This window comes from Anser cygnoides, chromosome 14 (assembly GCF_040182565.1).
Source record: "Anser cygnoides isolate HZ-2024a breed goose chromosome 14, Taihu_goose_T2T_genome, whole genome shotgun sequence".
NCBI classification, from domain to species: domain Eukaryota; kingdom Metazoa; phylum Chordata; class Aves; order Anseriformes; family Anatidae; genus Anser; species Anser cygnoides.
The window spans coordinates 3,431,389-3,532,529 of NC_089886.1; the positions used below are offsets into that span (position 1 = coordinate 3,431,389).

Consider the following 101,141-nt stretch of genomic DNA (forward strand, 5'->3'; position numbering starts at 1 on the left):
TCACTAATTACAGAACAAACAATTGCAGTAATACAGTAATGAATAGCAACCTTTTGGGCTTTTTTTTTTTTTTTTGGTAGGTACACCTGGTTCAAACATTTAAGATAAACAGGAGTGACTTTCCAGTTCTCTTCTCCTCTGCCCAGCAGCAGAATTTCCATCAGTCTGTTTGGTGCCAGTGTGAGCCGTCAGCAGCAGGCTTTGCCAGGTAGGCAGAAGGGAAGGTTGTTCTGAGATCTCCTGTAAACGCAGTTCAAGGGTCGCTGCTGAGCGCCATCCCCTTCCATTTTTAATTTCCCCCTCCCCTTGAATTTGTGCTGGCATCACTGTGAGCAGCCCTTTGTGACCCCAGTGCAGTCCAGCCTGAATTACCCTGACTTTGGCTGAGCTGAAGCTCCTTGCAGCAAGACTTATTGGCACCCCACATTCGCAATTTCACCATTAGATCAGAGAAAGGAGAAATCCAGAGGAGAGCCTAAAACCTTCCCTGTACCAGTGCCCAGTGCAGCACAGCGCTTTGGTTAAGGACAAGCACAGCTTCATTGATTTCTCTGCTGCTCTGTGTAAACTTCTGCATTGACACAAGAGTATCGCTTCGATCTGGGCTTAGGATTACAATGGAACAAAAAGCAATGTAAATCCACTATTAAGTGCATCAATAAAAGCATCTCACAAATGAAGCTTAAGAAAGCCTTAAAATGTACCTGGGAATAGGAAATTGCCTATTGAAAACTAAATGAATGTTGATATAAGGCATTTAATTAAAATGGAATTAGTGTTTCAGTTAGTCTTTCTGTATTTCCTTTCGCTGCTTTACGTGGTTGGGCAGATGCACGCCTCTGCCTGGACTGGGAATGACTCTGGCTGGGGACTGGCTCCCACGTCGGGCCTCTGCAGCCTTTCTGATGGGTGTTCTGAACAACAATATGATTCAGGAGAACAGTTCACTTTCTTTTTTTCTTTTTTCTTTTTTTTTTTTTTTAATTCTCTTGTACTCTGATGATATCCATGGCCTCCCGCCCTCTGGAGTTTCTAACACTTCCGACAAGCAGCTGTACCATTCTGCTGCAAATACACTTACGGGGAGATATGATTTGTTGAATGGAAGCTACCTGGGAGTCACCTGCTGGGCTGGTTTGATGATATTTTGGTGTGGCACCACCTAGGGATGCGCTAGAATAAATCCAGACCTACTTTTTGAGGATGTGAGCATCCACCATTTGCATGATTGTAGTGAACCACCCTCTCTGTCTATTGAAAAGGACCATTAAAATTATTTCCAACTCCAGAAATGATAAAAACATAGGAAACAGGCCTCAGAAAATTGTGAATCTGGCTCAGAGGTGTTGAGCTCCTCCACCAGTAGTAGAAGGAAGGTGTTTATAACTTGTATGCTCATTCCTGAGCCTTTAGCTTAGAAGCATAGTGGTATTTTCTGTAGCTGACTTGGCTGAAAATGTTCCTTTGAAGACAGGAAAAATGCACTGCTCACCTCTCCATGTGACTCCAGCTGGGGATTTAAGAAAAATGCCAAGTATTGGTGTCACTCAACGGGGGCATGGCAGCAGCTGGGTGCAGTGTGGAGGATTGGGAACATCGCATCTGGCAGATGCTATCTGCAATCAGCTCTCAGGCAGACGGGATCACTCCTCTTGAAATGATGGGGACCAGGTGGGGAGGCGCAGCACTTGCGCAGTCCATCATAGGGGCACCCTGAGCATCCATCACCTCCCTTTTGGGACTTGTCTGGGACTGCAAAAAAGCGTGAGCCAACACCAGAGCAAAGGCAACAAAAGAGAAGGTTTCTGCTGCCTTCCCCATCCCAGGAGAGGGTAAAATGCTTCAGGAGAGCCAGCTTGCAGTGCTGGGCTGTGGGACAGGTCCCTCCCTGCAAACTGGGTGCTTGTCACCGGGACATGAACTGCGGGGACAGGCTGGAGCACTGCATGGGGATGCAACCCAGAGGGAAAGGCTGCCTGCCCAGCCTGCAGCACCAGCATCTGCAGCATGCCGATTAACAGGCTGCACCAAGAAAGAGCAGTCTGGCACCTTCTGCAGATGGAAACACCCTGCCAGACCCCTGGGATTAGGTGGGATCCTGAGGCTGGTGAGGACATGCTGAGGGCAGGCGCCGCGAGGTGCAAGGGCAGGATCTGCTCCCCTCGGTGGCCATTCCCCCACACACCAGGAGTGGAAATTTTGCATCGTGCTCAGCTCGTGGTTCCAGCTCACAGGAGCAGTGGGGTATCCTGCTGGGCTGCCTGTGTGCAGAAAGAAGGGGTCTGGGTGTCAGCATGGGGCTCAGGGTGCTCCTCTCCCACCTAGGGGTGCCCACTGGGCTCAGCAATGCAGGGGCGAGGGGCACAGCAAGCGACTGCAAGCACCATTTACATGTCATATAAGCTGCCCAGAGAGGAGCAGGGAAATTCTGGGAATTTTAGACATCTGGAGAACTTTAATGCAGAAAACACAGATGTTTATGGACATTTGCTGCAAGGTCAGTGAGAATTGAACATCATCATTTCGTGCCTGGGCATCTAAGTCCTGCTGCCGATTTCTTGGCTCCGCTGTTCTCTTCTGCAATGGCAGGGGAATGATTAGAATTAGAGCAGCATGCGAGCTGCTCAGGATAAACGGGCTTGCTGCATCCACATGGAACAAATCTTTCTGCACCTCACTTTCCTTGTAAATAAGAGTAACATATTAATAATTGCAGAGTTGTTGGGAAGATGATTAATGTGTGGCCAAAGTCTGAGTCTTACGCATGAAGTTGCATAGGAGTTCAAAGTACTGTTACTGTCATTTTATCACTCACTACATCAAAGCAATTAATTCATGTTCTTCATACATTGACTGGCAGATAGGCTTTTTATATGTTGATTGGCAGACATTCTACATCGGATATTAAATAAAGCAAATTATAGCTATGGTGTATTTCCTATTGTTTTGTGTGAGAGCAAATCTCCCCATTTGGACACCACTCAGGCAAATGAGATATAATGGAGACATTTCACCAAGAGGCGGAGTGCGACTTCCTCAACCTGGATAGACTGCGTTGGGGAAAAAAACAACCTGAAACAACACTTCTGAAGAGGTAAGAATAGCAATAAATAACCGGGTTTGCTTTTCTCTTTTGCAACCCCTATTTCAAATTCTGTTTCTCTCAGACAGCAGCTGACTCAGCAGGGTCTGCGCCCAGCCTGAGCACCCCTCGGTGCTGCCGTGGCCATGGCTGGGGCACGAGGCACCTCCCCAGGGCTGTGAGCACTGCAGGGAGCGGGGAGGGAGCGAAGGAGGGGCTGCAGTGGGGACGGACCCCAACCGGTTCCAAATGGGAGCTTTGAGCTCACGCTATCCCTTTGCCATTTAGTAACAATACCGCCTTTTGCTTCCAAGTAAGACTTAGATAGGATGCATTCAAAATGTTCCCCATTAATTAGGCATAAAAGTTAAGCCTTCCTTTCCTCCCCGGGCCCACGGAGCTGAGGGCACCAGGCTCCCTGGCCCGTGGTGCGAGGTGATTTACTGTAGCCCCAGCACAAGTGGTATTTTCTGGGGCCGCAGCACATAGACACGCCATTGATAATTCTGCCTTTGTTTTGACTGCTTCCAACTGCAGAATGAGGGAGACTTAATTGGCAGAAATGACCTCATTCCTGGCTTGATTAAGGTCTCCATATGTGCTTTATAAATAAAGTAGTCTTTTCAACTCTTTTATCACTTGGAGGTTTCAGCAGACTGAATATGATTTATGGCGTTTTGCCTCTTTCCACGATCGGGGACGACTTCTGATCAGCCAGCTTCCCGCAGCCGCGGCCGGGCGCATCGCTGCCTGCAGCAGCTCTGCAGCGGCACAGACGAGGCTTGCCCCAACAGCACTTGCAGGCGTTGGTTGCACTGGCTGCCGTTTGAACTCCCCCGCTCCCCTTCTTGTTGTGTTATAATAAAGGAATAAAACAAATCCATGCATTGAATCGGGCTTGCAGTGATTATTTGGGCTGCGCTGTGCGGGTCTCCCCATGTTGGGAAAGGCTCTCACAGGGGAGCCCCAGGGCATCTCCATCCCAGCAAGCTGTCAGACCAAGGGCAGGGGCTGAAGACAAGCACCAGCATGGGACACAGGACGTGCCACCGAGTGCCCCTGAATGCCCCCGAGTGAAGTCAGAGCCAGAGGAGGAAGGGTGGGGAGAGGTGGGATGGTGCAAGCCAGGCGCTAAGCCGTGAAACCTGGCATCATCTTTTTGAAGACACAGTTAGACAAGCAGCTATGGAAAAAGGAGTAAATACAAATAAAATCAAGGCCTTGTGTGTCAGACACTCTGCTTACTCCACTCCGCATCATTTCAGGTCTCTTTGGTTCCATGCAGCAGTATTGCTTAATCCGAGCTTTCAGAAGTCATGAGCAAGGCTTAAAAATAGAGCTAAGAAATGTTACATAGCAGGTTCTGTTATTTGTTCTCTGAAGGCTGAACATTTAGTACTTGTGTGCATAAGCTCTTCATGAAGGCTAGAAATGTGTTAAAGGAAAAAAAAGAAAGCTTACATTGTTAGGTTAAAAACTGATCCAAGCTCTAAATCACCAGGAAATATGGACAACTCACGATAAAATGTCGAGAATTGAAAATATTGTTAGACATTCAGAGGGATAAAGAGAAGAGGTATATTTAGCAGGATTCTTGTGTCTTAGCATTTGGTATTCTGAATTGCCTAGAGAGAAACATGTTGATTTCCTCGGATTACTTGATCATGGTTCACTGAGTTCAGGTTTTCTTTCCTTTCTTATTTTGTCACTAATTCAGTAGCAGAGAATATTCTTGTGAATGAATTCACACAGCTAAGCACATCTTTCAAGAGAAAGAATATCTTTTCTGTCAAACATCATTTCCTATCTGAAATACAGGCCAAAAAAAAAAAAAGTGTTGTTTTTTTTTTATGTCATTGTTAGCCCTGAATTTTTGAAAAACAAGCAAAATAAGGAAGCTGGCCTGAAACAGCTGGATGCAAAATTGTGCACGAGAGGATCTGGGGTTTTGTGGCTGAGCAGATGCAGCTCCACAACCGGGTGGGGGGGCATCAGGAGGGGCTGCTCCAATGCCCCAAGCTTCAGCCGGCTCAGTGCAAAACACAGCCAAAGCATGGGGCCCCGTCCTGCAGTCAGGTCTGCGAGAAAGGTGCTGCCCCATTAGTGCTGGTCCCACACAGGGTCTCCAATGGCCAGGCGTGTCTGGCTGTCCCCACAGCTGATGTCTGTGATCCACCCAGACACCAGATTTCGTGCAGAGTGTCTCCCCTCCCCACACAGCAGTTTTTCTGCCCCTTCCTCAGTTAGCTCTATCCAAGCAAAACATCCCAACTCAACCCCAATTTCCTTTGGGAACAGAGGGTCCATAGCAAGGATCAGTGGGGTGTCTCACTCTGCTGTCTCACGCTTTGGGACAGCACGGGTGCTTTAACCCTTCCTGCTCGCTACAAGCCGTCGAGGCAGCACAGCCTGACAGCTTCTGCCCAGGTTTGTCTTGGGGACGGAGAGGTGGGAAGGTGACGTGGTCAGAGACAGGACACTACTGTGGCTGGTGCCGCAGAGCCAGGCGGTGCTTCCCCCAACGGAGGGAAGGCAGAGGCACCGCCGTCAGGTTTTCCACGTGCCTCTCACCACAAGGCATGCTGGAGGGAGCCAGCTGACGTTTGCAATCCTCCCTTTGTGGCTGGCGGGGAGAGAAGCCCTGTGTTATTTCTGTGCTGACGACATATCCCCAGGAAGGTTGTTTTGTTGTTGGCTCTCCTTCCCTTAAAGGAATGGCGCCGTGTGGAACCCGAGGTCCCTTCGAGGCCAGGAGCTTTGTGTGCGAGGTGAAACGAAGCACGCTCCTGCCCTGCTGAGGTGGGAAGGGAAAACTATCCAGAGAAACCTTTGCTTTTTCCTCTTTTGGAAGTTATGACAGTAGCTTCTCTGCAAGCAGCAAACACTGACGGCAGCCCGTGGGAGCTGTGTGCTTGCTGGGAGGAGGATCACGGACCACACCAAGGAGTTCCAGCTGGAGTTTTGTTTCTGAGTAGCAGGGGCTGGTGCCAGGGTGAGTAAGGGAGCACTCCTGAAAGTCACCGCTGACACAACTCCTCGCAGACGTCATGGAAGGATGCTTTCCCTCCTCCATGCTGCTGTTTGCAAGCAGGATAAGGTTACGAGGATTTTCAGCACTCTCCTGGCCATTTGGCTCAGCAGGGCACTGGTCCTCCTGGGTCAGGATGCCCACGGGGGTGACTGTCACACCGCGTGTCAGGGGCAGGGGGACATCTCCTGGCGATTGATACAGCCAAGTGAAAAACTCCTAAAAGCGCCCCTCCTCAGCTGGGGGGTGAATGAGGGGGTCTGGCATGAAGGGCAGGAGCGCTGGGCTCTGGCTGCCTGCTGGCTCCTGCACCCGTCCCCGCCTGCAGAAATCTTGGTCGTCCTCCTCTGGCAAAGGTTAACTGCTCCGAAAACGGACGGCCTATTGATTAAGGTTTGCTGGACAATTCGCGGGCCTGCCCCATGTGGATCAGAGAAATATTCTGTCTGGCTCCTGCCCTCCGTGCCGGAGCCGCTCTTTATTCAGACGTTTTCTCCCGAGAAATCTGGGGCGAGGGAGTCTGCCTGCCAGGGATGTGAGCTGAATAACAATCGGTAAACCCCCCTCGTGCATCAACTCCTGCTCCTGCTAGTGCTGTTCCATATTCTCTGTGGCAGAAACATTGGAAACAGATTTTCTGGGTGTAGAAAAAAGAAAAATTGAGCAGCCGTCAAGATGCCAAATGACAGAACACATTTTCCTCGCACAGATAACGTTTCTGATTTTGTTAACGAACACCCAGGTTTCCCTGAAACCTCTAACCATTGCAGAGTTTTTATAATAATGTTTGCATTAGGCTTCTGGTGGGTTCAGGCTCTCGGAATTATATTTGAGCTTCCTTAGCTTTCAGCACCATTAAGCATGTTTTAAAAACACATTAAAAGGAATATGTCAACTTAGTTTAGGCTGAAATTTAACTTTGGAAAGGAAAAGAAAAGTGGTCGAAAGATAGAATTTTACAAAATGCAAATAACATGGAATAGTTTTCGTTAAAGAAAAAGATAAATAAAGTACATTATTCCAAAATAAGTTCCTTTCTATTTTTTTTTATTGATAGACTTGGCAACTCAAATGCATTAGCTTTGTGCTCACGAATGAGGAATTAACTGGAATTCAACTGGCTCCAGGTGATGTGAAACAAAACAAAACTTCTTGTCATTATGAAATAAAAAGCAAGAACACTGAATAAAAAAAAAACACAAACCAAAAACAAAAAGAAAACCACCAGAAGCACCTGCAAGTTTAACAGAAATGCTCAACTGAAACATGGTTTGTTTCTTTGGCAAAGAAAGGAAATTTTCCTTTTATTCAAACATTTCTACCACCCAGAAGACCCAGACCGTCCCTGGATTTCGGGGTTTTGGCTCCAACCTCCAGGGGATATTACCAAGAAGCCCAACTTCTCAGCTGTAGGTGTTAGACCCCGGCTGTCCTCCCCAGCTCCGTGTCAGTGCGTGCCCGTGCTGAGCTCAGAGCAGGCCGCTGCTCTTCACCACTGACTTCTCCTCTCTCAGGAAATGATTGTGTGAAATCCCACATTTTCTATGGCTCCTAGGCAGCATGGGTGGTCACGGTGGAAGAAGAGACAATGTTAAGGAATTAATAGTGGCATAAAGCCTCCAAGAAGTCATCTAGAGGCCTTGCTGCGCAATAGGCCCATGGCCTTCAGGCTCCAAAACAGTCTCCTTGGAGACTTGGTGCACCCTTCAGTGGCTGCCCTTTGCTTGCGTTCTTCTTTAAATCTAGCAAAAGGCAATGTAGTAACTGATAAAACATGCACAGGCTTGCTTCTTCTCTGCATAATGCCCCTGGCTTTCTGTTTGTTTCTACATCAGGCCTTCAGGTGTCCAGGCCGCCATGGGAGCAGGAAGGGCAAGGCCTAACCATCGAGCCCTGTCAGGGCTTCTCATCAGAGACCGATTTTTGTAACCAGCATAGTCAACAGCTCCCTGTTTGCTGCCCTGTATATGGCTTAATATGGGAAACACAACACGGTCTGCCAAGCTCTGTGTGCTACCATGTATGGAGAAAAGGAGTGACTTCCCCAAAGCAGGGGCATAAATTCTGCTTTCTACGTATATGAAGAATAAAAAAAAGATAATATGAAGCTCCAGCCCTCGCCTTGTTTTGGTCAGCAGTATAGGAATGTCTAGTTACAAATAGGAGAAAACGTGCTTTCCAGAAGATAAGAAGAGCAGCAGTGTATACTGATTTGGGGGAATAAGCTTTTTCCACACAGAAAGATCTGCAGCTGGAAAATCACTTTGAATGTAGTTGAAAGGCAAGAATAAAATAATAGCAGAGACAACGATATTTTAAAGTCCCTAAATATATATTTATCTAATCCTAGAAATTCTGGTTAAGTTTAATGATAATGATAATGATAATGATAATAATAATGGGAAAAAGATAATTCTGGGAAAAAAAAAGATAATAATGTTGAAAAATAATTCAGAATTTACACAAAATGGTTTAGTGTTAGCTCATCTCAGAAATCTGGCACTGTCAGAGCATACATCTTAAATCACCAGGTTGGGAATAACTGAGAGTGGGAAGACTGGTTGTGGTACTGCCTGTGCAAATTTCGATGTGCATCCTCCCTGAAGCATTACTGAGAGGAACTCGAGGCGGGCACAGAGCCTGGCTGCCTCCGTGCCATGCAACCAAAGGTGGATGGGCCGATGTGCTGCTGTTATTCCCCAGTTTGCTTTTGAGTTGAGAGAAAATGTCATGTCCTGTGTGCTGAAGGCTGTGGCTGCTGGAAAGAGCCGAGAAGGACGGAAAACTCTTCCCTTCCTCAGGGATGCTGTGACACAGCGCAGAATGCAGCTGGATGCCCAGGCAGTGCTGAACAGAGAGGGGGTGGCCGCAGCTCCAAAAGCACTGTCCAAGAAATGCAATATTTAAAAAAAAAGTATTAAAAAATATTTTTAAATGCTGTGTTATTTTCTTAGGCATGAACAAATGAGGAATCTCCACAGAGATGATCTCAATTTTTTCTTTTACTAGTTTAAATAGCTTGATCTAAACTTTTTTCCAAATTTGAGCACAAATAGTTCTTTGCAGGTCTTTGAATGTACCTGCCAAGCTGCAGCCGAGGGGAGGGATTTTGTATTAAGCTATGGCATTGGAAACCTTGGTCCTTAGGGAAGAGAAGAAGAACTTAAAAAATCTTCATTCCCATGTGTTTACACAACAGACCCTAACAGCTCCAAGGGGGCCTTTAGAATTAATTGGGAGAGAGCTGTCTGCTGTAAAAGGTCCCTAAATACGTATTTCCCTAATCCACGCTGTGAGCACTGCTCATATTTTTGCCTGTGTCCAGCTGCCACAGCCCCAGGCTGCGGGCACCACGGGGGCTCGGCAGAGGGGCTGTCCCCCCCCGATGGCACCCTGCAAGGCGAGGGGTGGGTGCCCCCGCTGAACCTGGCCCCCCCAGCACCCTTCCAAAACCCAGCGCCGCCGTAAAGCAGTTCCTTCACAAGCCCAAAAAGCTGGTATGCTTTTTGCCCATTCCCATGTGTGACTTCATTAGCAGTGGGCTCGAATCCTCATTTACTGCCAAAAGATCTCGAGGCTTACCTCGGGAAGAATTCAACCCAACTTCACAAGATGCTTTCTTAGTTAAACCCCAACATCTTTAAGCAGAACTGGAGTAATTTCCTGTTCCAGGGCTGGTTTTCACTCAGAAGCATCCCCAGTAACTCCTGCTGGTTGGATTTGGACTCGCCTCTTGATTTGGGGAGAGCAGTGACTTCAGCCCTGTGTCTGCACCAGGACAAGGAGGTTCAGTGGTCACTCTCATGGTCCCTTTATGCAAAAGGAAATGGGCAGCATTGTGTGGTCACTGAGGGGGACACTGCCTGACCCGAGCTGACAAACTTTGCTGAAGTGGCAGCATGAACGTCCACCTGCATCACACGTAAATATTGCACACATCCACACGGTACAGGAATTATTTTGCTACCTTGGTGCATATTTGTTCCACATAGCTGACATCCAAACTGAGCTAATGCTGCGCTGCAGAGTCTATAAAGAAATCTTTGCTATGACCTTTACTGAGGACTCTGCTCTTTGGGAAAAAAACTCCGTTCAGCAATGAAATGGTTAAATCAAAATAACAAGGGCGATTTATCTAGTAGCTTTCCCTGGCTATACTCAAGGGGGGCATATCTACCTATTTGTCAAGTCATTGACAATAGGCTATTTCTTTCTTCCTACCCATATGCTTTATTAAAGAAACACTTGACCTACCTGTCATATCAAACTGCTTCCTTTATCCAAAACAGAATAATATAGACATTTCCCTTAAGGGAATCCTGATGCAAATATATAAGGACAGGTTGCCAATTTGTTGAGCGTATTAGGGTACAGAAAACTGTCAAGGGAAGCAGCTGTAATACAGACTGTTCTAACAAGCTCATTTTTCTTTTTTTTCAGTGGTACTTTTGGTCTCTCTTTAGTTTATATTATACGATTTGTACGTTACAATTTTTATGGACAGCTGTCAGCTGCAACCCTTCTTTTTCACTCTGGAAAAAAATGAAACCGTAAGATTCCTGGCTGTATCTCTGATCTATTGTTTAGTCTCTGACAATAACAGTCAGAAAGCCTTCAACTGCAAATAGCTGTGAACAAAGTTATGGGACAGGGGAAGGAAAAAAGAGCAAAGCCTGTGATGGAGAAGAGAACTCTCTGGCTGTGATTTAAAAGTCACGTATTTTCACATGAAGCCACTTAAATCTGTGGTGACACTTCCCATTTTCACCTGTCCACTTCTCTGTTACTGAAAGCACTCCCTGTCTTGCACTGGGAGAGTGGTCTGGGCATTAAGTCAATTCTGAAATGATGCAGAAAGGTCCAAATTTGGCGCAGTGCACGACCAAGCTTTGCTGGCTTTGCTGTGGCTGAGTGCTGGAAGTAGGAGCCAGGCTGCAGGAATTCAGGCTTCCTGGCGGCAGGGTGGTTAATCCTGAGCCACTCGGTCCCCAGCGCTGCTTTTGGTGCACAGGCCCAAAACGTCACTGGCTTTCCAGCAAGGCGTTTTGGTGATGTTGTGCAGACCCTCCTCAGGTTCGAAGTGAAATCCATAATTTTCAGCAACTGAAATCTCCCGAGACCAGAAAAGATTAAGAGCAAAATCCATATAATTAGAGGTCTACTTTGACTCGTGGACAAGGCAAAGGCTGTGCTACGTGAACAAAGAGTAGATTAAAGATGTCAGTCCTGTTTCACTTGGGCTGCTGTTCCACTGAAATCAGCAGGGTTACCCCGGGGATTAATTAGTCAATTTACGCTTGTTTGCATACAGGATGACATAGATCGTCAGCTGAATAAAAGTGACTCAGCAGGACAGAGCAAAAGTTCAGGCAGTGCAAGCCAGGGCAAGAGGGGAGAGAATTAACCGTGTCTGGACCGGGGCCACGGCTCCGGGCTGATCCGGTCACCGTGTGGGAAGCATCACCCTCATCGTGTGCCTCCAAAAGTGACCTGTGCTGAGAGGGGACCACGGGCTTCTGCGCCTGGTAAAGGTCAGAGTGCCCTAGGAAAATCTCTTTAAAGACATGTTTGTGTAGAGGAGGAGTGGAGCACTGGGATCACCTCTTGAAAGGATACCCAGTGATGGGCTGATATTGGGCTGAACTTGGTCCTTGGGGTGAACTTCTGCCCTCTTCCTACTCAACTTCCCAGCAACGTTTTGTTGGGCTCCCCAGCTGTGTGAAAATTGATTCCTAATCCTGGTGTGGGAGCACCCAAATGAAGACAAACAGCAGTAGGTGGCATCAGAGATGACAATGTGTAATTGCAGGGTGTATTCAGAGGCGAGGAGAAGATCCTAAGAGCATATCTGTAGCACCGAGCCTGGCTTTAGAAAAGGACAGGCTAGTCTGAAGTCATTAATAAAGTTTCCGTGGCGGATACTATCCAAGCTAGAAATGAAATGTTACCACCGAAGTTTACCAGAAGCGGTGCTGGCAGCAAATAGCTATGTATTCCCCCGGGATAGCGCAGAGAACAGGGGAGAGGGGCCGTCAGACACCGCTCTTCCGCTCTGGCTATGTAAATACACACAACCAGTACATGCTCACCAGCTGACGAGCATTTTCTGACAGAAGTGAAAACATTGCCTCGTTTTTGTACACATTTTGAGTCTGCAATGCATTTTCTGGGGCCAAACTGTAGCGCAGACATGGTGAGAAATACAGACGTCGCTAGAACTGGAGCGGGGCCAGAAGCTTCTCCTCTTTTACCCTGCCACCGACACACATGATGACACTTAATGATCTCTCATCTAAATGGCGATGCGCTGGAAAAAAACAGACTCTGCTCCCCGGGGGGTGGCGTGGGGAGGAAGGCGTCAGCGGGCACGGCGTGCTTGGCGGACCCCAGCGCAGGATGCCCTGAGCGTGCACAGCCCTGGCACGTGTCGGAGCAGCGGATGATAATAGGGGGCTGAAGGGGATCGGTGACAGCGGCAGTGATTAAACCTTGATCAAATGTTGGCCTGGGAGCTGTCTGCGTAAGTCACAGGAGGTTCCAGATCCCCTGGAACAAGCCCACTGGGCTCCTGCAAGGATCTGAGTCCTGGGCAGTAGCTCTTAATTAGCATCAGGCAACTATTTCCTGGGGGAAGGTTGGAAAGCAAGCACGTCTCGGTCCTGCTTTTGGAAAGCCAACAGAGGGGATTTTTAATGCTTTTTCCCAAAGGGCTTTCAGGTAGGGCTCATGAGACGTTCAGGCAACATTGGTGAAAACGTTGATTTGGGAATTTTGTATTATGGAGAGGAATAGTTCAAATACTGCAGCATCCTCAGCAAAATCACGCCATAAGCTGCTTATGTTGAAATGTAGCTCATTTGGTTTTAATTCATCCTGTACCATGAGGTTACAGCCTGTTTTAGTTCCTGCTTGCTTTTTAGCTGCTTTCTGTTACTTTCTTTTTTTTTTTTTTTTTCTTTTCTTCCTTTTTTTTTTTTTTTTTTCTGGAGCTCGTGAATTGCAAGGTCAAGCTAAAGTCAAACTTTACCATTTCGGTGATGAAATGCAAGCAGATGTGGCTGTTTCATGTGACACGGCGCTGGGGTCCGTGGGTGGTGCCTGGCACCCGGGGCCGCATCCACTCCCTCGCAGCTCAGCGCCCTCCTTTCTGCGATTCAGATTTCAAAGCGGGTGCCAGCCCGGCCGAAGCCGAGCAGGGAGGCTGCTTTCAGCTCCAGCCCTGGCACGGAGCGCGGCGCCCGCCGCCGCTGTCGGTGAGCATTACGAAGAGCGGAGGCAGGTGGCCAGGCTGCCACGGTGTTCTCCTTAATAACGTTTCATCGCATCAGAGCCTGGGCTTTTTCGGGGCCATCAGCTCCGCCTGATGACAAGGAGCTGCGTGGCACCACGCTGCCAGCTGGGTTGTGCGCAGCCTCCTTCGGCTCCATCGCTTCCTGCAGACCTCGGCATCTTTCTTACGGGCTGCAATTATCAAATGGTGCACGCTTGGCAGTGAGCAGGATGGAGTGTCCCACCGAAATAAAGCTGAATTAACTCCTGCTGGGGCTAGTGACAATTTTTTTTTGCAGAGGTGATTGTACTGCTTGTTGCTATCATTGCTCGTGCCCATTGGTGTCTCCTCACCCATGAAATAAAACGCTGGTTCCCATGGGATGAGGCACGTGGCTCCAAGCAATCAGCTTCTGCAGTTCCCCTGCCCAGTCCTCCAACCATCTCTTGCTGCGGGCATTGCCTCGCATTTGCCGGTCATCGATGGGCTTCACCACCATGGTGCAAAACACCCAGAAAGTCCTCCTGTGCCTCTCTCTTGTGACAGAAGTAAAAGCACAACTCACAACGTACATGAGGTTGTGGTGATGGTGAAAAATACAAAGTTAGAAGCGTTAGTGAGAGTTAATGGATTTTCTAAAGAAGTTTGAAAATTTGCCCTGGAAATTTTTCAACTCTTTTTTTTTTTTTTTTTTTGTACATGGCTTGTCAACTGTAGAATAGGATGTAAAGCTTTTTGTTAATGAAAACTATTCAAGTAATGCACTGCAGCATATTCCTCCTTCAGAGAAATCACAACCAGACAATATTTTTCTACCTACTTTCACCCTTACATTTTTCTAGGTCTGGGCCAATTATTATTTTTTTCCTATTTTAATCAAAAGACGTATTCCCAGCAGAATGCCAAAACCTCAAAATTCCTCTGAAATTTTACAGTAATCTCTAAATAGAGAAAAAAAGGGAACACCGGCTGGAGCCCTCTGCTTTGGTCACCACGGATGCTGCGGAGTGAGGCTGTTTTCCCCGCTGCCGCACTCTCCCCTCTCTCCCAGCCCCGTTGTTTCTCTCCAAGGCCCTTGCGTTATGTTGTTTTGTTTCTATTAGGATTAGCATGACCCACTTAGTGGTCTCAGAGGAAACGCTGTTTAAGTCTGAGGGAATGGCTATGTATACAGGCAGGAAAGATGGTGTCCCACGTTTCAGGAACATCGTGGTTTTATCGCCGAGATGCATGGAGCTGGAGCCGTTTCCAGACATGTGTTTGTAATTTCTTGTTTGGTCTGCCTTGGTTCTGAGAAATGGTGCATTTTTTGATTTGCCTGCTGAAAGGGTTTCACACTTTCGGATGCCGGTGTTTGATTAGTTTTGATGATAACCACGGTAGTACAATTCTGACTTCCAGATTGCTTTCCAGCGTGACACTAAGCAGCCACCCATCTCCAAGGCTGCGGAAATTCACACGTGCATTTGATCTTTTCTTTTAATAAAGATGCAAAAAAGTGTAAAATACTTGTCACCAGGAAAAAAAAATATCTCATTTCTTGTCCCTCCATTTAGGGCAATGTCTGCTTCGCCTATCCTGATAAATAGGATGGGATCAATCAAGAACAGAGTAGCTCCAGCTCCTTCATTTATCGTCTACAGACACTAGTTATCTGCTTGAGCAATTTTTACAAACTTTGTTCAATGAAGGGCTGTATTTGTCAAACATGTTTGATTTAAAAGAGAGTTACTGGACTTTGGAAGGAAAATTACTGGGAAGTCTCGCCAGAGATAACATAATATGAAGATGACAGAGAAGCGCAGCCTAGCATTTCTATCACCTTTTTTCTCTGCCTACTAATGGTTTTGATTCTCATTATTTCTCAAATGCCAAGAGTAAAAACCCTCCAGGGTACCAATTAGCTGTGCCCAGCCTGGATACAACTGCTCTCGTCCAGGACATGTTTTGAGATGCTGAAGCTCTCTTTGGGAAAAGGCAATTTGTGTGCAGCTATGTTTGGTATTTTTCAAGGATTTCATCTTGTAGGGTAATAGAGAGATGGGCTTGCACTTAATTTAATTAAAAACAGAACTTCTTATTAACTGACTTTAAGTATAACCAATTACCATAAATGGGAACCTGGGATCTGTGTCTGTAGATTATTTTTATCTGCCTCACTTATATTTTATCAAGGGTTATTACTTTCCTCAAAACAGAATAAGAAAGTGGCACTTTGAGTTTACTTCTGAATGAGCTTCTTGCCTTCTCTACAACCTTTTCCATCTGCTTTCACATTCTCTGAAACGTAGCCAGTTGTAACAGTGACAGTGACAGAATTAATGGCAGCGTCCAACCACGTTTTCCATTTTAGTTGCTTAAGCGTACTGTATATTTAAGGCATATTTTCTGATTTAACACAGAAAACATACATAATTTAATGGCCGAGGTGATGGCATTTTGGGTCCCGCCTCGCCGCAGCTGTGGTGTCGGCAGCACTGCGCCTGGTCCCTGGGCTCCGAGGGAGGTAGGTTGGTGATGCCGGGGCTCAGCCCTTCCCCTGCATTCACTCATCCTACTAGCCCACTCCCGAGGTGCTGCTCTCCCTGCTTAGGAGATTAGGAAGCAGATCTGCTAAGACTGGCGCTTTACTCACCTGAATAGCTCCATTGAGTCCAACATGGCTATTAAGTGAGTTAAGTTCAATAATATATTAAATCTTTGCAGCGCCTAAGGCAACGTGGAGGAGGCTGTTTCAGAAGTCTGCCCTAGCCTTTCCCTCAGCCACAAAACTGTCCTTGTCGGAGCTGCTGCTCTCCCACTCCTAAGTCCTTGGGTTGAACAAGATTTCGCCCCATGCCTCGTGCTGACGTCGCAGCTCCCGGGAGCCTCCTGCCTCCTTCCATCACTCCCCTCTGTCCCAGCGCATCCCTCCAGCCCATCCGCATTGCCTTGGCTTTTGTTTATCAGTGCTTTGTTGGGAGCAAACAAAAAAAAAGCAGCACGGAAGAGCAGCCCACTTCCAGTGCCCCTCTACAGCCAGAGCAGCTCCGGCTCACGTCGAATTGCAATACTGGCAAAAGCAACAGAGGGAGCTGCTGCCGGTGGCTGGGCTCCAGCAAAGCACTATCAGGCTGGACTTGCCTAATCCCTGGCAGCGATCTCCTCCACAGCTCCATCATTTAGGATTCCTTGAAATGGATTAAAAAAAAAAAAATAGAGAGGGAGAGAGAGAGAAAAAGCAAGGGCTTCAATGAGGTTTCTTTGGATCAATATTTAATGTGCTGGAAAAATTAAGAGAGTCAGATATTTGTAAAATTCCAAAATATTTTCTTAGCCTCAATGTAAATATTTGTAGAGAAAGCAATTATTGTGCATAAGAATTTTCTGTTGTGCCTGTCTGAGTTCTTTTAGCGAAATGATTGCTTTTTTGGCCTATCCCTGAACAACTAAGTAGAGGTGATTAAAAACCTTCAAGTCCTTCAAATTTATTATAATGTAACTATTTTTGAAAGCAGATTTAATATCAGCATGCTATTTATACTACCCGAGAGCTAACATTTCAGAGACTATACCAATATATCAATGCCTGATGCAAAGCAGATTGCACTGAAGATGTACAAATGTATACAAGAAGAAAACTGCTTATATTTAATAAAGAACTGGGATATAAACATATTTTAATACAAGGGCAGAAATGGCTTTGAAATCACTGGGTTCCTACTGGTTTTCTCCGTGCACCTCCCTGGCATTTCTCTTCCATGTACATGTGCAGCCAGGAGTGGCAGAGACCCAAAACTCAGTTGCACCTAAGGGGGATTGCAAATGCAGCACTGGTGTTTCCCCAAATGATGCAGGAGGCCGGCTTCTTCTGTGCACGTCAGGCTTGTTTGGATTCCAAAATGCATTTTTTTGCTCCTGTCCTGCTGCACTTGCTGGCGCATCAGGTGCGGACGAAATGTGGCTGCTCCGTGCAGCACCAGGCTCTGGTGGGGTGGGAAGGGAGGGGATGCTGCACAAGTCCTGGCTGCTCCCGTAAGCTGTTCTGAGGCTGAAGGCAGGAGCAGGGAGGATGCAAACCCATGGCAGGGAGGCAGAGGCATCCATTTACTGTTAGCTGCCAGCATTGGGAGGCTCCTACCTCCATGCTCGCTTCTGGGCTTGAAGGACCGGGAACCTCCATGGCAGAGTGTAGATGATGTTCTTTGCATACATGTTTAATTTCCTTGCTCTCTATGGAAAGCAGTGGCTGTAGGGGTTTAAGGACTGCACCCAGGACACCGGCCCCAGGCTGGCCATGCTCCTGCTGGATGTCCCTAGTGCTATGCTGAGTGCCCGGCTGTGGCAGAAGTCTGTGACCCACCTAACCCCTCCTGCTGTGCTCTTGCCTCCTTTGCATCTCACTGCTGCGCTCCTGCTGCCTCCACACTCTGGTTTCATTCTCGACTGCCTCCATCCGAGTTAACCTGCAGAAACCTTCTGGCCTCCCTGTTAAGCCCTCCCTCGCTGTGTGCCAGGATGGGGCCCAAGCCGAGCCGTGCCGCCCCGCAGCTGGCTGCAGCTGGCTCCCTGCCGCGTGGTGCCTGCAGCTGAGCTGGGGGCTCGCAGGTTTCCACCCCCGTCCTCACCCCTCTTTCCAGGGAAACGCGCTCCCCCCCTGCTTTGGTGATTTATCTGTATTTTACCTCCTCCTGCTCTTCCCAGGAACCTCCCCGCACTCTTAGCTGTCCTGTCCAGCTGCGCGTGACCACGGCAGCACCCTGCGACCCCAGGAAGATTTCACAATCCCCACTCTTTTAGCCACAGACACCCGGTTTGTATCAACTCCCTCCGTCTTTCTCACATCGCTCCATCTCTGCCTGGCCAGGCTGCGCCTCGCCCATCATCCCCATCATGGGTGCCCCGCTGTGAGCATCCCCACCTCGGTGCTGAGGCCCCGCTTGCACCCCAAAGGGACCTCCAACGCCTTGGCCACCAAGCAAACCCCTCTGCAAGCCCAGCAGCATGCACAGCACTCAGCCACACGGCTGGAGGGGTCAGGCAGGAGGGACCCAAGTCCCAAGATCAGTGCCTCTGCCAGGACAGGTGGATTTTGCCTAGGGAGCAGCACGGGTGCTGCTGGGACTCTCTGCCCCTTGCCGACTCCCCCAGCGATGATATCACTGGATGCATGAATATTTCAGCTGCTTTCCAGCGGGGATTCCCTTCGTGCCACCTGGTGGACAAAGGGGACATCTTCCCCTTTTGATTTCGCAGAAGATGAAGGCGCTCCTGGGAAAATTCATTTTCAGTGGGGATTCTGGCTGAGCACTGCCCAATACTAATTTCTCACCCAGAGGTGCAACGAGAAATGCAACATCACGCACCCCACGGGTGCTCAAACCACTCCAGAGCTGCTCAAATCCTTATTTCCTAACAGCTGCTGGTGTTTACACAGAAAGCAGCCTAATTGTAGGTAAAAGATGTTCAGTAAAACTCAATTCATACAATCATCTTAACAAGAAAATAACAGTTTTCCTCCCTGAGCTGGGGATTACTTTATGTTCTTATTTGTAGTTACGCTCGAGCAACACATTTTTGATTTTTTAATAAATTTGTCTCTCTGCAGTTTGAATCCCTCCTGTGGCCAGACCCGGGCAGGCTGCAAGGGAAGGAAGTGCTGGTAAAAAGTCCGTGGAAATAGAAAAATTTAAGTAAATAATAGTGGATGTTCCTGGCAAGCGTTGTTTTTTTTCAATTTGTGAACACAAACATTGCATGAGAAACTTGGTTCGGAGAGATATTTTCATTCCAGGATTAGAAGCAAATCCCTGAATTGAGGTGCTTAATGAAACGAACCAAAATGGCTTTTACTCCCAAATCCCTGTGAGAAGAAGTGCCCAAACGGAGCTGCGGAGCAGCTTCAGATCACGACCCAGTATCGGGAAAGCGGCAGCGTGCTCGCAGCACGTTTCGGGGCAGCGAAGGGAGCTGCTGCCCGGTGAGGACATTTGTCGTCCCCAGTTTTCTCTCACTTCCAGCAGCCAGCCGTCCCCTCTCCGATCCCCTGGGAGAAATCCTGCCTTTATTGAACTCCGTGGATATTTTAACAGTGATTTGACCCAGGCTGGTATTTTGCCCCGAATCTTTTCGTGAACTCCGCAGAATAACTCCACAAACCTCCCCGGCTCGGACAGAGCTCACGGGCAGAGCTGTGAGCTGGGCACGGGCGAACCCGGGGCACTCGGAGGCAACGCTACCGAAAATGAAGATTTGCTTTGCGTACATAACCTGCAATTGCTGTGGGCAGAATTAAGCTGAAATTTGGCTGCAACCCTCTAAGCAATACGCTGAGTGCTGGAAAAGGACTGCCACGAAATCCTTCTGCACACATTCGGTTTGTGCTGTGATTTTGTGTCCCGCTGGCAAGCCGACATCTCAGCACCCCGCGTGTTGGTGGGCAGCGGCGCTGCTTCCCAGGACGTGCACTTCAGCCACCCAAAGCCCTGGCTTTATTTTTCTAAAAAGAAGGGAAAATGAGCACAAATTAAAAATATTTTGACTTTGGGATGAGGAAAACCGTATGTCTTACTTGGAAAAGAAATGGATTGGTTTTGTTTTTGTTTTCTTCAGTGGCAAAACCCATACAGCTTGGATTGTCCGGAAATGGAAAGCTTTTCATTTTCTGGTGAAACAACCTCCTTCCCTCCCAAAGATCCATTTTTTACTGACTCAGAATAGCTTGCTCTCTCTGAGATTAAATGAAACGTTTTAGATGGTCTCAGGCTGTTTTAAACTACCTGCAACCGTTTTGAAAAATAAAAATCTGGCTAAAAGATAATAATAAAAATACGAAACACAAACACATTTCATCCATGAAATGCAGACACAAAAGTTTTATTTTTTTTCTCACTCGCTAACTCCTTTTTGCCCGCTTAGAAATTTTGCTTTGGTGAAATGTTTGCTCGGGAGGCTCAGAGGGCTTGGCTGGGACAGGAGCTGCTGTGCTGGGAGGTGCCAGCACCGCTCGGGGGACAGGAGCTGTCACCAGCCTCGTGCCTGCCGGGCTGGGGACTCGGCTGCCTGGGGAGCTGGGGAAGGAGGGGACAGGAGCGACGGGGACGTTTTGGGTTGGGGGAGCACACGTGGCTTAAAGCGGCTTTATCGGCGTGTTGTGAAGAGGCAATCAGCGGGGCTGGGATTTGGCAATCGGCTCAGAAACAACCCGGGGAAATGAACCTGGGACCTGCTTACGGTGACCTTTGGAAGGAAGAAAAACAAGTTTAAAAGAAAACAAATGTTTTGCAGCGGTGTTTTAGGCAGCTCCCTTTACCTGAGGGTGCGTAAGGACATTTTCCCCAGGTGGGTGCCTGCAGGTCGGTGGTGACACAGCGCGGCTGCGGTGGCCCCACCTGTGCACGGAGGGGGCTGCCGGGTCCCCTGGGACATGTGGGATGGCTGAGGAGGAGGAGGAGGCAGCTCTGGGCCTCTGCTGTTTGCTCTCTGCCCAAATGAAAGCAGCAAGCAAGTCGAAATTCTGCTAGCACAGGCATCGCGACCCTCGGCTTAGTCCGGGGTTTCAGTTCCAGATTGACATTGCATGAGATAATTGCACAAAGGGAAAGACCCCAAAAAGAGCTCGTGAGCTAAATTTCAGTGCCATGAATCAGCCGCTCCACCACCCTGGGACTGAATTCCTCCAAACCCCCATTCCCCAGCCCTCAGCCAGGCGGTGCCTCCTTCTTTCCCCCAAACAGACCCAACATTTTGCAACCAATGGCCCTTTAAATGCAGAAAGCCGGTTATGAAGCCCTGCTTCTGCCCAAACTCTCCCTAAAAACCTAGCGAGGAATATGCGAAAAGTTTAAAACGGGCTGAAATGGCTCAGCGGCGGATGGCGTGTAGCAGGCACACTGAAAGGTCTGGTTTCTGTTACATGTTTCTTTTCCTTGCATTATCTGTATTAGAACTTATAAAATGGGTGATTTGTATCAGCTGTCCTGCTTTGTTGTTACTGCCATGTTCTGCTAAAATGATAACAAACCTCTCGTCCCAAATCTCCCCCTCCCACAAAATATCCCAGCTATGTGAAATAAAGGATGCCATCTTATTAAGGACTGAACAGAACTGCATGGGCGAAAAAACAAAGGGCAAAGGAGCAGGGAAGCAGAGGGAAAGTTGGAGACGATGGTCACGGGGAATGAAAGATCGAAAGCATTTAACAGCTTGGAAATTATTTGTCATTTTGCAACCACAGTCAGAAAACTTCAATGTGTCGTAGCTTGGAATACTTGGATTGTGGGATTACACGCTAAAGTATTTTGGAGAGAACTTGTGACTTGTTCTGTGAAACTGGAAGCATCTGATTTATGTGAATTTCAAGGTATTGGGTAACATTAATTCTCGAATGTACCTAATTTCATAGGCCATGGAGAGTGGGATATTTGGGATCTGCTCATCTAAATGTGTTTCTGGTCCTGTCCTGGTGAGAGCCTTGTCCAAGCCCTTTGCCAGGTGACCGCAATCTTGCGTTTCTCTACAGTAATTCAGTCACTTATGACCCAGAATTTTTTTTCTGCAGCATCTGGTGATGAGGTTTTTCAGGAAAAAGGCAGCAGAATCTGCATTTATGTGTCTGTGAGCACACAACACTCCCTGTGGGTGATTCATTAGATCAACAACTGCTTTTTGCAGGCTGTTGGAGCCCCTGTGCAAACACGCGCTGTTATGCAGCACAGCCTGGTTTCAACAAAAATTGTGCCCCGAATTACAAGGTTATGGATGGCTTTTGTCTGGCTCCTCCACCAAAATTTTATGGAGTGTCCTCCTCTTTGGTGACCACAATTTCCCTCAGTTCTTAGTGTGCTTACATTCCTTCCTCACTTTATTTCTTCTTTCTACCACTCAAGTTGTGCAAGATTGGCGCACGCGTGTGTAATCTGGGTTTTACAGCCTAGAAAAAGGAGGTTGAAGTGATTTAGCCTCAAAGGAATGGAGGTCAGATCAAGACCTACAGCTCGGAAAAGGCCGTGACTACTGCTCCTTTGCCTGAACTGTTGAGCTGCGTCCTTCTTATCTTTGGTAACCACATGATAGCCCAGTTTTGGAAAGCACTTATGTTCTGAATTGCAAATACCATGACATTTCAGATGAAATCTCATTGAGCAAGTCTACTTTTCGGAGGAAATATTAAGGAACTTAAAAACTTAACACTTCAACTGTGACAAAAACATATTTGTCTTTTACGCAGAAAAGGGCTGACAGCCAACTTCTGTAATTGAGAATGCTTCCTTAAATATGTAACACCCCACGAGGATCAATTCATAATTTCATGAAAACAAGCAAATGTGACTGTTCTGTTTACAAAATATATGCCTGGAGCACGGGCATCTCCTCTCACTCATGTCTTTGGAGGCAATGTGAGCTGCCACGAAACTTCAAGAAAAAGCTGGAATGTCCGAGTTAAAAATACATACCGAAATTGATTGTGAGACAATAAAAGTAATAATTTATCATCGGGAAAAGTGCTGCGGCCAGAACTTTTATTAGCACTTCAGTGAGGTTATACCGAATTGCATCAGTGGGAGAGAGGGTTTTAGTGAGTATTATTTTAAGTGGCCTGGCTAAGGAATATCTCCTTGCATGGCTTTGCAGAGGATTATTAACTATTATTTAAAAACTCAGCAAAGCTTTTGTTTCTCCATCTTTCTGTTCTCCACAAAAATGTACCTCATCACAGAGTTATTAAAACCCTTCTGCAAACAGAGGGCGATGCGTTTTCCACTTTAATCAGTCGTTTTCGTTTGCCTCCAACTTCCTGTTGAACACCACCGACTTCAAAGCATTGAAATTCTTAATTCTGGCCTGACAACAAAATAATTGCTTTTTTTTTTTTTTTCTTTTCTCTTCCTTTCTTTCTTTCTTTCTTTAATTACCAGAGTGAGAATAAAAACTATATTTTTTCCCCCCTTTTTGTTTTAGAGAAGACTTTCTTTGTAAATAATTTGGAAATACTCATCACAATCTTGTTAGCAGAGTTAAGTGCTAAATGCCCCAATAGAATTAAAACCTAATAAAAGATGTCGCTTATAATATTTTTTTTTTTTTGCAACTGTTTAAAAAATCTCTTTTCAGTGGTTCTTGGTTTTCTCCTGGAAATGGTTTTCTCCATTTCTTCTCTTTCCCCTAGATGCCAATGCTCCTCAGCAATAGCAAATGTGACGTTTTCTATCTCATTTCAGGAGGGTTCAGACCAAATCTTCCATTAAAGAAATGTGGTGTTGTTCCTTTGTACTCACAGAGCCCTGCTGCTTCCTACCTGCTGAGTACCGGTCCGTAAGGCCCCTATATCTGCCTGTTAGCCAGAAGAACATTGCAAGGAGGTGGTGGAATTTGAAATGAAAACTGCTTGTGGGGTCAGCTGGGTATCACTCTGCAAATTTGCCTTCAGTTGTTGATGGACTATCTGGATTATAAAGTCAGGGACATGGAGGAGAAACTCCGTTTAATCCCAGGTTCAAAGCGCAGGTGGAAAGTATCCCATAAAATACAGCGTGTGTGTATGTGGGTTGGTTGGAAAATTCTGCCTCATCAAATTGCAATTGTTTTTTCATGAACATGTTCATAAAAACAAAACAAAACAGAAAACAAGCAAAGAAACAAACAAAAAACCAAACCAAACCAACCAACCAAAAACACAAACCAAACCAACCAACCAAAAAACCCTAAAACGTCTTTGCTAGGAAAATTTTTCAAACCCAGGATGCAGTTTTCTGCCAAGGTTAAAAGAAGCAAGGACTGTCGCTGTTCCTGCACAAGAGCCCATCCAAACCACCTCCCAATGTAATTTCCCAGAGATAAGGGGATTGAGATTTCAAAAATTTCCTCTGCCTCTACTTTTCCCTTGAAAAGTGCCAACCAGGCTCGGCATCCCTTTGGGCTGAATCCCAAGGCCAAGTCCCCATTTCCATCAAGAAATGCAATTGGTTTACAGCCAGCATGGTTTGGAGATGTGCTTCGAACAACAGGGATTAAACTTTCATGCCAGATCATATGGTTCAAAATAAAGGAGGTTCAGTTATTTCCCAGCAAGAATGCCTCCCAGCAAAGTACCCAGTGCTTGAATTTTAGATCAAAACAGTTGCTGTGCATCCAAAGCCTGTCTGCAGCCCTGCGGCTCAGCCGTGCCTGCAAACAGAAAGGAGGCCAAAGGAGAAAACCCTTTAAGACACAAGTTGGAGCGGGGCGAGTGGAATAAAAGCTCCTGCTTGAAAAAACAACGCAGAGCACGGCGTCTGACGTCCCGCAGCTGCCAAGCAGGCTGCATGGGGTCTTGTCTCCCACGCTGAGCAAAGGGCAGGAGAAGACGTGGCCACTGAGGTGGGCCAAAGAGGGGAAGACTTTTCTGCAGGGATGCTCCTGTGTTGACTTGCTCCTGCTTCAGCCCTGCTGCTTCCAAACCCGACAGCACTGCCTCGCAGAGAAGTTGTCCCCTACCTGCCCCCAGGAAGGTGGCTTTAGTTTCCAAGCACTTTAAGGGGAAGCGGTGACACCAGGCAATTTTATGGTGCCCTGAGCCCCATTTCAACTGGCAAGTTACAAAGTGTTATATGAAGTTTTATTAACTTTCAAGCCATTGGATGCATGGCAACTGTCAGATTAGGTAAATGGAAATCAGAAATAAATAAATAAATAGGGAACTGCAGATACAATGTGCCCAGAGACAGCTGACAAATGCTTGTCCCTGGTGCCCAAACTTCCCAGTGAGAGAAGTTTCTCACTCTCAACCAGTTTGTTCACTGCAATCCTCTGATTCCTTCATTGTTCACTCTTTTAATGGGAAGCAACATTTTCTGTATCAGCATTGCTATTTTTTTTTCTTTTTTTTTTTTTCCTGGGGTGGGGTTATTTTTACTGTGACCATCAAATATCTTAAGGGAAGGTTTGCCCTAGTATAGGTAGATGCAACAGCAGGTGCAGCACTTTGTCCTCAAAATGTCTTGGTAGCACATATACCTCACTCTCAACAATAACATTATTATTATTTTTTTTAAAGCAGTGCTCTTTGGGGTACTCCCCCAGGAAATGGCAACCAAAAATAATGTTGGGAGGAGCATTACCCACAACCATTTAGCTTCCCAAAGTCAGTCGACCCGCTCCATGTCTTCTCCTTGTTTTGGCAGCAGAATTGCGGCCACCTCCAGTTTTCCTGCCCTATTTCTATTTCCCATCACCACCCCGCAGCACGGCAATGCCTGTGCGTTTGTAAAGCAACAGCCCCCCGTACACACACTTACCGCAGAAAAGCTGTTTTACAAATGTTTGGGGTCCAAGGTGGGGGGCACGGCGTCGGCACAGGCATGTCCCGGCCCAACCTGCGTCTCCAGGAATGCAGCTTTTCCTCAAACCTGCCCTCCTCGCCCCGGGGCACCCCGGCACCTCTCCTCCCCGGTGTTCCCTCGGTTGTGCGTGGAGCCGTGCGCTGGGATGTTATTGCTGGATAAAGCTAATAAAACATTTGACTCACCGCGAGGAAGCTTTCCCATCCCAACGCACGCCTGGTCTTCGGGGGTTACCCACGTTTACCTCCTCACCTTTGAGTTGTGTGGTGTTATTCTAACCTCTTTCATCTTTGGCTTTTGGCAGTCTTTTCTGCTCTAAGTGTATGGTTATCTTAAGTTGAGCAAGATGTTTCAGGCTACAATAACTGGCCAGTGTTTTAAATTGAAATCTCCTAATATGCATTCAATTTATACGTACTAAGGCACTCATTCAATCTGAAATACCAACCGAGTATAAAATAATAGTGACACTTGACATTTTCACAGAGATTTATAACTTCAAAGGGCTCTACGAATACAAACAAGCTCTCTCTGTTCTTATGAGATGGGTGAGTAAATACTATTACGATGGAAAACGGACAAGGAGAGATTGTAGAGTTTGCCCAAGGCCAGAGAAGGAGTCGGTGTCAGGGCTGGGGGTCCCGACCACCTCCTGTGTACCCAAACCACTGGACAGATGTTAACTTTAAGGTCCAACCCCAAGCAGCTCTGCATCCCAAGCAGATGTAGGGGAAATGTGGGCACTGTAATTAAACGCTGTCATCCAATATAACACACCTTTTTTTTTTTTTGTATTATTATTATTTATTTTCTCATTTGCAAGCACGGGCCGGATCCCACCCGTGTGGCACTCCTTCGATCCGGGGGGAGGAGGCGCTTGCAGGGTAGCCTGAATTAGAAACCTGCGCGCCGCTTGATGGCTGCTGCTATTGTTACCGTAAATAAATGGGTGGATGTTTCATTAATCACAGCCCATAAACCATTTTGACTAACTGAAAAAATATTTCCTCTTTCTTATTCATGCGATGGCTTCTCTGAGCCTTTTAGCCCATTTGTATGGGCTAAAGAATGAGTTGCTACCCGTTATACAGCATGTCCTGCCCTTCCCTTTCTTTGTAAACACAAGCAGCTCGATTCCATGATGTGTTTTGATGAACTGCCAAGAGCCAGCTAATGTACTGTTTGCTGACAAGTATTTGTTATTAATCCAAAAGCACTGAGCTTGTGGGTTGGGATTTTATTTTATTTTATTTTTTAAAGAAATATAAAATCTAAATTAAACAAGGGTGTGGAGATTCCTCAAATGTAGCTACTGTTCCTTCCGCAATGCAGTTGCAAATATGCAGCCCCTCCAACTCCAGGGAATTTATTTAAGCCATTTTGGTTCTCTATAGCATTTATCTTCCTGCAGAAATCACAACAGATTAAATGGCTGTTCTCTTCTGATGACTGTTTTCATTAGAAAGCTAGGATTTTAGAGCAGATAAGCCTGTGGCAGCGCTTTCTTGCACACCTCTTGCTGCTTACACGTCTCCTTGGGACCCGGTGGTCCAACATCACCTAATGGGTTTCTTTTGATGTACACAACCTCCACGGCTTTTTGGGATGTGCTCAGGACTTTGGGCTGCCTGGCTGATCTATTCTGCATTAAATCACTGCAGAGGGACCCTACAGCACTGACTGCGGCCAGGACGATCCCAATCCCCTCTCCAAAACCAGCCCAGGGGTGGGAGGAGGAGGAAAAGGAGGAGGAGGAGGAGGAGAGGGAGGAGGAGGAAGAGGAGGGAGCAGCTGTGTTTGAAAGCATTCCCAAGCCAGGCACGGTGGAGGCGAGCATCTCAGCAGCAGCCGCCGGGCTGTGACGCTGGCTGCACCAACAGGTTTGTGCAGGGGGACCCCCCACCACACCGGGCAGAGAGCACCCCAGGGCAGATCAATTTGAAGCCTGATGTAAAAAGATGACAACTCTATATGAGCCGAGCACGCAGAAAACACAGGGGCTTTCATTTTCATGTGCATGGCACCGTTTGCCTTCCAAATGCGACTGACAGCTTTTGAGGCAGTTCTTTCAGGTGACAAATGGAAATAAAGCTCCTATTTACACTGGCTGTTGACTCATCTTAGGTGGAATTATGTACCGAAATAAGTAAATAGCTTCCTATTCAGGGTGATCCATATACAGCTATGGGCCACGATACAATGCAAAGCTCCTGTATAGACAGGACTCTTGTTTATTGTGTGCTTTTCTAGGTCAGTTAGCACTTTGCTTCATAAACGTGCTTTTAGGAGTGAAACTCCTGGTGTGAATGGTCTTTCTGCTGTACAGAGTAATTCACCCTTAAAAGCCAGCAAAGCTATGATTGCTTTTTAATTTGCATTGTAAACACATTAAAGATGGGTTGAACAAAGCTGGACAACTTGGGATGCCTTGTTACATACCTGAATATTAGGGTTTGTGCAGTCTATTTGGCTAGTATCTCCATACATCTCTTGAGGTTTGGGATTGTTAGAAAAAAAAACTATCTTGAAAAAGTTTCTCAAGAGAATTGCATTTCGGATGGTGCAATCGCTGGACCTTACATGTGTAATTAGTGCTTTGTAGCTCTGCTTCTTCTTCAGTCAGACTGGTAGAGGGGGACAGAGCCCGTTTTTGTGTTATGGCAATGTTTCACTGGGGGCTTGGATATTTAACCCAGTTGAACATGTGTGATTAAAAAATCCCTTAAAAACCAAAGAAAACAAACTCAAATAGCAGGTTTGCAACATGAAGAAAAAGTGTATGTTTTCTCTCTTATAAAGGCTTAAAATGCAGCATAAGCACTTTTGAAGAGGACTCCACTCCGTGATGCTGCCTGAGCCCCTCAGGGCTGCTCCTGAATTGCGAGTTAGAAATAAGGAAAACTAAAGAAACGTGAGATGAGGCAACCCAACAACCATTGTGGATATTTGAGCTAACCCAACTTGCTTATAAGCAACTTCTTTCCACTGCTCATATGGCTCGGAGGGACATTTCAATCCAGTTCCTGCTGGCTACATGAAACTGTCTTTCTCTTTTGACTCTTGAGGGATGGTGAGAAAGCACTGTTTTATATGGCAAAATACTGGGGTACCCATCCTCTAAGGTTCCCCACGAGAAATCCTGTTGCTGATCTGATGTTCTCCGTGGTCGGAAGGCACTTTTGCCTCACAGCCTTTGTTCAGAGTGATTGTCACTGCAGCCATCCATGACGGAGGATGGAAAGTGATGCAGGCACCAGGGTGGGGTGTTTTGGGTTGCGATGGTGCCAAAGTGAGACCAGGACCACTCGGCATCCCCACTGCTGGGGGGCACATCATGCAGAGATTTAAACTGCCACGAGCTTCTCTGTGAGTTTTGTCCATCTCAAAATGCTGTCCTTTACTCGCTGTGCACTGGGAAAAAGAAGCCTATCGGGAAAGCTTAAGGTAGGTGAGTGAGATGGGTAAAAATGCATCCGGATGGACGCATCCTGTAGAGCCAGGGAAAGCACAAGGGCCTGAACACCTTGGCTGTGTTGTGGAGGAATGGCTGCTTTAGAAGAATTGCATGGGAGGCTTGGGTGGGCAGATCTGTGGGGCTGTGTCACGGCCAGGGAACACAATGTTTTTCAGTTTGCAAAACTGTCCCAGAGCCAGACCAGCCCCAAATCCAATCTTGTCATCTGTATTTACAATTACTTGTGATTTAATCCGTTAGTCCCATGAGGACAATGAAAATTCTGGCCAACGCTATGTCTAGAAGCTGCAAGAGATGCAATATTACATTTTTTTCCATATGCACAGCTAAGCTCAGGCGAAAATAGCTTACTTTCCAGTCTGGATACATACCTACAAATGCAAAAAAAAAAAAAAAGAATGCGATTCGTCATGACCACATTCCTCTGGTAATCGAGGCTGATTCATCAAGACTATGTAAAAATGGTGATTCCATGAATGAAATTATTCTGAATGTTTCCCAAAACTGTCCTCACCTACTGAATGATGTTTCTGCTCCCAGAATTTTCTAGGCCAACCAGTCTTCAGCCTATTTTTCTTTCATCCATGTTAGAAGCATTGCAGCAGTTAGAGAAGATGGATGAGTTGTGGCAAACAGAACTCACATTAAAGATGGCTCAAAAATGAAGTTTCTTACTGCTTGGCACTGGAAATTGAAATTGTGTAGGGAACTGTATGTGTTTGTAAGGATTTTAAAATGTAACACAACGATTTTCTTCCATTAGACTCTTCCAAGAGTGGCAGCGATAACCGAGCCAGCATGTTCGGAATAAGACATCGTCGAGTCAGCATTCAGCCACAGGTACATGACAGCGAGCTCCTAGCTCTGCTGATCCCTTTGGGGTTCTGGGCTTGGCTTGGAAGCCCCAGCATCACCAGGCTGCCTGGAGGTTTCAGCACTGGGGAAGGATCGACCAGACTGAATTTGCAACGAAGCTTGAGGAAGCCTGTCCAGACAATGCAAATGTTACTTCAGTTCCACCTCAACTTCTTTCCCTAATATTTCTCTTAGAAATCACCAATTTGTCAAGAAGCCAATGTCAAATGAACGAGACAGGTATTAGTGTCACTTCTGAGACCTGCAGTAGCACCGCCAATGCATAGCTAGCTGTGTCTGAAGCAGAGGAACACGGGTCTTCGGTGCTGCTGCAGGATCCTGTCCCTCCATCCCATGGGTGTCAACGCTACGAGGAATCTTTCAATCTAGAAATTCGTGCAGTGCATACCGTTTCTTTGCAGAGATGAGCATACCTCTGTGTTTGGTGCATGCATTCAGCCATATGGATGCACACACCTTGCTGGAAGACAATAAGCATTGTCCTCTCTTGCTGGAGAGTGAAAGAGAAGCAGGGAAAGGTGTTGCAGCTCTCCAGAGTGCAAAGTGACCTACAGCCCCACAGTGGGAGGCATGAAGTTATGTAGCTCATTAAACCTTAAAAAAGCAAGGAGAGAAGCTGCTTCCAATTATCAGGATGAAAATTAATGAAATAAAAACTACAGACAGGCTGCAGAATTATGCAATAAAAAGGGCTTTGCTGGCATTAACAAGGCGGTGTGTAATATTTGTGTGGTTCTAGCTCTGTCTTGGCTTGAACACATGGTGATTCTGCACATAAAATGTATCCAAATTAATGAATTAAAAATCCTTGATAATCCCACACAATTTTCTGTTCACAGTGAAATATTATTAGCTGGGAAATCTCTCAGAAAGGGAAAATAAGGTTGTGATCTGTTGTCTGAGAAAATAGCCTCTTTGTTAGCACCCAAAGAGTCGCGTGCTGCAAGGGCTGGCCAGGTTCCTGGAGAAGCCCGGCTGCTGTCCTGCTGCTGGAAGGACCGAAGGTCCAGCAGGGCAGAAGCTGCTTATAATGGGCCCAGAGAAGACCTGCATTTGTTGGACACGGGATCAAAGCATGACAGTGAATACACATGAGAAAAGGTGCCTTCAGCTACATGAACGGTCTTACTAAGAGGTTTCACATCAACCCACAAGGACATCCTCCATAGCGTTAGCTCTGCCTTGGGATCCCGGCAGTGGGGCCATATTAACACACATCTAAAATCAATCCTCGTGTGCTCTGCTATAAGCAGAGGCCATAGCCTACGGCAAGCTCATGAGTGAAATTCAACAGACTGCATGAGCGTGATGCTGGATTTGTTGCTTTGCCCTCTAAAAGCCTGGACCACTCTTTCATGGTCACTTTCCTTCTCCCAGTTTCTATACCAGAGCACAACTGCCTTTCTGAACAGCTCAGCAGAAAGCGGTCCTTCTCTTTGCAGGCTCCATAAATGTCACCTCTGTCTCTGTTGTCCTGATGTCTGTCTGGCATCGGCTACACATATGAAGTGGCAAGCAAGGTACAGTGAGAGCAGTATGCATGGCAATGTGTTAGTGAGGTTGCTGTTCCTGCGAGTGTAGCTACAGCATCTCCAGAGAGAGGAGAACGTTGCAATCTAAACATTTATATTATAAAAAAATGGGAAATCATTTGCCTAGACATAAATTAGCCCCTTCTAGACAGATTTATTGCGGCATGGAATGTTTTAATGAGAAGAGGAGGTTCCACAACCATAGGATACATTTTGCATCAAAATGTTTGACATACGAGTAACATTTGGGTGAAATTTTCAACCCTGCAATATTTAGCACTTAACTGGGGATTTGGAAGGAATTTAGGGAAGAGAGATGTGTAAACTGGTTTTTCAGTTGCGTTTGGAGTGCTCTGAAGGCTGACGTCAGGCTTACGCACAGGAGCCGTGCTGGGACGCTCGCTGCGGGGCTGGGAGAGGTGAGAGCTGAGGGCTGAAAGGCTCACAGAGGTGAGGGTTGTGGAGGGCAGCTCGCCCTCCCTGCCCTTCCATGTAAAGCCCTTTCTGTGTCTGCTTCTGGTGACAAGAGAGATGACAGGAGCACAGCTTTAGAAGTATTATTTCTCTTTCTCTGATACCCCAAAGCCCGCGTTTCACATGCTGCTAAGGGACTGTTTGGTTTAACAGGGATTACTCTTGGTGTAGGAATCGACTCCAAGCTCCCTGCACGAGTCTGAAAAAGGAGGTACGATTCCAAGCTGGTAGATCAGGCCCTGTCTGTGGGGTGGTGGTGGGGAGAATTGGCAGCAAGTGATCCCCGAAGTGCAAAAAGTAGGATTTCATACAACTATAAGCAGTGAGCTTTATCATCCTCTGTAAGAAAATGTCAACACGTATCCAAAGTCACGAGCTGGGTACTCAGCTGAGAACATCTTATTTCTAGCCTCCAGTTCTGCCAGGAACCTCTTCTTCATGCTTTCTGAGTCCGTAAAAGATGACAACAGCAACACCCAAAATTGTTGTTCCAGGTCTGATTTGGAGAAGTGCACCTGGGTAGGAAATGGTAGGGAAAAAAGGGAAGAATTATGATGTCACGATGCCACTCTGATCAGTTACTCACCAAGAAATCATAAATATAACAGAATATCAAGGAACCCAAATTCACATTATACCTATAAGGGCTGATATAAAGGCTGATACAGAGGGCTCAGGTCCCCAGAGCAACTGATAACAGAGTGTGCAAAATGACTTAGACACCTCAGCACTGTCTGCCTGGATTTCCTTTGGCACTCCTTAGAGGTATAAACCCTGTTTTCTTATCCATGTTTTTTCTTCGTCTTTACTTTTCACCACCTTTCACTGCTGCTAGTATTTCAAAGCCATGTGTAGAAGAACCGAGGAATTACTACAGATAAAACATGAAGGTTTTATTCAGGAGCAATACCTTCAGTAGCACAGTATTTGAGTCAAAATTACAGTGTGCAGCTTTGGAGTTATACAAATTAGGGGAGGGGGAACAAAGGATCCTCTTTCCTATGGTGTTACAGCAGTTTTTAGCAGAACAAGGAATATTGAAATCTGACCTTGAGTTTGTTGTGGTTTTCCACAAGAAAAGGTCATGTTTAAACAGCATAAATGCACCGTCTTTCTAGGAAAAGCTGTTTTCACCTAATTCATAACATGTTTGCAATTTTTGTATTGGTAATGAACTGCGCTGATTTTGCTGTGTAAGTAATAAATTCACTGACTAAATTTTGCAAGAATAGCAACCTTTGCCAAATTTGCTAGATCTTGGGAAAGTCATGAAAACCATCAATCTTGGCTTTCAAAAGTTTACAAAGCAAAACTTTGTTTTACACAAGTGCTGTTATAATAATTTATACATTTAATTTAACATTTCTTTTACTTAATAAGTATATAATTCATACAGAACAGAAATTAAATTGTACAACACTTGGTTTCAATTTTGCAGTTCCTATTAGGGGATTTTAATGCTCTCCTATTATTGCTGCAGAGTTTTTCGCTGTTATTTGTCCATGTCGTGTATGTTGGTCAGCTTAGATGAAAAGCCACATTGCATGCGCTAAACCTTAATACTAATGCCACCAAATTAATCAATTCCTATTTTCTGACTCCTGAACCTACCCTAGGGTGAAGGAAACACAATCCACTGAGGATCATCTTGCAATTAAAACAATTCTCTATGAATCAGCATGACAATGCAGGTGCTAAGCAAACATCTGTTCAATTAAGTTGGTTTAGCAGTTTTGGGGCAAGCCTATTTTGCTTTTTTTTCTTTTTTTTTTTCACATCATTAAGCTTACCTTTAATGCTCGAAGCAAACAATAGCTCATTAGTGGATTAGGGGTAATTACCAACAGCAGTCATTATTCCTAAGGCTTAATGGGCCAATTTGCTGCTGTAATAGTACCCCAGTATTGTGGTGCCCGAGCAGTGAAGCTGGGGGTGCTGGAATGAGCCAGCCCCTTGAAGGCCCTGGGGATGGCCGAGCATCCCCAGCCCTTCCCAGCAGAGCCCACCGCCGGGTGGCCGGGGCCTTGCTGCCAGCTGGGGGGTCCCGCCAGCCCCCAGGCTCACAGACTGGGAGCAGGGATCAGTAAGAAAGACATCCACCCGGCCACGGGGGCCTGGTCCCAAAGCTGCCCGGAGCACTGTTCATCGAAAAGTCCCAAAGGAGATGGGGGACACCAGCAGTGTCCCTGCCCGCCCCGTGTTGGAGCACTTCTCCATTTTCTTTCGGACCGAAAGACCAAAAGCGCTGATATCTGGGTGCTGCAGAGGCATGAAGTCTTTCATGAAGCTCTGCAAGAGGTTCCAGTTTAGCTGAACGGCTGTTGGGCTGGAGGAGATTTTTAGGATTATTTATACAAAACATTAAGGGATATTTAAAGGTTGGCCAGAACGGCCCTCGCCCGCAGCAGTTACGGGGAGGAATTAGCAGACTGACGTGCTGTTGTGCCAGTTGTGTTCATCAACCATAACAGAAAACAAGTGGCAAAAAATGTTCCTGAGCTGGCAACCTGCTGCTGTAGGAATAAGGATGAGCACTTTATAGCTCCAGCTTCAAATTCCCCAGGCAGCTGGGGCTGCACAAAGGTCTTAGCATCACCACCACCCCGTACCCTCCATGGGCAGGGGACAAGCACGGGTGCTGGGGACCTGAGTGCAGAGGACTGAATGCACCATCAGAAAATTCCGAGTATGCATAACTGTAGTTCCGTTTGCAAGCAGAGAAAAATGATATAGACAGCTATATTTTTATTCTTAGCATTATATTTTCAATCACTCATTTTGACCTAGAGTGCTATATCATTTTTCTGCTTTTAGGAAGGGGATTAAGGAAGAAAAAAGACATAATGCTATAGTGGAGTTAAGTGGCACTTCTTCAGGCTCCTGTCAAATCTCGTAATTTGGAATAATTGCCAGTGTCAGGTTTGGGGAAGGATTTTGACGTAAATTGCCTTGATCTGTACTCATCTTGTGAAAAAAAGAAAAACAGTGTGTTGGAAGGTAGAGGGCTGAACAGGCAACACCAGCAAAAATTGCAGTGCCACTGTCATCCCTAATTCCTGGGAGCCTGGGTCACACAGGGAAAATCACTCCTAACTCCAGGAAAGCTGCTGCTGTGAGGGGTTCCTGGGTTTCAGCACAGGTTGTGCTGAGGTAGGATCGATGGGCAGCTGGAGGCAGGGACCTGAGCGTGCCTTCAGCACTAGCACTCGTAATCGTCTCCTGCTCTGCTGCCAGCCCTCAGGTCCCATCTCAGCACTAAGCACTGATGACTACTGGAGAGCAAGGAATGAGTCCTTCAAGTGACCGGGTGCTTCATAAGAGTTACGGACACACACTGAGAACAATCAGGTGCCAAATGCTCTTTTCCTCTTTGGGAGTCCTTTGCTGAGGGCGGTGCTGGCACTGGGGACAACCTGTGGCTGTAGCAGTGCCCACCACGAGATTTCTCATGCCTGCGCTCTCTCTGATCCTCTTGGTCCCTGCCAAAACACCTTGCTGGGTCAGAGAAGTGGAGACACGCAAGTCTGGAATGGGAAGGAAAAACTTACAGTGGTTTCTTCAAAATTAATTTGATTCTTTTGTGTGGGTGCCAGGGCCTGGTTTGCCAAGGATCTGAGAGGAACTTTGCCCTGATGCTCAGAACTGGGGTCCCTGAAGGTCTGCTGCACCACGGCTGAGCCCTGAACACACCAGAGGCCTGCTGCAAAGGATGTCGATCCTGTAATGTCTGCTGGCAAGAGTAGAGATGTACTGGGAGGAGAGACAAGTTACTGCACGGGGCTGCCCTAGTGTCTTGTGGAATTAAATAGGCAATAAATCAGGTCTAACAGAAAAAAAATATTTTTTTAAATTGCATCATGCTCATTACAACCATGCACTACAGTTTACCAAATCATACAGCGCTCTCAGTGCTGTTATGTGGGTTGTTCATCTAAATAATCCCTTGTTACAACTCATCTTAGGCAACAGATAACATGATACTATCATAACATGTGGGTAAGGCAATCAAAATAGCATTCATTTGTATCAAATGTGACTGGTGAGAGCAGGAACCCAGCCAAGCAGCAGCCCCGCATCGCCCAGCATGAAGCTGTGAGTTTATGGCTAAGGAGCTCGGCAGTGGTTAATCCTGTTGTCATCTGAATTAATTTTTAAAGGTGTGTGTGGGGGGAACCCGGCAGCTGCATAATAAGCCTAAGATCTTGAGATGGGGAGAAATGCGTGTATTTTATGTGTGCCTGTTTGGCAGCAGCACCGTGAATGTCCTTTTGCTGTAGGAGAATTGTTTTCCTGGATGAGACAGGCAACAATTCCGCTTGCTCCAGCCACAAGCTGAACCTGTGTGTGCTGAGAGCCTACGACGTAAATCAAGGCTCCTATAATATAAGCACTGGCCAGTACTGCATACCTCAGGGAGTGATTTCGGTCAGCACCCCTCCTTCTGGGGCAGGTCTTGCTCGGATCGGAGCTTCCCGAAGGCAGCCTTGGCAGAGGCATTGCAGGCTGGGGCTGCCCGATAGCATCTGGCACTTCTGGCAGGATATTCCAGGTAGGTTTTCAAACAAAATAAACATTTGACACATCATACAATTATTCACCTGGCTCTTTTAAAGCTCTCTTGGCCCTTTCCAGTGGAAGGAAGGTACCCAGGGAGCAGCCAAGTATGGGGTTGCTCAAGGGTATGGGCACCAGCAGTTGCAGCTTTTGGGAGATATCTTTCCATCAGCATTTGGTTTTCTTTAGAATAAATCATTACCAATATATGCAAATAAAACTGACAGAAGAAGCCCAGAGCTCATGGAGAGGAAGGTAAATCCCTATGTTATACTCATTTTTAATATAGCACTTTAGGAAGAATGAAGGAAAATGCAGCTGGGAGAAGTGTTCCTGTAGCTCGATATTTACTGCTTGGACTGGACTTTTTCTCTTACGGACAAAACAGAGAAAAAAGACTGGAATTCAGCACCGGAGAAGGCCATTTACTGGGTCAAGATGCTGTTGAGTGCATGAGTGTGCTTTTGCACTGGGACCCATTTGCTTGTCACTGTCAACAGGAATTATCTCCAGCCTCTGCAGGCGCTGTGCTCAGCCACGCGTGAGGAGCTTTGGCTCCCGGTGCACATATTTGCAGCAGGGACATCAGCATCTGGCCGAACTTGAAAGCTCGTCATCCTCACTGGAGGAAGGAGCTCTCTTCCAGGACTTGGGTTTCAGGTGAGCTACTGCTGTCTTCTGAAAGGGCTGATTTGCAGTAGCTGGCCGAGTGGAGGGTACAGAACAGCATCACCCGACGGGCACCTCATTTATCCAGGTGACTCCTGCTGCAGGTGGCTGCCGGTGCAGCCGAGTCATGGGCTCGGCTCCTGTGGTGCCAGGGAGCCTGCGGCTTGGCTGCTCTGCCAGCGGGCATTCTGCTGAAAATACGGGCTGGCTTCTCTCTATTTTATTTTATTTATTTATTTTATTTTATTTTATTTTATTTTAAATTTCTGCAAACAGATGACAGCGCTGAGCCCTACTGAGGGTGACTGCCGTCCAGCGGCCGAACGCAGCCCAGAGCTGCAGCCGCTGCTCGGCTGACAGTTTTGTGGGTTGGCTGGCCATTAAAGCGTTTGCCAATATTTAAGGCACGCATTATTGTGGTTTAAACTTGGGAAGGATTTTTACGAAAGCTTCATCTGGAGAGAAACGTCTTCGAGCCTGCCTGCAGCTGGCCACGCACGCAGATTCGGGCCCGGCTCCCGCTTACAGCAGCGCTTCTCCCCCGTGTGGGGCCTGCAGTGCGCGTCTGGGGGGCAGAGTGGTTTTGAGGGAGCTTTTCCTCTCCCAGCTCGATGGGGAGATGTTTCTGCCGCCGTGATTATTTCAGAAGTCAGAAATGGAGAGATCTCGCTGATAAACGGGCTCGCTCCGGCTCTTCCGCCCCCTCTGCTGGCTGCCGGGCGTGCGAGGTGCGAGGCCGAAGGTCTGGAGGGGCTCGGTGGGACCTCCGCTGGGCCAAGGGCTGGGCCTTGGCCAAGGGCTGGGGTTTGGCCCTGCAGCACCCAGCCCCTGCACCACCGAGGGGGGGCTGCTGGCAGGGCACGGGGCTGGGACGAAGTGGGGGACTTCGGCCGAAAATCGGTTCTTGGGTTCCTTGGGTCTCCCACCCGATGTTCACACAGGCCTTTTGGTGGCTTGTAGCACAACTGAACTCACTCTCCGTTTTTTTTCCTTATGGTGTAAAGCCTTTCGTGCCCGTTCCTGCAGATTTTGTGGGGATTCAGCCTCTCTGAGACCTCCACAGCTCCGCCGGGTTTGGCTGACCAGGACCACGGGTCTGACAGGAGCAAAACGAGGGAGAGGTGGCTCGGCCAGGGGGAGGCTGGCAGCTGGGGAAGTAAGGCAAAAACAAAAACAAACAAACCCAAATCCACCCCCAAGCCCATCAATAACACAAACAATCCCCAGCTCCCTTCTCGATTTATCGGGAGGGCTCACGATTCCCAGGGACTCGCTTTAAACTTTCTGCACGTGTTTTTGGAGGTCTGGTTGTTGGGTTCCCAGCTCCGCTACTGCAGTCCCTCACAGCTTTGGCAAGATGTTCAATATTCTCCCATCTAATATCTGTAAAATGGGGAGAGGGAGAGGTTCTTTCGCTAAACGATCTACGATTTAGATATCTAACTTTCCCCTTTTTAGTCTGTGCTTTGGGTATCTCAGGAAAAGGGGGGGGTCCTTCACCGGGAGCACCATGTGAAATTCACGATTTACTCCTTTCCTGCGGATCCTGCAGGTTCAGGGCGCTTTGCTTCAATTTCTGTCAACCTTTGTGTTTTAAAATAGCAGCAAGTCCTAACCCCTCCGACGGCTCTTCTCCTCGCCTTGGTGACTCGCCAGGGAAGGCTTTGCTGCTTTTTTTTTTTTTTTTTCAAGGAGAAGAGGAACCAGTTCCTCGGTTCAGGAAGGGGAGGTGGAGCTATTCTCTTGCAGAGCTGATGGTCATTTCGTGATAAAGTGATAATACTAATAATCCCCAGGTCCTTTTTTTTGCCTTTGAACTGAACACTTTGCCTGTCTCAACTGTGGTTGCCTTTTTGAACTGTCAGTTTCGGAGGATTAGATGCATGTTTAGGCTGGGTGAACTCATGAATGAAAATATTTTCCTTGGCAGTTTTTAAAATGCTTCCCCCCTTTAAGAGCTGAGCCCTTTGGCAACAATCTTCTTTTTGCCCAGATTACCACTGTCATTTTGGGAGGTCTTTTCCCGCAGAACAAACAATGGAATTTTAATAACACAGTGAAATAGATTCAGGCCCGCTTTATTTATATTTTCTTTATTTATTCTTGAATACTTAGTATGCAGCTCCAGCAAAGACAAATTTAAGCTTTGTATTACTTCAAAATGATGAATTAAGCTCTGGGAGATTTACTTCCCCAGAAAAGCATATTTTGATTCACTGCTTTGAACATGTCTCATAAGAACAATAAATATCAGAGAAATTAAAAATAAAATAAAAAAAAAAGAGTAAAAATTGCAGATGCAGATGCAGACACAGTGCTTCTCTATCTGCGGGCAGGTCCGCCAGCATTTGCACTGCAATTCCCTGCTTTAGCAAAAGTTTGACTCAACAGTCCAGCGATCAAATGCAATGATCACCCTAACAATGTGGCTGAACTCATTCTGACCATTTATTTTGTCAGGTCCTGCTTGGGTCTATGCACTGAAGACCTCAAACCAACACCTGTTTTTGCTACCGGAGCAGATAGGCACTGGGTAAGCTCCAAATGCCATTGCCTCCAGAAGGATGCTTGCAGAGCATCCTTCAGAATGATCTAACTTCATAGAGGGGCCAAAAAGTCAAGTAATCATGCAAAGTGAATCAGGAATCAGCTGAAGTGAAGCATAAAATAGCATCTATTAAGGCTTTTAGCTGGGTCTAACTATTACCAAATGGGAAAACAAAATGGTTCGTATCTTGTACAAGCTCTTCTCTGAAATTCCTATAGTTCTGAATGCCAGCTTTTTCTATGACTGTGTTTGCATTGGTTGTATTTAATATTGAGCTTGACTATTAATCCCTTTAGGCTGTGAATACAGCTTTTTTCCCCTCAAGAGAATTCTGCAGTGCTATTTTCCCTGCACACCTCCTTTGTTCCTGAAACACCGTCCTCCCAGCCTGAGCAAGGAGCCAAGGGATGGAGACATTCACAGACGACGTATAAAAAAAATCTCTTCCAGTGCTAGAAGTGTTAAATAGCTTTCTGTCAGATAAGCCGCTGATATGCTGCTGTGTTCAATTAAGATAGATGGCATATGGTATGGATGGAAAGCAGCCAAATGTATCAGCGCTTTGGATCTGGAGACAGACTAGACCAAGAGAGCCAGAAGTGTACGGGAAGGAAGGGCTGTGCTGCTGGACGTGTGGGGAGAGGGGAGGAACGAGGGAATTGCACTGTTGCTATTTGTGCCTCCCTGCTTTGTTTTTAGCATTGCTGATGATATCCTGTTTCCCTGAAGTCACTTAAAGTGATTTTAGCACACACGGGGCACAGCAGGCAGCGCATCGCTGCAGCTCAGCAGGGATATAAGGAGTCAATGTGCAGAGGTGGAGGACAGCAGGTTGCTTTGCTTCCCTGCAGCAGCGAGGGAAAGCACAGTGCTCCTGCCAGCCAGCTTGGATCTTCACTGAAATGCTCATTGCATTTTCTTCAAAACCTACAGGGAACAAGCACGTTTATTTTCCAGGTCCCAAAATAGGCTTCTCTTTTCTTCCAATTACTAACCTGGGATTTTCCAACCCCAACCTCCTCAGCACTTGCTGGAATTTGATACAAACAGGAGTGATGCAGGCACTGGCCCTCTCCTGTTTTGTGCCATTTGCTCCCTTGCACTGGCTGCAGGATCCGTGCAAAGCTCTGTGTGCACCCTGGACATCGTGCAGGATGGAGCAGCAGCTACACCCTGCGAGAACTTCACTTGGCTGCTGCCAGAGCAAAAGCGAAGGGGTTCAGCCATCTCGCCACCGAGACACTGCAATTACTGAGCTACTGTAAAAGAAGATCTGCCAAGGATATTACAGCTGCTTTTCCCTTGTAAAGTCAAGGGTGAAGAAGCTGCGGGAACATGGCTTGTGTCCAGGAGCCTGATAAAGATGCAAGGAAAAAGCAACGATTCCCAGGGGAATTAACCTCTGTGGCCACTTGCTGCAGCTCTGCCTGACTGAATCATGGATGCTGCTGCTGCACCCGTGCTGCACGACTGCAGAAGCTGCTCTTCCTCACAGCCTGGGTCACTGGGAGGTGGTTATTGCTTATCCATGATGGCCTGTTTAAAGCAGAGCAGCAATTTGTATACGGGAAAAAGTGCTGCTGCTGACTGGGGACCTTTGATTAAGATTTTAACACCTGCCAAGGAACCTGTCTTCATGCCCAACAGGACAGAGCAGCTGGAGCTGGTGGGGAGCTTACAGGAAGGAGAAGAGCTCCCCTGCCCTCCCCAAAGGCTGTTGTGTTTCTGCCTTTGTGTCTAACACTGGTTTGGGGCAGAGCATGGCGATGAAGTGCTCTGTGCTCTCACCCTTGGGAGGGGGCTTGGTAAAGATGGGAAGGGATTTGGGGCCTGGCAGAGTTGTCAGCTCCGCTGCTCTCCCAGGATCCATGTAAGGCCAGCAGGAAGCAGTGTAATTGGCCAAGTATGCACAAGACAAGTGCAGCACTTAGGGTGGCGAGTGACTTGAAGAGCAACTTGTACAAGAAAGCAGAGCTTTTGGACACTGAGCTTCAGCCTGTGCCAGTACAGCCTTGGCTGCTTCCAGGCCAAATTAACCAAGCAGTGCTGGCTTTCTGCTTGGAGGGCAGAGAGAACAGGTTGTGATATAAAATATTTACTTATTGTAATTTATTATTTATTGAGTTGAACCTAGTCATACTCTTTAAGTGGAAGCAAAAGTATCCTGTGTCTTACATTCTGCCAAAGACTTTCTTGCCACGTCTGTGATCCACTTGTGTTTAGATCAGTCTTAAGAATAAATCATGTTTTACAAGGCTTCAGGTGCATTTATTAAAAAGACCAAAGGAAAAATGCACTAGGCATTAAATAAGGGGCCTGAGTTAGGGACTGTGAGGTCAATGGCTCCTGAACTGGAGGGACAGCATCACTCACAGCAGCAAAGATGGTCGGTTTAAAAGCTACACTAGTGTTGTAGTTCCTGGTTCTGTAAACCCTCAAACAAGTAACATCATAACCGTACAAACAGTTCCTGCTGGAGTCAGTGAGTTTGTGTATGAGAGCAGAGTTAATAAAATGCCCAACATCTGTGGGACCACTAGTTTCAATAAAGCAGGCACTACCTAAACATCTTACCATTGGTAGATGAAGAAGATGCATTTTCCGTGCCCTATTTATAGTAAAAAATTATTTAGCAAAATCAGTATGCCTCCACGCTAATAGGGGAGAGAAGACTGTGCTGCCACTCCTATACCCTCCCCTTGGTGACCTGCCACATCCCAGACTGACAAAACCACTGCAGAGCTGGGGACAGGGCAGGGGAAGCAGAGAAAACACCTCCCTGCTGGGAGCACGGCTGGAGGCATGGGCAGCTCCACAACTCACCCTTCCTACGGCTATATCCAGACCTGCCCAGCAATTTCAGGAGAAACCAAGGACACCTAAATAAAACAAAGTGTAGTGTTGAGTTTACTTAACCACCCATCATTTAACTTTTTTTCAGGCAGTCCTGTAATTTTAATTAGTTGGGCCAATAGCTTTAATTTGTATAATGGTTCGATTTCTTGATTTCTGGTCAGTGAGGTCAGTGAAAACATTTCATTTTTTAGCTAAGGCAAAATGTGAGGTCAGTGCTTTGTTTTCCTTCCAGCATGCTGTACCTGCCTTCCACGAAGTCTCAGATATCAGAGTTTAATCAATATTAAATCATCCACATAGTCTAAGTGTTTGCTTATGTGCTTTGAATTGTTGCTCGCATCATGAACAGCAGTGATGCCCCTAATCTGCTTTTTTGGGCTCCCCAATACCCTAATTATATCATTTAGAGAAGGACATTTCCTGGCAGCAGTTCCTCAATTCACTGCAACAGCCACTATTGGAATATGGACAAAACATGGCCGTAATAGCTAGCACATGTGCACGATAGCTACAGGGACAATTAACCTTAGTTTAAGAGTGAGCTCAGGTCCATTCTGTTTAATATTTCCAAATGATGTTACCTTGCTACAAGCAGAAGTAACGTGCAAGCCAAGCCCAGCGTTTAGCTACCCAGTGTTATGCTCTGATACGTGGTTACTTTACACCATGGGCTGTTGTAAGCTCTAGTAAAGGGCACAGATATTCCGTAGCTATCCTGAAATGCCGGGTACAGCCGGGATCCTCAGCACGTGTGAGCCTGGGCACCACAGACAGCTTCTCTGCAGGTACAAGCTTAGGCAAACACTTCTTAGCAATGCGCTGTGGGTATTGTGAGTGCAGTGTAAATAATATGTTCAGGTGCGCTCGTTTTCTGTTCCTAAGCTGGATCCTTGCGGGGTTAGAGTGATGGATGAGGATTTTAGCTCACACAAGAGCCTGGGATTGCGTAGTGGTGGAAGATGCTCGTTTTGCACCAGGGAAACAGATCCTTTCTGAGTGCGTGAGTTTGAGTTGATTTAACGATCTGTAACACTGCCTGCAAAACTTGGCTCAGGAGTACCAAAAGCGTGGGCACCTGTGCAAGAAATGGGAACGAAACCACGGCTACTTGAAGCCCGCTCCATGCATCCCCCTGTTACGGACCCAGGCCAGCTTCATGCTGCTGTGGGAAGTCCAAGTGACCCCTTTGCATGGTTTCTCCTTAAAACCATCTGCTTTCTCTCCCCAGTTTTGTGCTCCCTCTACCTTTCCTGCCAGTGTATTTCTACAGCAGCGTTTTTCTGCTGGGAAAATGTGGAGCTCACGAGCGTAATAACGAAACAAAAGTACCCCCAGATGGTTTAGCTTATTACTCCTCCTTTCTGCAGCTTGGCTGAACAGCTGGGATTTATGGAAAAAAAAAAAAAGAAAAAGAAAAAGAAGAAATTAAATTGTCACTCCTAAGAGATAACATTAGCAGGGACATTCAGGTTTCAAGAAAGAAAACTCGATCAAGAATTACAGCTGACCCGTGGTCCCAGGAAAGGCCAGCCTGTGGCTGCTGCTCCCTGCTGCCGAAGCCAAGGATGCTGCTTGGCTGCCTGAGAGCAGCTGATGCAAAACTTCCCGGGGCTGGGACCTTGTGTGTTGTGAGCAGGAAAATTAGGGGAAAAAAAAAAAAAAAGAGGAAAGAAAGAATGAAAAAAAAAGAGGCGGATAAAAAATGTTAATGTAAAAATGAGGGGCAATTTTCTGTGATTCGTTACACCTAATTGACTTTTCCTGTCCTCCTCCTTTGACCCGGCCTGGCAGAGCACGGGGCAGCGCTGAGGACGTGCAGACCCTGCAGAGATGCCGAGGGCTTTGCTGCTGTGAGCAGCTCTGCTCATCTCGGATGCCTCAGACGTGGCCACGAGTTGGTGACCCCCTGGGAGCTGGCAGGAGCTGCAGCTTGCAGAAACAGCCTCATTTCTAACAAGCAAATATCCCCATGTGTGTGTGTGAGCCCATCACCTCCACCAGCAGCTTCCACAGTGTCAATGCCATGCTGTTGCTGCTCCTCCTGATAGTGTTTACTAAATAAATTACCTTATAAGTAAGGGTTGTGACATCCTGATCAGGTCCTTCTAATTAGCAAAACATCAGCCATAAAGATTAATGGTGAATATAACAGAGATGATGAGAAATAAAGCTGATATAGTTTGCACACTGATAAAAAAAAAATCCTCATCTGTTTTACATTCACATATGGTACATATTCCTAGGGGAGAGGGAACGACATATTTTTGGGACACTATTTCATCTTAGCAAATCAATGTACAGGCTATTAAAACTCCATTTTTCCATGAATGATAAGTGTAATTACATCTCTCTTGCAATAAAAACTAGTGCTTATTAAATGTAAATATTTAACAATGATTAAAATACATTTGAAGGAAACTTTATGGCTTTATTTTATATGTTCCCATCTGGGTTGCCTTTCCTAAACCACTATACTTTTTGGAGAGTTATTAAATTATTATTTTGAGAAGGACTAACACTCTACGTGTCCCTTGCTTCAATTTTAATTTCGTACACTTTCAGAATTTATTGAAGTCTGGTGAGTTTGAGATTCAATCAATGCTCTATTGTATTTGTAGAGCGTGCATCGAGGGGAAAGTGGCTTCACGGGGTAGGAAATGCCACACTGACATGTCTTTTGTACGTCCAGTTTTGATGGCCAGATATAGTTTCCTGACTCCACATGCTCCAGCTCTCATTTGTTTCCAGCAGAAGAAAGTTGGTTCCTTAAGTGGGTTTCGTCGGCTTTGTGTACAACCCTTCTGTGGCTGCTTTAAAAGTAAGCTTCAGTGAAGGGCCCAATCTTATAAATTGTGTATATGTATAAGCAGCGTTACGTGTGCAAGTTACTGACCTCAAGTTGAGCTGCGCGCGATCGAGGGCCGTACGAGCGGGGCTGACCCTTCACAGAGCGACTTAACGGGATTACTCGCGAGGAGAATTCACGAGTAACCGAGGGTTTGTCAGATCCAGAAAATAAACCCTGTCTCCAGTGAAAATCTTTAATACGGAAGTTCTTCTCGAATGCCCAGTGAAGCATCCCTGTAGATTTTAAGAGAGTCGAAGTGAGATTTGTATAAAATTCTGCAGTTGATTTAAGAACTGCATTGCAGGGATATAAATGATCGCACTGCTATGAAACAGCTTAAATACTTCCAGAAAGGACACCACTCCCAGTTAAATTTTATAAGCTCTTGATATAATTTGTGCTCGGATGTGGTGCTTTCACCCCTACTCGCTTTTATAAGATCTTTGCTCTTCCAGCAATCCCAATTCCTGGCTCTTTGTTGCAAGTTTTTAAGGAAACTTGTGCAAACTTCAGCGTCATGTTCAGGATCATTCCAAAAGGCTGCAGCGAATTTTTAATTTGACCAGTAATTCTGGTCATGCAGCAATATCGCCAGTTGCTTACTTGAGAGAGTGCTAACAGGATCAGGCTGCTGCGAGCTCATTAAAACTCCTGATCCTGCAAGGAAGCAGAGCTCAAAGCATTGCAGAGTTTCTCGGAGTCACCAGGTGCCCCTTCTTGCAAAAATCACGCTGAAAAATATCACTGCTTTTGGAATAAAAATTAAAAAAAAAAAGGGGAAAAAGCCTGTGCCCACAGTGGGCCATGTGGCATGTTGAAATTCTCTTTACATTTTGCATCCTCCTCCTTTCAGATTACTAAAGTTCTTTAGCAACTTCAAGATGTTGCGATAGACAAAGACTCAATGTGTTTTCCCTGAGAAGGAAAAAATTCTCTTTATATAAATTCCCCCTCCCTCTTGAAATTAGTACTTAAAAACAAAACAAAAACAATGAAGAGGTTATTTATTTCTGAAACAACACAAAAGACATCATTCTACAACAATATATTCAGCGGTTTATGTTACATCTGGTGAAAGGAAAATTAATTTAACACAGTGATTTTTCGTAAGATAAACCTTTGGAAAGTAAAGGTTTCTCTGGGAGAAAAATAAATACTAGTAACACAAAAGGACTTTGCAGTGTGGGCATCCTTAATTGCTTGCTTAATTAAACCTCTTGACTAAATTTTCATTTATTTATTTTTTACATATTTTTGGTCATGGAAAATATTGGTTAGAGTTAGAACATATGTTTGTTGGTTTTAATTACAGACGTATTTTTCCGACAGAGCAAACAGCACCTCCTGCATAAAATAACGAGAGAATAACACAGGCAACCTTTCCTGGTGACTATTGTGGTCAGCAGCACAAGACAAATATTTGTGTATTTTTGGTTGTTCCTGTTGCCATTGAAGTCAATGGGGCGTGAACCCCAATGGGAGCACGAGCAAGCGCTTTCTGAGTCAGATGAGACAAAACAATTGAAAGTACTCGGTTTTCTTGCGTTTCTGAGCAGTTTTCACACTAAACATAGCACTCAGTCAGATGTGCATAGCTGTGTGCGCGTGAGCTTTTTTGTTACATTTTCTCAAAAAAAGTCAGGTACTTCTGGAAAATTAGGTGTGCCTTAATATTCGGTTCTGTCTGTGAATTTTATCTGCACAAATAACGTCACTGAAATCTTTGAGTCTATTTTCAGGGTGAATTCAGAGGGATCGGCTCAAATGATACACCATGATTTTAATCTTGGACCCATGGTTTTATTATATGCAGCCTCCATCAGTTTTAACCTCTCAACACACTTTTGAAAAACAAGCAATGCCCATGAACAACTTTTCTTTGCCTTCAGAAAAATAATCTTTTTCCTTTATTTCTAAACCAAAATTTTGTTTTATATATTTTTTTTTTGGATTCATTATTCTTCTTTTCCATCTTATAAACCAGCCTCTGGGAGGTGCCTTAAATTTAAAGTACAAACAAAATCCCGCATGTATTCTGCATTCAGACATTGGGAATAAGAGAGCATGAGGATATTTTCACGGGCATTGAAAAGGGAAAAAAATTGCCTTCGCTTCTCTCTTTCTTTTCCCCCCACAATAGTTTCTTGAATTTTAACATTATTATACAGTGTTCTGTCTTCAACCTATATATTTTGCTCTGTCTGAAGCTGCTTTTATGTTTCCTGATAAGAATTAAGTATCAGCCTGCCAGTGTTACAAAGAACTTTCAGCACGGCTGGTAATTGCCCTCTCTGTAATTCTATAATGAAAGATTTAGTGCTGAATAATTATACATCTCACAGATAGTACTGCCTCTAGAAAAACAGAACACGATCCAAGCCCTCCAAAACCATGGCAATTTTTCTCTGAACTCCTCAGTTAGAGTGTTTGAACGTTAAATGTGAGCTGAGGCAAAGCCCACGAGGTACAGGGTTCTGCGCTGGGTCGGCGTTCATCACGGGGGAGATGGACACCGTGCTTCAGGGTGCGAGGGCTGGAGGACTCCCTCTGCGCTTTATTATTTAATATTGCACAGGTAAGAGTCTGGTGTAGGCGGAAAACTTACCGAAGCAGTTAACCTGTGTTCTCTGTGCTGTTTTCCTTGTGCTGGTCAAGTTTGTGACTGCGAGTACAGGCTTCGATACAGAATTTGCATTTTAGTTGAATAAATCATTTGCAACTGAAAACATTTCCACGTCCAAGCTGTTCGCAGTGGGCAGCAGTAAAGCTGAGGCCACTAAAACAGATCTACCAACAAACTAGGAAATTCCACAGGGCTAATAAAAACCTCTCTTTCTAATGAATTATTTCATCACTTTGCTGTCTACCGCTTTCTCTTTGCACTTTGCAGTAACCAAGCGATTTAATCTGTGCTTTTCTCCAGCACAGATCCCCGATGCCTATACTTTTTGGGAGTCCCCATGTGTAATTTAGCTCCTTGTGCAGAAGTCCTGGAGGATAATATCTGCAGCAAGACCTAGTCTCGGAGCTGGGGAGGGAGCAAAACCCTCGGGTTTGGAGCCCCTGGGCAGAAAGGCCAGCCCTGTGTGCCTTTTGCTCAGGGTTTTTGGCTGCTCGCTCAGCAGCTGCTGCATCGCTTTGGGGAAGCGGGGAAGGCGCTGAGCACTGACAGCAAACCGCTCTCCTGACTCACGGCCTTTTTTGAAAGCAGGGAACGCATTTAAATGCATGGAGATTTCTCACGTCTTGGTGGAAAAACATTAAAAGACGAACGCTTTAATCTTGCTGTATAGCCCCAAGTTCGGAGCTTAAGGCTGAAAGCTTGCAGTTCCAGTTCCTGCTCTTTTTGCAAAGATTTCTGACAGGACATAATGCAGCTCACAGAGGTATTAATCCCCTCTATAGCCTCTCTAATAGTGACACCTCCCCATACCACCCAAGCTCGACAGCCCCAAAGCTTGCGGCAGGAAGAGATAAGGCAGCCCTTGCTCCTCCGAGCAAGCGGAGCCCCTAATTGCTCTCATTTATTGCCGTTAGGAAATTTGGGAGAGGGCCTAGCCCAGGTCTTTCCTGTGCTTCGCTGAGACGAGGCCCACCGACTTCAGCTGCTGCAGGACCGGCCCCAAATTTCGCTGTCTGTTACAGCGACAAATCCAAAGGAGCTCCTTGCCTTGGGAGGGAGATTTAGGAATCCAGACTTATACTGCGGCAATTAACTGCAAAATTTGGCCCTAAAATCCCGCTGATGTAAACAGCGGGGCTGCAGGTCAGCACCACGCACACAGCCCGGGATTAGCGGCAGCTCACTACTGGAGCAATTATCTCCTGGCCAAGCCAGCCCCTCCTCATCGAGCAACCGCGGGGCTCGCCGTGCTCTGCCTGACACCTGTAAAACGCAGGGAAACGCCACCAAACCCGGGGACATTTTTCTAGGGTTTCACTGAGAGCAAGCCAGTGAGCAGCGTGTCTTTAGTATTGTTTGGAAAATAAATCTTGCCAGCCTCTGAAGAAGAGTGGAGAGCGAGCAGAGTGCCTGGACCTGATGTTTACCAGGAGAGTTAACAAGCCTGGCAATAAAACCCTGGGTAATGATGCCTCTGAAGGGTTACATTTGCTTTGGAATTTACTTTATAAAAGCATGAAATTTTATGTAGAAACAAGATCTCTAACCACCTATATAAAAGGGTTTTTAGTACCTCTGAGAATGATGGACCAGTTTTTGTGCTGCTACTGCAGGGCAGATCTTGTATCGGGGCTGCAGGATGGCAGCTCAGAGAGTAACTCAATAGTGGCTATTTTGTAAGCTTTTTTTTTGGTGAGCATAAAATATTGTTTTCTTGAATTTATTTTATTTTCTTTTTCTGCCAATCTTCCCCTCCTGGATTTATTCCCAGCATTTACTGTTGGAAATTCAAGCTGTTTTGGTTTCTTTGTGCAAATACAATTTCAGAAATTATTATTATTTTCTTTTCCCGTGTCTTCTGTGCAGCTCCTTGTTTCCATGACTGTCAGACAGTCAGAGGATTAAGGTACAGGAGGGGTACGTTCACGACTTGCTATAAGCTGAAACAGAGATGAAGGAGGAATGTTTTGCGGGGTTTGCCCAGCTTTATAACAAACATCCGGGGAGTCCGCAGAAAAAAGGCATTTTCCTCAAATACCCAATTCCCACTAACTCCGCGTCGTGCCGCAACTCAACCAAAGCTCTGCTTTTACCCAGCCTCTGGGCAAAATCCCCCCTTAGCTGAGACACACCTGAGCAAACGGGGAAATACCGAGGGCGATATTTCTCTCTCTCAAATCTGGAGCGAAGAGGGCAAGGAAGGATGCCGGGGAGAGCTCGGAGGGCTGCGGGAGCTGCCGGGGATGCTCTGCCGCCTGTCGGCAGCGGGTCGGCCCGGGAGCCGTTTATTTCTTGCTGTGGGTGATGTTTGTGAGCAGGGAGCCGCAGGCAGGCGTGGGTGTGTGTGCAGGGAGCCGCAGGCAGGCGTGGGTGTGCTGCTCACACCAGCAGTGCAACGCCGCGCTGCAGCGGCACGGCGAGGCGACGCGCAGCGCGGCCATCCTCTTGTTACTATAGGAGCAAAATAGACGTAAATATTTAGGTGGATTCCTTCCAAGTGCAAGGGGCAGCTCCGAAAACACGCAGCGCCCTGAGCCGGGACGTGCTCGCACCCAGGAGGGAGGCCCGGGCAGGTGAGCAGCCCCCCCGGCTTTCACGCAGGCGCCGAGATGCGCGGTGCTGCAGTGGCGGTGGGACCCGTGTCCGACGGCTCGCGGGGATAATCCCACCCAATCCCTGTAATAAATGCTTGCAGGATCGGGCCTGGAATGGGTTGGGAGAAAGTTTCCCTTTTGTTTCTTTTCTGTCTCCGAGTGACAGATGGCCTGTGCAAGTCGATCTCCGAAGATCCCGTGCATTGCAGACAGGCACCAGCCACAAAATTGTCCCATACCTACAGGTCTCTGAGCCCTGCGTTTCTGCAGGGCCTGATGTCATGTTTATGACAGCTGGGGGGAAGCTGTAGCCTTCCCTTAGGCCTGCTGCATAAAGAAATAAGATTTGGAACAACCCCCTAACTTTTAACCTACTATTATTAGACAGAAGAGGACTTTTTAGGTCAGGAAGAACACAGCAAAGCAAAAATCCTAAAGCTGCCTCAGTTATAAATGAAACCTACAAAGCATAGGCAAAGGGGCAGGATTTACCTCCCCGTTCCAATGGAAAACATATTTCAAGTGGTTTTAAATGTAATGTAAATGGCTCTTTCTTACCTGTCTCTATTTTTTTACTGAAGAGAAGTTGGTTTAAGTCATTTAGACAGAGCACAGGGTTTCTTGTCTGACATTAGCGTACGGAGCGGCTGGTTGCCTCTGTGCTGTCGTTTATTCATTGTTCTGGAGAAAAGAAACAAATATTGGCTGCTCACCAACAGTTGTTTGAGAAAACCAGATATGTGCTGCAGATTTTGGCTATGTTGCTAGTCCTTATATAAGCAAAATGGCTTGTTTCTAAAACATTGTGCTGCTCATTGAACCGAGCGCACAGATTATATTTGTACGAATTTAGCAAATTCTGCCCGCCACGACGTCCACACAGGGGCCACTGCCAAGTTTGCAGCCAGACAGTGCAGATTTATCCCACCTGGGCAGTGTGTGCCTGGAGGTTGGGTAAGTTTTGGTCACCGGAGAGGTACACCAGTATGCGCAGGGATCTTGATTTTCCCCAAAAGTTTCCCAGTAGGAAACAGATAGGAAACGCTATAAATCTTCCCGTGGCACATAGCATTGCAGCGCCCTCAGCTCCTAAATCCTTTATAAATCCCTCCAGCCCTCCCGACTGAGCCATGCACTCCGCTACCTATGGTCCCGCTTTTCCACGGGAAGGGGATTCCCACATGGGAAGGGGCCCCCCAGGGTCTCCCATGGGCTGGGACCAGCACCATATCCCGACCCCGCAGCGATCATTGCAGCCAGGGCTGATGCACTGGCACGGCCCGAAACTCCACGAGCCGGCTTCAGAGAGAAAATCAACAATGGTGCACTGTATTTAACACCGCGCGCTGTGGGAAATGGAAAGAAGACAAATGGACTTTATTTTACAACATCAAGAATGTTACACCCTTCGGTAATACGTAACTAATAACTTAAATCCATTAAAAAACTCTGTTCTCTACTATACCGCTGACGAATGGAGCCAAAGCTGTAAAAATTCACCAAGGAGGCAGTAGCAGGCTGGCTGGGGTTACAAAGTCTACAGAAACTGCAAGAAGTCACAGCTTTCTCCACGAAAGTCACGGCCATAACAAATATACCACACAGCTTGCTTTCTAATCCATTCCCAGGACGCTGCATTGTGTGCGGCTGAGCTGATCCCCAAATCGGAGGAGGCTGGGAGGCAGCAGGGCTGGGTGCACGGGGTCCCGCTGGCTGTGGGGTGCCGCGGTGGGAGCTCACCCCAAAATTTCCCCAACGCTCTGGATGTTGGACTTGCCCCTCTCCGGATGGCACGGGGCTGGGAGATGACTGATCGCCCTGGAAAACAAAAGCAGCGCCTGGAAGAAAAGGGCCGCCTTTCATTTCTGTTCCCCGTGTCAGGCAAAAATTAATGACTAAAGGCACCTTTCTCTGATGTTGCCCATCACGCAAATACCGGTGGGCAGGAGTCAATATGAACTTTAAACACACCTGACACAGGTGGCTCTTGCCTTTCAATGCCGAATGGCCACTGGCCAACAATTCACGGCGCAGCATAAAGGAATCCTTGTGGCGAGCAGCCTTCCCTCTGTTTATATTTGTTATTCCAGAATGAAGCTATTCATCGGGGCTGAGATGAAACTGCCCAGGTGAATAACTTCCTGAAAGCCAGAGCTCCTGCAGGAGCGCGACCAAAATCAACTGCAAAATGAATGCGGTGTGTGAGTGCGAGAGCTGGGGAGAAAGCAGAGGAATTCGAGGGCCGGTGGAGGGCAGGATGCAGCCCGCGGGAGATGCCCGGTTGTCCAGGATCCCGCTGCCCTGGCATCCTTCTCGTGGTGCCTCTCCCAGGCACTGCTCAAGCTGAGCCATTGCCCTGGGGATTTGTATCTGCCCAGTGGGTCTTCCCCCTGTCCTCCGGGCCATGTCCTTCTGCCAACAGAGCAGCACCGACACAAACATAGACAGAAGGAAAAAAATCAGTGAATGATACTATATTTCCTGATTTTAGCAGTCAGTCTGTGGCTTTTTCCAAAACCTGCAATCTAAATTAAAATTCAGGCATTTTTCTTCCTATAAAGCAGTTACCGCTTATCTCAGACATAACCATATCAGTTGTACTCCATACATCTGCAATTTCTCTGCACGCCTGTGCGTCACTTTTTGTTTTGGATGAGGCCTATCCTATTCTACTACCATTTAATCAAAATGAAAAAGAGGCTGCACTCTGCCCAAAAAGGATACGCAGCCGAAATGCGTTGGTGACTGAAGTAACTGTAAAGGGGAATTTGCAAGCAGTTTGGGAAGTTTTATTTCAGCGTATGCATAGAGAAATCTTTACATACTATCAGAGCTGGGATTAATTTATCACCAAGCTCAGGAACTGTTCCCAATTGGAATTAGCCACACTAATGTCTGGAGCTGACAAGCACAGCTGCAGCAAGCTCGCTCATGTTTATTATTGTACTTCTCCTTGTCTTTTAACAGTTTGTACACTAATGGAAGAGCATGAGCTAAAACTGCTCATCTGTGCTCTACTATTGCAATGAGTTTATTAAGACAATAAAACACCTTCAGGGCTGGTTTTTAAGCTTCTTCTGGCATCAGCAGTAGGAGCAGAAAATATCTGCAGCTTCCTAAGTCTTTTCTGAGTGTTCTTGTAGAAAATCTCTGAAAGTTGAGTACAGAAGATTGCATTCAGCCCCACATTTCTGTGTTGCTTGATTCCTGTTTTATAGCCTGCTTTGGAAAATAGGGGTCTCTAGCAAAGGACTGGAGATACAAACCTTTGCTGAAAGGGGAACACAAGCACAATGAAAAAACTCACAGGAAAAAAAGAAGGAAACCTGAATTTAGCTGGTATATATCTTTCAAATATTGTGAGTAGTGGAAAGAGGGTATTGCCTGAGGCAGCTGGCAGAGATGGGATATTAGGGCACCAAAGAATGCTTTATTTTCCTTGATGTTTGTGCAGGATGCAAGTCACTCTGCCTCTGAAAAGGAAATGAACTGACAGCATGAAAATCTTATTTATTCAATAAGAAATTGTCATAGATCAAACTGACAGGTTATCAACTGGTACGTATTAAACCTTCCATGCAATGTGCATGGTCAAATCCGGACCTCGGGGGTTACACAGGGGCGAGCCTCTGCACCGGGGGCTGTGGCCACGTTACTTGGCTAGTCTGGGGGCTCTGCCGTGGCTTTGGGCCAGTGCACCCAGGTTTTTTTTCCCATGGAAACGTGGGAGCAGGACAAGAAAGCAGCTCTGACATCTGCCTCACCTGCCGTGGAGCTGGGAGGCAGCCAGGACGTGCATCTGGACCGGGAACTTGGAAGCAATTCCAGGTCCTGTATTTTAGGCAGCATAATAAGTCAGTAATGTGTTTCTATCCCCAAGCTCATTTTGAGCATCACATGCGCACTAATTCAGCTGGAACACGTCCAGATTACCTATCCATTTATACGAGAAAACAGCCAGAGGCAGGCCAGCCGAGGTGCAGGCGGTGCTGGTGACTGCCAGATGTCGCGTACCCAGCAGGGCCGGTGCTCGTGTACCCTGTGGGGTCAGTACTCATGCGCCACGTAGGGTCAGTACTCGTGTACCCTGTAGGGTTGTTTCTCCTGTACCCTGCAGGGTCGGCGCTCAACTCGCACCCTCATCCCACCCGTCCGGACCCCACAACCCCTGCAGTTCCCATCCCCTGTCCGCTGCAGGGCTCCGGGGGTCGCAGCAGTTTGCTGGGGAAGGGTGGAGAAGAAGGGAAGAGATTGCAGAGGGGGAGGAATGGGGGCTTCTCCCGGTGCCTGCTTCTCCTGGCTGCCCACCGCAGCCTTCCTCCCGAGGGAATTTACCGTGTTTTATCCGTCTCGCCTTCACGTGGCAGAAGGATTTGTGCCGCCGGTCTGGCTTGCAATCTCTGCTGCTCCCCCAGGTGGGAAAAACCAGAACTAACTCGGGAGCAGCCCGCAGAGGTAAGGCACTTGCCCAGCAAGCCAAGAGCTGATAAAACACTTCCCCACTGCTGACAAATCCATCTTGCAAGGCTGGCTGCGTGTGTGTGTGTGTGTCTGAACTGCTGATTCAGGCTGATGCTGACCGTGCTCACCGTTTTCCGTTGTGTATAACCACATCGGTCACCTCAACGCCCCGACCTGTCACCCGCGGGGACTGGGGTACCCTGAGCACGTTGCCGAGGGGTACACGGAGCCCTTTACCCGCAGCTCGGCAGGTACGAAAGGAACGGGGGAAGGTATAGGGTCAAACAGGGAATCGGCTGGGAGGGGAGCAGCTTATAACGTTTGTTTTGGCTGATGGTTTTGCAGGAAAGCTGCTGAGAGAAGAAGGCTGAAATACTCTGGCAGAGGAAGGAGGAGGAAAATAACTAAATGAGTCTGCCCCTTAGGGAAATGGGGAAGAATATGAATTGCATTATCACTTTTGCTTCTCTTCACTATTTCATTTCATCTCTGACAGATCATTGCAGATATGTCAGGAGGGTCATGGGTACAAACATGGGTTTTCCCTGTGCCCTGGGTGGCTGCAGGGTTTGGCTGCTCTTCTGTGCTCCGATGGGCAAACCCGCCCTGCCTGCTGTGGCCCCAGCTTTCACTGCTCCGGCTTTTTTACAGAGCCAAAAGCAAGGCACAAGCAGGTAAGCAAATAAGCTGGAGCTTTTGGCTCCTGCATTCCTGCCCACCAGCATTACTAAGCTCTGGAGCGAACCTGCACAGCTTACCCTGTGCTGTACCTGCAAGAAGTGACCACCTCGGCCTGATTTCTGTGCCTGGTGGGGGCAAGCCCTGGGGGTGGCCACGGTGGGACAGGGCTGAGTGTGTCACCCCAGCACCTCTGTGCCGTGCCGCTGGGCAGGATGGTGTCGTCAATGAGAGCAAACTCCTAAATCAGCGGAGGAAGGCTCTGTCCCTTCCCTTTGCTGCTTCCCTGCAGTTATTTTCATTTTAGCCATATGCCAAGTTTGAGTCTTCAAGGATTTTTTCTGCAGTGACCTCTAAATCCCTTCACTGGTCAATATGATGCATCACCATTCGGTATAATATCCTCCTGGCTGGTTCGCTGGCCCCAGACTTATTATTTTATGTTTCTCTACATTAAACTGCATTTTCCATTCACTAGCCCAGGCAACCAGTGGATTCAAATCCCTTGTTCCTCGTTATTTGTTCCCTCTCCAATTTTGTGCCCTTCGCAAACTATCAAAGTTTGCGGAGGTATTTCCATTCAAGTCATTTGCAGGTATTATAAATGAGGGAAATCCCTCGGTGTTCTCATTTGTCGAACCTTTACTACCCAGGATTACCTTTTCAAAGGAGGACGGGGGGGTTTAGCAGCATGACTAGTGAATTTTAATAGCTACCTCCTGGTGCAGATCCTCTGACAGACGCTGTCGCTGTCACGGTGGGTCTCTCACCTTTGCACAGATGAAGGCAGGACACGTGGACAAGGGCTCATGTCTTCTGCTAACATTGCTCTGGAGTGTAAGGTCAACAAAAAAACGAAGAAAGAAAAAGGAAGAGAGAACCTGCGGGCTGTATCAGGGGACCTCCCTCTGTCGGGGTGTTTATTTGACCTGCGTGGCCATCACTACCAGCTTTTAGCCCACCTTTGGTCCTCTGGCAGTCCTCATGTGGCATCTGAAGAACCAGAGCCATGAGCACGGTGTCCCGGCCGGCGCCCCGTGCCCTCCTGCGGGACGTGCCCAGTCCCTTAGGGGCCGTGACGGCCACCTCGGCACCGCACAGGGAAACAAAACCATCTCCCCACGATCCTCGCAGGTTTTATTAAACATGTGCTTTGGTTCGAGGCCAACCCGTGCTCCGCTGTTTTATCACTGTTTATTCCTGCCTTTCCCAGTCTTTATCAGTTGTCCGAATCAGACATGTGAGCACTGCGAGGGCTGAGTCACACAAATAGTACTTTTATCTGCAGTCAAATCTATAATCAGGCAACAAAACCCCCTCGCCTCGCTTCTATTTAGAGTCCCAACTCCGGCTCTTAAAGAAAAAGGGACTTCACAAAGGAATTTCAGTAATTATCCTCTCCCCTCCGTCCCCCAGATGTTGTTTTGTAGGATAGAGGTACCTGTGGATACTTGAAAAGAGCGCTCCGAGCTGCCGGCTCCTTAATGGAGGACTTTTAGGAAAGTGAACTTTAACTTTTAAACTTCCCTATGAAAACCAGATCCATGTTAAGTTTGATACCATTTGCCTCAGGATGATCTCAGCTCTTAAAATATGATGGTTTTAGTCGGATTAAGAGCCTATATTGTTGCTGAAGAGAAAGAAGGGTGCCTCTTTAATTGCAGCTCAAATCTACCTAACAATTGCCACATGTTGAACAAGATTTAAGAGTTATTAAATATGAAAGCCGCTATTGCTCCTCCACCATGAGCAGCCTTTGTTTTTTAAACCTGGAATGCACTAAGAAAAAGAGGAAGAAAATGTAAAAAACAAAGCAAACCAATTAAAAGGACCGAAAAACTGAAGTCTGCAGAAGTACATTTGCTTTCCGTGAAGGCTGAAGTTTCTGCAGCGCATCTCTCTCCACAGCAGCATCTGCTGCGTTAACTGAAACCGACTCCTGGCAGCTCTGGGAATCTTCTTGCTAGGAAAATTTAGTACAACTTCACAACAGTCGTGGGTTTGCTGCCATCCGTTATCTGAGGTTATTTACAAGCGCTGGGCTGATAGCTCGACCAGAGCCGTGCTAAGCAAAGCCTCCTCTGCCTCTGGTGCTGAGTGCGGGAGCTGAGCCGGTGCTCTGATGCCTTCCCCTGGGCTCTTGGTGGAAAGGTTCCCGTGGGCTTTGCAGCCTGGCACAGACCAGCAAAGACATGGGGAGCCCTGTCTGTGAAATCTTCCTTAAACCTCACCTGCTCTTTGGCTCCTTGGAGGAAAAAAATAGAAAGAAGAAGAAGAAAAAGAAATCCCCAATTAATTTTTTCTTGATTTTTCTTGAAGGAGCAGCCCCAAAGAGGCAATTATTATTATTGTAGCATTTTGACTTTCCATTGTAAATCCTTGTGGCTGAGTAGGCCTGAAATAACCTCAGCCCAGCAGCAGTGCTGGCCACAATTTACTCTTGGGGATGAACCCTTGGCCAAGGACCACCTGAACCCACTTGTTCTCCTTAGGGAGACCCCGGTGCCCCAGAGCATGGCAGCAGTAAAATACAGGGACCGAGGGTGCTGCTTGCACTAGGACAACATTTGCCTTATTGCTGGCATGTTCACTTGGTTCCCTTTATGTCCGTACAACCGATGTCATGACTGTCCCCTTGGCTGCTCAAAGCAAGCCCACCGGCTCTCCTGGTAGGGGGATTAGGCTGGCTCAGCGCCGATGCCACCAGTTTGGGTCCCTTGGCTTTGCAAACCCAAGGCCGGCTCGATGCCGAGGTGCCAACCCCAGGGCAGGCAGGGGCCAGCCGGCAGGGCAGGGAGGAGATTTGGGTACCACCAGCTGCAGTACCAAAGGCACACGGCAGCGTGTCTGCGCAGCTAACCGAGACCACGGGATACAACGGAGGTGAGAGCAGGCAGAAAATAGGTCGAGGGAATAAAGAGTGTTTTTATAAATCATCTGTTGTAATTTGTAGAAAGTCGAGGCTAGCTTAGGTGGGGAATTACAGCAACTGTATTCACAGAGAAAAAAAACAACTACAAAAACCCCTATGATTTTCAGAGACCAATGATTAAATACCTTTTAAGATGTCAGCCCTCTACTCCCCTTCCATTGTGCCTGATAGTATTTCAGAGAGATCCTCAACCTCCAGCAGTGGGATTTTAAAGTCATGGTAATAAAGTTTTCATACAATACATTATTCTTTTTTTTTTTTTTTCTTCTTCTAGGGCTCCATCGAGCGATCCTGGCAGTTAAGTAGGATGGTATAGTTTAGGGCAGGGGCCACTGCAGATCTCTGCCGTCTGGCAGGAGAACTCGGCTAAGCCTCTCAGGTTACAAAGGAAAAGCAATTTTCATTTTCCCTCCTGCTCAGCAAAGTAAAACCCAGCTCTTAATTTTCAGCAAAGAAATCACAATGGTTGGAGTTTTAGCGTCTGATCGCAGACACTCCCCTGTAAATCTGGAGATGCTTACAGAGCTGGGAACCCGGTTCCCTCTTTGGCAAGGTGAGGGAAAAGGGAAAGCAATTGGCCTTCTACCATGTTTTTAAGCTTCCCTTTCTGTAGGAATAACAGAAGCCATTTATTTCTCCCAAGCAACTTCTACTGGCTCAGCGTTGCCCCCTGAGATATCTGCTGGGGAACACTCCTGTAGCACGTTCTCCAGCCAGTCTCCAACCCGTCCTTGAGGCTCGATGTCAGCCTCTTCCCACTCCCCCAGCTCTCCTGTTGCAGACTTTTACTTACTTTTACTTTCACCCCTTTGTGCCAGACGTCAGGTCAGCTGTTCATGGAGCTGAGTCCTGGCTGAAGGGGTGGACATTTCAAAGAGGCTAGTAGAGATGCAAATCTTTTTTCCACTGCCTAAAATTTCCCCCATAAATTACAATTTCTGCTTACAAGGCAAAATTAAACCCCCTTTCTTACAGTAGGTGGAAGTGTTGTTTAGAGTATGGGGTTGTAGTTTGGACTCCCAGGTTCTGCCGTTGTCTATTCTGCTGTGTTTCTCTGGATTCCACTTTCCCAGACCTGATCATGATGTTTTGAGAATTTCTTTGAACAACTGGACCAACTTTCAGAAAAAAAAACTAAAAAAAATCCTTTCTCCTCTTATCCATCTCCATGATAGAGCAAGAAAGCTGGAAGAAAGATTTCTTGACTAATCCCCACTGGAAAGGGAACATTTAGTGCATTCAAGGAATAAATCAGCTTTCCTGAGCTTTCAGTCTTTGGCTCCACCCTTTTCCTTAATAATAAAACAGATTTTCAGCTTTTGCACTAAGAGTTGTGTGGACAGAGAATTGGCATTGTTTCTTCTTCTTTTTCTTCTTCGTTTTCTTTTTTAACTTTTAAACTTTTTTATTATTATTATTATAAAATTCCAACTTCCAGCTGACCCTTGAATAATTGGTTTTGTTGCAAGGGTTATTTGAGGTCTAAATGAGCCCGATGACATCTGTTTAATTTTAGATGCCTGGAAAATGTTCTAAAATTAATGAAATCCAAATGTATGACAAACTAATAGAAGAATTTTATTTATTAAAAAGACGGTTAAAAATAATTCTAAACATTTCAAGAAAACAAAAGAGGTGAATGGGATTTGTCATTGTTTAAATTGTACTTATTATATTACATTTCAGTGAAATGCCCTCTCGACCTTCCACAGTTTGGTCGATTTCCTCGTCAGGCTCCTTCCAGCTAATTTGCTTTGACATAAACAAAAAGAAAAGAACTCAAGAATCAAATGCAGTCGTCCAATATTTGGGGTCTCAGTGCTGATTATAGCCAGATACAAATAAGAATGAATGGAACTTGCTAAAGGCAGGACCATGTTATTAATTCTTCATGAATATTTGGATGGTCATGGGAAATGTATGAAGCCACACGGATCTGAAATGTGTTACAAAATGTAGTTTGAGTGCTCGTTCCTTTTAAAAATGTGTAGCTGAAATGCATAATTTGTCGTTTTCCTCTTTAGCAAGTTTTACTTCACGTCTCTGGGCTGCAGAAACGTTCGGTGGTTTAAGTGAGCAATCACAAATCATGAATGAGGAAAGGTGATTTATCCATTTTATGCATTCAGTTTGCTACATGTATTCTTTCAAGAGGAATGCTTAGCCAGAGGAATTACACAGACATCACGGATCAGCCAGGAGACAATTTCCACTAACATTTGTAATATTCTCAGTGCAACTGGTGCTGGAATTCTCTTTAACTAGTGCCTCTTGTGTGGCTCGAAACTCTCCAAAAAATACGAATTACAGGCTGTGAGAACATCTATGCACACGTATAATTTATGTCTTACAGGAAATCACACAGACCAACCTGGGTTTTTACAGCGCTTTTCACAGAATCACCTAGGTTGGGGAAGACCTTCCAGTCCAACCGCCATTTTGTACGCTATGGGGCTGTGAAGCAAATAGCACACTGGGCAGCACGAGTGGCTCTGGAGGTAAACACGGTATCTTCAGTGAAGTAAGTGATAGTTCTCACACAACTCCACCTTTGAAAAGGAAATGAAACATAACAGTATGAATAGAGTCAGCCTCGGCCTAATGGTGCATCTCAGGAACATTTGAAATAGACCATTTAGGCAAGGCCTTACTACATAGAAACAGAACGTCCCCAGGATAGGTTGCATGTTTGTGTTTCATTTACGGCTTCACTCAAAATTACAGCAACTGTGGCCCACGTATGGTACCTCGGAGTTACAGTGCAGAGCATCTGAATGAGGGACGGCCATCTCTCTGGGTCAATTTTTAAGTTGTCCTCTCTTTCTGGGGGTACACCAGGACTCCCAGGTCACTTTTGTAATTGAATTTCAACTCTGCCTGCTTTTGAAATACCAAATTTTGAAAATCTAACTTTGGGGCTAGGTATCTGGTAGCCTCTCAAAAATTATGGGGAGCAGAACTGCTCAGAGAGGAGATCAAGCTAAATAGCTCCTTTTGTTTCCAGCCACCTTTTTTCAGAGCAAAGAAAAAAATTGTTTTGTAGATAAAATCAGTAATGATCCTGAAGAGCCATTTGTGCTGATAGCGAACCTTACAAGGAGGCAGTTTGGTTTATGCATGTAGATTGCTCTTTTTTTTTTTTTTTTTTTTTTTTTAATGGTCTACAGATTAGATTTATACCTTTCCTGTTAAGAAAAAGCCAATGAAGAAACAAAACTGCAAATGTCTTCATGTCTTCTGGCACTAGTTATCTCTCCAGTTATTATATTTGAGATCTTCCATTTTGGGAGGCTTTTTTATTTTTCATTTTTATTTTTATTTATTTTTATTTTTATTTATTTTTATTTATTTTGGTTGGTCTTTACAGTACCTTTTTGCTTTGCTTATTGATAGGCTGATAGGAACACAACACACATATTTACACTTGCTTGCCTACCACAAGAATGTCAATGTTTATGCCATGGAAAACATATCCAGAACACAACTTTGGATATACAGCTGACTGTGATGCTGGAGATCTTAAAAAGACAATAGAAACTATGACATCTTGGGGGTCACCTGCCAGGAAGTATTTTACTGACCTGAGCCCTATTTATCGATGGAACAGAAAGGGATGCACTTCTCTGTGCTGAGTGAATAATTGACTCCTTGGTTGAAGTTGCCAGATAAGATCTGCTTTTGTATTCTGGTGATTTACAATCGTTGCTGAAGGTTACCTTGCTTTCTAGGTAAAGGTTATCCCCAAATGGTTACTTGTCACTTAAAAGTCAAAAACTGCCTAACCTGTTCCCAAGTGTCTGAATTCTCTTGCTTGAGTTTGCTACTTTCTCAAATAGCTGTGGGTATTTGAAGAGAATATCCCACCTTGCATGGAAGCTGTGGGCAACTTTTCGTGAACCTCCAAGATTTCTGTTGGGGCAGCCAGAACCCACTGTGGTGCCTGAGAAATCTCCCAGGTTCTTGAGAATCAGTGATCGACTGTTAGCAGTAAATTAGGATAAAGCTGACAAATACATAAAAGATTGGAGGAATCGTAGTGATCAACATCATTCTGGAAGCTGGTTTTATTTGCTATACTTATATCTGATAACAAAGTAAAACTATTTAACCATAGTTTATTGGACATTTCTCTGTAGTACAGGTGCTGAGCTCCAGATAACTGTGTTACGTGGCTCAGTGCTTAACCTTATCATTCAGTCATTTTTAGCTCAGTTGACAGAGGGATCACTGGTGTAGCTGTAATTGGAGTTTACAATGTTTGCAAGTATTAGGTGACTTGTAGCTTAATGCCATAACTATAGGGACAATAAATTACATGGTCATTAGAGGGCTTTAGGTATTCATATAGTATTAAGCATAAGGAGGACAGTAACATTTCTCTAATAACACATAAAATGTATATTCCAATTAAAACCATAATAGGATAGACCTGGCATTATATTACAGCCTCTCATGAATTTCACTGCTTAGAAATTATTACCGTTAAAATCATGGTTTCAAAGACTTGCACACAGGGATAATAAATTCTCCCAGGCAGGTTCAGACAGAAGCATTGCGCCCCATGGAGGAAGACCGTGTTTCAAAGCTGTGAAAATTCAGCTAGAGAGCATAGGGTTGAGGGGCTGGATTTCTTGCTTCCCTTTTTGTTCTCCACATTTGCCTGGCTTTCCGTGCCAACTGAGGCTTAATTAAAAGCAATTGAGTAAACAAAAAGCAGTCAAAAATTATATTTAGAAGCTTTTATCTTCTTCTATCTTCTCCTGCCACTGTACATTACTGTATACTTTGCTGTGTTCTTGGAGACTCCTTTGAAAGGCTGTTGAAACCATTTTATTTTCAAACCCCAGTCTGTATTCTGTCCCTGGTACGTGTAGTGTTTCTTTTATGAAAAGGCAGATCCAAAGAGCATAGTCGGACGTGGACTTTGACTGGGGAACAGTTTCATGCAATATATTCTTCGGTTTTAAAATACAAATTTTTTACCTCTCTTTTCACTCACCATTGACGTCCCCAAGGACAGCACACAGCTGCTACGTGTGCGCATTCAGACCTCACAGCTTGTTAAATTCATTATCCCAAGGGTATGTTTCATTTATGTTTGAAGGTTCTGAGTCCTATGAAACTCAATCATTTGCTTCACTGCAAAGAAACAACTATGTGCTTATATGACCTTCCAGAAGAAGGCTGCTGGTCAGAATGGGACCCCCCTTCTTTATTTGAGATTAGGCCTCCTTGTTTGTTCATCAGTCACTTCATCCTTGTAAAGCTGTAAGAGATACGGAGCTGTTTGGAAGACAAACTGAACTGTGCTTCCTTGGTCAGTTCTTCACCCCTCTCTCCCTGCCCATCCTGCAATAACCTCCATCAGTCTTGGTTGTTAAAATGGTTATAAACTTGCTTTGAGAGATTATGGGTTTGCATCACAGTCATACAAAGATTATTTGAAGTGTGGTTAACATGGACTTGGAATTATCTCCCAAAGCTGTTTCACAACAAGCAGAACCACTAAAGACCTCATTCCTGATTGTTAGGAGATTAGAAAGGAAAGTTAAATGGGTCTCCAGGGGAAAAAAAAATCAAACACCTTTTAGAAAACAAGAATGTTTTTTGAAACACAGTTTCAGGAATGATTAAGAGACGGGTTGACTATTTTTCTCCAGGCACGTTCAGCACTAGAAAGAAAACAATGACAAACAGGCAAGGCTGAAGCCAACACCAAGAAGAAGAAAATATCAGAGGCCTGTAGTGGATAGGAAAATGCTCTTTTTCCCTAAGGATTGCAGCAGACAAAGTGGTCTGTCAGGGGATTTGTGTCCTGGCAGCTCTGGCTTTGAGGCCCAAGTTGCTGACACTGAGGACACGTTCACTTGGGAATGAAGACACGGGGCAACTGTGCCTCAGATCTCTTCAAGCACCAGCCTGGGTATAAAAATTTTTCTTCTTGCACTGTTGAGGACTTGGAGGAACTATGCAGACTGGATAAGGCCAATCTGCTGTGAGTCACATCTCTCTGCCACATGTCTCCATAGTGGACCTCCCCCAGCTTTAAGAGTTGAAGTGCAATCTCCTCTGCTCTTTAGTACAAAAGTTTCTGGTATATAATAAAAATAAACAAAGTATAGTCTACAGTGCACAGGCCAAAGATCTTATAGTTGCTGTAGGAAACATACACAACTATCTTCCAATGGAAACAATGTGATGTCTTCTTGCATGTCCAGAAATTTTTCATTCTGTCATAACACTGTAGTCTCTCCACTCCTCTTCATAAGCCCTTCATCCCTCTTTGCTAATGGTTTACAATATAGGACAATTTAACTGTATATGTTGATGTAAATCATGTCACCTTCTCTGTGAATTATATAAAATAATTCATACTGAAGAACTCATGGAAGGGTTTTTAAAGCTGCAATTAATCTGCTCTTTTCCATTACTCCAGGCAAGAATAAAAGCCAGATACAAATTTTGTTCTTTCCCTCGGAAAGGAAAAAATGCAGTGATTTAATAACTGAAATGAGTAGTTCCGCTTATTCATAAATTGGACCATACAAGCTCTGAGGAAGGCTTGTTAGTCCAGAGAACCTCCACTGAAATCAGTGGAACTATAGATGAGAGACGGCACAGTTTATGTCTGTTTGTAAGGTGCCAGCTAAACAATAATATTAAAATAATTACAGATCAAGCCAGCTTCTTATCAATATTTTGACTACCTGCCCAGTCAGAAAATCATTTTATTTCATACCAAGCCTAATCTTTTGGTGACTATACACTTGGAAGATGCCCCTTTCCCATCCATCTATGTGTGAAAGTGGATATTAGCGAGGTTGCACCAGGCTGCATTTCATTCCTTGCCACAAGCTAGCTAAGCTGTACTACAAACACAGGAAAACTTTGGGTATCTAAGACTCCAGCTTGTTGTCACTGCGTACAGCTCCAGCACCCTTGGGGTGGCTGTACTGAGTGGTACCAGCATGGCCTTCCAAAGTGCTGTGACAAACGCCCATGAATTCCCCCAGCAAGAGAAAGGAGGAGGTATGGGTTGTAGAAGCTGCGTTGCTTTGGGAGTAGGGAGTGGGGATCCTGCCCTGTGCTCAGCTGGATGCACAGGGCTCAGATTGGCGTCGTGGGCTGGCCAAGATCATCCACTTCCCTCAACCAGCCCCTGTGGCTATAAGCAGGAATGACCCTGCAGATTTCCCAGGCTGGGAAGAAACAATTTTGTAATCTTTACATCCTCGTAGTTATTTGGAAAGTTTCCAGTCTTCTTTTAGAAGGGTCATATTTTATTCAATTTCTATTTTCCCAACCTCCAGTTGCCAACATTAGCCCACAGGGCTGGCAGATTTGCACTTAAGATCTGATATTGAAATACAGGCACTTAAGCAAGTATTGGGCATTTAAATGGTCCAATTTAAGTACATGAAATAAGACTTTCATACGTTTTTTCTCAACCTCACCACCCAAAAGTGAGATTTAGATACCCATTTAGGTGGCCACATCTGAGAAACTGGCACTCAAAACATGTACAAGCTCATTAAGGATGCAATTATGGTCACCTAATTGTGGTATTCTACACAGGGGCAATTGCTTGGATTTCCTGTGGGGAAAAATGAGCATACGGCCGCTACGGAACAGGAGAACATTCAAACTGTGTGCAGCTGTATGCGTGTGCACCAAATGCATGGAAAATCCTCGGGGTGGGGCATCTCCGTTAAAACCAGAAAAGAACAGCTCCAGAAACTCAGGTATTAGGAGTTAATATTAAAATAGCACAACTTTTGAAATCCCCCTTGTACTGTCACTTTAAATGTTTTATTGATTAAGGCCTAGATTACTTAACCTAAAGCCCTATATTTATATTTAGCCAAGGTAAGTTATGAGTCACGAGTAATCCTTTTGATCCAGAGGTTGCCATGGGTCACCAGAGAAATGAGTTGAGTTATAATATCCTAGCAAACTAGCTGTGTGTACAGAAGAATAAATTAAATAAACTCTCCTTTAGAAAGCCTCGGCGATACCATACTCTGTTTCTGTTTAACCAGAAAAAGTTGTGTTTGTTTTCTTTTCTCCTCCCATCTAGAACCGAAATATATTTGTGATGACAGATGCAAATATGGTCGCTGATGTTTGTAGCCAGCTGAATTGTCTTTCTGGTAAGGGTGTCAGCACTTTGCTCTGGAGCCTTAGCTGCTCCAGCAGAGAACTGCAGCCTTCAAAAACACATGTGAATGAATTTGACTCAGGTTACTTATTCGTGTTAAACTCCAAGCTGAAGTTGCATTACTCAGGTGTGTTTGCATCTGTCTGGTCAGGTCTGCTGTTGACTACAGCTGCAATTCAAAGTTGATCTTCGTAATCTTCAGAACCTGTGAAGTACGTGAAATACAAGCTTGGGTCTAAGTATTCCCCTATGCTTGCGATCCAAATCTAGCTGCACTGCACTAAGTTATCTAAGTTATTTCAGTTCTCAGGCAGGCCAATCCTGCCAACCTTAATGAGAATAAGAATTTTCTTTTCTTTTCTTTTCTTTTCTTTTCTTTTCTTTTCTTTTCTTTTCTTTTCTTTTCTTTTCTTTTCTTTTCTTTTCTTTTCTTTTCTTTTCTTTTCTTTTCTTTTCTTTTCTTTTCTTTTCTTTTCTTTTCTTTTCTTTTCTTTTCTTTTCTTTTCTTTTCTTTTCTTTTCTTTTCTTTTCTTTTCTTTTCTTTTCTTTTCTTTTCTTTTCTTTTCTTTTCTTTTCTTTTCTTTTCTTTTCTTTTCTTTTCTTTTCTTTTCTTTTCTTTTCTTTTCTTTTCTTTTCTTTTCTTTTCTTTTCTTTTCTTTTCTTTTCTTTTCTTTTCTTTTCTTTTCTTTTCTTTTCTTTTCTTTTCTTTTCTTTTTTTTCTTTTCTTTTCTTTTTTTTCCCTTTTCCTTTTTTTTTCTTTTTTTTTCTTTTTTTTTTTTTTTCTTTAAATAGTTTTTTTTTTTTTCTTTAATAGTCTTTTAAATAGTCTTCTAAATAGTCTTTGACCCTGTTAAGCAAGGTGGTGAGTACCCGTAACTCCCCTTCAAATCCTGCAGGCCTGTTTTTGCATTAGCATCCCTGCCTTACAGAGGCTGCCTGTGTCAGCACTGGATGCAGAGTGTATCCTCAAGGACTGTGTTGAGTGTGCTATGTGTCTACACACCCATTCCCCATCCACGCAGTTGGACCTTGCACATATAACAGTATGAAAAGGCTGAGGTCTTTGCATACACTGGGGAAGGATGCAGTTACTCTGGAGCCCTGCAAGAAGCTGTGCTTGCAGGTTCCCTCTGAACACGTAGGAAATTTTGTCTAATGTTGCCTTGCTGTCAAGTTCCAGTGCAGACATAACTAAAGTCATAGGTCTGAATTCACTTTGAACTGAAATTGGTATCATAAACTAGCAGAGGCTTTTTGTTTACTTTCTTTGGTGTGATTTATTTTTAAAATGTATGCATATTTCCAAAAAGTATCTTGAAAATTTATTTTTATCACGGAAATGGAATGCCTCCTGGCTTTTTTGAGTGTCATGGCATAAGCTGATGTCCTTGATCAAATTAGCGTTGGCAGTTGTGTACAAAAACCATGTAGGAGAGATTGAAATTGATGTGACTTCCCATCCAAATCAGGTAGAGCTTGCCCATATGAAGCTGGATGTCCAGAAACTCAGGGGACCATCCACTGGGTTCTTTTGACTCAGTCTAGTAACCTACTGGGAGGGACACTGAGCTTTGCTGGGCTTGCTCAAAATATGAGATTCTTCATCGTTGTCAGAAAACAGATGATGAGTCCCAGATGTTCAACACTCATGGATTACTAAGGAAAGCAAATAGAGAGAACAACTTTTAAGGACCTGAACAATAAAAGTCTGGTCTGGTTTAGGTTCCCATCTTGCTAAGGGAGTGAGTGCCTGTTCATATCCAAGTAAGTGTGGGAGCACCAGGCCTGTAAAATCATTAAATTAAAAACTCTCTGTGAGCTGGGACTATAGATCACATGCAAGCATTGCAGCTGGCTGTGTATAACTTCAGCCTTTGAGTCTTCTCTTAACATACACTCCAATTCTGTAGCAGAAAAATCAGATTAATGAAAGAATCTGCATCCCAAGAAATGGGGGGGATTGGGAACCCTCATGGATCATTGAAAAAGTGTTGGCCTCAAGGTTTTTGAAGGACGTTATTATCGAAACTTCTGTTTTTTTATTTATTTGCTGTTCCATCCATATCAGAGTGTGGTTGTGTAATTTAGTGGGTTTAGTTGCACTTGATCTTTAAGTATAACTCAGTGAAAAACTTGACCTTAAGAGAGTCCTTGTTTCCTAGCAGTCTGTTTCTGAAACAAGAGAACAACAAACCAAGCAGTACTTTAATATCCCAGTTCAATGAATGGTTCCATAATAACAGACTCCAGTATCCAGAGATGGAATGTCCATTTGCTCTTTTTTTTTTTTTATATACCAGCAACATTTTCTTGTTCTGTCCATGGGAATGTGGATATCAGCTTTAACCAAAAGTAAAATTGGTAGACCAAAAGTCTGGCAAAAGAGTCCCGTGCTTTCCGCCTTTGTGTATAGCCGAGGTGCCCCTCTGGTTCTCTGAACAACTTCTGTCTTTCTTTTGCATGTTTTTTGGCGCCGAATTAGAGAGCCCAAGATTAAAATACAGAGAAAGAATTCAACAGATCTGATTTGAATCTCACAAAACTTTCTGCTTAGATATTTCATTGAAAACTCTACCCCAAATCTGTATGAATCAAATGAATTCCTGCATTGCAACGTTCAGTTTTACAGGTTAATAGTTTGTTACTTGCTTGAACACACAGGAACTCATTGGCAATTCATCATTCTGCCTTAGTTCCTTTCATTGAATAGGCAGGTCCTGGTACATCTGACCTTTGCACAGGTTTAACGTTTCCCCTTCACACCTTCAAGGCTGAGGAGTTTGACTGACATCAATAATTAATTTTTGAACAAATACGACACACCTTTTCCTATGGTTCCTCTCAAAGATATGAGTCTTTGTGCATCGCAACAACAGGCACGTTACAAAGGAGGGAGTCCAAAGGACACTGGTGGGGACTGAAGTATAAGACTCAGCCTGCTCACTTCTGCTATTCTGTCATGTCCTTTTGGGTGCCGTAGACAAGACAGAGAAGTATGTGTGCACACTGCAAAGTTCAACATAGGGCATTTTTCACCAGCTGCACCGAACAACTCTAAATGACTGCTTTGGGCATATGTAATAACCACAATGGGCAGTTCTGGAAGTAGAGTTAATTCAAGTGACTGGGTATGCATGGAAAGCCAAAAAGAAAAAAAAAATCTAGTCAAAATGTTCACAGGGGAAAAGGAGGGCTCTGTGTGGAAGCTCCAGCAGATGGTTATGCCACTTCCTTTGCTATTCTATCTTGAATGGCTGGTGCTGGTTTGCAGGACCACATTCTAGGTGATGTAGATAAGATGCAAGCCAATTAAATGAAAGAAAACTCCCGTCTTCATGGACAGCATGATGGGAACTAAACACTTCCATAAAGAGGTGGAGAAAAGCGGAAAAGATGATCCATTGAAACAGAATGTTTCATTCTCCTAAATGGCTGACCATTCCTCATCTCTATTTTATTGATTTGAACTGGTCACCAGTATTGAAACAAACAAAGCTTTTAACTTTTGGAGTTTGAAAAACTTAGTAAGTATGAAGATGAATGATGTAAACTTTGAAAAGATCTTTGTTACACTTGCCTTGTTGACTTTTCTAACCTATATCAGCATGTGCTAGCATATAAGAAAAAGAAGCTAAAACAAGAAAAGCCACAAGTAATCTGTCACATCTTTTGCTGGTTTGATACTTCTTATTCCTAATTCTGTTCTTATCAAGGACATTCAGACTAGACAGCCCGGCTAGCTCTAATCATTATTTTGTCTCTACAAATTTTCTCTACAAATTTTGACTTGAGTCCTCCATTCCTGTGTACTAAAAAACACTAATGCACCCCCTCAAAAATTTGTCTGAGCAACTATCCTCAATGTTTTCAGCTTGCAGAATCCTGTGACCTGAATGCTAAACCATGTTGGGCACGACTTGACATTGAAGGACACTAGTGTGGGGAGACGGGAAGAATCTGGACAACAGGTGCTCTTGTCAGCATCCCTTGCCTTTGAGGAAAGCATAACTTACGATGCAATTTGTATTGCAACATAAATCATGGCTGCCTCTAGCTCAGTGTAAATCCTCTGGTGCGGAGTCTGCAGTTCATGTGATATGGCGGGGGCTGAGGGCTGATGGTGCAACAGATGTTGGTGAGGAGACTAAGGGACAAGTGACTGCCTCCATGGCATCCAGCCTCCAATAAGAAGTGACAGACAAGGACAGCTTTCTGGTAGTGGCAACTCCTCAACAGAAGATGGGCCAAGCGCAAAATTTTGGAAAGACTTTAAGGTCCTCCAGTTATAGGAGGTGGTACACAGATGCTTTGGAACAGCCCATTCAGACTTCTACCTGCTTATTGACAAGCTGTTAAAAAAATGAGACAAAACGGAGGAAATCTGAGATGAATGAGGTCAGCCCTTTTCTTCTGTGTTCAAAACAGAGATTTTGTTTGGTTTTGGACATATAGCAACATGGCCCTTCTTTTTACATACAGAAAGGGAACATTAATGTGCTTAGATGTCCAAGAGAGCTTCTGAGCATGTAGCATGTGACATTACGGGTTCTTTAGGGAGATGTTTAGTGAATTCTGTTGCAGGTGGCTGTTTCAGCCTCCACGTGCAGGAAGTGGGAGAGGCCTTCTAGGTAGAAGGAGCCTGGACTGAACAGGCTCTGGGAAGAACTCTACAGCCAGGTCTGGTGAGGAGGTCTGTGCTGTTTCTGGTATTATGTCATTAGGAAATACCATGCACATAAAACTGGATTGTAGCAGAGGGGTCCGTGTGACTGTACAGTGTCTGTGGCTGCTTTAGAGAACACAGGAAAAGCCATCTGCTTCTAAACACTCTATATTTCCCTCTTGTCAATGCATACAAATGAGTTTCCGGACAATCAGCACCTGGGTCTAACTGAGGTGTTCAAGTCTTCAGACAGAGCAAACTCAGCATGAAGCCAGATCACACTGGTGACTTATAAAACCCAAGAACCCAGTGTAAGACATTCAACCACCACCATTCTCTGTACTTGAGTATGGCGATGCAATTATGCCACAAACCCATGCAACGATTTTGAGTACTGAGGCAGAAAATCCCTTTGAATCTTGCTGTCATGGTGTTTTGTCCTCATTCTAAGTTAACTCTTGCATATACTGTTTGAACATGATGTGTTGTAATGTGCAGACACCAAAAGAACAGCAAAGGTTGATATTTCATGGCCTTTGTAGAACTAACTCAAACATACAGGCTATGGCTAGTTAACAATGACTAGTGTTATTTTCTTTCTTAAGAATATAATTCCAGAGGGCTGGAGAGGAAACTGAGAAGTAGCCACTACTCCTCTGGATATGAGAGGATACTTGATCTGAAACAGCTGATAAAATAGTTGAGTGTTCTTATAAAATAAATCCCAGCTTCTGAAGAAGCTGCAGAAAATGGATTTTTCGCAGCTTCCACAGTCTTAGAGCAAGAATCCAGAGGATGGAGGTGGGACATGTTTCTCATCTAGTCATGCTCTTAAGCAATGTTCTTGTCACAAAACCCTCAAAAAATGGCAGTCACCTGACACTGGAACAGATGTCATTGTTCTTCAGCCAAACTCAACTTCTAATACCTTTTTTTTTTTTTTCTTTTGTGTTTGAGACAGACTATAAGCAAAATAGAGGAGAGAAAAGAAAGGACGGAGCAGCTTAGAACTTTAATGCACATACCACAAAGAGGCACTAGAATGGAAAGCTCTGCTGAGCTTTGAGGAGCCAGCAGGCCTGGAAGCCTGTAGGCAGGGTTGTAGGCAGCTTCCCCTTTTACTGAGACTTGGAAAATTCATTAGACCTGAAAATTGCCAGATCTACTCCGAAGGGAAGGGAGAAGGGTCATGTAAAGTTTGGAGAAAATTCAAACCGCCTTTTTTTTCTTTTCTTTTCTTTCTTTCTTTTTAATTTGCAGATTGTGCAAAATTGACCTGAGCTTCCAATTGTAAAATTTTGTCTAATAATAAAGCTGGGTGGGGCTGACCCAGGCAGGAGATACAATGATGAAGTGTTGCGCCTGGGCAGTTTCCACTGGCAGAGATCTTCTGGAAGCCAGACTGGATTTTAAAGCTCCCCGCAGGAGCGAAGCTGGCCACCGGTGCTCATTCTGTTCTGCTGCTTTGTCAGCGCTAATCCATACATGCAGCAGCACCCCTGTTATTTATAGTTGACCTATATTCGAAAACTGGTTGTGATTGTGTATAAGAAAGACACAGAAGGAAACCTGTAAGACACCTAAGCCAGAGAGATGTGCGGTGTGTGTATCCAAAGGGAGAGTAAGGAACAGGTTGATAATGGGCTTTGAAGGCCAGGATTTGTTGGCCACTGATTAACAAAATGAGAAACTGAGGTATAGTGCAATTAGGAGGATTACTGTGAGCTCATAACTCCTCCCCAGCTCCTGAGAGAATGATTTGTTAAACTGACCTTTTCCAGGGCTGGGCTGGAAAGATATAAATTAGCTCATAATGCAAGAATATTTTTGTTTAATAAAACTACCCCCAAATTTGTTTGGAGTTCCCAGGCTTCTCAGGAGAAAAAGACAGAGCTATTATGTTCTACAAAAACAATGACATTTTACCCTCTGTATTTACTCTTCCCCATAGAAAATCTGCAGTAGGCCAAGGTCTGTATAACAACAATGCTTGGCACTTCTACCGTGTGCTTCACATGCCCTTACAAACAACCGAACATGCCTGGAGAAGCACTTCATTAACCAGTCACTGCTCCAGCCTTCTCTGCAGTAAAACAGATTACTTGAAAGCCTTGATGATAAATAAACAAGGGTGAAGAAGGGTGGACTAAACATAGATGGAGAAAGCCACTCAAAGGCTTAAATATTAAAGCTTTAAGGTGAGCTATGAGCTGTGTGAAGCCATCCCTCCTCACTGCTTGCCCCAGCTCCTCTGGGCCGAAGCACACACAGAGGTTTTGGGCAGATGCTGGCCAAAAGGCACCGGCCAGAAATCAGTTTATTGCTTCTTCTGTGTCCCCAGTTTAAATCCTACTTGCTGTTTCAGAGCTCATTTTGCAGTGCCTGAGAAGCGCATAGCCACAATCTAGCTGGAAGGGATAAAAATGAAGGAGCCATTTTACACCTAGATGGGAAACAGCAATCTGACCAAGCCACAGGCTCTGCCATCACAGTCACCCTTGCTGGATCAGGGCTGGCAAAGAGTATACAGCAAGGTGCCATATGGAGAGGTGTTTTAGCAGCTTTGGCAGGGGTATCAGTGTTGTATTTTAAGTGCAGGGTAGGAGCCATGTGCTGAGAACACAGGCTTCAGGTGGGCTTCAGGCCACCACAGGCCCAGGCGGGGCCTGGCGTCACCATGGCAATCACTGAGGCGAGCCTGCGGCCTATGCGCCTCCCTGTGGGCTCTGCCTTGTCTTGCAAAAGTTTAACTTTTACTGTCTCCTTTGGCTGAGTTGTTGGGTTGTTTCTTCATTTCAGCATTTGCTCCATGCCCTTAGGAGGAGAGGTTGCCACTGCTTCCCTCTTCCATGCCATATCCATTGCTGGTGTGCGCATTCTGGGCTGTTAACAGAAAATGGCTGCCTTTACTTCAGGAAAGACAGGAAAGATGAGGAGAAACATGGCGTTGATAGGGATACTAAAATATCCCTTGTCCTTTGAAAACCTCACAGTGTGGTTTGCTTGAGTACCAAGCAACTTAATTGTTGAGTGTATTTAAAAAATATTAAGCTCTGCTTTTTTTTTTTTTCCTTTTTTTTTTTTTTCCCCATGTTCAAAGAGAAAGAGCCTGTATTGGTATAATTCATTTTTTAAAGCCTTTTAAAAGTTCTCTTTGGCAACACCTCTTTGAAGTCTAATCCAATTTGCAATATATGTCTTCCAAGTTAATCCCAATTTTTTCAAGGCAACCAGTAATGTTACATAAAGGCCTTCCAAAGAATAACAAGAGTGCAAGGCACAATATAGTTAAATCTCCTGATAAGGGGAACAATTCTGCTGTTATTTACAACAGCATAAATCCACAGTCGCTCAGGCAATGGACTGACCATGCAGGATATGCCTTGTGGAATCCGACTTATTTCTTACCTTTGCTGAGCTCATTTTGTATTTACCACTCAAACTGAGATTAACTTTAAAATGTTAATTTTTAATGAGGCAGAAATTTTCTTTTAGAAGGCTCCAGGAACTCGTTCTAGCTTGTGTTCATTGCAGAGCTTTATAGCTTTCCTTAGAATCCCACTAGACTTTTCATATGCATTTTCTAAATACATTTCTATGCAGTCTGAGCTGTATTAAGTTTGATCTCCAAAAAGGGAAAGTTAGGACTTCTTTTTCTGTACAGAAGAAGACACTGATTAAAAAAGGGTGGAAAATCTGATAAGTGGAAAGAAAAATACATCAGAGGAAGTGAACCACAGGGTTGCACTACCAATCCTCAAATATCATAAGTAGAAACCTGTTTAAGGCTGGCAGACAGAACTCCCTGGCTCAAGACCAAACCTGGAAAAATCAAAACTAGAACTAAAAGGTAAACTTTCAAATATTGTAAAAATTGTTAATGGAACATTTTCCCAAGGGACACAACAGAATCTCCATCACTTCACTCTGGTTTTATTGCACATGACAATTTTCCTCACACAATCTCCTTCTCCAGATAAGCCTCCAGAACTCCAGCTGATCATCTGTCTTGGCTCCTCAGATACCGATACTCTTTTTGCTCTTACTAACTAAATTACTAACATAAATATACCACAAAGAGAAGTTTTTTTCAGTCCACATTGGGCTTGATGTCAATTAGTTCTACAAGGGCTTTTGTACCCCAAAACTTCTCTGATGTCTTAGTGAGACTATTTGATCTAATGAAAAAATGTCTCCTTAAATATTGTGCCTCTTCAAATCATGTCTTTTGAAAAATACATGCATTGGTTAAGCCATGTTTTATTGAATTTGGTGCAAAAATAATTGTTTTGAATGAAGAGAAGGACCATCCCCGTTATTGCTATGCTGCCTTGGGCCTTCAAAATGGACAACTCTTCACTCAGTGTTGATACCTGTCTGCCAGACTGAAGGTTATTCTGGTAAGGTTTCCCCCAAAGTACCTTAAGCACTGGACAACATTACTGCTTCTTTGTCATCCGAAAAAAATCTAGGCAAGAGTGGTGTCTGGTTCGAGGTGTTGCGCATTTTGTTGTTGCGCTTTACATTCCTGAATGGTGGGTGCAGTGGTATGTAATGCGTGCGAGCCAGCTTTTTCTGAGCCATATTGGCTTTCCAGGACTTTCATTATGTGGCCCATGTGTTCTACATTATAACTCATTTTTCATTCACACGGCAGTAAGAAGATAGGGCAGTCCTGCTTATAATTGTCTTTTTTTTTTTTTAACAAATAATCTCTATTTACCCTTTGCTGATGGCTCATTTGCACCGTGAATGGTATGATATGTCTAGTAATATGACCCAGCAGATTTACTGCACAACTGGCAACATTGGAGCACCCTGAAACATCAGCCAAAAACCTATGACATCCAGAATAGATTAGGTAGATTCTTATTGCAGATACAATATACTTTTACAACGTTGTTCTCAGGGTTCTTTTGGATACTGTTGAGTGCCTTTGGCTATGAAGCATAAACCTATTTCCATTTATTTACCTTGCAACACGTATACGCTATTTGTGTGTGCATTATACCTGTGTACATACAAGTGGCTGTGTCTTCATATATTTGGGTATAAATACATACACATGTATATCTCTATCACTGAAACATTTTTCAGTTCAAGAACCCCTCACATGCCATTGCAGTTATTCTCTTTTGAAGATTTAAAAGACGTGTCCACTGAAAACAGTTAATTTTCCCCCACTTTATTTCCTGGAAGATGTTCTGTTGGTCTGCAATGTTAAGAGAAAGTAATAATAATGACTGTTGATGTGATCGAGAAATGAATGAAAACAATGTATCATAGACTTTAGAAATTGAAATTAGTGATGTATACATCAGTGATAAAACACTGGGCAAGATTTTTCTTCAGAAAATGTGATGAAAATAAAGTTTCCATTAACAACATCTTGTTGGCAAGAATTAAAACATAACATTTGTACTTTTCAGCAGATATGTTTCAGTGCCCAGGTTTTCCTTTTTCCAGTGAAAAGGCAAAGGTTTTAGCAGAAGGAAGGCACTGTCCATGAATTTCCTCTAGTTGGAACAACATTTTTTCCACAGAAATACATACTTTTATTTTATTTTATTATTTTTATTTTTAAATAAGACCTAGCTGTGTGGTTTTCTGGCTTCAGACAGCAATTCGAGAACTGGCTTATACTAATATCTGGCTAGATGAACAAACCTCAGTTAGATTTAGGTCATATGTTGAATGCTTATTTCCCGAATTATTGCCTTGTGGCTTGTGAGACTTAATAATGGTTCACTAGCTCAATCTGATCCCTTTGTCAGACTGTTAAACAGCTCATTAGATCGTGCCACAATCTACACAGTGGGCTGACCCCTTTTTCTGGTCAAAAAAAAAAAAAAGGTCACTCGCTTGTGATAAGCACTTCTTTTATCAGTTATGGGCATAGTGAGTTTGTGTAGCCATAGCAGGGCTGGACGTAACCTCTACTCCAATGGTTGCACAGTTATGATTATAGACCGGGAGATCCGTAAGTCTCTCCTGGGCATGATTTTTCCAAGTACTTACTGCAGGGCGATGTACGTAAACCTAGCAGTTGCTGGTACGGATCTTCTGGACAACCAGTGGCTGCTACGGCTATAAGAGACAATGTAAATGTCCTTGAGTGGGACATGTTGAAGTCAAGAAAAGGATTAAAATACCCACATCTCCTGTGGCGTATACCTGTGTCATTGTCACCCTCTTCTCTAGACTTAATCACATGTAGAGACTTTCCCCAAATTGAAATACCTATGTTTGTTGTTGTTGTTTGTTTTTGTTGTGTTTTTCTTTTCTCTTTTCTTCTCTTCTCTTCGCTTTTCTCTTTTTCCTGGCTTCAAAAGACCAGGCCTTGCGCAAAGAGTGGTGAAAGAGTATCAGCAAAAGTAGTTGCTCTGCCTTTACCAGAGTTACATTTCCAAGAACAAGGTCCCCAAAGAAAAGAAAACACAACTTATCCTTTTAATTTTAAACTGAAAACTGAGATTCTACTTCGCATTTTTAGGTCTCCTTTGCCAAGAAAAAAAGTTAGAAAGGCCAGTGGTTTGCAGACCTACAAAATCCACCCCGAGCTGTTCTGAAAATAAACAGCATCAAAACTAGATAGTTTTGCTGAAATATAACCCTGAAGTAATAAAACAAATGACTAACACTTTCTATTGGTCTACGTAGTATAGCACATGAAACATACATGTAAGCAACTCAAGATGAATGAGTCATCTTGACTTAATAAAGCTTACAAATACTTGCTAAATATATGAGAAGTCACATGCCAGGAGCCTTCATCACTTGTTTTGTTAGACTCCTGCTTTGCCAAGTCAAAACAGTCAGAAATCATAAAAAGTAATCCACACAATCTGTCTGAAAATTCAGTTTTCTAGCATTATTTTCCTTGGTTTACAGCAGCAAGCCCTCCTTTCTGCCATCAAAATTTTGCAATAGAGAGCATGACTTCCTCTTCTCATAAGGTAAGCAAATGTTTTGCATTTATCAAGTTCCCAGAGTCTAAACGGAGATAGAGAGTCAGCAGACCTCACATGTTTATATTTCTGTACTGGAAATGAGCCACAGGAAGTTGCAGTTAAAAGGCTGCTGTGTCTCGAGGTTCAAGGGACACAATAGACTTCAATGTCTTTAACATAACTGAACATTTGAAGCTCTATTTGCCTTAAATGTGAACTGTAAGTGCTCCAAACATCCATAAACAGGGCCAGAAACCAGAAGGCTACACCTATTTGTGAAGCCCACTAGTTTGTGTTGTTTCACAACCTCGTTTTCCTATTAAAAAAGCCCTCGTTACCCATAGCTGCCACCCCACCAATCTAAAACCCATCCAGTCTAGAGAAACACTTAATTGCTGTCTGGAAAGAAATACTGCAACATACCTCAGAGGTGCATGAAAAACCTGCACTGGTAATGAGAAAAATCTGTTACTTTGAACAATGTGGGCAGGTGGAAGGATTGAAGTTTCATTCAATAATTTCCCTTCAAGTTACTGATTCAGGTCGAACCTGTTAGTCACTAAACAGAAATGCAGTAATCAACAGTCAACCGGGCTGCTCTTCCCTTGCAACTGTGCTCCATAAATCAGAACTCAGGTGTGTCCCTTTGGCAACAGAGATAAATAAGTGATTGAATGTCAGAGGAACAAAACAAGTGGTAGCAAGGACTAAATGTTACACACGCAGTTGCTGGGTAATTAAATTGACTGAACTGGCCATGGATGGATAAAATTTCTCGTGTGACCTGGCAATTGTGTTACGTTTGCCATCGAAGGGTTTAATGCAGATTTAGCTCTCTGCATCTGTACACATGCTCAGTGCCTGGGAGGAGTTGGTGCATTGCTGAGGGGACTAGCCAGAGGCCTGCAATTATAAACAGGAAGAAATATCATTTGGCTTTTACTATAAAATTTGTGTCCCAAAGCCTTCCTCCCCTCAGAATGCATCATTTGTCTCTGGCACAAAGGAAGAGCTGTAACATTACTGGAAAAAGGAAAGAAGTTGCTCCTTTTTGGGGATGGCTTCTCTCCAATTTTGCTCCAGTTCAGCCCTTGTGCATTGCAACAGCTGTATACTGAACTCCAAGCCAATTGTAGCTATGAAAGCCAAGTTTCTAACTGATTGATCAGCTTGCTTTCTTTTTTTTTTTTTTCTCCTCTTCACCCCAAAAATGTAGCTAATAATAATATGTTAATCACCTTTATACATGCAGATTGTGGCTTATCCCACACAGTGCGCCTTGTTAAGGTACCCCCTGCAAATTAAGGAGGCGTATACTCCATAAACAACCTTGTGGGGAAGAAAAAAAAAAAAGAGAGAAATTGGCACACTGGTGAGAAATAATACTTCCCAAGCCCTTATCCAGAGCGCAAATCATGTTTTCCACTACATCTATTCTCTATTGGGGTGCTGGTATGTGCATTGTTTTCTCTCTGTCTATTTGTTTTGGGGTTATAAAGGAGGCCACAGGTTGTGAATTACAATTAATTCCCCGTGTCCTGCTCTCCGTGGTGCACACACAGAGAAGATGCACAAAGTTAAGCAATGTGCAACTAGAAGAAAATGTATTGAAAACTTGAATTTATTTTCAAGGTTAAAAGAGTACCACATCGGAGCTCCATCTTCCTGTGAGGATATAGGATCACTTTCACTGCAGTCCATGACCATTCTGCTCTGCTCCACCTCTTCAAATGTTGTTTCCAAACACGTTTGTTTTAGACAGCCATACACAGAGTCACTTCAGCGTTTACGTTTTGGTGGTTTAGGCACTAAAAGAAGAACTATAAATTTCTGAGTATTTTGGGAGGAGCAAAAACTTGAATACTAGGGGTGCAAACAGGACAACCCTTCCTAGATAGCCTTCATCCATTGCGTAACCCCAGTCCCCAGGACCTTGCACCTTTCAGCACACACAGGATCTTTTGTGCACAAATCAGCTTTTTATTGAAGGGTTGCCGACTCTGTTCTTTGGGGGAGATGGCTAACAGTAGAGATCTCTGCCAGTCACACCCATACCAATTGTATTGGAGGTAATTGTGTCTGTAGTACATGTGGATAACGCATAATTTTAATGTTTTTATTTATTTTTGAAAAGAAATGCAAATGACGAGTACATGTTAGAAATCCCCTTTGCCTTAATTGGTGGTCAGCTCTTATGTGAGCTTTCTCTTTTCCTGAACCCCTTGCTAGTGTCTGTGGTATTGTTAACTTCCCAAATCCTTGCCTCGGGCTCTTGAAAAAGTCATGGTTGTGTACCTGTGGCTCGATGTTGTATCATCTCCTTTCAGCTGTAAAATTTCACAGATGGGATTGCAAAGAAAATGGAAAAGTAGCAGTTAAGCACTTTTGCCTCCTTCGGTGGAGGAGCTGTGTTAAAGAACTGTGTGTATGAAATGAATGCAGTACAAAGCTCTTTTAAGATGTATTAAAATTTCTGGCTTTTCATTTTAATTAAAACAGGTCTTGGGGAGGAGGGGAAATGAGCACCAGTAAAGCATCACAATACTAGAAATATCTGTGGAAACGACGTTGGTTATTTTTTGCATAAATTATCATTAGGCAAAGGTGTGCCTGTCTGTCTGTGCATAGTCACGGAATGTCTACAGGAGGGAGAGATTTCCTTAACTGCACAAAAAGATAATGGGGGCATGAACGGGGATTTTAGCAAGCAGCACAGAAAAAGAGCAGATTTTGTAGACCCACCAGCTAACGGATCAGCTGGAACATGCACAGGGCACTTTTGGAGCAGAAAAGCATACCTGTACGCTATTTGTACGTGTCTTCATGGCAATTTATATCTCCCAAGGAAATGGCACTGCTTGTCTGAGGAAAGGAAAAAAAGCAATGACTCGTCCTTTTGGAGAGAAAAGAAAATGTGTTCTTCCTTATTCTCGTCTATTCTATTTTCAACATTTAGAGATACCAATTCTACTAACTTTGTCAGTTATTTTTAAAAAGCTTACGTGGAGAACATGCAGACAGTTATTAAGTCATTTGTCTGTTGCAACAGAAGATTAGGAAGGGTTTGATCTTCACTCATGTGAGGGCATTGTCTTTACTCATAAAAGCTTTCCTTTGAACGTGCAGGGGTTCCTAACCTGGGGCTGGATCACACCCCCACCCCTTTTCCTGTTAAATCCTGGGAGAGGTTTTCCTTGTGGACTTTCCCGTACATCATCCAGTCAAGAGGGCAGTGGTTGCTGCCCTTCTCTTCCCCCCACCTTCATATTTTCTCCCCTCATGGACTGAGCTGTAGGGCTGCTTTGCAAGCTCCAGGCCCCCCCTGGGATCCAGAAAGGCCTGGTGCCTCCCCACAGGAGGTCTTTTTCTCCACATCACCTCCAGAGCCTGCTGCCCAGTATCTCTTTGCTTTGGAGCTGCCTGCCAGAGGCTGCTCCCTGGATCATCTGGGGCTTTCCCTTTCCACTCTGGAGATGGAAAGACAATATTGGTCCATGCACTAAGGTGGAAAAACAGACCTTGTCCTGGAAATTGCCTCGGGGGATTTTTCAGGGATACCAAAAACCGATCTAAGCAGTTGTGGAAAAGCAGCGTAACCCCACAGCAACACAAACTCAAAACAGGGATTTATAAACACAGATTTGGGAATTCTTTTGTATTTTGTGGCTGCTTTCAAGGAAATCACTCAGTGATACATATCAGTGACAATACATTGACTCAATTAGGTTTTCAACTACTGAAAATCAGTGACCAAACCAGAGAGAGTAAGATTAACACAGTTAGTTATTTATGAGTGTTGGAATTGCAGTGAATGAGACTCTCTTTCCTCCACTGGAATGCTTAAATGGAACGATATTTTCCTTTTTGATAGTATCTGCCTTGGTGTCTCCTTCACTCCATTAACAGGGACACATCAAAGATTTTATACTACTGTAAAACAGTCTCAATTATATTAATACACAGTGCTGCTATATGTCTGGTTTCCTACCATTTTCAGAATGTGGAACTTATTTTCATTTCTGAGTATCTTAAAAGATTTAGCACCCCTTCCTTTTTAGTAATCTTCTTTGCGTTTGCTGTGCACTATGTTCCTTCTAATAAAACAAAATATTCAGACTCCCATTTTACAAGCTTTTAAAAGAACACCAGACTCCAGCAACTTGGTAAAATCTCTTTTCTACCAAAGCTTTAAAAAAAGAGTTGTAGATAACTTGGGAATGTGTGGCATTCTTACTCGCCTTGAAAGCCTTTGATTTGACAGTATTTGCAACCAAGTTTTGTAGGCAGTTCTTCAAGACAAGCAGTAACGGGGCTTGCTTATCTTGGGCTATGCAGCTCCTCGGTGGGAATAACCCTCTTTACATCCAGTCTAAGACATTTCTTTAGCAAAATATGCCTTTGCTCCTAATGTATAATTGCAATCAGAACAGTTAAGTGGCTGTCAATTTTTGCATAGCAATGGTATGTGTATAGTATGGCAATAGTATAATTTTAATTCCATTTTAATGATTTAATTGATTTTGTTTATGAGAAAGATCTTTAATTGGGCCTGAAAGGAGAACATTTTGTCAGTACAGCATTATTACCTGTAATATCATAATTTACATTTTTAAACTTCTAATTCACTTAAATCTCATCTAATTATATATATATATATATGTGTATATATATATATATATTAACAGTTATGGTAAAGTTGTGTAAGCCTCATTAAAGCCTGGTTAAATCTTTGTAACTCTTTAAGGTGACCTCAGACCCTAAAATGCTACAAATTAACTGGAAATACAGTATCAAACAAAAAGAGACACAACGGAAGGCTAGCCAGAGAATTCTACAAAATCTAATGACTAGAAGACACAGAAGACACATTTCCCATTTTCAAAAATATGTTTAGGCCACTTCCAAAATCTTTGTTTTATTTTGTTCCTTGAGGGTTTGATTTCTACAAACTAAAATGAGTAATTTCAAAATTGAGATGTGTTGATTATCTTTACAGAGAGACTTACTTAAATCCTACATTTCTTAAGTCAGTAAAAATAAAAGGATTGAGGTTAGCTGATCACATTTATCTTATTAATTTTACACTTGGAAAGCCCCAACAACCAAATTGTGCTTTTAAAAAAATTTTTAATTTTTATTTTAGTTTTTTTTTCTTATAACAAAAAATGGAAAGAGGTTTTGAGTTAAGGAAATATTTTTTTTTTCTGTGCACCAACAGAAATAACAGACAGAGAAACAGCTTAAATATCAGTTGTGGATCATAAGACCCTTCTCATGTTAGTCTGCGCAGCTGAACTGTATGATAGCAGCTTGTTAGTCCACAGGTTTTTATTGAAATGCCTATTGAGTAAAACATAATTCATGCTGCTGTTCACCCTTAAAACAGGAAATAATATACCCATTTAACTTAATCACAATTTATATTACATGTGCATATTTCTAAACAAGTGCTGTAGATGGAGAGTTTGGTAGCAATAATATTTATGAATTACACTTTTAGTTAGCAAAGGAAAATGTGTGACCTCTTACATTTTGTTTGACATTTGAATTTGGTATCCCGTATATGTGACATGGGTGATGGATGCTTATTAACACAGCGTATAAACAGGAAATGCTTCTAAGCTGACCATTTATTAGTGCTGTATGTGTTACAATTTGAATTTTAGTTGCGGTATCCTTCTCTGATGACTGCAGAGCTGACATGTAAGGCAGGTTTCTTTTTCTCTTGCTTGCTCCCCTGATTTAACAGAGTGTAAAACAGATTTAACAGAGTATAATTTTTGTACCTAAATCAGCCTTCTACTTGGAAGCTGAGTAAGTATACGAACACGCAGGCTTTCCCATGAATTGTAGAAAAATATAGTCATAGAAAATGTAACTGCTGGAAGGATTCTGTTGAATTCGTATTGAATTTTCCTATGTTAAATAAATAAATAATTGCTCCCATGTTCCCCTTTGTACCCTGACGTATGCAATGAGCCATTTCCCCCGTTACTTCATTACGGCAGAAATGCAGGGAAGAAGTATCATTGACTTCACCAGAGCTTTGACAGTTGATCCACTTATGATCTATCTTTTGCAGGACAGGAGACATAATAATTTTTCATTCACACAATTATTTTTTCTTAAAAAAACCCTTTCTGACAAATATCTATAAAACTTTCTCAGTAAAAGTTTCAACGCTTCATTTCATCAAAGCAGAAGTGAAAAACTCCACATATTTAGAAGGATTCTTCCAGCAGGGAACAACAACATATAGTTTTTCTAGAAAGCAACCCCTCCCCTCCAATTTCCCTGATGATTTACTGGGGAAAATATAGAATAATACAAAGAATTTGTTTCCCTTTCTGTATCACATTTAAAGCCAATCCTCAGGAGAGAGAACTTTAAGTTGCTTTTTCTAAGCACAGACTTAATATTCTAAAGCATTTGGATAATTTTTTTTTTTTTTTAACAAAAGCACTACGATGGACTAGTAAAGTTTTTCAAAAGAAAGGTTTTATTTCAAATACCTCTGTTAAAAGAGGTCCACTCTACTGTGCAGTATAGGTCAAGAAAATTGTTCTCCCTTTAAAAAGTCTGTAGAGTATCTCCAGTCAGATACTATAAGTAGCAAGTATAAAACCATCTTGACTGTTACAATTAATATTAAATACCTTTGTTAAATACACAGCTTTCCACATTTTGGGACCCAATCACAGGAAGGTTAGCAACCTGGAAATTGAAACTGCCAGATCTTTAATCTAACATTCTGCTTTTCGATGGAAAAAACTAACGTCTTTATAGATGAGAGTCAAAGGTTAAATTTAGTTTGTATCAAATTACAAAAATATGCTTTTGGTGAGGTTAGATTCTCATGCTCAGAGCAATTCAAACTGTAATGAAAGCAAACATTGAAAGAGATAATCCCATTAAAGATGAACTATTCACTTTAACCTCAAATATTTGGTAACTAAAATAAAACCATCCTAGTAGAAGGAGGATGAAGTTCAGCTTCTTAAGGCTGAACTTAAGCCTTAAGGGAAACTGGAACTCGATGTTATACCTCAGACTGCACGAGAAACAAAATAGCACTCCTGTTTCTAAAAGAAAAACTGATTTTGAGGGAACAAATTAATCCATGTTCTCCTCCTGAGGTCTACACAAAACAGTGGTGACCCTTTCGGTAGTACGTCTTTGGACACTGCGGAGTAAATCGTGTTTTTCTCCAAACAGCAGCTCTCCCAGTAACAGCGCAACCCGCGCAGTGCTGTCGTACCGCGGGAAGCACGGAGCAGCGAGGAGCCTCTGCAGCTGCGAGCTGGCTCAGACCCACGCGTGACATCCCACAGCAGACATCTGTACCTCCTCGTCCTCCGTGCCTCCCAGTACCAGCAGTATCAGGACGTCTTTCTTTCACATCGATCCCCACAGTCATGCATCTGATTTCTGAGAGGGAACTAATTCTGCCAGAAAAGTCAGGTCTGAGCACAGAATAAAACCCCAAAGCAACCTGAGTTCGGTTCCCCCAGTCTGCCCCCTCAGCCACCACAGCCTAGCACAAGGAGGGAGTGCAGTGGGGCTATTTGTGTGGGGTTTGGTCAGGGTACAGAATGTGGTTTGGAGATACTGGTAGTATAAAACTACCCATTTTTTAAGGCAAGAAGCAGAGCAAGAAGTATTTTCAAAACCCCAATGCTAAAGAACTGAGCTCTTTGATATAATATGACAAAGCTTTTGGCTTTCAAGAAATACCAAAAAGCGTCTTTAATCCCTGAACTTCTGATACCCCAATGAAAACTCACTCTGTAATGCAGTCACAGCCAGAGTCTTTCTTCATTCCCAGAGGCCTAGATGCCATTTTCAAGAATTTAGGAAGAGTTTCATATTCTTGCTTTTTACAACTTAAAATAGACTGAAGAGAATTTTTTTCCTAAGTTTAAAAAAAAAAAGAAAGAAAACAATCATAGACTGATATTTCTTTTTTATGCCAAGTTTCAGCCTGGAGAAAATTTTATGGCTGAGTTCTAATCCACCCCAACCCTGGTTTATAACAGAAATGCTGACACAATGATAACTATAGCGTTACAAATGCTGGCGCTGTGATATTTATTGCTCCCTAGTGCCAGCACGGGTTAATCCTTATTAAACGCATTCATTTTCTGGCCTTGTGGAGAGCAGATCATTTAGTGATCCAGCAGAGTACGGGTCCCTGGTAGCGTTAATGGAAGATATCACACAAGACATAGTAAGTGAGGAGTCTTTAAGGGGGCTTCTGTAGGTGTTTCTCAGGATTAAGTGGCCTTCTCTGGGGGCTTGAGTTCAAATCCGGAGTGTCTATATCCATGAAATGTCTTTGCTGCATCAAAATAGCACACACACGGAGAGGAACTTTGTTCTTTTCAGCTACAAGGAAGAGTATGAAAAGAAACATGGCGTTGTCATGTATTTCCACAGTCAGCAGTGGAGCAGATCCCCTGGCTTAGGAATTATCAATCTCTTCCATGCCTGGACATTCTAAATCCTCTTCTACATTAAACTGTCCTGTTCGATAGCATTGCAGGAACGGAGCAATAACAAGAGCCCTGTTAAATATTATCTGCTAGCTGATCCTTCTATTATTTACCAGAAAAAGGGAAACTTACAGTTAAGTTGCATTCGAAATTGTTCATGTCCCTTCCTGTTCGACATTTATTTTAGCAGCACTAGGAATTGAAAAGCTCCAAACATTTTCTCCATAAAACTATGCGGAATGACGGGTAGGCTTTTTCCAGAGATTTACACACTGACATCATGCTTGCTATATCTATATGATAAACTGTAAAAAAAATGAAGGAAAGTTTCAGATTTGGGTTAGAAAAGAGGAGGTTACAGTAGGCACGCTAGCATTTTGTTCTTGCTCTGGGTTCTCCAGTATAAGCCTGAAATCACCTGCCAACATCTCAGCCTTAGAAGTCAGTCTGTGGATTTTAACCAAGGGGGCTGCTTCCTAGCAAAAAGATCTGTGGACAAAAGCAGTAAGCATGTGTGCAAAGTTCACAATGAGTTCAGTGAATGATCATATTTTCCCCACAATAATAAATACTTGTATAATTTATAAATGCCTCGAAAGGCTGAGATATGTGGGGGATGCGGAGTCAAAGTGTCTTGACAGGAGAGAGACAAAGGAATGAGCCAGAGAGTGGACTGACTACTAAAATTCCTCATCTTTGATTTGTTTCTTTTAGAACTTGTCCCTAGAGAAAAAGCTGCACTTTCTAGAGAGGCTTAAAAAATAAAAAAAGAAATCCTCTGGGCTTGTGACCAGTCAAAGAGAATTTTAAAAACCTTCAATTCGAGCACAGAGCCAAAGAGGAATATCCAAGACTTTCTCCTCTTTTATTAAACAATTGTTTTTTAACATTAAATTTTTTTTTTATTTTTTTTTTTAATTTTTATTTTGTCAAAGGACTAAAATCAGAGATTTGTTTTCTTCATTTCAAGCAATGTTTTGCCTTGCTACATGGGGGCTCTCAAATTAGAGAGAGTCAAAGTAACTCTCATCAGAAGTACTTCAAACAAAAAAACCAGTGCTCAAGTGAACAGAAAGCCATGTCTTCATCGTGGGGAAAAACATGTTTTCATTTAAAAGCCATTTTGAAAGAAAAGGGGCTAATGTACTTTCCCTTGATATTAGAACGAACTGGAAATATAAATGAAAATAAAAATAGCTTTATTTTTGTTTGAATTTTCCACTGGGTAAAATAAAATGTCATGGCCTTCCCTAACAGAAAGAAAATAGTGAAATGCTCATGTGAAGAAAGCAGCTGCTGGAAAATTCAGAAAGGTGCCTTCAGCAAGGATGCAGAAAAGATTTGTCTCTGTTTGTCCTTCTGGCAGGTACAGAAGTTTTGTGCTGAACCATTGACTCCAGGGAAGCAGGCTAGGTGGAGCACAGGACTGGGAGGTCTGGGGCATTCCCAAGGCCCATTGAATTTGAACGGGGGCTGGAAGAGCTGAGTGCACTGCACAATTATCTGGGATCCACAGGAGGTAGCGGTGAAAGACAGGGAGGTCGGACACTGGCACCTCACATCTGGCGTCTCTACAGCACCATCCCAAAGAAAAGATGGCTCGGGTTCAGACGGGCACTACGCAGTTGACTTGAGCTTGGTAGCCTGCCAACAGGGGTTCACAAAACTTCTGGCACGGAGAAAGTATTAAAAGGAGGAAAGAACAGTATTAAATCCCATTGAAATATTTGCAGGGCTGCCAAGAGCTTTCATGGCCTTCTCCGCAGAATGGAGGGGGGAATTTTGAGGTTCGTTCCTTACTTCTAGGGTTTCCTTGCTTCACTTAGCACTTGGCTGCTAATTTTTTCTCTGCCTTCATTTTGAAGAAGAATTGAGCTCTACCACTGGAAGAAATGTTTTCTCACCTATTCCCCATTTGAGACAGAGAGAGATTCTCACAGAAATCAAACACAGCCTCTTCCTATCTGCCCCACCAGCACAGAGTGGTCCAGCACAGCTTTGTACATCTTTGAAGTTAGCAGCATAAGTGAGCCAGGTCTTTTTATAAGGTTGCATGTGAAATTGTCAGAAGAATGAAACCATTTGCAGATGGTGGACTGATAAAGATGGGACGGTATCTCACTTGTATTTGCCCCTCATTTCCTTGGGAAGAGAAGAAAAGGAAAAGGGGAGGAGGGAAAAAAAAAAGGCAGTGGAAGGGAAGAGAAACTCCAACAAATGAAATTCTTTTGACAACACAGTGTTGAAGGAGTAAGTGAGATTTCTGGCAAAACCACCAGGACTCTGAAGACAAGCTGACTGCTGCAGTATTTATTACTTTGCTTTGATGAAACCTCTGACATCAAGGACTTTCTTAGTGACTGATTTTTGTCAGAATAATGCTGCAGGAACTGGATGTGACAGATGACTTTTTTGGACATGAAGCCTGTGCATAATGGCATGAGAAAGAGAACATAAAAAAGTCTGCCCCGAAGCAGCTTAATGTGGCCCTGGAGAAAAGAGCTGTTATCACTGCTTACTGATGTAGTCGCGGCAAGAGAAATGGTTACCAAAAAACGGATCCTGAAGTCAGACAGTTCAGCACGGGGCAGATTTTGTAAGAGTTGTGCTTCCTTATCACAGCCTGGCTGGAGGAAATCAGGCTGAGGAACGTACCTCCAGAAAAGAAATAAAAATCGGCTTTATCATGTCAGCTCTATTCCCTGCATTGCAATGCAGCAATACCATGTGCAGCAACAATAAATGTGTTGAGCTTGGTGCACATTATTGGGCTTGTGACAACTGCGGATGCAAAATGCAATATGCCTCTGGTTTCCCTTTGGTATATCTGAGTGCAGTGCATGGAGGGTAAAATGACACGGTGATGTGCCTGCTGGATGAGGACTGTAACTCCTCAGAGAAACACAAAACTTCAAGAAAAAATGTTTTCAGACTAACTGTAGTATCTTATAAGTTTGTGTACAGCCAATTTTTCACTCGTACTTATACCAGATACAGAGCGTCTTGGATTATCTCAAGGTAGAATAGTTGATGAATAATTAATTTAAGACATAGTCTAGAGGAGTGGAGGATTTTCCAAATTAAGTAATCAAATAAAATATTAACCACCCTTTTGTCAAGCCCATAGGACTTTGAGATAGTAATCTTGGAGAGATCTGCAGTGCAATCTCAGGTTTAAAGCAGATACCCTGCTTGTCTTTCTGTCAAATGGTTCCAGCCGAAAATCTGAGACAGAGTTACAGTGCTCTGCAGCAGAACTGCTATTTTTAAACCCAGAGGACAGTGTAGCAGCAAAAAACCCTAATCTTCTCTGGATATCTCAGTACATTTCTGTGTGCTGTATAAATACACCTTCCTGCTTCAATTGCACCTCGTGGTGTAATCAGGCTTGTTTTCTGTAAGAATGCTGTGAGATTTATAGTTGATTATAGTATATTTTGGTGGAAAAAAAGGTAAAATCTTTTCAGATGCCAAACTATGAATTTGTTAACATTATATTTTGGTTTGACTTGCCTAATATTGGCTGTACCTTGAGGTATGGGCTTTATTTAATGCAGAAGTCTACCTGAATACAAATAAATAAATAAATATAATAATAACAAAAAAGATCAAAATGCTTTATATCTAGTTATATCATAAGTGTAGAAGAATATCTTACTGAATGACAAAACATTAAGCAGTGTAGGGCAGTGCTGCCACTATCAGGCAATAGATTAACTGGGGTATGCTGCAATCCCTGCTCTCTTTTTGGTTACACAGAAAAAGAAAACTAAGCTGGCTACTAACTCTCAAAACATCTGTATGTGTGAGGTCTTCGGCAAGAATTTATAATTCATACTTTCTCAAGGAATGTGACAGGATTTCCAAGTACTGAAATGGCAAATGCTTAGAGATGCTGTAAATTAATCCATGTGTGAACCCCCCGATTCTGTTCTCATTGTTCTCTCACAAGAAGACCTCATTTCTGTTCATTGACTCATTTCAGTTCAACTGACAAGAGAGGATTTCTCCCTGGATCTTGGTACGTTACATACACCTGTCAAGCAGAAGCTTCAAGGCAGCCCTGGGGGAGCATCTTTAAAAGACACTTCTGCAATAACAATGAACTCACCATCCGTTTGCAGCCTGTTTCTCTAAAAGGATGAGCAAGCTACGAACACACTGACCGAAGCGCTGCAATTTTCATAGAGCATTCTCTGGAGAAGAGTGTGATAATGCCTTGGGCTTGGGCCTACACCTCTTCTTGCACACCCACAACTGAGGGGGCATCGCAGCAGAAGCCAAAGGGCAGTGCCCTGCTGCAAAGGGTACGAAGGGGAAAGGCAGTTGCCTCATCAGGCAGCGGCTGGTGTGTTTGCACCAGTACCTTGGCCTGAGGGAAGCAGTAAGCATGCTTCTGAAGGACGTCTGGCTCTCAGTTATATAAATATCTAAGTCGCCAGGATTTTACAGTAACTCCCCCGGGCGTTGCTGATATCTCCTAGACGATATTGCCATATTCTGGTCCTGCTGCTCAGCTAAAACCTGGGCATGCAGGGTGCTTCCAGGAGCTGCAGTGAACAGCCTGCGAGTTCCTTCCTGACTTCCTTTTCCCAAAGACCCTTTTGGTGTGTGGCAGCATTTCAGGTGTGAACGTGCCTAACTTGCAGTGATGATACACCAGGGGTTCAGGGCCTCCATTTTGTAGTTGCTACTCATAGTAAGGCTGGCTTCTCCTGTGCATGGGTGTAAGTGAAAGAGCACAGGGCACTCACGGAAGGTGCTTCATTGTTCACCTGGGTGCAGGGAAGACCCCCGTCCCTCCTCCAGAAGGGGGGAGTCAGCAGGTCTGCATACGGACTTCTCTAAATCCTGTCTGCCTTGTCAGGAACGTGGATACCAGCTCAGCCATGGGCTAATAAAGCAGCTGAAATGTCACCCTGTGTTTCAGAGAGAACACCTTAACCCCAGCAGGACTTTACTCACTGCCTTTATGTGAAATGCTTTGTGCAAGACAGGAGGATTCAGCTGGTAGATAAACTGCACTAAAATGTGTCACTGACTTTCTTCTATTTTGTTGTATTTTTGCTCATAAATTTAGGAACTATTTTTAAAGGACTCCTTACAAAAATAAGTACATTTAGATGGTTTATATTTGTTATATAAATATATATCTATAAATATGTATTATAAAATTTATACATATTACATTTATACATAATATGTAATATAAATTTTATAATATATATACTTAGAAAAACTGTATTTTTATATGAGCTTTTCAGAGGATGATGTAGTCAAGCTCTGCAAAGAAATCTGGCTGATAAAGCTGTGAGGCAAAGCACAACTTTGATAAATGGTGTGCTTCACTATTGCATTCCTACCAAGTACTGCTGCCACTCGCTAAACAAATTTATTGTATTTTATTCTAAAGTTTGTTGGACTCCAGGTGTTAGGAATTTCCCGACTCTCTTATCCTACTCATAGTTTCACTTTCCTTTAAAGGAACAGATTTAGCAACTTGTAACTGTAGTTCGTTAACATTTTCTAATTGTGGTCTCTCAGATAGGAAGGAAATGCCAAGGAGCTGTGGATGCTCCCAATGGATCAGTAGATGCAGGTAGCACTGGCATAAGTAGAAACCAAGTCTGGGCAGGACAGCAAATCCTGCGAGAAGAGCTTTCCAGTGAGATCATCAAGGCACTGACGTGCTGAGAAACAGTCAAAGGGAATGCCAGGAATTATTGTGAAGTGTGGCCAAGGCTAGCATCAATGTAGGATAACTTTTTTAAAACAGGCAGGCTCAGTTCCATCACTTGACACATCTGCTTGTAGAAGTCTGTGTGCTTTGTAGAAAGCAGAGATGTCAAACTATGTCATGTCCCTGTCCTGTCGCTGATCGATTTTCCTGAGTGAGTATTTTCCCAGACCACAATCCATGGCTGGCTGGAAGCAGCCGGAAGCTTATTGTCGAGTGGTGCTGGCTTTTGTACTCATGTCCACCTGTTATAATGTAATATAGACTGCTAAATGCCTATGTAAAGGTGACCTTGATATATTACTTTTGCTGTAATAGTTACAAGGAAGTTATGTTAGTGAATGGAAGGAGAAAAGGCTCATTTAATTACAAGTGAATAGATTCATGTAATGACAGAGCTTTGAAAATCCTTTTTAGACCCTGTGTGACTACTCATTGATTTTATTTACATTGGAAATAACTGTGTACATACCGAACTCTCTGTCTATGCAGGACCTTGTATAGATTTACTGTTATGCTCTTTGACTGGTCAAGTGGTGTTGATCTTCAACACCAAGCATGACCCTCACCAGCAGAACAATGGCACAAATCACACCGACCCTTCAGTTCATCTCACTTGGGCTAAAGTCATTAACAAAAATTACTGACATTCTGCTGACAGTATCAAGGTGCATGGATTCACTTCTATTTTTTAACCATCCAGATCTTTCTGTGATCTGTAGAAGAGTGTTAACTAGGAAGGCTGCAAACAGTGCCACTTGCAGTGTCCTCTTGTATGACACAGCAAGTAATCAAAGTACAAATTCAAAACCTAGTTGAGCATTTTTTCCTTCCGTAGTTATAAAAAGTAAGAACAGAATGAGGTGCTGGAGGAAAGCCCCAGGAAAGAAGAGTACTTCACATCAGAAACATGGATTTATTTATTTATTTATTTATTTAAATATTTATTGATTTATTTTGGCTAGCGTGCTTGTGGATGGTTCAAAGATGGCTTGACTACAAAGACTGAGACCTAACTGCAATGTGGAAAACACTTTGAGATCATTTGTTTTATTTCTGTTTTTCTCTGTCAGGTAGTCACCTTTGAGACCAAGACCTGGAAAGTTTCAGGTAGGGAAATGGTGCCAATTCCACATCTGGAATCTCATTTCTGCTGCACACACTGTTCCCCCTGTTCGGAGTTTAGGGGCTTGCTTGGGCTTCCCTACAGCTAAATGCTAGCCAGGAAAGTTGGGATCCAGATACCCGTTTGGATTACATTACACCATCACTATACAGCATGCAGGGATGCTGAGATTCCCCACTTGCATGGTGCGTGGTGGAAGCCATGCTGTCCTTGTCAGGACCTTTGTGTCCAGGTGTGTAAGGATTCCCTGTGGACACTAAATGCTTCGCTGGGAACTGAAGCTGGTCAAAATCATTGAATCTTCCTCTCTCCTTTTCTTTCAAACATTTAAAGTATTTATTAGCTTTGCTTACTAACCAAATTTCTTTATTCTATACCATTTATTTGGAAATTATTCCATGTAGAAGATCAGATGGACATTTGTCTGCTATGTAGAACACCTCAGAGGAAGTAAATTATACAACTATTTTAGAGTCCCTGGTGGTAGGAGACAATCAGCCTCTTCCCCCTGCCCTAGTCTCCAGCTATTCCTGCAATCACTTCATTGCAAGAAAATGAATCAGTTAGATCCATATGAAGCAATTCTCAAACCACACTCGGCTGAAAGATACGTTTTAGCCTTTTGAAAATATTTTCAACTTTCAAGATAACTATTCCTTTGAGGGGCTCAAACGATAAATCCCAAAGTGCCCACAAGCAGTTGGGTAGCAGCCAAAAATGCCAAGTCAGAGGAAAATAATTGTTTTCAAATGGTGACAAACGTGCAAGGTCGGCAGAGAACAGAGGACCTGTGTTGCTGAATGAAGATAGCCATGTAACTCAGGGCTATGAGTTCTGTACACTAAACAGAGCCTAACATCTCCACAGGGTGTTCAGAGGCTGCAAAAGCAGAAGGGAACTGGTCGGCACTGGTCTAACTCACAGGGCAGAAATGATATTGAAAGAGAACCTGAAGACATTGGGTTTAGACAGAGTGCACGCTGCCGGTGCTTTGGGTCGCTCTGTGTTTGTTCCTCGGAGGTGAGGAAATGATACGTTTTTGTGTTTTTAAAGTCATTGCAAGGAAAATAATTTGACAGCTTGGTCTGGAGATTTCTGTGCCATTATGAAATGTTGCTTGAAATTGTCCAAGGCAATACAGTAATTACAGAGTTAACCATGTCTAAGGATGAGGGATACTTCAAGTGGAGGCTGGGAGTTTGCCACAGGTGCTGCTCTGGACTCCTTTGTACTGCGGACAGATGCCTACCCAGAGGGAACGTGCTGCGCGGGGTGCCGAAGCTTCGGGAACAGCACTGAGTCAAAACTGCAGTTGCAAGTCATGTGGAATCAGCTTGAGGGAGCCTGGTGATTACTTTCTAAGGCTATCTACAAATAAAAGTCTGCCTGGTGGTATAAATCAGCACAGTTCTGCTGACTGCTGTGTAGCTGCATCCATCTACTCCAGCTGAGGATCTGGACGAAAGCATTTAGGTAAAACAGAGGGCTGAAAACTACCAGAACACCTTTAAAGCTAATGTGCCAGCAAGCAAGAGAGGCATTCGGTTGTGTGGAGTAGACTTCTTTCATCTGTGGTATTTAAAGCAGAAAAGTGAACTTTAGATTCTCACCATTTTACTGCATCTGTTAAAGCAGTATTGGCTTTCAACAATGAAATGAGTATTCAGGCCAAGTGTCTCTGCAGAATTTCGGGCACTCCGCAAACGGATAAAATTTCAATTGCAGAAACAAGAGAAAGTACCAGACACAAATGCACCACATATTACATTTAAGGAAAGACGGTGAAGTGGGCAGGTTATACCGTGGGAATAGGCAGCAGCTGGTGGCTGACCCCAGTGTTACGGCAAAGTCACTGACGAGGCCACAAAAAATTAAGAAAATTAGTAAGTAAAGTCTTTAAGAAACCCAGCCTTGAAGAAATCCATCAGGGCTGCTCTGTGGGCTAGCAGCAGGGAACCGCTAAGCTCTGGGCTCGGGCTCCAGGCCGGGTCCCTTGTTCCCAGGCAGACAGAGTTGGCAACAGCCCGTATTGCTCTCTGGTGGCCCCTCGGGCCAGAAAGAGGAGGTATATTGGCAGCCCAGCAGGGGAGCGGCAGCCAGCTCCCCTTGCCAGAAGTCAGGTTGCTACATCGGCGCTGAGAAAAAGGCTAAAGCAGGGCCCCTTCGATGCGGCAGGCAGCAGGCCCGCGAGGAGAAGCACGGAACAGACCTGCGGCTGTGCCACCGGGGTGGAGAAGCCCGGGCCAGGCGGGACTCACCGGTCGGAGGCTGCCCGTCCTGCGGCGAGCGGTCAGGGGCCGTCGTTGCGGGGCCGTCGTTGCGGGTTGGCGTGTGGCTGGGTGCTGGCACGGCCCCACGGCCTCACCCTGCAGCCACACGTGGATGTAGCTCACGCTCTCACCTGGACGCAGCTCTTTGGGGTGCCCCGTGGAGGGTTCCTGAAGACGTCTGCGCCTCGGCAGCTCCGGGGTCTGGAGCAGGCTGCAGCTCTGGTTTCGCCACGCACCGGGCTCCCTGCATTTGACTTTTCTCTTTCCACTGCTGTTCTGGACAGGCCTCCCATTCATCCTTTCGCTTCATTAAAAGGGCTTCAGCCCCTCCTCCGGCATCTTAAAAGACAGTGCTGGGAAAGGCAGCAATGACGGGAGTGACAGACAGACCTGGAGAAACCACTGCACCCTTTTTCTTAAAGCCCCTGCAATTACCTTCTTTCTAGTTGGGAATCTCTCTCAGTGATTATCTGGCTCTTCTGATTTTCATCAGCTGGAGAGCTGCATCTCTGGGATTATCCTCTCAGCATCCTTGCCTGCCCCTTAATGTCACAGGCTTTGGCCAGTTAGTCCAGTTATAGCTTCTCTCAATTCCAGCCTCATCCTCCTGCAAGAGTAACTCACAAATAAAGCAGAGTGGGAGTTTCCATGTTAGCGTGCTTTTCTCGAGCCCTCGGGAAAGGTCCTGAACATGATTTCTTCCGCTTGGATGGAAAGAGGTATTCCTGTTAGAGCCTCCATGAAATCACAGTCTTTTTTTTTTTTTTTTATGAAATGTAAAACAAAGTAAATATTACCTTAGAGTCTCTTATTCGTGTTGCAATAAAACGAGAGACTTCCTTGGAAATAAGTTTTAAGACACAAGTCTTGTAATGTTCACATTTATTGGAGTGGAGTTCACAGCTGACCCGAGGTCTGGAGGGTTTGGAAGCAATAGCCTGTGTGAACTTCCAATTCTTCCTCCTCCAGCACAAGGTGCAAAACTGGACAGTTATTCAGAGACTTCCCCACCCTCTGTAAGCTTGTGTGCTCATATATCTCTCATGGTACATAAAGAATGACATATTGCAGTGAATCTGCTGAGAATAGCTTGTAAAATACATCATTATATGAATCAGCCTCATTAGAAGTCTCCCTTTCTCATGATTTAAAACAGACGCAGTACTTGCAGGAGTGGAAACCAGTGCTTTTTTTTTTCTTCTTCTTCTTTTTTTTTCTATTTTTTTTTCTCTGTTGCTGGCGTGTTGTATTCAACCAAATGTTGAAACAGAAAAAAATAGTTCTTTGAACTTAGGGCCAGAATTAGAAAGCAAATAGCGCATTACCCTGATGCCTCTCTGGCATAATTAAGGTCTCAGGTGTTTCCCTGGGTATATGACTTTCCAGCTTTGTTAATAAAATATTATTTTGCTCCTCTAAACAGCACAAAGCTGCATTCTTTGCATACTCCAAATCCCCCTGACTCTGGACCCTCTAACACCTCACATTCAGCATCCTCAGCCATTCCAGGCTTCTCTCCCCCAGCTGCTGCTGTGTTTATGAAGGGGATTATCCGACATGGTGCCTGTGATAGCAGGAGACAAGGCTCGGTGACCCAGGGGGCCTCTCTCAGTCCGATTTTATATAAGGACTGGCGTACCAGGTGCCTCCCAACCGCATGACTCAGACCCTGTTCAGACTGCCCGTATGCTGGTGCAAGCACTTGGAAATGAGCTCAGTGGTGTCAGTGTTTTACCTTAGACAAGGCTACAGCAGATGCACGCCAAGTGATGCGCCACAAATCGCAGCAGCCCTGGGCTGGTGGCCATATCATGCAGGACTCATGGCAGAAAAGGGATGTGTCTTTGCTCCAAGGCAATGAAACAGCCTCCTCCAGTCCCCTTTGCCCTCTGCGCTTAGTAGAGCACGCTGAAAAACTGCAGGTACAGCAACTTTTTACTGTTTCTCTCTTGTCACTTCAACATCAGGGAATGTATTGCTATTATTTCTTTCAAGCCCCAGCAATACACACTCTCTACAGCATGTTTTGCCTTATAAACCTCTGGCTGCACTCTTCTGAATAAAATGGATTTTTAATCAAGTGCGATAAGTGCAATTACTCAGCTATCCTCAGTTCTGGCCTCCTGGTGCTCCCAACCCTGTAGTTCACGATCCCTGCTGGGATGTTCTGCCTTGTGGGCTTGTCACCAAAGAGCCTCATGTGCTGAACACCGTGGTACATTTTTGTCTCCCACCCAAGATATTGGGCCATGAACACCACCAAGGGTCTTGTCACGCTCAAGGCTAGGACATCACAACTTTGCAGGCAAGTTGTATTTATCTTGAGCATACTTTTTTCCCAGACTCTGCTCTGATTTTTGCAAAAGTAGGTCCGGACTTGCAGCCTGGAGGAGTTTTACTCGCAGAGCTGATAAGCAGCTTCTCCTGCTCTACCCACGTAAGCTTCCATGGAAAGCACCACTTGCTCTGCTCTGCTGGTACCCACAGGCTTTAGACATTGACTTTTATCCTGCAGGACCCTCAGACTGCTCTTGAACCTGGAGTGCCTTCAGGGTTGAGAGCACAACCACGTCAGGCCCCATGGGGGTGTGTGAAGGCTAGCCATCAGTATCCAAGTTAGGACATAAAGGACCTGCTGGGATGGTCAGAAGCTGAACTACCAGGGAGTGAGACAGGGCTGGGAGCCCGACAGCTGGGAGGAAAGGAAGGACATCCATCTCCTGTGCTCTGAACATCTGCTTGCTTCTTTTTTTTTTTTAATTTATTTCCAGTAGAAAATAAAACAAATCCCTGATTTTCCTTGGACCTTAGTTTGGCTGTACTAGCTAACAACCGATGGCTGGTGCTAAGGATTCAGCATAGTCCGAAGATAAAGAAGTCTGTGCAAAACCCCATGTATCCTGTTCTACCCCAGCTCAGTCAAGTGGTGGCATTTCAGGGCACAGAACAAACGCATTTCCACTCTATTTCTAGCCTTGATCTTCTGTTCCCAAACATTTTCCTTATTTGTCCTGACTTGAAGGATTTCTTTTTAATAGCAATTCACATAACCTTCGTGTCACCGCTGGTTCTGCCCTGACAGAAGCGGGTTTACTTCTCCTTATCACTCACTTCGTCTACCAAATGCCCTTTGCGTAAGACCTGTTGTGCTTTAGCTGTGGTTTTTGCCTTGAGGACTAGGCAGCCCTTTCAATGCCAGTCTTGCCTCCTTCCTCTTGGATTTGCTGGGGAGGATCTGGTTGCCAAAGCTGGGATTTCACAGCTGTGGTCTGACGGGCTTCCTATCAGTGCATACAAAAGAAGGGAGCGCACAGCAACAGCTCAATGCCCCCTTCAAGGCTTCTCAGCTGGAACAACTGCTGCGGTTTGAAGTTGTTTTGTTAACTTCTTTGGCTAATTGATAACATCTGCATCTCACCACCCTTTCTTGCGTCTCAGGCTACTTCCAAACAGATCAGATAGATAATGCTGTGGCAGATCTCGGTTTCTGTATTAGTGATATATTGTTACACTTTCCGAAAATGGTATTAAAACCTGGGGGATGTCTTCAGATAATGCTTCCTTTATAAAGGTTTCTTTCACACAGTCACAGAAACAAGCCCAGAGACACTAATAAAACTTCAGGTTATTCATTTGGCGTCTCCCCTGTGATCATGGTCAGATAAAAAAAACCTTTTGAAATATTTCACACTATTTTCCTCTCTTTTTCCCTACTATACTACCTAAGTTTAACAATTACATTTAGGCTTTAAAATATTCAAATTAGCTTTTATTTTTCATTATTTTTCATTATCCTCGTATTACAATAGAAGAATCAGGAACTGCTACGTGTGATATTTTAGTAAATAAAGTCTTTGTATTCAAGATCGCTCTTGAAGTCTGGTAATACACAGTGACACCATATAGGTCCCAAGGAGACATTATGGTTGTAATGGAAATATCGTATATCTCATATCTCAGGTCTGATATATCAGCTCGGCCATAAAAAGAAACAGGATATTTGCAACTATATTTTAACAGGGATTTTGCTGTTACCATGAGAACATGGATTACTTAGAAATTTTGGTGAGAAAACTCTTAAATGGTTTCATCAGTGTCTAGTCCCAGGAGTGTTCAGTTCTTTCGCTGATATCGAAATAGCCATTAATGCAGTGAAAATCAGAAACTTATGAGTGTTTCATGGGTGTCTGACTGTACATCTCAGACTTAAGTCTCAGTACAGGTCAGATGGTCCCTTCTATCATATTTCAGGATTCCCAAGATCAAATCTGGGCTGTGCCTAGAGACAAATGTCCGCTATGAGTTCTCTATAGCTCAACGTTTTTCCATTTCTGGCTGGGCAGAGGTTCCCTCCTCCATCTCTCTGTTTCTAGCGGTGTTGCTGAGCAGGGCCCGGAGATGTCTGCAGGCCCTGTGATGTGCAGAGAGCTGATGTAAGCCAAGGCTCAAAGACTCGAAGTTGCTCAGCCAGCCAGAAGAGCCTCATGAAATTTCTTGTAAAAGGAATTTCTCAGGATTCAGAGAGACTAGTGTTACATAATCCTTCAGAAACAACATTTGACACAGGATAGGGCTATCCCCTTTATGAAGTCCCCAGAAGAACCTGAAAGATGCCATGAGAACTGTTATTACTGCAATTCTTTTATTTTGTGCCATTTCAGCATCGGTAACATCTACAAAAGAAACATAGATAAAATCCCAAACACAAATCTCTCATGACTTCACCTAATGCAAGCTCAACACATTTGGTCTTAATCTGAGTATCTGGGCTGGGATGAGTTCTGCAGAGCTGTAATAAAATAAATATTTTCCTGCACTGAGAATGGCTCAGCAAAAGGTTCAAAGTCAGGTCAGTGCAGAGTTCTTTACCCATGTTTTGCTAGACATAGAAATTTATCCTCACCTAAGGAGCTGTGAAAGCTCCACACTGGCTGGTGGAAGGGAAG

General features: G+C 44.4%; 1 long non-coding RNA gene across 1 annotated transcript; it reads right to left on the reverse strand.

Annotated features, from left to right (window-relative positions):
• Positions 1-50,447: 50,447 nt before the first annotated feature.
• Positions 50,448-99,957, reverse strand: LOC125181991 (uncharacterized). Its single transcript, XR_007160787.2, has 3 exons — positions 96,184-99,957; positions 51,287-51,409; positions 50,448-50,585 (listed from the first exon to the last, which is right to left on the reverse strand). It is a non-coding gene; the product is annotated as an uncharacterized lncRNA (long non-coding RNA).
• Positions 99,958-101,141: the final 1,184 nt, after the last annotated feature.